General features: G+C 47.3%; 1 long non-coding RNA gene across 1 annotated transcript; it reads right to left on the bottom strand.

Annotated features, from left to right (window-relative positions):
• Positions 1-362: 362 nt before the first annotated feature.
• On the bottom strand, positions 363-71,704 carry LOC138294171 (uncharacterized). The gene is made up of 3 exons (XR_011203238.1): positions 71,583-71,704; positions 62,423-62,576; positions 363-528 (listed from the first exon to the last, which is right to left on the bottom strand). It is a non-coding gene; the product is annotated as an uncharacterized lncRNA (long non-coding RNA).
• Positions 71,705-121,896: the final 50,192 nt, after the last annotated feature.

The following is a 121,896-nucleotide window of genomic DNA, read 5'->3' as shown; positions in this document are numbered from 1 at the left end:
CAACAATGCTAACAACATAAATGATGGGCCTCAAACGCAACTTTTTATGTATTAGCTCCTGCGGCAATCTTTAAACATGCTTTTTAAGCACGTTTCTAACATTTATTTCAATAGTTCGTTATATTACTGAATATTTTCCTTATGTTTTCTACATTTCACAGATTCATTTCCAAAATCTTTCAAATACTGGAATTTCTAAAACAATCTAACATAATTCCAGAAAATAACATAGTTAATAATATAATATATTTTAAATGTCTTTACTTTTTCATCCCCAGTGGGTGTAAAGTAATATATTCATTATATTTACACTGTGAATTCATGATATCTATTTTAAGGACATCTGTCCTGTTTGTATTTTTTCAAACATCTACACAATGTGTAATATAATCATTATTCCCCTTATAACCTTCAAAAATCCAAGTGGGCTATCTCGTGCTTATTTCTAAATTTCTCATCAGGGATTCTACATGATATAGTAGCTCATTTGCTTCTCAAGTCTTGTCCTCGTTACTTTATCCCATCCACCTAAAAAACAAAAAACACATATATCAGAAGTTCAATTTAGACAAAATATAAAAAACACAATTATAAATACAACATATACATCATTGAAAGCAGCTTCCGACTCTTTAACCTATCATCACTCCAGAAATAGCTATTCGCTTATTAAATGAATGGCTAATTCCTCATCCTTGTGTAATCCTGCTGGCTCCACAGTGTTGAGACCAATAATTAGGCAAGATTCTAATTTTTTCAATTCCAGCATTCTGTTCCCTCCTCTCACACTTAACACAACCCTCTCTAGAACAATACATTTTAATTTGTTGGTGTTCTGCTCATGGTATTGTTTAAAGTGTCTCTCTACTGGATACGATTTGTCATCATTTTTTAATGGCCCTTATATGCTCCAATATTCTTTTCTTAGCCACATGAATGGTACTTCCTATATAAAATTTATTGCAGGGACATTTCAAAGCATATATACAATAGTCCGAATTGCATTTCAAATGTTTACTAATACTGAAGGGTCTTAAGACTCCTGGAAATTTCTTTACAATTCTCACTATATTTGCAAGCTTTACATTTCCCACAAATGAAAAAACCATTGATGGGGTTGTTCCTTTCAATTTTTGGTACTAGACAGTGACTCAATGTGTCTTTCAGTGATCTACTCCTTCTAAAAGTAAATTTAGGGAATTCTTCTAGTATTTCGGCTATATTGTCATCTGTTTTTAACAAAGGCCAAAACTTTGTAAAAATTCTCTTTATTTCTCCTGTCTTATTGTGAAATGTTGTAATAAATCTCATTGATTCATCCTTTTTCTTATCAACTGTTGGTTTTGTTACCAGTAGATTATCTCTATTAATTTGTCTAACTTTTGTCAACGCCTTTTCTATAGTTTTGACAGATACCCTCTTTCTTATAAATGTTTGATCACAACTGTTGCCTCTCTTTCAAAAGCAGCATCCAAACTGCAGTTTCTCCTTGCACGTAACAATTCACAATATGGAATACTCTGAATTAAATTCTTAGGATGATCACTTTTAGCATGAAGTAAGCTGTTACCAGCTGTGTCCTTCCTAAATGAGACACATTCCAATTTGTCATTCAAAACATTGATTTTTACATACAGAAATTCTATCTCCTCATGATGAATTACACTGCTAAATTTCAAATTTAAGGAATTGTCACAACTTGTACTGCAGATTCAGTACTACCTTTCCAAATACAAAAAATATCATCTATGTACCTCACCCAGAGGACTACGTGATCTTCAAAATCAACAATGTTCCAGACCACCTGTTCCTCTCACCAACCCAGGTATAAACCTGCATAACTGTTGGCGAAACAAGTGCACATTGCGGTCCCCTGCGTTTGGCAGTACAACATTTTTTCAAAGACAAAAGAAATTATTAGTCAAACAAATATAGATCGTATCCAACATCATCTCTGTATGAAGAAGGTATGACAGAGAACGAGCCCTCAAAAAAAGTCTTATTGCTCTAATACCGTTGTTATGGGGTATACAAGTATACAAACTATTAACATCCAAACTCATTAGGAGGAAATCGCCTTCTTACATGACTCCATTGAAAATCCTCAAAAAATCTCCAGTGTCCTTAATGTGTGAAGGTGATGCCTCAACAAATGGACGTATGAAAAAATCCACATATTTTGATGTGCTCTCCAGTAAACTACCTATCAATGATACTGTAGGTCTTCCCGGAGGGTCATCTGCATTTTTATGTAATTTAGGCAGAAAATAGATATCTAGGGTTCTGGGAAATTCAACTTTAAGAAATTGATATTCCTCCTATTCAATAAGTCCCATATCTCTCCACCCATCACATTTTTTTCAAACACATTTCTTTTTGCCTCCAACATTTCATTTCTACTCTCATCCTGTAATTGCCTCAATCCTTCTTTTATATACTTTTCTCTAGATAATACCACTACATTTCCACCCTTATCTGATTTTTTTATTATGATGGCCTTGTTATTTTGTAAGAATTTAATCGCTTCTATATGTCTCAATTTCAACTATCAAAATTAGATCTCTTCACATATCTTAATTTTTTCATTTCTTTAATCACACCCTTCTCAAAAACATTAATAGCATCACTATTGACTGGGGGAGAAAAGGTTGACTTTGGTCTAAAACCACTAGGACACCGTTCTTCTATAACAATTCCCATTTGTATTAGAATTAAAATTGGGTCAGAAATTGCCTTAATACTTTCATCTTGTTCGCACATTGTATGTAACAATTCTAGATCCTTTATCTGTGGACTTGAAGGTACTAGTTCAGCAACAGTGCTTTGTTCTTTTACCTAGGTTGCAAAACATTTTTTCAATTTTAGTTTCCTAATAAAATTAAACAAATCAATACAGCTTTGCGTATAGTCAAATTGTGTTACAGGGCAAAAAGATAATCCCAAAGATAATACCTCTTTTTCTGAGTCTGATATAAATGTATCAGAAAGATTGACCACAGTAATTTTCTCCATCATTTTGATGTCAATTTGCCCCTTGTCTGCATTCCCACTGGACCCTCTTTTGGCTCTCCTACCCCTCTTCTTGTTCTTCTTCCTCTTCCTTGTCCTCAATGAGGCTCATTTCCTCTTCCTACTTGACCCATTTATCGTCCTTGGGTATGAGATCGAATTCCTTTAAAATATTGTCTTTTACTCAAACACTATCTGATTGTAGAGATGCATCACTCTTACTGTCATCACTCTCTCTCAACTCATTTCCCAAATCAGCTTGTGTCTTTTCCACATCTATAGTTGTCTTCCTAGTACATTCATTTATAGATCTAACATTTGTTGATCCTTCCCTTGATTTATTTCTAACCTTGTCATATTTCCTTCCAAATGTAAGAATCTGTCCCTTCTCATAGTCCTTCGGATCTCTTGGAAATTGCTGTTGTTTCTTTGATTTAAGGATTTCTTCAGCTCTACTTAGTTTCTGATTTACTTTCTTTATCTCTTTTCCAAATTCTTCCAATGTGCACACTTCTTTTAATTCTTTGGAGATTTTTTCAATTTCTATAACAACCTGTCACGTTCCTTTCATGCATATTTTATCAGAATTCTCAGCATATCAGTGCTACATTAGTGATTATTTCCATCCATTCTGCTATCATTTCCGGATCTGTATTCTCTGAAGTGGGTACTACAAAAATCCTTAAACCTCTAGGGATCCTACCACAATCAATATATTTTTGCAGTGTGACTGCTTCCAACCCATTTAGATTGTTCCTTTTTCGAATGTTACCATACCATGTCCGACAATAATTTTTTATTTCTACCTATCCTTTCAACATTAGTCTCTGTACTGTAATTTATTCCTTTCTCATTGGAAATTAAATTGTCAAATAGATGCTCTGCTGCTGCACGTCATTTTACATCTCTGTCTGATGCCGTTTCAATCACTTTTATGTTGTCCAGACATCCGCACCTCAATACGTTTTACTGGGGTACTCTCTGTTGCCCCCAGAAACAATATCCAAAATGATATACAAAGTGATTAAACGGAACACTCACCCTCCGGCCAAAATACAGGGTTCAGCATTCGTCCTCCGACTGGTGTTTTCCCTGTTTCTATTGATAGTGGGCAGTTCCTGGTAATCGTATATGTCTCTTCACACTGACAGTATAAATGCTGTCACCACGCGTACATATGTTAATATCAGATGGGGGCGGGCACAGACTACAAACATCAATGAAGTCCTTTTAAATTTCGCTTCGTCCCAGCCCAGACACGTAAGACCTCAGCGGGGTCACGAACCCCGTAGATACACACACCGCTCCTTTTGACAAAAAGGAAAACACCTCGGTCACAGCTGCCTTCAAATCCAGTTAATTTAATATGGCAAAAGAAAAACTTCCATCCAATGCGTTTCAGGGACCGTTGTTCCCTTGTTCACGGGTATTACATTGTCCATACTTTCATTTCTATTTATTTACACATGTAGAGAACAACAAAGCTAAAGACATAAATGACGGGCGTCAAACGCTACTTTTTATGTATTAGCTCCTGCGGCCACCTTTAAATGCCAATGCCAAAAGGTAATATATATGTGTAAATATATATATATATATATGTATGTATATATATATATATCTTCACTGACAAAGCCAAAGGTTAAAGTAACATAGTTAGGTGAATTCCTCAGTGACAACGTTAATGTTAATTAACTAACGTTAATGTTTTGCAAGATCACCTATCTATAGCATTACTTTAACCTTCGTTTTTTTCAGTGAATTTGTAAGGTTTTTTTTTTTAAAGAAAACAGATATTTTCATTACACCTAACTATAATGTTACTTTAACCTCTAGTTTTTTAGTGAATTTCTAGGTTTAAAAAAAAAATTCAAATACATTTATAAATATTTAGGGCCTGATTACGACCTTGGAGGATGGGATACTCCGTCACAAACATGATGACTATCTGGCCCACCGAATTACGGGTTCCATTATGTCTATGGAACTTGTAAAACGGCGGGTGAGATATCTGTCATGTTTGTGATGGAGTATCCCATCCACCAAGGTTGTAATTAGGCCCTTAGTAAATAACTGCTCCAACAATGTTTGTACTGAGAATATCCAACGTCCTAGCGGTAATTAACATATTCATAGATATTCCCAGCATACTTTTCATGGTGTTTGTATCTATCTTTACATGCACATCATATTTATATTTCAGAAAGACACTGATCAGTTTTTCCTGTACTGTAAGCTATGTGTTTTCATTGTGTACATCCATTTTTAAAGTATGTGATCACTCTCGCGGTTGGCTCGTGAGAGACTTGCAAGATTACAGAGTTACCAATTTCATTCTAATCTGTTGTACAGAGTTCTTTTCCAATTTGTCAGTTATTATTAATCTTTAATAATACATTCAGTACAGTATGTAAATTGTATTAATTATTTTGTTTGCAAACGTATGGCTTTTGTGAGACAATCTCCTGTGTGGACTACGAGGGGACTGTACTTCCTGTCTGTTCATGAGATCGTACATTTAGCCTGTTGGCTATTTCTGTGACTACACCTTTTTGGCTACCTCTCTGACTTTACTGATTTTCTGTGATGATATTGTCATCATCTGATTCAGATGAGAATCCTACTCCTGTTTGTGCAAGTCAGCCACCAAAGGTGTACTTGGTCTGGCAATTCTTTCAGATGAGGCCTGGTGGGAAGAAAGTGTCCGTCAAACATATATTTTGTAACATATGCAAAAAAAGAGTTCAGCAGTGGCAGCTGGAATAAGCACTATTCCATGACTACCACTGGGATGTAGAGACATTTGAGAGCTATGAACCCTGAACTCCTTGCTCGGGCTGAGTTAGCCCTTGCTGCAGAGCTTGACAATTCCTCAGAATTTACTAGGTTTTTCAACCTAGTAACACTGTCCATGTCCAGGTATTCAATGCTCAAGCAGATAACAATCGTTCTTCTATAAATAAAGCACAATTACCTGTTTGAGGAAGCAGATCATTTTACCATCAAAAACAAGCAGAGCTACACAGAACAAGCTTCTCCAATGGTGTAAATGTCGCTATAGGCAGTAAGAACAACATTAGTTGTGGAATTATTTTTTTTCCTGACTTTCCCCACTGTTACTGTTTCAACATTCTTCCAAAGTAAACTATTTTTGTTTTACTCCTCCATATATTGTGTATCATTGTACTTCTGTTTTTCAAATCTTCTGTTTTCCATTTACTCCCTAAAAAAGACAAAATAATCCAAAAATATGTAGTCGTATACTGATCAGTAATTGATAAAAATGATACATCACTACATTTTCTAACAATTTCTAAAATTTTCACCCACATTCACATATATATATATATATATATATGTACTGCACCACTAACCTCTTTTCTGATAAAAAAAATCCAAAGCCACAAACACTGCATGTTTCTTATCTACAATTAAGTTATAACATGCCTTCAAACATGGGTCCATCACAATTTGCAAAGCAGCACACCTTTCCTAACAGTGAGCACGGTGTTGTACTTTTGAAATGGCAATATCTCTACTCAAACATCTTGTAGGAGTAAAATATGTAAGATCACAAGGCCTAAAACCATAGGCCTTGTATTAACAGATTGTAGATGTTTTGTTTTATAATTTCAGAAACACTGCCTCTTTAACTTACAACTACATATAGATTGAACATTTAATTTTTTAACAAAGCATCAAATACTTTGTGATATCTCTCCACATTATAAAGTTTACATCTCAAAACCTATGTTAATAAACATGCACTTCTACAGCTTTTGACTCATTAAACCCTGTATAGAATACATTTACCAACAGTTGTGCACTTACTGACACTTCTCAACAAAGTTCATAAAGTATATATCTAATTACCTGAACTTAGAGCATTTTCTTATATACAGTTATAGACACCAGTCTGTCTCTGTTCCAAATTCAGTCATGTCTGCTGAGCGCAACCCCAACAGGCTTCCTTCTCCTCCAAATCACCAAGAGCAATCTGACCTTACCTGGTTCTGTATCTAATCACATCACAGCATTTCTTCAACCATGCAATATAAATGGTAACTATTGGTTGAACCTTGGCTCTTTTTTTACTTCCCCCAAACAATCTTGCTAGACTCTCGCAGGACAGTAAAACACCTTGTGGCAGGCCCAGTAATTTTTCATGAGAGTCTCGCAAGACTCATAAAATATTTTGTGGCGGGCTCAGCAATTTTCCCTCAGGTCTTCAAAGCCTCTTGTAAGATCACACATGTCCATGCAGCAAGCTTCATTCCCTGAAGCTTGTGAGCTACTCTTGCAAGAGTCTCCTGGAATCGCAACGAAAATTGTAGGAAAATAGTAGTATGTAGGACAGAGTATCCTCTCCACTGAGCTCTATCTCTTACATGACAAGTGTGTGTAGTAGGGTCTTGGGAGGGAAAGGCCTCTCCAGACAGACCTCTGTGTCAAATGACACAGGTATGGACACTGACTCTCCAGTGAGACCACTCTCTTGGATGATGGCTGTGCGTATCAGGGTGTAAGGAGAGACTTGCCTCTTCTGTCAGTCCTCTTTTACAGTAAAGGTGTGTGTAGGAGGGTGTCTGCATGAACTGCCATTTTCCACCCCTCTAGTACAGATAATGGGATTGTGTAGTGAGGTGTATACCTGGACTTCCCTCTGTAGGAAGCCTGCTGTCTATATAATGTAAAAAATGTAGGGGCACACTATGTAGATAGTTCAGGTGACACTTATTGGTTTGCAGAGGCTTACTATAATAATCCCAAGTGCTCTATTTGTGGTAGTGTGGTTGAGCAGCTTAGGCTTATCAGAGAGGAATGTTGAGCATTTGTTGGACACACAAAGTCAATAAACGAGACACACACCCAAAATGAAATCCGAGACAATTTAGAAAAATAACACAGATTTCTATATATATTTTGACTCCAAGATCATAAATATTGGGTAAGTACATTAGACATTATAGCTTTTTACAGGTAAAACAGTAGAAATAGTAAGGTGTTAGATTTGAGGCATGAGTCTTAAATGCAGTAATGTTATCCTATGGAAGAAATATACACTGCACTTGATTTTCAGGGTTCCTCTTCTGGACTTAAGAGGCCTGGGAGGCCAAGGTCCAAGAAACCAACAGCTGTCTGGTTTTACCTGTCATGGTATGTCTGGGTGCAGAGGTGCTGGTCACGCTAATAGTCTCGAGCACTATGCGGTAAAGTCAATGGGGAAGTACCTGCAAAAGAAAAGGCTACAAGTGGGGATGGGGGACCAATCTGGCAGATCCCTTGGGGGGCTCACCTCTTGAGGGTCTCTGGGGCATAAAGGCACAGTCGGTAGATGTGTATCCGGGCTGGGGGGCTCGGGTGCAGAGCTGTTTTGTCAGGCGGGTCGCTGGAGTCAGAGGCTCTCACTTGGTTTTGGGTACCTGGAGAGGGAGAGAAAACAAGACTGTAGGGCCCCTCTAGGGATGGCATTGAAGATCCTGATGTCCCTCGTAGTAGGTCGGTGTTGGCCAGGCTGGACACACAACAAGCCTTGCTGCTTGCAAGGGTTCTGGTACCACAGGTATTGGTGCAAGGAGGCTTGGGAAAACTCAGGGGGTCATTCTGACCCTGGCGGCCGGTGACCGCCAGGGTCACCGACCACGGGAGCACCGCCAACAGGCTGGCGGTGCTCCCAAGGGCATTCTGACCGCGGCGGTTCAGCCGCGGCCAGAAAGGGTAAACCGGCGGTCTCCCGCCGGTTTACCACTGCCCTACAGAATCCTCCATGGCGGCGGAGCGCGCTCCGCCGCCATGGGGATTCTGACACCCCCTACCGCCATCCTGTTCCTGGCGGGTCTCCCGCCAGGAACAGGATGGCGGTAGGGGGTGCCGCGGGGCCCATGCCAATGGCATGGGCACTGCAGGGGCCCCCGTAAGAGGGCCCAACAAAGTATTTCAGTGTCTGCAAAGCAGACACTGAAATACGCGACGGGTGCAACTGCACCCGTCGCACCTTCCCACTACGCCGGCTCCATTCGGAGCCGGCGTCCTCGTGGGAAGGTAGATTTGCCCTGGGCTGGCGGGCGGCCTTTTGGCGGCCGCCCGCCAGCCCAGGGCAAATCTCAAAATACCCTCAGCGGTCTTGTGACCGCGGAGCGGTATTTTGACGGGGGAACATTGGCGGGCGGCGGAGGCCGCCCGCCAATGTTAGAATCACCCCCTCAGTGTCTCCAGACTTGGTGAAGCGACGGGTTGGCCTTCTGAACTCTTGATGTCTTCTTCCTGATGAGATGCTCCTTTGGTGGATCCAATGATCAGCAAAACGGTGAAGTAGGCAGATGCGGTCGGTGCCTGCAGATACAGGGATATGGCTCCTCCACCTCAAGTGAGATGCTGCTTGACTGGCAAAGTACTGGACAAACCTGCAAGGGTTTGAGGAGGCTGTCCAGTGCAGGACAAGTTGTTTCTTGCAGTTGTCGGGAGAGCAGTAGCCAGGCAGGGCTTGGCACCAGTTTTGGTGCTGGCCCACAGTTCTTGCGTTATTGGCTCTTTTTTACCCCTCTTTTCTTCCCAGGTTTACAAATCTAATTTCCTGGTGTCAGGGGGACCCCTAATTACTGAATTTAGGGGCCTTTAGTGGAGTGTAGGGTACTAGCCAATGGGCTACTTACCCCTGGGGTGACAACATCCCCATATGACCACTTCCTGTGGAGAGTGGGCATAATCCTGACCCAGAGTTCCTAGTTCCACCAAGATGGTGGAACCCTTCCTCGAGTGTTCACTTTAGGTAGCCCACCTTAGGAGTGTGACTAGCCTAGAAGTGTAATACGCCTACTAAATAACTAATTTCCCACCTGCTCTGGTGCCAAATGGGCCTCAGAGAAGGGTTTGGCATTCCTCCAGACTGCAGGAAGACAGGGTCACATATCAAAGGTGGCAGGGGCTTTGTAGCCCTTGGCTCTGATATGCTGAATCACCAGTAATCCTGCTGGAGGAGGTGTGATCATCTTCTTTCGCAGCAGGCATTGTTCCCGGCCTCTCATGTGTAGGGGGCCAGAGACTTGTTGGTGGTGGCTGGCTGGTCGATACCAGTCAGCCAGCACACTAGGAGAATGGTAGATTTTCGGGGGGCACCTTTAAGCAGCCCTTAGGCACCCCCTTTAGTAACCATGCCCTGGGTACCAGCAGTACCATTGATTAGGGAGTTACAGGGGGAGTTAAAGTCCTTGCCAATTGGATTACAATTGTCATATGCTTCATTTTTTAGGGAAAGAGCACTGGCACTCAGAGCCTGGTTAGCAGGGACACAGTGCACTTCCTGCAAAAAAAAAAAAAAAGCATAAAAAAGCATCAGTAATAGGGCAAAACGTAGGGGTGACCATGTCAAAAAGGGCACTATCCTACACCCATTCCTTCTAGAGCTCTCTCTCAGGTGACAGGTTTGTGTAGTAAGGTGTATGGTGAGAGCCTGCGTCTCTATTAAGTCCTCTCTCTCAGATGACGAATGTCTGCATTAGGGTGTGCACATGGACTGGCCTCTTCTGTCAGACCTCTGTCTCAGATGATGGCTGTGTATAGTAGTATGTGTACATGGACTACTGTCTCCTTTTAGACCTCTCTCTCAGATCACAGGTGTGCATAGTAGGCTGTATGGAGAAAGACTGGCCTCTCCAGTGAGGTCTCTGTCTCAGATGACAAGTGTGGTTAGTAGAGTGTATACATGGTCTAGCCTCTTCTGTCAGACCTCTGTCTCAGATGATGGCTCCTCATAGGAGGGCCTGTGTGTGGACTAGCCTCTCCTGTTTGACCTCTCGCTCAGGTGACAGGTGTGTGTATTAGGCTGTTTACATGAACTGGCCTCTTCTGTCACAACTCTATCTCAGATGATTTTTTTGCTTAGTAGGGTATGTGGAGAGAGACTGGCCTTTCTGCTGAGACCTCTCACTTGGATGACAGGTGTGCTCTGTTCGGGAACTGTTCTCCCTGCTAACACCAATCTCTCTGATAATGGATGTACATAGTAAGGTGTAGGAAGAGACCACACTCTACTCATAACAAAGCTGATAGGTGTAAATATTACACTCTTACAAACACCATCTTCTTCCTACAGTAGCAAGTGTGCATACTACAGTCTATTCAAAGATCACTGTTAGACCTGACAACCTTAGGGTGGTCATCCCCTAACTTTGTGCCCACCTCCCTCTAGTTTTTTGACCCTGTGTTTGCTTTTTTTATGACTCTGCGTACTTTACCACTGCTGACCAATGCTGAAGTACATGTGCTCTCTCCCCTAAACATGGTAGCATTGGCTCCCACCCAATTGGCATATTTAATTTACCCGTAAGACCCTAGCAAAATGTACTGGAGGTACCCAGGGCCTGTAAATTAAATGCTACCAGTGGGCCTGCAGTAGTGATTGTGTCACCCACATAAGTAGCCCCTTAACCATGTCTTAGGCCTGCCATTGCAAGGTCTGTGTGTGCAGTTTCACTACCTCTTCGACTTGGCATTTAAAGCTCCTTGCCAAGCCTTAAACTCCCCTTTTTCTACATATGTCACCCCTAAGGGTCGCCCTAAGTAACTCATTGGGCAGGGTGTTATGTAAGTAAACCGCAGGACATGTACTTATGTGTTTTACATGCCCTGGTAGTGAAAAACTCACACATTTGTTTCTCACTACTGGGAGGCCTGCTCCTCTCATAGGCCAGTATTAGAACTGCCTTTATATACTTTTAAGTGGTAGATTCTGATCTGAAAGGAGTAGCCCTGTCATGTTTAGTATGGCCAGAATGGTAATAGAAAATCCTGCTTGCTGGTGAAGTTGGATTCAATATTACTTTTTTAGAACTTACATCTGTGCCTTACAGCCTGTCTCCAATCCACGCCTGGTCTGTGCTGGTTGACAGCTCCCCTTGTGCATTTCACCCAGACATCCATCACCACTCGGCACTCAGTCATATCTGCATTCATCTGCACACTGAATGGGTCTCCCTGGGCAACGCCTGCAGAAATCGATGCAGCGCCTGCGGCTGCAAAACCACCAACCACCAACATCGCCTCCCTTATTGATGCAGCACCTGCTCCTTCTTACCAGCATCAAGGATTTTCAACTCATCCTCCCTGGGCATCAAAATATCCCCACATTGCAGTGAGGAACCAAGGCTGGCTCCTCGAAAATGACGCATCCCCTTGCAGCGTGGAAAGAAACAATGCGTTGTCTGTACTCTGCTGGAAAATCAGAAGCAGTGCCTTATTTTTCAACATATCTCCTTGGAACCAAGGCTGCGCTCCTGTAAATTGCTGCATCATCTTACAGCGTGGAAAGAAACAATACATCGTCTGGGCCGCTCTACGGAAAATATGACACAGAGCCTTATTTTTTGAAGCTTCTCCTTCTCTGTGACCCTGAACGTCATTATTTTTGACGCATCCCAGTACTGTGTGTTACAAGGATACAACCACTGCTTCTTAAGGATTGAGACTCATTTACACCTTTAAAAAGTGATATCTTTACTTGTGCATATTGAATTTTTGTCGTTTTGGTCTTATTTTATTCAGATAAATATTATTTATTTTCCTAAACTGGTGTGGAGTACTTTTTGTAGTGTTTTCACTGTATTATTGTATGTGTTATTGCATAAATACTTTACACATTGCCTTCTAAGTTAAGTTGCATGCTCTGTGCCAAGCTACCAGAGGGTGAGCACATGATAATTTGGATTATGTTATGATTTATCCTGACTAGGATAGTGGTCCCTACTTGGACAAGGGGGTATACCTCCCCCAACTAGAGACCCAAATTCTAACACTGGTGATCATCAGTGAGGATAGGACTTGTATTTGTGCAATGCCAATCAATAGCTACCTGTACACTACTCACCCACACACATATAAATACCATTTCAATTATTTTCTTCTTCTGCAATTGTTTCCTGCTTTACCTTTTTAATCCATCTTATTCATCATGTCTCTGGCTTGGTCCACAAGTGGAGCTAGGGAGTTTGACCTGGGTAAGCTGGTGGAATGCACAGTTACACTGCTGAAGGGCTTTTACAAAGAGATGGGGATACCTGCTGGTGGAGCTTCCGAGAAGGGAGCGTCTCAAAAGGCGCTGAGGGCCTGGGCAGAATCTCGCACCCAAATAAATGATGAGTTAGGGGAAGCCTGAGAAGGGCTCTTCCGAGAAGCAGCTAACAGCAGTTGAGGATGACACTCCTGGATGTGTGCCTCCTGCAAGGGCAGGAAGCAGTGTCTCAAGTCATTGCTTGACCCCAGAGGATAGGAGAGAGGAGAGAGAACATCAGCTGCAGTTGGTAAAATAAAAAATGCAGGCAGAGGAGGGGAAAGCTGAGAGAGCCTTAGCAGAAAAACATTTACTTCTGGCTCATGAACTGAGTCTAAAAGACCTGGACCTCAGGAGGAGGCAGTCAGAGTCCAGCAGTGATGATAGCAGCATATATACAGTACCTGATGGAGACAAGAAGGTTCATATATCCAAGGATTTGGTGGCCAGTTATGTGGTGGGAGATGACATTGATAAGTGGTTTTCTGGTTATGGAGTTAAACTGAGGGCACATGGGGTTCCTGAAGAGCACTTGAGGGGGTGGGGGTGGGGTTGGGGGGTTTGTGGAAACTTATGCCAACACTTGGGAAGGACACACTTCTGACATTAGAGGTTGGGGACTAGACCAAGTACATTCCCATGAAACCTATTTTTATTGCCAAATTTGGACTGACCCCTTAGAAGTATTGCCAAAGATTCAGGGACAGTAACAAGCTCCTCAACCAATCCTGGGTAGATTTCATTGATTTATTCAGTAAGGCACTGAATGGCTGGGTGCGGGGCAGCAAAGTCAGTGATTATGTTTTGTTGTACAATTTAATCCTGGGAGAGAGCACATGCCCAGTATTTCTTTTACAGAATTGCGCCAGCACCTTGTTAACAGTAAGCTGCCTGATCCCGGGAAGCTTCCTGAGGATGTGGACCTCTAGGCTAGCACCAAAGTGTCCAAAAGGGTATCTACGGGGGACACCCACAAAGGTGGTCAGGGCTCCCAATAGAATAAAGAGGGAGGAGAAAAACTTAAACATAAGGAGTTCTCTAAAGGCCCCCAAAATAATTCCCAAGGGAATAGTGGTAACCAGTCCCAGTCTGAGACTAAGAAGAAATGGTTCTTCGATCACAAGACAGGGAGGCTTGTACTCCAATGTGCAGAGTGCCCCTAATATGGACACTCTAAGGGTGACTCCAAATGTCCTAAGTGGGCACAGCCCCCCACTGGTGGGCAGACACCTGGGTTGGCTAGTGTAGTGCTCAGGGAGGAGGTACTCCCAGGTAGTTTTGGGGCACAGATAGAGGTAACCCTAGTGTCCCTGGGGGATGCAGATATGGTGCCAAAAGCCCACATGCCTGCCAATACTTCTAAGAATAGGCAGTGGGTCACCATTAATGGGCAACAGGTGGAGGCTCTAAGTGACACAGGAGCAAGCATGACAACTGTCAAGTGTCATCTGCTGTCAGCAGAGCAGGTCCTACCGAACACAATCCACCAAGTCATAGCCCCTGACAGTCGTAAGAGCCAGTGGCTCTGGTTCCCTTTGAGTGTTGGGGGGGGGTCTCTGGTACTCTGAAAGTAGCTGTGAGTTCTGCCATGCCTGTAGATTGTCTGCTTAGCAATGATTTAGAGCACACCACCTAGAAGGAGGTAGAGCTCAGGTCTCACTTGGAGATGATGGAATTGCCTGAGTGGGTTTCTATGACTACAGGTCTGTGGCTGCCCGGGAGGGGAGTCAAGGGCGTCTGAAGCCTGGAGGAATGGCTCAGACAGCTGACATGTAGAGGGGCAAGGAGCGTGGGAAACCGGTCCCAGAAGTTCCCGCGGTGGAGGTTGACGGGGTCCCTGAGGAGGAGGCTCCTGAGCCAACCAGGGAGGACACCGTAGGTGACCTCCCTGAGCTTGCAGGCTGGTAAGTTCAGGGTGGGCCCACCTTGGAGGAATTCTGCAAAGCACAGAAAGAGTGTCCCACTCTTGATGGCACGAGGGGACAGGCCTCAGCCCATGTAGCAGGTGAAGTCTCTGGGGATCACCTGATTTACCAGGAGAACAATCTCATATACAGCAAGCCTAAGGCTCTGGGTACTAGGGCAGCACATGTGCTGGTGGTCCACCAGTGTAAGTGGGCCTTCCTACTGAGTTTGGCTCATGGCACACCTTTGGCAGGACATTTAGAGCAAGACAAGACCTTTGCCAGGCATTTCGCCCACTGCTATTGGCCTTGAATGAAGCTAGCCTGAAATACATTCTGCAGGTCCTGTCCCACCTGTCAGGCCAGTGAGAAGTTAAAGAAAAAGCTGAAGGCTCCCCTTATCCCACTTCCCATCAATGGAACCCCCTTTGTAAGGGCGGGCATCAACTTAATTGGTCCATTGGACCCCAAGGCAGCTCTAGGCAACAGGTTCATCCTGGTCTTGGTGGAGCATGCCACACACTACCCAGAGGCAATTCTTCTGAGGTCGATGACTGCACCTGTGGTGACCAGAACTTTGATGGGGATTTTTACCCATATGGCGTTCCCCAAAGAGATAGTGTCTGACAGAGGCACTAACTTCATGTCTGCAAACATGAAGACCATGTGGAATGCATGTGGGGTAACATACAAGTTCACCGCACCCTATCAACCTCAATCCAATGGTTTAGTTGAAAAGTTCAACAAGACCTTGAAGGGCATGATTGCAGGCCTACCTGAGGTCATGAGGCATAAGTGGGATGTCCTCTTGCCATGCCTTCTCCTTGCCTACAAAGAGTAGTAGGGTTCAGTCCCTTTGAACTCCTCTATGGCTACCCTGTTATGAGACCTCTAAGTATTGTCAAGTAGTGGATGGAGAAAGCTCCGGAAAACCCTCTCAGGATGTGGTCAGCTACATGTTGGCCCTCCATAACCAGATGCACTGCTTCTGGAAGAAGACCAAGAGCAACCTTGAGGCCAGTCAAGAGGTAACGAAATGCTGGTATGACCAGTAGGCCACTCTGGTGGAGTTTCAACTTGGTGACAAAGTATGGGTTATGGAGCCAGTAAAGCCCAGAGCTCTCCAGGACCACTGGACTGGCCCATACAAAATAAAGGAGAGTAAGGTGGAGGCTACTTATTAAGTGAACCTCCAGACCCCTAGAAACCCCCTAAGGGTGCTCCAAGTGAACCGACTCAAGCCTCACTTTGAGAGGTCCGAAGTGAGCATGCTCCTTGCAACAGATGAGAGTGTGGAGGAGGAGAGTGAATCTCTCCCTGAACTCTCTGCACAGGGGACTGATGGGTCAGTGGAGGGTGTCAACCTCTCTGACGCCCTGATCCAGAGCAGAGGGGTGATTGTTTCCAGTTACTGGGGCAATTTTCCTTCCTGTTTTCCTTCACCCCAAGACTCACACATTTGTGTGTCCGTGACATTGACACTGGAGACAAACCCCCTGTAAAGAACAACATTTACAGGTTGTCAGATAGGGTGAGAGCCAGCATCAAGGGAGAAGTTGCCAAGATGCTAGCTTTAGGGGTGATTGAAAACTTTAACAGTCTCTGGTCCAGCCCAGTGCTATTGGTACCAACGACTACCCCATCAGGCGCCAAACCAGGACTTCGGTTCTTTGCGGACTATAGAGGCCTCAATTCTGTCACCAAGACTGATGCACACCCCATCCCCAGAGCTGATGAGCTCATTGACAGGCTGGGCGCTGCTAAATCCTCAGCATCTTTGATTTGATATCAGAGTACTAGCAGATTGCCTTGAGTGAGGGGTCATAATCGAGGTCAGCGTTATCAACCCCTGAGGGACATTACCAATTCCGGCGGATGCGCTTTGGCTTAAAGAATGCCCTTGCTACATCACGGTTGGTTGACAGGGTCCTGGCTGGTGAAGAGGCATTGTGTGCTGCCTACTTAGATGACATTGCCATCTACAGTGCCAGCTGGGAGGAACACCTGCATCACTGCGAAGAGGTGCTCCAGGCTCTGAAACAGGCAGGTCTGACAATCGAGGACAGTTAGTGCCAGATTGGGTAGGGGTCTTTGGTGTATTTGGGATACCTGGTATGTGGTGGTAAGGTACAGCCCCTCTAGGCCAAGATTGAAACAATTATGGCTTGGCAGTCACCTAAAACCCAAACTGAGGTGAGAGCCTTCCTAGGCCTCGCGTGCTACTACAGAAGATTTGTTAAGGGATAGGGCACCATTGTTGTCCCTTTAACTGAGCTGACTTCTAAGAAGCAACCCAGATTGGTGAACTGGACAGAGGCTTGCCAGAAAGCCTTTGATTCCCTCAAGGAAGCCATGTACACAGCACCTGTGCTCAGGGCCTCTGATTAGTCCAAGAAATTAATAGTTTAGATGGACGCTTCAGAGAATGGCATAGGGGCACTCTTAGCACAGCTGAATGAGGAGGGCCTAGACCAACCGGTAGCCTTCATTAGCAGGAGGTTACTTCAACGGGAACAGAGGTGGAGTGCCATTGAAAGAGAAACATTTGCTATGGGCTGGGCACTGAAGAAGCTGAGAACATACCTGTTTGGAACTTACTTTTGAGATCAGACAGACCACAGGCCCATCAGATGGCTCATGCAGATGAGGGGTGAAAATCATAAACTGTTGAGGTGGTCCATCTCCCTACAGGGAATGGACTTTACGGTGGAGCTTCGCACTGACCACACCAGTGCTGATGGTCTCTCCAGATTCTTCTGTGTTAGTGAAGAGAGCTCTCAAGGGGTGGGGTAGCTCTCCCCAATTTCAGCTGGGGGTGAGGAGGCACATGTTAGACCTGACAGCCTCAGGGTGGTCAACTTTTTGCCTGCCTCCCTCCATTTTTCTGATTTCATTTTTGCTGGTTTTAGGACTCTGAACACTTTACCACTGCTGACCTGTGCTAAAGTGCGTGTGCTTTCTCCCCTAAACATGGTAACATTGGCTCCTACCCAATTGGCATATTTAATTTACCTGTAAGTCCCTAGTAAAGTGAACTGGAGGTACCCAAGGCCTGTAAATTAAATGCTGCTAGTGGGCATGCAGCACTGATTGTGCCACCCATGGAAGTAGCCCCCTAACCATGTCTCAGGCCTGCCATTACAAGGCCTGTGTGAGTTTCACTGTGACATTGACTTGCCATTGAAAGCTGCTTGCCAAGCCTTAGACTCCTCTTTGTATACATATACGTCACCCCTAAGGTAGGTCCTATGTAGCTCATAGGGCAGGGTGCTATGTACATAAAAGGCAGGACATGTACGTATGTGTTTTACATGTCCTGGTAGTGAAATACTCAAAAATGTGTTTCTCACTACTGTGAGGTCTACTCTTCTCATAGGCCAGCATTAGAACTGCCCTTATATACTTTTAAGTGGTAGATGCTGATCTGAAAGGAGTAGCCCTGTCATGTTTAGTATGGCCAGGATGGTAATAGAAAATCGTGCTTACTGGTGAAGATGGATTATTACTGTTTTAAAAATGCCACTTTTAGAAAGGGCATTTGTGTGCACTTACTGCCATCTGTGCCTTACAGCTTGTCTCCAATCCACGTCTGGTCTGTGTTTGTAGAGAGCTCCCCTTCTGCATTCCACCCAGACAGCCATAAACACAGGACACTCAGTCACATCTACATTCATCTGCATACTGAATGGGTCTCCCTGGGCAGGAAGGTTGGAGGGGCTCTCTTACACTTCAAAGGCCAGTGGCCACTTCAAGGGCCAGCGGCCTGCCCTCACACAAAGGACTGATAACTGCCCACAGGGATCCTAGCAGACAGAGCTGGGTTGAAAGGGGAACTTGTGCACTTCAAAATCACTCTTTGAAGTTTCCCACACTTCAAAGGCATTTTTGGGTGTATATATACTGGGTCTGTGACCATCCAAAATCAGTCACTCCTGGACTCTGTCAGAGGGACTGCCTGGCTGCCCAAAGAACTCAACTGGACTGCTTTGCTTAAAAGGACTGCTGCCTTGCTTGCTTCCCTGCTGACTGCTAGCCCCTGATTCCACTGGAAGGACTCTCCCTCCCCACATATGCTCTTTTAGTGCTTGGATTGAGCTTGCCTCCTGTTCTGAAGTCCCAGAGCCACAAACGCTTCACCAGATAGAAGTAAATCCATGTGTGTGGGAAAATCGGCGCAACGCCTGTAGAAATCGATGCAGTGACCGCCTCGCCGCTGAATTATCACAGCATCGCCTACCAGATCGACGCAGCACCTGCTCCTCCTTAGAAGAGCATCAAGGATTTTCAACTTATCGTCCCTGGGCATCAAAATATCCCTGCATCGCAGTGAGGAACCAAGGCTGCGCTCCTGGAAAGCGATGCATCCCCTTGCAGCATAGAAAGAAACAATGCATTGTCTGTGCAGCACCAGAAAATCCAACGCGCCTTATTTTTCAACGCATCTCCTCAGAAGCAGGGCTCTACTCCTGTACATCTGCACATCACCGTGCAGCGTGGAGAGAAACAACGCATTGTCTGTGTTGTGCTGGAAAATCCAACATAGCGCCTTATTTTTCAATGCATCTCCCCCTCTGCAACCCTGTGTGTCATTATTTTTGATGCATCCCAGGTACTGTGTGTTACAAAGATACAACCACTGATTCTTAAGGATTGAGACTCACTCAAACCTTTAAAAAGTGATATCTTGACTTGCGCATATTGGATTTTTGTCGTTGTTGTCTTATTTTATTCAGATAAATATTAAATATTTATCTAAACTGGGGTGGGGTACTTTTTGTGGTGTTTTCACTGTGTTGCTGTATGAGTTATTGCACAAATACTTTACACATTGCCTTCTAAGTTAAGACAGCCTGCTCTGTGCCAAGCTAACAGAGGGTGAGCACAGGATAATTTGTATTGTGTTGTGACTTACCCTGACTAGGATTTTGGTCCCTAGTCGGACATGGGTATATACTTCTGCCAACTAGAGTCCCAATTTCTAACAGTCACTTACTCCTTTCTACTGTACATGATCCTGCAAGAGTCTCCCAAGACTGTAATTTTTTTTTAAAATAGGAATTAACCATCTACTCATCACAGTACTTATTTCTAACACACTTCCTCTCAAAAACAATAACCACAATGTGTATTTGACTAATGGAGTGTATTCAGAACTCATCTACCCCTTTTTACTATTCATGACCCCACAAGAATCCTCTGAGGTTGTAAAAGTTAGTTAAAAACAAAATACTTTTCTTAGACACCTCTTCTCTATGTAGGGGGACAGCATGCTTATCTGCTGCCCCCATATATAGCATTTTAATTCCACAACACCTCCAGTTTTTCACAGTAAACAGTAATGGCAGCCATTTTGTTTCTAGCATTCCAGGAGCCAGCCTTTTTACTGTGCGCAGTGGAAGTTTGCTGCAGGATCTGTCTTTCTGGGTGTGAGAGGGTGTCTCTAGGTGTGAAAGGGTCTATGTGGGTATGAGAGTGTCTGTCTTGATGTGAAAGAAGGTGTGAGAGGGTGTCTCTGGGTGTGAGATGGTGTGTGAGAGTGTCTCTGTGAGTGGGTGTGTGAGTGTCTGTGAGGGCTGATGTGTGAGAGTCTGAGTGGGTTTGTGAGTCAGTGTGTGAATATCTGAGTGGGTCTGTGAGTGGTTGAATGAGTATCTAAGTGGGTCTGTGAGTGAGTGAGTCTCTGAGTGGGTCTGTGAGTAGGTGCATGAGTGTAGGAGTGGATCTGTAAGTGGGTGCATGAGTCTCTGAGTGGGTCTGTGAATGGGTGCATCAGTGTCTGAGTGCATCTGTGTGTGGGTGCATGAGGGTGTGAGTGGGTGTGTGATAGTCTGAGTGGGTCTGTGTGTGGGTGCGTGAGTGCCTCTGGGTCTATGACGTGGAGAATGTTGTGTCCTATTGGTTAGACAGTGGTATGGCGAATGAGCAGAACCGGGTTTGCTTGAGAGCAATAACATCAAGGTCAAAGCCTTGATTGACTCCATACATGTGAGTTGCATCAGTGCTAGCACAGCTACAGTTCAGGAGACCTGGTTTGATGTAAAGTGTATGAGATCAGTCACTGGACAAAATGGAAGTGCTTCTTCTGAGGTGGTTTAGGCAGACTGATCTTGAGACTTCAAGGTTTGGAGACTGTGAAAACATGAGTGTGTATTGGGATCTGTGATCTTGTGGTATTTGGGTGTGTGGGATGCATTAGAGGTGATGTGTGTGGAGGACTGCTACAAATAATTGCAATTGGTGTGTGTGTGTGTGTGCTGGTCAGGAGTAAGTGTCAACTGAGTTGTCATGAAGGGTCAGAAAATAATTCTCTTTGGGTTGAGTGCTTATGGGATAGAGATGGAGAGTTTTGTTTGCAGAACTTCTATAATTTCATGTAGGTTATCCAATTTCATTTTGATGTCATGCAATTTCTTTTAACAGGTGGGTACAGGTCTACTGTTCTGTTCAGTTGTAAGTGGGTGTACTGAAACATAAGGCAAGTAATCATACCTCTGTTCGGAGTTCTGTTGAGACTACGTTTCTGTGTCATTTTTGTGATGTCTGCAAACTTTACCTGGGAGTAGGTTAATAGTGAGAGGGAGTATCAAATGGGCCAAAGTGGGTACAGACAAAGTTGTGGGTTTCACCCTTAAACATTTCATTTGGTGTCAGTGTTGGGTTTGATTTGGTCTGGGTTTTGTTAAAGGCCACCTTAATTTAAGTTTTCATTTTGCTGACTATTTTATTCCATAAGAGGTTTGTGGGTGAGTAGAAGGGTGATCAAGAAGTATTGTAATGTGTAGAAATGGTAAAATAGTAGGCATGGTACAGGGGCGTAACGCAGGCCCCTTCAAACTCAGTGGCACAAGGAGCCCCCAACCCTCAAGGGCCCCACCCCAACCCTTTACAGCAGCTCCATTAAGCCCAAAGTCAAAGAATATCTGTGAGATATGGGAAACTCAGTGGCCCCTCCTCACATTCTACAGGGAGGCTCAATCATTTTGCAGTACACCACTGTCTTGTTCAATGTTTATGTTCAACCTTTCTGAAATTCATATGCTCCTTCAGCATTAAGGGTTCCTTCTTTGCCGATGACACTCAACTTCTGATCGACACCTGATCTACTTTATCAGTCACCTAGGGAAATGCTTTACTGATATACAATGATGAATGACCAAAAAGTAACATTAGGTGATTGGAGCGAAGAATGAGACTTTGATTTTTGCAGTAGGCATCTAAGGTTGTTTAAGAAGATATTTCTTCCACAAGAACCTGAAGGAAATGGAGAAGGAGAATCCACCATTTGGAACGTCTCCTGAGTACAAAAAGGATATCAGGAAAAGAGACTGAGCTCACTTTGGGGTTTGGGTTAGAAGTAACGAAGGCAAGGGAGACTTTAGGGTTCGTGGGTAGGTCGGAGGTAGAGGGGCAACTTTGAAGTTTGGGGCGTTAGAGGTAAAGGGTGCCAACAGAGGTTTTAGGATTCTGCGGTGGGCAGAGGTAATGTGAGGTAAGGATGAATTTAGGGTTCAGGCAAGACCTAAAAATGGAATTGAAGTAAATCGTATTTTAGTCTTTGGGATTACAGTGAAACAGTAAAAATATATCTACCTTCGATAATTTGACCCACAGTATTTTTGTAGTCTCAATATTTTGACAGTGATATTAAGGTCAAGCAAAATGTTTGAGTCAATATGAAGGTGGACCATCAAAATGCTAGGAAAAGCGAAGTGACATCAGGCGCCCTTTGACCTGAATGGTATCACAGGGTTAACCCCTGGTTCCTCTCCCTTCACCACTCCCATTTTCTATTGCAGCTAAAAGACTAAGGCTCTCAATACGACCCTGGCGGTTGGTGATAAAGTGGTGGTAATACCACCAACAGGCTGGCGGCAACTACCGCCAAATTATGACCATGGTGGTGATATCTCTGATGGACAGCCAATGTACCACACTGACCGCCAGGACGGAAACAACAGGCACCACGGCGGTAGCCGGCCACAGCCAGGCGGAAGACAAAGTTCCACCCACCATATTAAGACACATCACTCCGCCACCTTTTCAGGGGAGGTACCAACGCCAACAAGCAGCTGGCAGAAACAACACAAAAGTCAAAGGACTCACCATTGGAGACACGGAAGAACCACGCTGCCATTGAACCAGAACTGCATGTCTTCCCGATGATCTTCTACGTCATGCTTCACCTGGAACACTAACACTGGCGAAGACAATGACGGTGAGTACAGATGCCTAGCACACAAGGGAGGGTGGGAGGAAAACGAGAGTGACACACACACACCATACACACAACCAGATGCACAAGAAAAACAATTTGTCCCCGATAATCGGCAGAATAATGCAAGGACAACAGGAATTGACTAAAGTGAATGTAATCAGTTCAACAAGAAAATCATTAAGTCGATGTGGCAATGCAACAGATATGTACAAATGTACAAAAAAAGGGACACTGCCCAGTCCATAGTTCATAGGGCCCACATGGCCACAGGGCAAAGTCCAAGGCACCACTCAAATCCTGCCACAATACGTAGAGAACACTGCAGGGGCATCGGTTGGCAAATAGGCAGGCTCCTCAGGAGGAGGGGGGGCAACCGGATGCGGAAACAAGACCACTGGTTCCAGAGGGGGCAACATGCCCTGTGCTTGGTCCTGGGGAGTGCAAGGCCACAGTTTCTCAGGTGGGTGTCTTCCCCACTGGTTCTGGAGGGGGCAACATGCCCTGTGCCTGAGGAGTGCAAGGCCACAGTCTCTCAGGTGGGTGACTTTCCCATTGGTTCTGGAGGGGGCAACATGCACTGTGCTCGGTCCTGGGGAGTGCAATGCCACAGTCACTAATGTGGGTGAATACCCCACTGGTTCTGGAGGGGACAGGCTGCACAGTAGCCCATGAAGACTGAACTATATGGCGTCCGCTGATGGTGACGGCTGCACTGTGGTGGTGGTTGTGGGAGGCTACTGCTCAGCCCCTGCACCCTCAGATGGCTGCACTGTGGTGGTGGTTGTGGGAGGCTCCAGCTCAGCCCCTGCACCCTCCGATGGCTGCACTGTGGTGGTAGTTGTGGGAGGCTCCTGCTCAGCCCCTGCACCCTCCGATGGCTGCACAACCACCACTGGCGGTGGGGGCCCTAGGACAGCTGGTGGTGGTGGCGATGTTTGGCTGGCAGCTTCCACTGGAATAGGGTGCCTCCTCTCTTCCTGCTCATGGGTTGTGGATCCCTTACCCTTCCTGGCACTGGTGGATGGGCTCTTCACCTCTCTGTCTGCTGGTGCCTGCTCTTTCCCCTTGTTAGCAGCTGGTGCAGGCTCCTTCCCCTTCTTAACAGCCGCTGCAGGCTCCTTCCCCTTCTTAGCAGCTGGTGCAGGCTCCTTCCCCTTCAGTACTGTTGGCCAGGAATCCTTTTCTGCACTAGTAGGTGGTGCAACCACTGGGCCCGTGGACTGTTTGGCTGAGGTGCTTGGCTGGGTCCTTGCTACTCTGGCCATATGTGCAGGACGAAGGGCTAGGGAAGAGGTCAATTGTAGAAAGAAAAGGCTTTTTAGGGAGGTTGGGGCGGGAAGAGGAAGGAGTAAAGGGAGTGGAGGATGAGGGAGTTGTTGTTGGAGGTGTCTGTCTGCTGGATTTGGGTGCAGGTACGTGGTCTGTATGCTGTTGTGAGGTGGATGGCTGTTGGGTGTCTGAGTGCTTGCGTTTGTGTACTTTAGGAGGGAGGGGGACAGACACAGTGGGAGAGGACGCAGGGGACGTGTGCATGGATGTTGTGGAGGTGTCTGCCAGTGAGGTGTGTGTTCTGCTTAGTGTGGTGATGATGCTGGTAGGGGATGATGATGTAGTGCATGCAGGTGTGAGTATGGATGTAACTGGGTGGGAGGTGGAGGTGGAGGAGGGGGAGGGGGAGACAGTAGAAATAGTGGATGTTGTTGTGTCTGCAAATGAATGGTGTCTGTGTGAGTGCCTGTGGGATGAAGTGTAGTGCTTGTGTTTGCCTGTGACACTCTTGGGTTTTGTCTTGTGTGCATGCTCGTCTGGCTGTGTGCTTGGGATGGGTTGGGGTTGAGAAGAATGGGACTGGGAAGTGGAAGTTGGAGGGGGAACGGTAGAAACAGGGACAATGGCTGCCATGAGAGAGGAGGTCAGAGCCTGAATCGATCTCTGTTGGGGCGTCAATCCACTGTGAATGCCCTCCAGGAATGCATTAGATTGCTGCATCTGGGCTGCCAGCCCCTGGATGGCATTCTCAATGGTTGATTGCCCTACAGAGATGGATCTCAGGAGGGCAATATCCTCCTCACTCAGGGCAGCAGGGCTCACTGGGGCTGGGCCTGAAGTGCCTGGGGCGAAGGAGATGCCCATCCTCCTGGGTGAGCGGGCACGGGCAACTCGCTGAGGGGCTACTGGGAGGGCGGTGCTGGTACGGGGTAGCGGCTGTACCTGCAACTGGGGTGGTCACAGAGGTGTCTGCCACCACCAGGGAGCTCCCATCGGAGGAGGTAGCAGAGTCTGTATTGTCCCCTCCAGTCTCTGCCGTGGTGGTCCCCTCGCCCTCCATCCCACTGGTGCCCTCGGTGTCGGTGGGCTCTGCCTCCAGGGTCTTGTGGAATGCAGCTCCCTCTGTCGCCGGTGCCTCTGCTCCTCCGCCAGATGATGCTAATGCACATAAGGACAGGATGACAAAACAAGAAAGGGGGGGAGAGAGACAAAGGATACACGGGGTCAATGACTGCACCAACACCACCGTTGGCGTACATAGCACCCTCACACACAGGGAACAGGCCTACGCACTATGCATTGCACTACCAGTGAAATGGCTACTCAACAAGGAATGAGGAGGGGTACACACCGCCAACTGCAGCACACCTGGGACCCACGCAGCCCTGACCAGTAGTGAATGCTAACAAGCTAGGTAAGCAGTATTTCCCCTTCAGCCCCTTAGCCGCCAGAGGACCTACGCTGTTATGTCTGGCCTGGCCTAGGGACACCTACTGACACACAACCACCACCTGGATACCACCCCCCCACAGCCGTGAGCATCAATGATGGCCACTGTACTCACCCCCATTGTGGCTGCTGTGATGCCCTCATGTGTCCATTCAGCTCAGGATAGGCCACCACCAGTATGCGGGCCATCGGGGGGGGGCAGGGTCCGACGGGCACCCCTTCCTCGTTGGGAGGCTGTCCCCAGCTGGGCCTCTGCGGTCTTACGTGCCCAGCATCTCAGGCCCTCCCACAGTTTGCAACAGTGGGTGCTCTGCCTGCCATAGACCCCCCCGGGTCCACACCTCCTTGGCGATGGCACGCCATATACCCTTCTTTTGATGGGCGCTGACCTGCAGAGGCAATACAGACAGGAGAACACCGTTAGACAAACAGCCCAGCCAGTAACACAAATGGCCCACCATACCCGTTTCCATCACCATTGGCACACACATAGCCTAGCACACAACGTGTACCCCGCCAAGTGGACATCCCCCCACCCCCCTTACACGAGGCCTTCACACACACAACTCCATGCATTCATGCCACATGCATTGTGCCCACAGTGTACTCACCTGTTGGTCTGGAGGCCCATACAGCAGTCAGTACTGGGGTAGGACCCCATCCACCAGTCACTCCAACTCCTCAGAAGTGAAGGCTGGGGCCCTTTCACCGGTCACACGTGCCATGGTTGGTTCCAGACACAGGTCACAGCAGCACATGCTGTGTAGGTCCTCTTCTATGGAAGGTCAGGAAACAAGTGAGGAATCAGTTAGAAAATGGCAGTCACGTCCGTGGCGGTGCATACCGTCACCACTGGAGTAGATCACCATTGGCCACTGTACTCCATAGGGCCTAATTATAACCAATGAGGAGCTGCACGGCGGTTCACGACCACCTACCGCCATGGCGCACAACGTCAGCAGCATTACCTCACTTCCACCTGTCCCTCCGCACATGACAGGCGGACGTCATTTCAGGGGGGGAACAGGCCTATGGATTATTGCTGCGTCACAGGATAAATAGGCACATACTTGACAAATTACACTGTCCCATAACATGTTTGCAGATTTCGGACTGCTGTTGTGGCTCCATTGTTCAGTTTGTTACAGCCTCCTCACTCTTTTGTCCCTTAGATACCTGCCGCTGCGAATGAATAGGAGATGGAGACATACCCCGTGTACAGATCCCTGGTGGTCTTGGCTACACTGGAGGACAGGCACATTATCCTCACCTATAGACTGGACAGGGCCACAATCACAGAGCTTGTGTGCCCTATTGGAGCCTGACATGATATCTGCTATCCGTCACCTCACTGGGATCCCCCCTCTTGTGCAAGTGCTATCAGTTCTCCATTTCCTGGCAAATGGTTCTTTCCAAGTGACAGTGGGTTTGGCAGCAGGAATGTCACAGCCAATGTTCTCAATAGCACTGACAAGAGTCTTGTCTGCCCTGATAAAACACATGTGCAGCTACATTGCATTCCCCCAGGTTTGGGATTTGGCCTCTGTGAAGGCCGGATTCTATGCAATGGGACATATCCCCAATATAATTGGTGCGATTGACGGAACACATATTGCATTTGTTCCCCCCCGCCAGAATGAACAGGTGTTCAGGAATCGTAACAGCTTCCACTCCATGAATGTGCAGATGGTGTGCTTGGTGGACCAGTACATCTCTCACGTCAATGCAAAGTATCCTGGGTCGGTGCATGATGCCTTTGTCCTGAGGAATAGCAGCATCCCAAATGTGATGACCCAACTACAGAGGCACAGGGTGTGGCTAACAGGTGAGCCCTGGTTCCCACCCAGTATATATTGGTGTATGCCTATGGTGTTGGCCATATAGGATAGTGTGTGGCTAAATGTTGTCCCTCAATATTTGCAGGTGACTCTGGTTACCCAAACCTATCATGGCTGCTGACCCCAGTGAGGAATGCCAGGACAAGGGTAGAAGAACGTTATAATGAGGCACGTGGGCGAACCAGAAGGATCATTGAAAGGACCTTTGGACTCCTGAAGGCCAGGTTCTGGTGCCTCCATCTGACAGGTGGATCCCTGTGCTACTCTCCCAAGAAGGTCTGCCAGATAGTAGTGGCATGCTGCATGTTGCACAACCTGGCCCTCAGACGCCATGTACCTTTTCTGCAGGAGGAGGAGACTGGAGATGGCCTTGTGGCAGCAGTAGACCCTGTGTACAGTGATGATGAGGAAGAGGATGAGGATGTGTACAACAGAACATCTGTGACCTGTCAGTACTTCCAATGACACACAGGTGAGACAGTGCAACTTTACATTTCAATGTCTTTGGTTTTATTCTGTGTGGCATTGGCATGCTGGCATTTCCCACTTGTTTGCCCACTTATTGTTCCCTCTGGATATTCATTTTGTAGATGTTGGTGATTTGACAAATACTCCTGGTGTGATCACAACAGCCAGCTACAGGTCATTAATTCTATGCTCATTCTATTTACAGTTCATTTGCAATGGTTGTAGCTGTTTCAATCAATACATATTTGAAATACATGACATACTCAAAGTCGATTTTTAACAAAGGGTGTTTATTGTGGTGCTACTATATAGAGGGGAATGTGCAATGGGATGGGGTGATGATGGAGGAAAGTCCAGGGTATTGTTCCAGTCTGTTTGTAGCACAGGTATATTGTCCATGGGGACATTGGAAGGGGAGCAATGGCAGTTCAAGGTGGACAAGGTGACTGAGTGGATCAGGAGAGTCTAATTTCCTGGCGGTGGTCTTGGCAAGTGTATCTGGCTTCTGCTTGGATCGCAGGTAACGTTTGCGGGGTGGTTCACCTTCTGCAGGGGGAGGGGTACTGGTGGCCTGTTGGTCCTGTGGCGGGGCCTCCTGGCCACTAGCGGCAGCGGAAATGGATGGCTGTTCAGATGACTGGCTAGTGGCAGGGGCCCGCTGGTGTGACACTGCCTCCCTCATTTTGTTGACCATGTCTGCCAGCACCCCTGCTATGGAGATCAGGGTGTTGTTGATGGCCTGCAAGTCCTCCTTGATCCCCTGATACTGTCCCTCCTGCAGCCGCCTGTTCTCCTGCACGTTGTCTAGGATCCAGCCCATTGTGTCCTGGGAATGTTGATAGGCTCCCAGGATCTCGGAGAATGCCTCCTGGAGAGGCGGTTCCCTGCTCCAGTCCTCCCTCTGGTGCACAGCAGTCCTCCCAGTGTCCTTGGTGGCCTGTGCCTCTGTCCTCTGAACCGTGTGCCCACTGCCACTTACCCCAGGTCCCTGATTGTCTTGTGTGTGAGGTGTGGACTGGGATCCCTGTACAGGTGGGCACACTGCTGATTGACGTGTCCTGGGGACAGAGGTTTGGGGATGCTGGGTGGGTGCTGTGATGTTGGTTCCTGATGGGGGAGGCTCTGTGGTGGTCTGTGACTGGGCTTGGGTGACCGGCTGTCCAGTGGTCCCTGATGGGCCAGGTAGATCGTCCAGATCCTGAAGTCCAGAGTTACTGTCACCACTGTGGGCCTTTTCTTTTGGGGGACTGGATAGTGATGGCACCTCCTCTCCAGTGTCATTGGCAGGGGTACCTATGGGGATGTAAATGATGTATTATGCTTCATGTGCATGTCATATTGTACATCCCTGGCTTCCCCTCTACGGTTGGTATTGGCCTGTCAGCTTTTACTTGTGTATGGTAGTGTATGGTGGGATTGTTAGTTTCCCTATGCTGTGCATGCCTTAGTGATGAGTGTCCATGCAGGGCTGTGAGGGGTGTCCATGCATTGGTACAGCATGCAGGGCTTGTCATTGGGATTAGTGCGATGTGATGGTGGGGTGTGTGGAATGAAGTGGCGTGATGGGAGTGAGGGTGAGGGTGTGTGATGGCATGAAGGTATGGGGGTGATAATTGTTGAAAGTTGACTTACCAGAGTCCAGTCCTCCGACTCCAGCTATGCCCTCAGGATGCAGTATTGCCAATACTTGCTCCTCCCATGCTGTGAGTTGTGGGGGAGGAGGTAGGGGTCCACTGCCAGTCCTCTGTATAGCGAGGTGGTGTCTTGCTGCTATGGAACATACCTTCCCCTGTAGGTCATTTCTCTTCCTGATGTCGTCCCTTGTTCTGGGGTGCTGTCCCACATCGTTGACCCTGTCCACGATTCGCTGCCATAGCTCCGTCTTCCTAGCTATTGATATTTGCTGCACCTGTGCTCCAAATAGCTGTGGCTCTACCCTGACGATTTCCTCCACCATGACCCTTAACTCCTCCTCAGTGAAACGGGGGTGCCTTTGTGGTGTCATGGGTGTTGTGTGATGTATGTTGGTGAGGGTGTGTTGGGTAATGTGAATGGGGTGTGTGATGTGGAGTGCGTGAGGGGTGTATGGGTGTGAGTGGTGTGTGGCTCTAGTTTTGGCAGTGGTCTTGGTGTCAGTCTTGTGCCAATGATTTGTATTCATAAAGGGTTGTGGGTAATGTGTGTGTGTGATTTATAGTGGTGTGGGTGTGGGGGTGCGTTGTGTGTATGGGTGTTAGATGTGTGTTGTTTAAATTGGCCAATGTGGTTTGTTTTATATGTGGGTGTCCATTGTGAGAGCGGCGGTATGTACAGCCAATGGTTTACCGCTGTTGAATGTCCGCCTTGGTGATTTGTGGGTCATAATGTGATGGGTGTTGTTCTGTTGGCGTAACGGTGTGGGTTTTGGTACTGCCAGTTGATCACTGACCTTTGGTCTAGCGGATTTGTGTATGTGGCTGTATTCTGTCAGATTGGTGTGTATGTGTCATAATATGGTGCATGGATATCCGCCACTGCGGCGGTAAGTTGGCTGCCGTCAGCGTGGCGGTAAGCAGGATTTACTGCCAGTGTCATAATGAGGGCCTAAGATTGGGGCAAGGAGCACAAACTATGGAATATAAGCATGGCTCTTAGGTTCTTGTGTTATGAACCCTACCACTGCTTTCATGCCTCATGGCATTTGCTATTTCTATTTGACACACTGATCAACAGAGAAGATGGTGCATTCCCTGGTCATGATTTTGGAGAGACCTCCCTTTAAAACAAAAGCTTCCCCTTCACCTTTTTGAGACAACACATAATTCAAAATTTACCATGGGTAGCGCAGGAGACCTGGGATGTCCAGGTCAGTTTGTCATCTTATAAACCAAACTCATTGTACATAAGACTCTCTGAGGTGAGGTTTTGGTTATATTCCACCATCAGGAGAAACTTCCAAAGCAACTTAAACATGAGGTTCTTTTTTCATGATTGATCATTTCTCTGGTGTGTAACAAGGCTGGTCTAAATTCACTGCATTGGTTTTTATCAGAGAATCAATGTCAAAATGATCATCATGAGGACTACCTTTTGAGATTATGAAAGAGCAACACTGCACATCAGTAACACAACACCACCACCAGTGAATACTGGAGTATTACATGGACAGGTACAGGCTAGGCCAGTGCAAACAAGTACAGCTCTTCTACTCTCTTCCATGCTGTACTTGACTCTCAGTGGCATCAGCAGGTCACGGCATCTGGGCATTTAACCAGCAGTTCATCTGATGGGTTCCATGTATCTGTTAGGTGTTGCAACAAGGACATGGAGGCTGCCAGCTAGACACAGGTAAATAATGCTCACTGACAGAATGCTGGGATTATTTGCACCTTAATCTGTGCATTTAAGCAGCAAAGCATAGTGCTGGGATCGGTCTATATTATTAGGGACATAGAGAATGGTGCAGTACTCTTGCCTCCCTCTGATGCTTTTTGCCTTCCAATGGGTACCATAGAGCACGTGGGCCAATGGAGACAGCACTCTGGCCTGGGGCTGCCTAGGAGTTCTGCACTGTGGAATTTGCAGGCACGGCTATGGTAATGCTTTTGGACTACTTATCATTCACTTCTCTTCTGGCATTCAGTGGTATCTCTGTCTGGACCTGCTCTTCTTGGCAACAGATTGTAACTAGAGTCTAATAGTAATCCAGAATTTTTTTTTTCCAGGAGGAAGCAAAAAACTGGAAACCAGAAAACATTTCCAACTGTCCAGGCCAAACAGTAAGGTAAAAAGCAGTAATAAACAGGACCTGGGCGAGGCATAGAATCCACTAAGTGGACAATATAGCAAAAGCAATTCCAATGCAACTGGAGTCAAAACCGACTTTGCTTTTATAGTGTCAAACAGCAAGCGTCTATCCCAGAAATGGTTCGCCCATCTTGGATTGTGAATAAGTAAATAATAAACAATCAATTTAAAGTAAAATCATACATTGCTTCATCTAGGAATAGATCAAAACAATTGCAGCCCATAATATATGTAGTTAAATACTGAGAAATAGATCTCTTCTGTATGTGGTTTGAGAAGCCATCTTGCAGACAAATTGCTCCATAGTTCTCTGCATGTGCTAAAATGCGTCAGGGATAAAAGAAGATGACACTGCCCTAGGATGGTGTTGCATCATGCACAGCGAACTGAAGGAGGAGTGGAGGATGGCTGCAGGAATGAGAAGCAACATTGGGGCCTGCTTAACCCCGTCCTACCGTGCTGTGGATGAGCTAAGGGTAAAATCCTTACAGTCTCCAATATTCTTGTGAGGCTCTAAAACCAAGATTGGAACATGTACAGTACAGCCTCTACAAGAAACATATTCAATGAAGCTCACCTCGTATTCTGTCTGTGACAGTGTCTTAACTGCGAGCCTGTCTGAAGAATGTTTGTTCCACATGGCACAGTGACATGTGTGAATGGCCATCGCTGGATACGGAGAAGAGGAAAGTATTAAAAAAAGAAACTGTTTATTTTTTTAGAACACTCAAACTGAAATCCCTTCTAAATGTATTCCACAGCCAGACATTAAGGTACAGGAAATGGGTATGAACTCCAGTAAAGGATAAGAGGAATTCGGGGGATGGATATTGTTTGTTGTCACCTAATTTGTGAGATTTAATTTTACGGATTTATAATCTGAAGAAGGGGGAATAATCCTACATCCTCCTCCCTTTACTTTCTTTCACCCATGTCTAGGTCAAGATATATCTAGAAAGAGAAAGTGTAATTTTTATGTTTCATGTAGTGTTTATTTATTCTGTACCAGCCCAGTTTTACTAATTCCTGTTTACTAGTTGATCCCCTATGTGTTGTGCTAATTCTCCGGAATGCTTATCTGTTCACATACCATTAACCTCCAGCTGTTACTGACACTGAGGATCAGCTAAGTAGTGTTATTCTTTCTGTCTTGTAATAGCTCAAGGTTCAAGGCGTGTTCTGTAGGAGAGGACAGCTGAGGTCTGCAGGAAATACTGTTGAGTTGTGTGTAATTACCCTAGTCTTTGGTTAGGCCTTTTCTAATGTATGTTTTAAACTAATGAGGGAAAGACGAGAACTCTAAAATTAAGAAGTCCAAAAGTGTTGAATCTGTCAAGAGCATGTATAGCCACAACCTTTCAAGGGTGTTTGCACCCACTGTGATATTTTTGTTTCCTGACCCATCTGTTTCAATTATAACTAATGATATCTTTAACATATATATATTGTGTGCATGTTTCATTCATCAGAGATCTGTTCTGAAGTGTACCGGGCTCTCTGCAGCGCTGCAGCAAATAAACAAGATTTGTTTCCACATTTGCACTCTGTCCTATTTGTGAGCAGTAGAAATATTTATGCTCTATCAACTGGAGGCACTGCCTGAGGCAAACAGAATCAGTCCAGCCGGATTCTCTACACTGCAGTCCAGGGGCTGGTTTATTTTTCCTAGGTCTGATGTGTACACCCCCAGAGGGGATTGTGTTTCCTGGAGTCAGGACTAACCAAGGGACTGTCCACGTAACCACAATACACAAGACTGATTTCTTGCTTTCTCTCCGAACTATTGTAAATGCAGGCATCAAGATCAGGTAAGATTGAAATCACAAAGGTTTCTCCTTTGTTATGCTATGATGTATTAATTAGTCAACAATCTGTACAGCAAACAGGGGTTAACAAAATAGTATGGGTTAGAGTCCCTGGGGTAGAGTCCCCAACAAACTATTAGAGGTTAGAATCCCTACAAAAAGTATAAGGAGTTAAGTGTCCTGTTTCTCCTCTGAATAATGATGTTAAATTACCAGCCTACGTAAAATTTCCCGGATCTGTGCATATTTATGTGGTCCCTCAGAAGCAATACAATGGGTAATCTATTTTATATCACTTCACAGTATTAGGGGTAGGGACATTTTAAAGACCTGCAGGGATTAAATCACACTCACTTAAATCACTATATACCACTACAAAATTCCTGTGTCTGTGGCCAGAATAGTTTAAGGCAAAAAGAGAAATAAAAAAAAGAAGAAATAAAAACTGGAATACTGCATCTGTGATGTGACCTAGCTATGATAAAGGCATCCTCTTTATAGGACAAATTCCCTCACCCACTTAGAGGTGGCATTCTTAATCATAGGAAACCTCCTCGTCCCATCATAAAAACAGTGTACCAGATGTCTGTCTATCACCCCTAGACTGTAGTCCGGAAAGCCAAGCACACAGACAAGCAACGACAGGTGAACAGCATACACATTTGAGGGTGAGTCAAGCACAGCCAAAAGTTTTGCCTGCCTTTGAAATAATGATGAAAAAGGTACGTCAGTATGGACTTTTTCTGAAACAGTGAATTACTACACTAGGAAAAACTCAGACTTACAATTCCCAACTACAGGCATGTTTGCCTTTGAGAAATTAGATTATCTTCACAAAACATTGTATACACAAGGTAAGACAAAGATAAAAAGAACACAACTTGAAATATTAAATATATGGGAGAACTATGCAGGGAGTGATTGGTAAAACAGGCCATGGTACAAAGAGATAAGTTAAAGAATAGTAGAGGAGAGTCCAGGTAAATAAGGGACCAAAGAAAGGACAAAGGTAGGCAGGATGAATTAATAAAAGAAAAATAAAACTCAACCAGGCCTTCAGCACCATGGGAGCTAGAGCAAGAGCAGGTAAACTTTATTATAGATGGGTTACTAAATGGAATGATACGCCCCCCTCCACATGAACAGCTAAAATAGATAATAGACAAAAAGATGGAAGTGAATCACCTGTACAGTCTAAAACGTCAACATTACGTATAGTAGTTGCAGCAGTGGCCGCCACACATCTCAAGGGGAGGGGTGAAAATAAAAAATTAATAAACTTACCTTTATGGCCTCCTGCCGCCTTGCTCATTGCTCCTCTTCCCTTGATGTGGTATCTCAGCATTCATTGAGCACCAGCACAGGCTCCCCAGCAGTCCTGGCTCTGCTCTCATGCTAAAGCTAGCATAATAGCAGTATCAGAGTGGTCTGAGAGGCTTGGACTGCAACTCAGACACAACCCTGGGGCCTGTGCAGTTTCTCCAGCCCAGCTGTTCAACACAGCCAGGCTGGAGAAAGCTAAGTGCACATGTGTGTTTGACATAAATATCTGCACAAGCAACAGAGATCAGTGCATTGACTAGTGCATGTGAACTAAGCAAGGGGTTGATAGTAAATGTCTATACTGCTAGTCAGTATGCATTCGGAGTAGTCCATAGCTTTGGAAAGATGTGGCAAGAAAGAGGGTTTCTCCCATCCACAAGACAGAAAATAAAACATGGCCCGCTCATTGTAAAATTGAATGCATTAATTTATACATCTCATCGTGTTAATGTATTGACAATTGATCCTGTACACTTACGTCCCCATGACTTGAGGAAGTCAGCAACTCCCCCCCACCCCCAGGAGATACAAAAATGGCAAACAGAAGGAATATTATTGAATAAGATTGCCTGGTGTAATGGTTGGCAGTATGGCGCTAACTATACACAAACCTGTCCATTTGGGGCAGGATGCAATGTGCAGGCATTTCTCACAGTTTTGGAACTACAAAAACTTTTGCAAACATTCTAAAGTTCTATGTCAAACATGCATGACTTGCGGACTGCATAATGCTGGAACAGGAATATCAATGGAAAAATACATTTTATACCATTTGAGGCACATTTTGAACATTTTCAAACTGACTATATTGAGATGCCTCCAACAAACAAATATTGGTATGTACTGATGGTAGTCTATATGTTTTCAGGCTGGATAAAACCCTACCCCACGAAGTTGAATGATGCCATGAGTGTTGCAAAGAATGTGTAGAAGGAAATATTTCCAAGGATCAGGCTGCTTAAAATATGATCATCAGACAATGGGCTATTATTTTTTTAGTAAAGTGGTGAACTGGGTGACCAAAACCTTAGCCATCACGCAGACGTTCCATTCTGAATATCATCCACAAGCAGCGGATGCAGTGGAGAAACAGAACGACATACTGAAAGCCCAACTTGCGAAAATGTGTGCTGAAACAACCCTGACATGGGTGGACGTTCTGCCATTGGCACTTATGAGTGTGTGCACTACAGCTGGTTCAACAAACTATTGCATTGCCCTGACTAAGCAAGTACAACTTTCACACCAGCAGGTGTGGAAAGCCTTGCCAGAACCTCTGCATACCCTGGGGCATGACCTCAAACGTGGTGGGGGGGGTCCTAGTAAGAAAGGAAATTCAGAGAACTAACTGTCTGCAGCAGAGGTAAACAGGTCAGGTGCAAATTCTGCTGATGAACAACACTGGAGTAAATGTACTAATCATAAAAACTGGATACATGCCTCTCATGTGAAGAGGGCACTCGCATTGACGTGTCAAGAACAGTCTGAACCAGATTTAACCCAAACAGTGCATACCAACAGACCCCAATATAATCTGCGACCAAAAATGCAAAGGAACCACAAGGAATAAAAAACAAAATTGATAAAGGAATCATAAGTGCTAGGAACCTCAGTGAGCCTCATAGCTAGATGCTTTTGGGAAATAATGGATGCAAAAGAAAAGAGCGGTTGAAAGAACTGAAAAGAAAAAAATCTACAAAACCTGCTTGTATTATGATATTAGCATTTTTGATGTGTTGCTTATTAAGTTGTGCTATAATCATCTATGAAATACTAATGCCATTACATTGCCTACATTAGCTTCTGTATTACAAGATGATCATGATCATCACCATTATGAATATAAAGACAATGTTGCTATACAAACTGTGAATACTTATTACAGGAAACAAAGGGATGTTTCAGACTGTTAGATGTGTCTCCCAGCAACAGTAGAAAAAGGAATGCCTTTCTTACATCTTCATTTGTTATACGATGATTCATGTTTTATTATATATACAATTGTTATTCAAGAAGCAAACAAACTCATGAAACATATATATAGAAAAGGTAATTACATCTGGTTGTAGTAATTATGTACAGAGTCCAGTTGATAATTAAGGGGAGATTTCAGCATACAGACATTTGCTAAATTTTACTACCATGTCTAGGAGATCTAGGGATTTAATTATGCGGATGAATAACTCAAAAATAGAAAATTCCAATATTCCATATCTTATGTTATAAGTTAACATGCTAGGAAAATTATGTATGCATGCCAAGGGGTCACAAACATTACAGAAGTCCATCAGAGTGGTGGACAGTGTATATAATACTACATTTTCACTTACCAATAGTTTGTGGCCTAGCAAATTTTTAAATTGCAGGGGACAGAATCTATTGGATATGTGAAGTGAAAGCCTATACCTGACTACCTTCAAATTGGGAAGGTACTTGCTACTGTGTAATTGTATTTCCGCGTGTCAGACGTCACAGTAGAGACAGTATGAAGTATCAGATGGTGGCCTTTAAATGAAAAAAAGACAAAAAAAGAAAAAAACAACAAGAAAATTCAGTGGGAAAAAGAGTTTCCAAACTTGCAAACAGTCCCTTTATTTACCTTGGATAGGGATATCTCCCAATTCTTTGAAGATTAGGAGAATGGGTAGATTGCTTGAGACAATAATAAATGAAACATCTGTGGGAATAGCTCATCTAAAAGTATAAGTAGCTGCAGAACGCTTTACAAAATAGGACAGTTGAACTTAAATGGGCACTAATAATACCTACTAGGCCTACTAGTTGGGGGTTGTCTGTTAGTAAATGTGTTACCAAGCTGTGTCATCCTGTATATTAACATGTTGTCCTCAAATTACGAAGGTGATAATGGCAAGACCAAGGGCCATACAAGTTGATAATAGTGATGAAATATATGATAGGATGAAAATAGAAATAGATTAAAGTTGAACAAATTATAGAATATTAGTTCAAAAAGAAGGATTGAGAAAGTGTCATTTCTATGTTTCATGCAGTTCTTATTTATTCTGGACCAGCCAAGTTTTACTTATTCCTGTTCACTAGCTGATCCTCTATGTTTTGTTCTATTTCTGTGAAATGGATATCTGTTCGCATACCATTAACCTCGAACTGTGCCTGACGTTCAGGAACAGTTGAATAGTGTTATTCTTTCCTCTCTTGTAATAGCTCATAGTTCAAGACTTGTTCTGCAGGAGAGGACAGCTGAGGTCTGCAGGAAATTCTGCTGAGGTGTGTGTTTTTACCCTGGAAAGTCTCAGGATAGGCCTTTTCTAATTTATGTTGGAAACTAATGAGGGAAAGATGAGCCATCTAAAATGAATAAGTCCAAAAGTGGTAAATCTGTCAAGAACATGTATAGCCAAATCCTTTCAAGGGTGTTTGCAGCCTCTCTGATATTTATGTTTCATGACTCATCTGTTTCAATTATAACCAATGATGTCTTGAACATATATATATATTGTGTGCATGTTTCATTCAGCAGAGTTGCTGGTCTGAAGTCTACTGGGTTCTCTGCAGCACCACAGCTAAATAAACAAAATTATTTTCCACATCTGCATTCTGTACTATTTGTGAGCAGTGACATAAGTTCCACTCTGTCAAGAAGAAAGAGTTTTGCTTTCCTGCTGCCTCCCCTTAGCTACCCCCCCCTTAAAGAACATGTCACCCCATTGCTTCACATTTCTGCCTAGCGTGTGAGCTCCTGACCCCCAAAGACACCCTTCCCCCTTTACCTCTAACATCTGAACTGGCCTTGCCCTTCTTTAAGCCTGACTTCCCACTGAACTATTAAGTCACCATTGCCCCCTTTACCTCTGACACCCCAAAACCGAAGGTAACACTTGCCCCCTTCTACCTCTAATCCCCTGTACCCGAAAGTCACACTTGGCTCCCCTTTACTTCTTACCTTGCCAAACCCAAAAGTTGACTTTGTTCCCTTTACCTCCAATTCCCCAAACCATAAAGTTGCACTTGCCCTGCTACTACTACCCCGAACCCCAACGTCACCCATGTGTCCTTTAACTCTATCTAAAACCCCAGCCGCCCTTGCCTCAATTTACTTTTACCCACCAACTAACCCCAAAGTCACCTTTGCCTCCATTTACCTCGATCTTCCGACCCCCAAATTTACCTATCCTCCTTTTAACCACCCCAACCTCAAATTCCCCTTTACCTCCTTTTACCTCTAAAAACCGAACCCCAAAGTCACCATTGCCCCTTTAACTCTAGCCCTCTTACCACAAAGTGGCCCTTGCCCCACTTACCTCTAAACCCGCTGAACATCAAAGACGACCTAGCCCCTTTACCTCCACTCCCCCGAATCATGAAGTTGCCATTGCCTTCCTTTAGCTCTACCCCCAAAATGCAAATTTGTCCTTGTCCACCTTTACCTCTATCCCCCGCACTCTAAAGTTAGTCTTTCCCCATTTACCTCTACCCCAAACCCCAAAGTCGCCCTTCCTAATCTTTACCTGTAACCCCCAGAACTCAAAAGTCGCTCTTACCCTTTTTACCTCTAATCCTACATGAACCCCAAAGTCAGTCAGGCATGACACATCCCCGTCCCTTCCTTGAACACTCTCCTGCCTACACCCAAGTGCCCCTAAAGGTTTCATGAGCTATGTTTGATTTTTTTTCTACCTTTTGGTAAGTTTGGCTTACACCTTTGCCTCTGACTGTTTACCTGCTTCCTCTGTGCATGCACTGTTTAAGTCTCACCTGAAAAAATGCATGTGAGCCACTTCAAGACATTTTCTAAACTTACAGGGGGATTAGAGCCACCCCATTGCATTCCATTGGTAGGCTTCATTGTCACTTTCATTTCCTCACTTCTGTTTGGTGTTAGGAAGTGTTAGCTTCACTTCCTCTTTGTGTGGTTGTCCCTAACTCCTCAAGTGTTCCTCTTTTTATTTTATTTGCACCCCCTTCATACCTCCACCCAACAACCTTGTGATTTGTTTTAGCTGGAACCATTTTTTTAAATTAAAAGATGTAGGTTATTCAGAAAATGAAGGATTATAGAGCAAATGCATCAAGTCCATAACTATGCAGAAAACTCCACAGGGGCATAATCACATAACTTTCTTTTGCCCAGATTATATATTAATTAATATCAATTGATTAATGTACTACTTTTATATTATTAAGCTTTTGAATGTTATTTGTTTCTTTTTTTTTGAGTTACGTATTATATTTTAGTTACGAGTTTTGAGGGTTTATTTGTGATTGGGCTGTAAAATAAAATATATGTAATTTGATTGGAAATAAGTTAATTGTTTAATTAGTACTAACATATATATATATGGATATTGAGCCTGGATCTGAGGCTCAGTCCTTAAGGGAATGACATGACGAACTTGAGTTTCATCCCATTCCAATTGTTTCCATATTGGACTGGAGCAGGTTTTACAACCCATTCTCTGGAAAAATTTCCCTGATGTCCTCAGGTATTATGGGGGCAAATTCTACTTTATTCATCACCTCTCACCAAGAGTGCTTCTGTAATAAAGACTGGCGGCCAGTCGTCCTCTGCCAAGATGATGTCATAGGCATCAGAAAAATGTGACCAGAAGATTGTTTTTATTGGCAAGGAATATCCCTTCTATTGACGTAAAGCCCCTGTGGTCGGACTCAGCCAACTCCATTTTAAGTTGGCCACAGCGCCATCTGAAACAATGGAGGACACCATTTTAGATAATGGAGGTTGCCATCTTTGGACAATGGAGGCCACCATTTCTTTAACTTTATGCAAAATCGTTGTTATGTGTGCCATTTGACGCACATGTTGTTTGACCTTATCTTTCTAAGAACTGCAAAAGTGTCAGGTTATTCGACTAATGACACAGATAATAACAGCTGATGCAACATCTGTATGGGACATGTGTCTACTTATTACCATATCAAGGTCAAATAGGAAAAAATACAGATATATAGACAGAACAGTATAGGGTAAATGGAGGTCCACAAACCTTATATGTTCATAAAGAAACATCCGGGACACACACCTTGATGTACATAACCTATGTCAGACATTCCTAAATTTATGACGGACATTCTAATCTCTGATAAGATTTAGGGCCAGATGTATCAAGCCTTTTTGCATTCGCAAACGGTGCGAATGCCCGTTTGCGAAAGCAAAAATGCCTTTCAGTATTTATGAAAGGTATTCACAACGCAAATTTAAGGAATCGCTAAAATAGCGATTCCTTAAATTTGCGAGCCTGTTTAGAGAATCGCAAATTGCGATTCTCTAAATAAGAAATCGCAAATAAGGAATTCTTATTTGCGATTTCTAAACCACATGTAACAAGCAATTCCTTTATGCGAATTGGGCATTAAGGAATCGCTAATACCACCAAGTTCAACTTGGTGGTAACCATGTGCAAATTTTAAAAATGCATTAAAAATGCATTTTTTAAATTGACATGTAACGCATACATGCCCCTTAGGCATGTGTGCGCCTTACATGTCCTGAAATATTTCCTTGGGGTGCAGCAGAGGGGGCCTTAGGCCCCAGCACCCTGGGGTTTTGCATTTCCTAAATTGCGAATTCCAGTTAGGAATTCGCAATTTCGGAAATGCAAACATTTCGCAAATACGGGCCTACAGGCCCATAGGTGCAAATGGGGTCTGTATTGCAATTTGCAATTCGGTAATAGCATTTGCGATTTATAAGAAATCGCTATTACCGAATCGCAAATATGATACATTGCATTTTGCGAATGAGAAATAGCGATTTCTTAAAAATCGCTATTTCCGATTCGCAAATGCCTTTTTTGTTACATCTGGCCCTTAGTATATAAGGACTGCCACTTGACCACTTGTCTAGACAGGTCCTTTGTCCAGATTATCACACAAGATTTTGCCAGAAGACAGTCTCACCTACAGCCCGCGCACTTCAGAGATGCTACATCTCGCCCAGTGCTGATAAAGCTGAATCCCAGAGGAAGGCCAATACTGCAGTGTTTTTTTGTCCTTTGCAGGGAACAACGCCTTCACTGGTAACAGCTCTCGCTGTCAACAAGGTATGCAGTGCATTGCTTCTTCCTAGAAAACTCTAGACTGCAAGTTGCTCTGCTTTCATGCACTCTTAGTGTAGCACAAAGAAGTAGGTTTTAGGGTGTTAAGTTTTACATGACATTTTAACCATGTGAGAGATGTTAATTTTATTCTTGTTGCTTACAGCATGCTTTCTTGACATTTTTAGGGCAAAGCCTTCCAGACAGAGCAGCTGTCTATTTTGCTAAAGACATACTTGGGATATTCAGAAAGCTTTCGTGGAAATGCATTCCACCCATTGCTTACCATCGGCTTTGTGGTTTGTAACTCTAATTTTCTGGCTTTCTATTTGCCGGCTTTATTTGTTTTAGGCTGCCCAGGTTCAGTTCGTCCCTTGAAAGGAGCAAAGGGTTTTCACTCCTCATATGTTTGTTTTCTTCCACAAATGCTCCTTTCTGTTAATAGGCCACTAAATCTAAATCTTGTTATCTTGTCACATTTGCTGTACATACAAAGACAGAGATCAAATGTCAGGCTGTCTTCAAAGGGAAGTTGGTCTTTACTTTTTTTTCTATGACTTCAAAGTGACAGAATTTATGTGACAATCTTGCTGCATACCGGGGTAGGGCAGGGCTTTTCTAGCACACAACATTTAAATTAACTATGCAAATGTTTCAGAATATATCAGAATCAGGAATCCACAAATGAAGCTTATTTTTGTTAATTCTCAAATGTGTTGGAAACAAATACTTTAGTTTGATCAAAACAAATCCATACACTAGTGCTCATTACAACCTTGGCGGTCGGTGTTAAAGTGGCGGTAATACCGCAAACAGGCCGGCGGAAAACAAAATGGGATTACGACCGTGGCAGAAACCGGCAACATAGACAACCACTTTAACACCCCGACCGCCACGGCGGTAGAAACAAACACCGCCGCGGTAACCGCCAACAGACAGGCGGAAGACAAAGTACCGCCCACTGTATTTCAAGATGCCGTACCGCCACCTTTTCCGGGGCGGAACCAACGCTGTCAAAAGCACGGTGGAAACAGTACACAGAAGGGAAACCACTCACCTCTCGACACCCAAAGAGGAAGCAGGACGCCATGGAGCCCGAACTTCAGGTGTTACCTATGTTGGTTTACCTCCTCTTCTACCAGGAGTACGAACGGCGACGACTACGGTGAGTACTGCACCTACAACACAGGGGAGGGGGGAGGGGGGAGGAAAGAGAGTGACACACACGCAACACCCCCACCCTCACCCTCACACCCAACAACATACACACAAATACATGCATCAATATTACCTATACACCCCCCACCCCCTGGAAGAACGCAAGGACAAAAGGAAATGATTGTATCGATTGTAATCATTAAAAATCCATTAGTGAAAAGTCAAAATTCAGTATATACAAATATGTACACCAACTACACAAGTCCGGATAGTGTACCAATCATTGTCCGTGGACCACTGGGCCCAAAATGCATGGGCGAAGCCCACACATGATACCTGACTCGAAACGGAGAGAACACTGCTGGGGCGTCAGATCCAAAATACACAGGCACCTCAGGGGGAGGGGGAGGAGGGGCACCTCAGCCTGATGAACGCACAACGCCACTGTTGTACGAGGGGGCTCCATGACCATTGCTGTATCCTGGGGAGTGCAAAGCCATAGTCTCTCAAGTCTCTCCAGTGGGTGGTTTGCCCACCTCAAGTCTTTCCAGTGGGTGGTTTGCCCACTGCTCTGTCCTGGGGAGTGCAAAGCCACAGTCTCTCAAGTCTTTCCAGTGGGTGGTTTCCCCACTGCTCTATCCTGGGGAGGGCAAAGCCACAGTCTCTTAAGTCTCTCCAGTGGGTGGTTTGCCCACTGCTCTATCCTGGGGAGTGGAAAGCCACAGTCTCTCAAGTCTCTCCAGTGGGTGGTTTGCCCACTGCTCTATCCTGGGGAGTGCAAAGCCAAAGTCTCTCAAGTCTCTCCAGTGGGTGGTTTGCCCACTGCTTTATCCTGGGGAGTGCAAAGCCACAGTCTCTCAAGTGGATAACAGTCTCCACTGGTTCTGGAGGGGGCCTGGTGCCCAGAGTGCTTCATCCTGCCAAGGACTGAGGTAGTGGATGTCATTCTCCAGTGGTTCTGGAGGGGGCATGGTGCCCAGAGTGCTCCACGTGCAGTGTGGCGGGAGTGTGCGTGCCACGAGATTGGCGAGGTTCAGGTAGCATGATATGCCATGGAGGCAGCGACATACCCCACACTGCTGTGGCTTCGCATTCCACCTGCAGGTGCAAACATTGATGGAAGTCATGCCTCATGGAAGCTGCCCAGGGCCCAGGAACTCACCTCCAGCCTCAGACAACTGACCACTGGGGATGGTAGCCATGTCAGCAGTGGTGCTAGTGTCCGAGGACGCTGCGGGCCGGTGGTGGTACTTGCGGTGGTGTTTGTGGCGGTGGTGCTTGCGGTGGTGTCTGTGGCGGCGGTGCTTGTGGCGGTGTCTGTGGCGGCGGTGCTGGTGGCGGTGCATGGGTCAGCACCTGCTGAGGGACAAAGCAGGACGTCTTCTGCAGCCTCGGACGGCAGCCCACTGGGGAAGAGGCTGGGGACTGTCGCTGAGGCTGTAGACGTGCTGGGGGCAGTGCAGGTGGCGGTTGTGGTGTCGGGCAGCTAGCGGTGTTCGCCGCCGTACAGGTTGGCGTGGTCGTGGACAGAAGGTGTGACACTGGTCCCTCAGTCGGTGCCACCATGCCCTCTCCTGACCTGCTCTTCTCTTTGGCCCTTCCCCACCTTTGATGGTGCCGCAGTTGTCTTGCCACTATCCCCTTTTGTTTTTGCTGAGCCCTTGGTGGCTGGTAGTTTCAGCTTCTCCCTCCGGGATGTGGGCACCTTTTTCACCTTGGCCGGTGGCAGAATGTCCTTGCCCTCGCTACGTGGCACACCGGCAGCCCTGATGGGTGGCACACTCGATGACCCCGCAGTTGCTGGCACCACTGTGCCTGGGGATGTGGTGGCTGAGGTGCTGGGCTGGGACCTGGAAAGCCTGGCCCTAGGTGAAGGACGGGAGGTGTAGGGAAGTGGTCAATGTTAGCCAGGAAGAGTTTTTTAGACACACTGGACAGGGAGATGGAGGGGGTTTGGGAGTGGAGGTAGAGGTAGTGGTTGTAGGAGGTGTACGTCTGGTGAATTTGGGTGAAGGTGCATGGGCCGGAGGCTGTTGTGAGGTGGATGGCTGTTGGGAGGGTGTGTGCCTGCGTTTGTGTACTTTGGTAGGAGGGCTCAGTGACACACTGGGAGAGGACACTGGGGATGTGTGAATGGTAGTGGGGGTGGTGAGTACATGTGAGCGGTGTGTGGAGATGGGCGTGCTGGTGATGGAGGTAGTGGCTGAGAATGTAGTGCATGCAGGTGTGAGTGGAGACGAGACAGGGAGGGAGGAGGAGGTCATGGAGGAGGGGGACACAGTGGAGGCAGTGGATGTTGCTGTGTCTTCATGGGGATGATGCTTGTGTGAGTGCCTGTGTGATGATGTGTGGTGCTTCTGTTTTCCTGAGCCACTTTTGTGTGTTGATGTGTGTGCATGCTGGTCTGAAGGTGTGCTTGGGATAGGCTGAGGCACAGGGGATTGGGTCTAGGTGGAGGAAGTTGGAGGGGGGAGGCTGGACACAGGGACAATGGCTGCCATCAGTGCTGAGGCCAGAGCCTGAAATGCTCTCTGTTGGGCTGCCTGCCCAGAATGAATGCCCTCCAGGTATGCATTTGTTTTTTGCAAATGCCTCTCTACACCCTGGATGGCATTCACAATGTAGATTGCCCAACAGTGAGGGATCTCAGGAGGTCAATAGCCTCCTCACTGAGGGCAGCAGGGCTGACTGGGGCAGGGCCTAAGGTGCCTGGGGCGAAGGAGATGCTCACCCTCATGGGTGAGCGGGCATGGGACACATGCTGAGGGGCTGCTGGGAGGGCGGTGCTGGTAGGGGGGGTGGCGGCTGTACCTGTTGATGCGGTGGGCACAAAGGTGGCCGCCACCGCAAGGGAGCTCCCATCAGAGGAGGAGTCGCTGTCACTGCTGTCTGCTCCTGTCCCTGCCGTGGAGCTCCCCTCACCCTCTGCCCCACTGGTGGCTTCAGACTCCGTTGCTTCACCCTCCAGGGCCAAGTGGGTTGCAGCTCTCTCCTGCTCCGGTGCCAATGCTCCTCCGCCTGATGATGCTATTGCACACAAGAACAGGGAGACCACAAAAAGGGGGGGGGAGACAGAAGAAAGACATGTTCAGTGCATGCAACACCACTACAGTTGGCGGACACAACACACATGGAGCAGCCCTCTGCACTACGCCATGCACTGACAGTTCCTAGAAATTTCAGCTGACCATGGGGTACGAGGCCTAAGACCAATTGCTGCACACCTGGAAGTCACAGGAGCCTGACTAAGTGTAGATGGCTCTTACCACTGGTGGGGTTGGGGTGCCACATAGCCTGCCTCACAAGGGACCTTGCCTACTAAGTTCGCCCTGGCCTAGGGGAACCCACTGCCCACCTCCCCAACCCAGAGACCTCGTAATGTGTGCAGAGTCAGCTGAATGAGAGTGTACTCACCCCCTTGTGGCTGCTGTGATGCCCTCAAGCGTCCATCCAACTCCGGATAGGCCACCGACAGGATCCGGAACATCAGGGGGGTCATGGTGCGACGGGCACCACTCCCACGTTGGGAGGCCATCCCCAGCTGGTCCTCCGCTGTCTTCTTGCTCCAGCGGCGCAGGTCCTCCCATCTTTTAGGACAGTGGGTGCTCCGTCTGTGGTAGACCCCCAGGGTCCGGACGTCCTTGGCGATGGCACGCCAAATACCCTTCTTCTGGTGGGCGCTGACCTAGATGAATGGTACAGGGGGAAAGGAAATTACTTACCCGTCCGGACCGTCATACTCATTGCCCACCAGTTCTCCCCCATGCCCTGACGCACATACAATCAGCATCCGCACATGCAGGCCTCAGCCCCCCCCCATGTATCTTCCATCCACACCACTCAAAACAGGCATTGCCCATGCAGCATGCTCACAGTGTACTCACCTGTTTGTCTGGAGGACCGTACAGTTGCGTGTACTGGGGGAGGACCCCATCCACTAGTTTCTCCAACTCCTCCGAAGTGAATGCAGGGGCCCTTTCCCCAGACACTGTAGCCATTGTCGCTTCCAGACACAGGTCACAGCAGCACTTGCAGTGTTGGTCCTTTCCGGTTGAAGGTCAGGTATCAAGTGAGGCAACAGACAGAAAATGGTGGTCACGTCCGCGCCGGTGCGTCCCGTCACCGCCGGCGTACATCGTCATTGGCTCCTGGGACCCATAGGGCCCAATGTTAACCAATGCAGAATTGCGCCGCGGTCTTCGACCGCCCACCGCGACGGTGTACAACGCCAGCGCAGTTACCTCATATCCCCTTGTCCCACCTTACAGGTCAGGCAGCCACCATTTCAGGAGGCCACATGGTATGAATGTTAACTGCGTCACACCTATCTGGGCCGGGAATATAGACAGATACCTGCACATTGCGGATTAATAACGTTTCTGCAAATAACAAATTGTAATACCTCAGTGTTGGATGACTCTCTGTTCGCTGTTCTCCTCCATAGGGCACGTCTGATGGGGCAGGTGATGAGATGGTGGCATCCTCCGGTGTACAGACCCCTGGTGGATCTGTCGACAATGGAAGAGAGACACATCCTAGTCACATACAGACTTGATGGTGCAACAATCTAGGAACTGTGTGCCCAGTTGGAGCCAGACCTGATTTCATCTATCCGCCATCCCACAGGAATCTCCCCTCTAGTGCAGGTCCAGTCTGTACTCCATTTCCTGGCCAGTGGGTCTTTTCAAACAACAGTGGCCATGGCATCAGGGATGTCCCAGCCAATGTTCTCTAACGTGTTGTCCAGAGTCTTGTCTGCCCTGCTGAAACACATGCGCAGCTACATCGTTTTCCCTCAGGTGGAGGATTTGCCCACAGTGAAAGGTGACTTCTATGCCCTGGGACATATCCCCAACATCACTGGTGCAATTGATGGGACACATGTGGCATTTGTAGCCCCCACAGGAATGAACAGGTGTATAGAAACTGGAAGAGCTACCATTCAATGAATGTGCAGATGGTGTTTGGCAGACCAGTACGTCTCCCATGTCAATGCCAAGTATCCTGGCTCTGTGCAGGATGCTTACATTTTGAGAAATAGCAGCATCCCGTATGTGATGGGGCAATTCCAAAGGCACCGTGTGTGGCTAATAGGTGACGGCAAGGTCCCAATACAGTTGACATAGGTGTCTGGGTATGGGGCTGTCGCTAAGGGTTAGTGTGTGTCTAACAGATATCCATCGACATTTGCAGGTGACTCTGGTTACCCCAACCTGTCATGGCTACTGACCCAATGAGGAATCCCAGGACAAGGGCAGAGGAACGCTACAATGAGGCACATGGGTGAACTAGGAGGGTGATAGAACGCACCTTCGGCCTCCTGAAGGCCAGATTCCGGTGCCTCCATCTGACAGGTGGCTCCCTATGCTACTCACCGAAGAAGGTGTGCCAGATAATCGTGGCCTGCTGTATGCTGCACAACCTGGCTTTACGACGGCAGGTGACTTTTCTGCAGGAGGATGGGCCAGTTGGTGGTCTTGTGGCAGCTGTGGAGCCTGTGGACAGTGAAGAAGAGGAGGCAGAAGAAGAGGATATCGACAACCGAAACAACATCATCATGCAATACTTCCAGTGAGACACAGGTATGAAGATGTAACTGCTTCCCACATCTCATACTTTTGTTTGAGCTAGCATATGTCTGTCATTTTCACTCAGTGTATGAACCCTGACTTGTCTCTTTGACTTTCCATTTCACAGATCTGGGTCCAACTTTGTGCCCGCTGCTCTGTTTACTCCTGGTCTACAGCTGTGTTACATTGGTATGTGAACAAGTAAATTGACATTCCTAAATTCCATAGTTATTGCAATTACACATTTGTGAAAGCACAGACTGACTCCAGATTGTTTTGTGATTGAAGTGTGTTTATTCCTGTGCAAATAAGTGGAGGGGGTTGTACAATGGGCTGGGGTGATGGTGGAGGAATGTCCATGGCAGAGACCAGTCTATTTGTTTCACAGGTGCATTGTCCAAAGGGGCATAGGAAGTGGAGCAATGGCAGTTTAAGGATGGACAGGGTGACATAGTGGGACAGAAGGGTGACATTCAGGGGGGTCTCATTTCCTGTGGGGGTCTTGGAAATGTTCTCTGTCTTGTTCCTGGATCTCAGGGACTGTTTGCGGGGTGGTCCTCCATTTGCAGGGGGTGGGGTGCTGGTGTCCTGTTTTTCCTGTGGCGGTGCCTCCTGTCCACTAGCGCCGGCAGAGGTGGAGGGCTGTTCATCGTCCAGGCTAGTGTCTGGGGCCCCTTGTTGTGCCACTGTGTCCCTCCTGGTGTTGAGAAGGTCTGCCAGCACCCCTGCAATGGTGACCAGGGTGGTGTTAATGGACTTCAAGTCCTCCCTGATCCCAAGGTAGTGTTCCTCCTGCAGCCGCTGGGTCTCCTGAAACTTGGCCTGTACCGTTGCCATGGTCTCCTGGGAATGATGGTAAGCTCCCATGATGTTGGAGAGTGCCTCGTGGAGTGTCGGTTCCCTGGGCCTGTCCCCCCCGTCGCACAGCAGTCCTCCCAGTTTTCCTGTTATCCTGTGCCTCTGTCCCCTGAACCGTGTGCCCACTGCCACTGCCCCCAGGTCCCTGATCGTCCTGTGTTAGTGGGTTTGCCTGGGTTCCCTGTAGTGGTGGACACACTGCTGATTGATGTGTCCTGGGGACAGAGGGATGGGCCCGCTGGGTGGGTGCTGTGCTGGTGTTTCCTGAGGGGGAGGCTCTGTGGTGGCTTGTGACAGTGGCAGGGGAACCGACTGTCCCGAGGTCCCAGATGGGCCAGGCTGGTCATCTTGATCCAGGTGTGCAGAGCTGCTGGCATCACTGTGGGCCTCTTCTGTGGGGGGGCTGGATATGTCTGGCACCTCCTGTCCGGTTACGTTGGGTAGGGGTCCTGTTGGGGTGTAAATGCATAGTTATTGTATCTGTGTGTGCCATCGTGTGCAATGGGTGAGTGACCCTCTACTCCAGTGCTTGCATTATTGGCTTGGTCCTTGTGTGATTGCTGATTTTGGTGCATGAGTGAGTCTCTGTACTGGACATGCTTGGGTGATGGGTGTCCATGCACTGGTGTTACATGCAGGGCTTGGTTTTGGGATGTGTGGGTTGTGTTGTTGGGGTATCTGTGGGTTGTTGGGGTGATGGGTGTGAAGGTAAGGGTGGGAGTATGTGATGGCATGTAGGTGGGGTGGGGGGGATAAGGTAGTAAAGATTTGCCTTAACAGAGTCCAGTCCTCCTGCTACTCCTGCGAGGCCCTCAGGATGCATGATCGCCAAGACTTGCTCCTCCCATGTTGTTAGTTGTGGGGGAGGAGGTGGGGGTCCACCGCCAGTCCTCTGTACAGCAATCTGGTGTCTGAATACCACAGAACGCACCTTCCCCCGTAGGTCGTTCCACCTCTTCCTGATGTCATCCCGTGTTCTTGGATGCTGTCCCACTGCATTTACCCTGTCGACAATTCTTCGTCATAGCTCCATCTTCCTTGCAATGGATGTCTGCTGCACCTGTGATCCGAATAGCTGTGGCTCTACCCGGATGATTTCCTCCACCATGATCCTGAGCCCCTCCTTAGAGAACCTGGGGTGTCTTTGAGGTGCCATGATGTGGTGTGGGTGATGTGTGAGGTGGTGTCTGTTGTGATGTGTGAGGGGATGTGCTGGTGTGTGTTGTTTGAGGTGCGTGGATGTTTTGTAAGTGATGGTGTTGTGTGTCTGTGGATGCTGGTGTTGTTTTTGGTAGTGTCTCGCTCTGGCCTGCTTTCAAATTTCTGGTAGTAAGGGTTTGTGGGTAATGTGGGTGTGTGTTTTATAGTGGTGTGAGTGTGTGGGTGTGGTGTGTGTATGTGTATCAGGTGTGTGTATTTTGAATTGTCCAATGTGGTTGTGTTTTGTAAATGTGTGTGTATTTTGAGTGCGCGGGTGTGTACCGCCAATGGTTTACCGCGGTTGAAAGACCGCCACTTTGATTCGTGGGTCGTGGTTGTGTGGGTGTATTCTTGTTGGTGTGACGGTGTGGGTTTTGTTATCGCCAGTTTATCACTGACCTTTGGTGTGGCGGACTTGTGTGGGTGTCTGTATTGTGGCGGATTCCAAGCTGTGGGTTGTAATACCTGTAGCGGAATTCTGCGGCCGCAACGGTATGTTGGCGGTCTTCTGCACATCGGTAAGCGGGATTTACCGCAAGGGTTGTAATGAGGGCCTAGGTGCCTCATTAGAGTTTGGCGGACGAGTTATTCCCGTCTGCTGTATTATAATTCCCATAGGATATAATAGGATTGTAAAATGCCAGGCGGGATATCTGACATGTTTGTGACAAAGTAACCCCATCCGTCAAACTCTAAATCAGGCCCATTATCATTTGTGCACTGTATAGTTTTATTAGTAAAACTGCATATTTGTACAAATGTAATGGTTATTTCAATTGAAAATATGTTATCTGTAATGGCAGTGTGCTATCACACCATGCATAGTCCACTCTACGCTACCCCACTCTACTCGGCACCACTCTACTCCACTTCACTCTACTCTGCACAACTCCATTTTATACCACTCCTCAGCATTGCATTCTGTGCCACTGTACTCTACTCCACCCTGCACCACTCCATTCTATGCCACTTCACACCTCTGTACTCTACTCTGCACCATCATACTCTATGCCAATGCACTCTACACCAAACTAGTCTAGGCCACTCCACTCTTCTCTGCACAACTCTACTCTGCAACACTTCACTCTACACCACTCTGCAACACTGCACTCTATGCCAATACACTCTATGGTGTCCCATTCAACTCTGCGCCCTGCACTCTATGCCAATCCACTGTACGCTACTCTAATCTACTCTGCACCACTGTACTCTATGCCACTGCACTCTACACCACTTTACTCTATCCCATTACACTCTATGGCACTTTATGACTCTGCACTCTACCCTACACCACTGCGCACTATGCCACTTCACTCTACACTGAAACATTCTACGCCACTGCAATCTATGCCACTGTAATCTATGACAATGCACTCTATGCCACTCTACACCACTATACTCTACAACACTCTACTCTGCAACATGGCACTCTGTGCTACTGAACTCTACACCACTCTACTCTGCATCACTGCACTCTATGCCAATGTACTCTATGCCACTCTACTCTGCATCACTGCACTCTACACCACTGCACTCAGCCTCACTCTACTCTACACCATTGCACTCTATGCCACTCTACTCTGCACTACTCTATGACACTGCACTCGCTGCCACTCTACGCCATCCTACTCTGCGTCACTGGACTCTATGCCACTGTACTCTACCCTACTGCACTCTTCGCCACTCTACTCTGCACCACTGCACTCTATGTCACTGCAATGTACTATGCACCACTCTAATCTACGCCACTGCATTCTATGATGCTACTTTGTACACTGCTGAAGCTGAATTCTATGCCACTGTACTCTACGCCACTATACTGTGCAACACTCTGCGCAAATGCACTCTACACCAGTCCACTGTACTCTAAGCCACTCCAATTCACTGTATAACACTGCACTCTACCCAACTCTGCACCACTCTACTCTAAGCCACTACACTCTACACCACTGTACTCAGTGCCACTGCACTCTAAACCACTCTCATCAAAACCACTCTACTCTACGCCACTGCACTGTGCACCACTCCTCTCTATGACACTCTGCTCTGCAACACTGCGCTCTATACCATTGAGCTCTACACCCCTCGACTCTGCACTGCTATATTCTATGCCAATGCATTCCACACCACTGCACTCTACACCACTCTGCTCTGCATCATTTCACTCTATGCCACTGCACTAGGCAGCACTCCACTGTGTGCCACTCCACTCTATGCCACTCTACTCTACTGTGCACCACTGCACTCTGCATCACTGCCCTCTATGCCACAGCACTCTACTGTGGAACACTCTAATCTATGCTACTGCACTCTACGATGCTGGAATGTACGCTGCTGAATTCAATGCCACTGCACTCACATCACTCTACTCTGCAACACTCTATGCCAAAGCATTCTACACCAGTCCAGTCTATTCTATGCCACTTCACTGTACGCCATTCCACGTGACTCAACTCTATGCCACTCCAATAGATGACACACACTCAATGACACTCCACTCTACGAGACCCCCTTCCGCCGCTACAAAGTGTGATGCGGGATCCTGCTGCACAGGATGCATGCAGAATGCGTCCTGGCAAAGCCCGGGCCAAGGGCAGGCCTCTCCTGCACCTATCGTAGCACGAAAGAGGCTGGGCTGGGCGCCCTCTGAGAAGTGAGCCCCACAAGCTGCACGCAGTAAGTGATTGATTTGTTTACTATAATTCTCTATTGAACGGACTTTCCCTTGCATCCCATTAATATCTCATGAGTGGGCTGCACTGTGCCACCATGGTAAAAAGAAAGTCTACCCACGCTAGGAAAACCCAGGGGCAGGCACTATTTTATCCTATCTCATGAACGCTATCGGGGCACTTGAACAAGAAGTAAGGATGAATTTAGGGCCCAGGTAAGGCTTAAAAATTACATTAAAGTAGACCATATTTCAAACTTTGGTATTGCAGTAAAACAGTAGAAATATACTTATCTTCGATAGTTTGGCCCACACTATTTTTGTAGTCCCAATATTTTAACAGTGATATTAAGGTCACGCAAAATGTTTGAGTCGATATGAAGGTAGAATACAGGCATGGACCATCAAAATTCTAAGAAAAGCTAAGTGACATCAGGCGCCCTTTCACCTGAATAGTACTAAAGGGATAACCCCTGGCCCCTCCCCCTTCACTGCTCCTGTTTTCTATTTGCACCTAAAGAGCTAAGATTGGGGCAAGGAGCACAAATTATGGAATGTAAGCATGGTTCTTAGATACCTGTTTTATGTATGTCCTACTGTTGCATTTGCTATCCCTATTTGAGATCTTTACACATTGATCAACAGAGAAGATGGAGTGTTCCCAGTTCATGATTTTGGCGAGGCCTCCCGTTAAAAGAAAATCTTTGCCTTTTTGAGACAAAACTCAATTCAGAATTTGCCATGGCTAGTGCAGGAGACCTAGGAAGTCCAGGTTAGGTTGATATCTTACAAACCAAACTCATCGAGCATAAGACTCTCTAAGGTTTTGGTTATATTCCATCATCAGGGGATCCTTCCAAAGCAACTTGAACATACGGTCTATGTTGGACCTGGCCCTTTTTGCAGGGTGATCCCCAAACCTTTTGCCTCCTTCCTCCTATTTTTTATGACCAGTTTTTGTTGGCTTTAGGACTCTGGGCACTTTACCACTGCTAACCAGTGGTAAAGTACATATGCTGTCTGTATAAATTGTATTGGCGATTGGTCTAGCCATGATTTGGCATATTTTGTTTACTAGTAAGTCCCTAGTAAAGTGCACTAGAGGTGCCCAGGGCCTGTAAAAATCAAATGCTACTAGTGGGCCTGCAGCACTGATTGTGCCACCCACATGAGTAGCCCTGTAAACATGGCTCAGACCTGACACTGCAATGTCTGTGTATGCAGTTTTAAACTGCCAATTCGACCTAGTAAGTGTACCCACTTGCCAGGACTAAACCTTCCCTTTTGATACATGTAAGGCACCCCTAAGGTAGGCCCTAGGTAGCCCCATGGACAGGGGACGGGGTATGTTAAAGGTAGGACATGTAGTGATGCGTTTTACACGTCCTAACAGCGAAATAACTGCCAAATCTGTTTTTCGCTGATGCAAGGCCTATCTCTCTCATAGGTCAACAAAGGGGCTGCCTTTAAATAACTTTTAAGTTTAGTTTCCCTTTGAGAGCAGATAGAGATATGGAGTTTGGTGACTCTGAACTCACAATTTAAAAATACAACTTTTGGTAAAGGTGGTTTTCTAAATTGCCAGTTTGAAAGTGCCACTTTTAGTACGTGAACATTTTCTTGCTTAAACCATTCTGTCAGAAGATTACCCGTTAAGTCAAACTTCCAAGGGAGCAGATGCCTTTTACTCAACTCCCTCCAACAGATGCATGCTCAGACTTTAACTGATTATCTGAACCCTGCATTAGCTAGGGGGAAAGGGGAATGGGAATAGAAAAAGAGACCGCCTCCAGATCCAGTTCCAGCATGTGTTTCTCACTTGAGGATAGGATATTCAGTGTGGCTCTTAAAACCTGCACCTTTCTTCTTATTGGGATTTCTTTAAAGGAAGGACCTGCAGTCAGGTGATAAGAGCATAAATAAGTACATTCCTACTGCACATTCAAATGTTCAGCCATTCACGTTCACCCAATTCCATCGCTCTCCTAATCTGGATCTTTTGAGAGACTAGCCTCTCTCTAAGAGAACAATGTAAACTTAATATCTTCTTTTCTTCAGGAGTCAGAGGTTTCCAAGGTTCTCTGGAGAACAGTTCAAAAGTTCACAAATATACAAACTACTAATGTCTTTTACAGGAAAGGAAAACTCCTTCTTAAAGTTCAGTTTTCTCATTCACAGTCTCTAGGAATTAGTCTGCGCACTGAAGTTTGTCTCTAATACTGACAAGTCTGCAAAGCAAAGAGTTCTTGAATATATATGTACATATATATATTGGCAAGTCTGGAAATCATACTAAAGGATTCCTTACTGGAGTTGCTTGAAGTTCTGTTAAACCACAACTAATTTTCCTCAGAAAGACGATAGCCAATTGTTGGAAGAAGGAAAAAATTCAGCTTCTTCAAAAGGGAAAAAGTAGCTGGTGTGCACACCGTAACAAGAAAAATAATTAAATACTCAAAACTGGAAGAATTCTCTATGAAATGAAGCGCTGCTGCAACCAACATGGGTACAAGGAAAAGGGGAATCATTTTTGCTGAGGAAAGAACTTAACAATGCTAGCAATAGTTGTCCTGACACATTCTGTGACTCTGCCTGCTTGTGCATTCCTTGTCTGGGTCAGACTGACAGTTAAGCTGTTCGTGAATCTCCACTAGACAGTGACACAAAGGGAGCTGGGGTGTTGCCTGCATATCCTGATGGGCCATCTGGGCTGGAGTGGAGAGAGGAGTGGTCACTTACACATGAATGGGCTGTGCCTGCCCTCACACAATGCAGTCTCCAACCCCCTAGTGTGAGTCTGGAGCCAGGCCTGGGCAGGGCAGGATCTTGTGAACAACAGAGACTTTCCTTTGAAGTTTGCCTACTTCAAAGGCAGAAAGGAGTTTAAGTAGTGGACCCAAAACCCCAGATTTTCAGATTACTACTGGAACCAAGAGGAACCTCTGCCAGGGAGAAGAGGTGAGGAGAAGTGCTGCCCCTGCCTGTGACTTTGCTTTGCTGGGCTATCCTGCAGTTGCTGCTTCAGCCCATGGATGGGGACAAAGACTGGAGTTTGTGGTATATTCCTGCTTGAGAAGTTTCTCCAAAGGCTTGGACTGAGCTTGCCTCCTGTTTTGAAGACTCAGGGCCATCAAAGACATCCTTTGCCAGCACCTAAACTCTCTCCTGAGACTCCTGTGCTGCCAAGTGGTGCCCTATCCAGTCCCTGGGCCCTTGAAAAGTGAAGGTGGTAGAACAAGGACTGAAACCCATGCGGGAAAATTTAGATGCACCACCTGCAACGCGCCTGTAAAAACGACATACCACCCACTCGCGGTTGAAATCAACGCACCACCTGTATTGCGGCTGGGAAATTGACGCATCAACTGCATCGCAGCTGGAGAAGCGATGCAACACCTGCTTGCAGCTGCTGAAAACAACACAAACCCCACGCAGTGCAGTTTTCCATCACCGTGCAGCCAGATTTCACACGCATCATCACTGGGCGTAAAAATCATCGTGAACCTGCGTGGATCCGAGGTGCCCCAACTGGAAATCGATGCATCGCTCTCTAGCAGAAGAGAAAACGACGCACTGCCTACCCAGCCAGAGAAGAAACGACTCATGGCCTCACTTGCTAGTAAGGAATCGACGCATCGTTGACTTTTCTGACGCACGCTTGCCCGTGCAGCTTTATTTTTGACGCAAACCAAGTACTATGTAAAACAACAACGTTTCCATTGTTTTTCTATGGAGTAAGAATCTATTCTTTTAAGAATTAATATCTTGATTTGTGTATGTTGAATTTTTGTTGTTTCGGTCTTGTTTGATTTAAATAAATATTGGCTATTTTTCTAACCTGGTGTGGTGTCCATTTTGTAGTGTTTTAACTGTATTACTGTGCGTGTTGGTACAAATACTTTACACATTGCCTTTGAGATAAGCCTGACTGCTTGTGCCAATGCTACCAAGGGGGTGAGCAGGGGCTATCTAAGTGTGTATCTCCCTTGCCCTGACTAGAGTGAGGGTCCCTGCTTGGACAGAGTGCAAACTGACTGCCAACCAGGGACTCCATTTCTAACAGTCTCCTTTTATGGGTGATCGTTTCTCTGGCATTTACTAAGGCTGCTCTTAATTCACTTCACTGGTTTTATCAGAGAATCAGTTTCAAAAGGCTCATAATGCAGACTCCCTTTGAGATTATGAAAGAGCAACACTGCACATCACTAACACAACACCACCACCAGTGAGCACTGGAGTTTTACATGTACCGGTGCTGACTAGGCCAGTGCAACCAAGAGTGCAGCTCTTATACCCCTGTGCATGCTGTGTTTGACTCTCAGCAGGTCACTGCCTCTAGCCATATAATCAGCATTTCATCTCTCAGTGCGCCCTGTATTTGTTAGGTGTTGCGACAAGGACATGGTGGCTGTCATCTAGGCATAGGAAAATAATGCACACTGACTAAATGCTGTCATTATTTGTACCTTAACCTGTGCATTTAAGCAGCAAAACATAGTGCTGTGTCGCCCTATATTGTCAGGGACACAGAGAATGGTACAGTATTCCTGCCTCCCTCTGATGCTTATTGCCTTCCAATTGGTACCATAGAGCAGGTGGGTCAATTGAGACAACAATCTGGCCTGGGGCAGTCTAGGAGCTTCTGCATTGTGGGATTTGCAGGCACAGCTATGGAAGTGCTTTTGGGCTACTTATCATTTACCTCTCTTGTGGCATTCGGGTGTATACCTGTCCAGAACTGGTCTTCTTGGCAACAGATTGTAACTAGAGTCTGATAGTGATCCTGGAAATAATTTCCATGAGGAAGAAAAAAACTGGAGACCAGGCCTGCCAACTGTCCAGGACAAACTGCAAAAGCAGTAATAAACAGGACCTGGAGATGGCACTGAATCCACATAGTCCACTGAGTGAGCTATAGAGCAGAAACAATTGCAGTGTAATTGAGCTCAAAATGGACTCCCCTTTTTCAGTGTCAAACAGCAAGTGTCCATTTCAGAAATGGTTCAGCCATCTTGGATTCTGAATAAATAAAATAATGGACAACCAAGTTAAAGTAAAAATAATGCATTGCTTCATCTAGGAATAGGTCAAAACAATTGCAGCCCAAAACTATATGATGCTAAATACTGAGGAATAGATCCCTCCTGTTGGGTGAGCACGATGACAACAGCTCCTCAAGTTGTGACAGCCGTGGAGCTTGCTGGGTATAGTGGTGCGCACCACCCCCCTGAAAGCTTCTGGAAGGGGTCCTCACCTATCAGGAGGGCCCCAAATATGCTTGAGAGTTCGGGCGGTGGGGGAAGGGTGGGGTGCATTGCACCCCAGCCTCCCTCACCGCGCAGCACCTGATTGGTGGTGCCGTCTGCGCGGCCCGGAAGCTCGAGTGCTTCGATGCACACGTTCTAATGACGCACACAGTGCACCCCCTGTTAAAAGGGAGGAGTGGGTGGCGAGCGGGCCTCTTGCACGCTGCTCACCGCCTGGTTACAGCATTCCTCAGGATGAGAAGGAAGGAACATTGAATGAACACCCCCCCACATGGCATATACTTGTCCTTGCTACATTTTATTCTGTTCTGCTGTGACCTATTTGATCCTCACTGTGTTTTTTCAAAGTTTTATTATGTTTATGTGATAGTGCTAACATTTTCTCCCTACAGCATCGAAGCATCCACCGTGAGGTATTTTGTTGTATTTTGTGGTTAGGACTGGCGGATTGAGATCATGACTGGGGGGACAATTGGGATGCCTTTTTTCATTACCTCAACAGGGCGGCAAGGTAATTCGACCCGCCAGGGGGTGCTGGCAGGAAGGGAGAATGACAACAAAGGGTGCAGGGGGTTGCAAGCGGTAGCTGGCATCTTGTTCCTAGGGCCAACCACCTGCGCATATACAGGGACTCAAAGCTAGCAAAGGCCCCGGGGGTAGCACACGAGAGTCTTGCAGGTGGAAGGGGTGCCCGAGGTAGGTATCCTGGTACCACATGGTTTACATGCAACTAATAGGGTTTTGGAGGAGGAGATGGAGCAAACTAATCCCATATGGAGATACTACCCCTGGGGCCTTAAAGCCGGACGTTTGGGGACGTGTGACACATTAGGCAGTCATGATCTCATTCGCAGTCATTGATATTTGGGATGTGCAGGAACTGATTTAGTCAGTGGCTGGAATTTTGATGTATTAGTGCACTGTGTTAAGGCTAGGCATCTTGACAATGTACATACAGTGTAAATAATGTGGGGTTACTGCGTAAAGTTTTGTTGACAAATTTTGTTTTATTAAATAAAATACGGCTGGGAGTTAACAACTCCCAATTCCAATGAGGAGTTGTTGTTAAAGGTGAAGTATTGCCATGTTGGGTGTGACATGGTGTGAGAAGGGGAGAAGGGGTCTTAAGGAGGCAAAACGGGAAAGGGTTTTTTTAGGCAACAGGCTTCAGCAGTGCCAGCGCATATGGAAGGGGCCCTCACCAATCGGGACGGCCCCAAATATGCTCGGTTTGCCGAGCCGAGAGTTCGGGCGGTGGGGGAAGGGTGGGGCGCATTGCACCCCGGCCTCGCTTAACGCGCTGCACCTAATTGGTGGTGCCAGCTGCCCGGCCCGGAAGCACGCGTTCTTCGGTGCACGCGTTCTAATGACGCACGCAGTGATCCCCCATGTTAAAAGGGGAGTGGGTGGCGAGCGGGCCTCTTGAATGCCGCTCGCTGCCCGGTTACAATGCTCCTCAGGACGAGGAGCAAGGAACATTGAATGAACACCCCCCCCAACCTCCCCACATGGCATATACTTGTCCTTGCTACATTTTATTCTGTTCTGCTGTGACCTCTTTGATCCTTGTAGTGTTTTTTCAAAGTTTTATTATGTTTATGTGATAGTGCTAACATTTTCTCCCTACTGCATCGAAGCATCCACCGTGAGGTATTTTGTGGTTAACACTGGCGGGGTGAGATCATGACTGGGGGGACAATTGGGATGCCTTTTTTCATTACCTCAGCAGGATGGCAAGGTAATTTGACCCTTCAGAGGGTGCTGGCAGGAAGGGAGAATGACAACAAGGGGCACAGGGGGTTGCAAGCGGTCGCCTGCATCTGGTTCCAAGGGCCAACCACCTGCACCTATACAGGGACTTTGAGCGAGCACAGGCCCCAGGGGGGAGGGGTTAGCACACGAGAGTCTTGCAGGTGGAAGGGGTGCCCGAGGTAGGTATCCTGGTACCACATGGTGTACATGCAACTAGAAGGGTTTTGGAGGAGGGGATGGAGCAAACCAATCCCATATGGAGATACTACCCCTGGGGCCTTAAAGCCGGATGTTTGGGGACGTGTGACACACTAGGCAGTCATGATTTCATTCGCAGTCATTGATATTTGGGATGCGCAGGAACTGATTTAGTCAGTGGCTAGGCATCTTGACTATGTACATACAGTGTAAATATTGTGGGGTTACTGCGTAAAGTTTTGTTGACGAACTTTGTTTTATTGAATAAAATACGGCTGGGAGTTAACAACTCCCAATTCCATTGAGTTGTTGTTGTTAAAGGTGAAGTATTGCCATGCTGGGTGTGATAGGGTGTGAGAAGGGGAGAAGGGGTCTTATGGCAGCAAATGGGAAAGGTTTTTTTTTTTCAGGCGACAGACTTCGGGAGTGCCAGTGCATATGGAAGGGGCCCTCACCAATCGGGAGGGCCCCAAATATGCTCAGTTTGCCGAGCCGAGAGTTCGGGCGGTGGGGGAAGGGTGTGGCACATTGCGCCCCGGCCTCCCTCACCGCACAGCACCTGATTGGTGGTGCCGGCCGCGCGGCCCGGAAGCACATGAGTGCTTCTGGTGCACACGTTCTAATGATGCACACAGTGCTCCCCCCTGTTAAAAGGGGGGAGTGGGCGGCGAGCGGGCTTCTTGAACGCCGCTCGCTGCCCGGTTACAGCGCTCCTCAGGATGAGGAGCGAGGATCATTGAATGAACACTCAGCCACCTCCCCACATGGCATATACTTGTCCTTGCCACATTTTATTCTGTTCTACTGTGACCTATTTGATCCTCATAGTGTTTTTTCAAAGTTTTATTATGTTTATGTGATAGTGCTAACATTTTCTCCCTACAGCATCAAAGCATCCACCGTGAGGTATTTTGTCGTATTTTGTGGTTAGGACTGGCAGGGTGAGATCATGACTGGGGTGACAATTGGGATGCCTTTTTTCATTACCTCAGCAGGACGACAAGGTAATTCGACCCTCCATGGGGTGCTGGCAGGAAGGGAGAATGACAACAATAGGCGCGGGGTTGCGAGTGGTCGCTGGCATCTGGTCCCTAGGACCAACCACCTGGGCATATACAGGGACTCGAAGCTAGCACAGGCCCCTGTAGGGGTGTAGCGCATGAGAGTCTTGCAGGTAGAAGGGGTGCCCGAGGTAGGTATCCTGGTACCACATGGTTTACATGCAACTAGAAGGGTTTTGGAGGAGGGGATGGAGCATACCAATCCCATATGGAGATACTACCCCGGGGGCCTTAAAGCCGGACGTTTGGGGATGTGTGACACTAGGCAGTCATGATCTCTTTCGCAGTCATTGATATTTGGGATCCACAGGAACTGATTTAGTCAGTGGCAGGAATTTTGATGTATTTGATCTATTAGCGGCCTGTGTTAAGGCTGGGCTTCTTGACTATGTACATACAGTCTGGGGTTATTGGGTAAAGTTTTGTTGACAAATTTTTTTATTGAATAAAATACGGCCGGGAGTTAACGACTCCCAATTCCAATGAGTTGTCATATTGCCATTCTAGTCAATCGGCCGCAGTTATGTCGCGTTCTGACTTACCTGTTTTCCTGCATCCTGAGTCCATGCGTTCGCTGTGTTGCTTCGGATTGCATCGTTTTCCTGTTTTGATCAGCACCCTCCTGTCTTTTCCTTGCTGCGCTCTTAGAAAGAGTACTTTAGCCGCATTCCTGAGAATACTTCTTTTGCCACAAACCTGAGTAAACATAAAAGACAAGCTGAACTGGATCTCATGATGGTAACGTGCTCGCACACTTAAAATTGAAGCTACTAAGCGACTATTTAATACTTATCTGATCTTGTTCAAACTCTGGCCTTTTATGTGCTTTATCATGGCCTTTCTTGGCCTACCCAGAATAGTATTTTTAAGAGATATTACACGAGTTGCCTACAGACATTATATAAAGTTGTCATGATGATAGGCAACAGACAATAAGCCTCCACATTAGCCATTACTGTTAAAGCTTATGAGAAATCTCATCTCCTGTTGTTTTTCCTCAACTGAGATGACCATTTTGCAATACACATCACTTACCATCTAAGACGGAAGAGGGTAACTAACAGGTACCCACCATACCAGTATATAGAAAAATGTATTGGAGGAGACTGGGGAGAGGAATAGGTGTACGTTTACTTAATACATTATTTGCTCTTGTTTTTAGGACAGAAACGCATAGACAAGTTTCCCTGAGAAGCGCTCTCTGCAGCCAGGACAGCATAGACTTCTGTTCTCTCTTCCCTTCCCCTCTTCTTCATCTTTTGGGATTGGCTTTGACCTATTTGGGCCTTCAGGGCAGATTTGGAGGTTGGGATATGTCACTGTGATCTTGTCACGCTTCCGCAGAAAGTTTGAGGTGAGAACGATTCCACATACCTGTATGCGGTGTGAGAAGCCACCATGCAGACAGATTGTCCAATAGTTATCCTCATTTACTAACCAGTGTCTTGGTTAAAAGAAGATGACACTGCCCTGAGATGCTGTTGCGTCATGTACAGCAAACTGAAGGAGGAGTGGAGGAAGGCGCCAGGAAGGAGTAGCGGCGTTGGGGCACGCTTAACTCATATCAGACCGTGCCACAGGTAAGGTAAGTGGGTAAAATCCTTACAGTCTCCAATGTCCTTGTGAGAATCTAAAACCAAGATTGGGATATGTAAAGTACAGCCTCTACAAGAAACATACTAAACACAGCTCACCTAGTATCGCGTCTGTGACAGTGTCTTAAGTGTGTGCCCATTTGAAGAATGTTGATTCCACATGACACAGTGACATGTGTGAACGGCCGGCACTGGACACAGAGAAGAGGAAGGTATTAACAAAGAAAACTGCTTTGGTTTTTTGGGAGACTCAAACTGAAGTCCCTTCTAAAAGCATTCCCCAGCCAGACATTAAGGTACAGGAAATGGGTATGCACTCCAGCAATGGATACAAGGAATTTTGGGGATGAATATTGGTAGATGTTAACTAATTTGTGAGACTTCATCTTGCAAAATAATATTCTGGAGAACAGGGAATAACAAGTAAGCTTTTTGCTTTCTTGTGCGTGCCCCCTTAGCTAGCCCCATCTTATGGAAAATATCACCCAATCGCTTCACATTTCTGCCTGGTGTGTGAGCTCCTGACCCCCAAAGACACCCTTGCCCCTTTACCTTTAACCGCTGAAGCGCCCCTGCCCTCTTTAAGCCTGACTCCCCACTGAACCACTAAGTCACCATTGCCTCTTTTACCTCTGACACTCCAAACCCCAGGGTTGCACTTGCCCCTTCTACTTCTAACCCCCTGTACCCCAAAGTCAAAGTCACCATTGCCCCCATTTACCTCTAACTCTGCCAAACCCGAAAGTTGCCCTTGTCCCTTTACCATCAATCCACCAAACCCTAAAGTTGCACTTCCCCCCTTACCTCTACCCGAACCGCAAAGTTGCCCTTGGCTCCATTTACTTCTACCCACCGAACCCTAAAGTCATCATAAGCTCCTTTTACCTCTACCCACCAATGATCTGCAAATTCACCCTTTCCTCCATTTACCTCTATCCACCCTGACCCCGAAAATCGCCTAGCCTTCCTTTAACTCTAATAACCCCAACCTCAAATTCCCCATTCCTTTCTTTTACCTCCAGCCAATTCCCAAAACCTAAAGTAGCCCTGAACTTCCTTTATCTCTACCTGGCCCAGAATCCTAAAGTCACCCTTGTCTCCTTTAACCTCTAAAAACTGAACCTCAAAGCCACAATCGCCCCCTTTACTTCTAACCCCATAACCACAAAGTCACCCTTGTCACAATTACCTCTACACCCAACCCTAGAGTCACCCTTGCCTCCTTTATCTATACCCCCCAATCCTCAAAGATGACATTGCCCCATTACCTCTACTCCCCTGAACCACGGAGATGCCCTTGACTTCTTTTAGCTCTAACCCCGAACTGCAAAGTCACCCTTACCTGTACGCCCCTGAACCCCAAAGTCACACTTACCCCCTGTTAGACTTGGCATCCTTGGCGTGGTCTCCCCTAACTTTTTACTCTGTTTCCCAGGTTGTTGATGTATGCTGGATTCTGTTTTTGCTGTTTTTGTTACTCTGGGCACTTTACCACTGCTATCCAGTGCTGAAGTGCAAGCGCTCCTATGTAAGATATATGTGTATTTGACTTTCCAGGATTGGCATATTTGATTTACTAGTAAGTCCCTAGTACAGTGCACTAGAGGTACCCAGGGGCCTGTAAATCAGATGCTACTAGTGGGCCTGCAGGACTGGTTGTGCCACCCACATTAATAGCCCTGTAAACATGGCTCAAACCTCCCACTGCAGTGTCTGTGTGTACAGTTTTAAACTGCCAATTCGTCTTGGCAAGTGTACCCACTTGCCAGGCCTAAACCTTCCCTTTTCATACATGTAAGGCAACCCTAAGGTAGGCCCTAGGTAGCCCCATGGGCAGGGTGCGGGGTATGTTAAAGGTAGGACATGTCCTAACAGTGAAATACTGCCAAATTCGGTTTTCACTGTTGCAAGGCCTAGCTCTCTCATAGGTAAACATTGGGGCTGCCTTTAAGTATTATTAAGGTGCAGATTCCCTTAGGGAGCAGATAGAACTATGGAGTTTAGGGTCTCTGAGCTCACAATTTAAAAATACATCTTTTAGTGGAGTTGTTTTTTAGGTTGTGTGTTTGAAAATGCCACTTTTCGAAAGTAGGCATTTTCTTGCTTAAACCATTCTGTGACTCTGCCTGTTTGTGGATTCCCTGTCTTGGTCAGTTTGACAGTTGGGCTGTTTGCACCGCTCTCTAGACAGTGACACAAAGGGAACTGGGGTGTAGCCTGCATATCCTGATGAGCCATCTGTGCTAGGTGGGAGGGGAGGAGTGGTCACTCACACCTGAAGGGGCTGTGCCTGCCCTCACACAATGCAGTCTCCGACCCCCTGGTGTGTGTCTGGGGACTGGCCTGGGCAAGGCAGGATTTCACAAACAAGAGAGACTTTCCTTTGAAGTAGGCCTACTTCAAAGGCAGAAAGGGGTATAAGAAGAGTACTTAAAACCCCTGATGATCAGATCACTTCTGGAATCAAGAGGAACCTCTGCCAAGGAGATGAGCTGAAGAGCTGAGGAGAAGTGCTGCCCTGCCTGTGACTGTACTTTCAGGAGCTATCCTGCAGTTGCTGCTTCTGCCTGTGAAAGGGAACAAAGACTGGACTTTGTGGTATATTCCTGCTTGAGAAGAATCTACAAGGGATTGGACTGAGCTTGCCCCCTGTTCTGAAATCTCAGCGCCCTCAAAGACTTCCCCAGCAGTATCTGGACTCTCTGCTGAAACTCCTGCCCTGACAAGTGGTGCCCTATCCAGTCCCCGGGCCCTTGAAAGGAGAAGATGGTGAAAATCCAAGAAAACTGACTTAGGATGACCCCGGACTGACGCCGCTGCTGAAACCCATGACACCGCATGCAACTGACTCCGTGGTTCGCGCTGGAGTGTGACGACCCTCGCAGGCCCGACACCACTGCAGCCCCGCCGAAGTCTACGGCTCTGTGGAAGCCGCTGCACCACGTTGTGACCGATGCCGCCCGAAATGCGCCGATTCAACTCTTCGCACTGAAGCCGCCTCACCTCCAGTGCTCCACAGCAAGGACCCAACACCTCTTCGTGACGCCTCAGCACCTTCGCCCCGCAGCAAGGGAACCAACGCCGCCTCGGATCCAGCAACGCGGCAATCCCAGACTTCGCGCACTGGCTTGTTTTCAATCTTTACTAAGGTACTGTACCCTGGGGGTCTGCATGATTCCGTGCCCGGCGCCGTTGTCGTTGGATTGTTGGGAACGACTCTGTCATGACGTCGTGTTAACACCTCATCGAAGCATTTTGTGTTTCTAAGCTCTATTTTTGAGTTTCATCTTGAAAAATGCATAACTTGACTTGTGTATGATGGATTTTTGTTGTTTTGGTCCTGTTTTGTTTAGATAAATATTGGCTATTTTTCTAAACCTGTGTTGAGTCATTTTGTGGTATTTATAATAAGTTACTGTGTGTGTTGGTACAAATACTTTACACCTTGTCTCTGAAGTTAAGCCTACCTGCTCGTGCCAAGCTACCAAGGGCGTGAGCAGGGGTTAACTGAGTGTGATTCTCCTTTACCCTGACTAGAGTGAGGGTCCTTGCTTGGACAGGGGGTAACCTGACTGCCAACCAAAGACCCCATTTCTAACACCCCCTTTACCTCTAACTCCAGATCCCCAAAGTTGCCCTTGCTCACCTTTTACCTCTTTCCCCCACACTCTAAAGTCACCTTGTCCCCTTCACCTCTACTCCAAACCCCAAAGTCCCCTTTGCTACCCCTTACCACTAACCCCCAGAACTCGAAAGACACTCCTGCCCCTTTTATTTCTAACCTCACATGAATCCCAAAGTCACTCAGGCATGACACATCCCCGTCCCTCTTCCTACTGTCAAGTGCCTCTAAATGTTTCACGTGATCTGTCTTTTTGAAGCCTTTTGGTATGTTTGGCGGACACCTTCGCCTCGTTGAAAGTTTTTCTGCTCCCGCCGCCTACACACTGCACTTTAAGTCTCACCTGAGAGAACACATGAAAGTCGCTTCAAGACATTTTCTATACTTACACGGGCTCAGAGCCACCCGATTGCTTTCAATTGGTAGGCTTCATCGTCACTCTCATTACCTCGCTTCTATTTGGTGTTAGGAAGTGTTAGCTTCACTGTCTCTAACCTCTCAAATGTTCCTTTTTTTCATTTTACATGCACCCCCTTCCTACCTCTACCTAAAAACTCTTTGATTTGTTTTAGCTAGAACATTTATTTTTTATTAAAAGCTGCACATTATTAGGACAATGAAGAATTATGTAGCAAATGCATCAAATCCATTATTATGAAGAAACCTCCACAGGGGCAGAATCACATAGTTCCTTTAGCCCTGATTATATATTAATTAATATCAATTGATGAATATGCAATTATTATATATTATGGCTTTTAAATGTTATTTATTTGTTTCCGTTTTTAAATTATGCAATATATTTTAAAGGGAAGGGATGGCATGGGTAGATTGGGGTGGGAAGTTAAGGGGACAGGAGGAGCTGGAAAGGGGTGGGATCGGAGGTGAAGGGTAAGTTGAAGGGAACGGAAAGGTGAAGGAAGGGAAAGGAAGGGAAGGGATGGCAAGGGAAGAACAGGAGGTGAATGGGGAGAAGGGGAGGAAAAGGGTAAGGAGAAAGGGAATAGAAAGGAAAAGGAAGAGAAGGGAAGTGAAAGGAAGGGAAGAGAGGATGGTAGGGGAAGGTGGAGGAATAGAGAGGGAGAGGGGACGTGAGCTTGAAAGGGAAGGGGAATAGAAAGCAGAAGGATGGGGAATGGGGTGGGGAATAGAAGTGGTGGGGAAGACAAAGGTATTGGGAGGTAGAGGGGAAGTGGAGGATGAGGAGAAGGAAATGGGATGGGGAAGGCAAGGGTGAGGGGATGCGGAAGGGAAGGGGATGGAGAAAGGAAAAGCAAGGAAGGGAAGGAGCATGGGGAAGGGGAAGCAAAGGGGGAGTGAGTGGGAGGGAGAGTGGAAGAGGTGAGTGAAATGAGGGGGTGGGGAAGGGAAGGGAAGGGGAGGAGATGTGAACAGGAATGGGAAGAGGAAAGGAAAGGGTGAATGGTGGGGAAGGGAATGGTAGTGGAAGGGAAGCAGTGGGAAAGAAAGAGGTGAAGGGAGGAAGAGGGGAGAGTGAGGTGATGGGAAATGGTGGGGAAAGGAAGGAGTGGGTACAAGAAGGGGATTGGGTGTTACAGGGGAAGTGGAGGATGAGAGGATGGGGAAGTCAAGGGGATAAGGAAGGAAAGGGTGAGAAGGATGGTTAAGGGTCGGAGATGGAGAAGAAAAGAGGAAAGAAGGGAAAGGAAGTGAAGGCAGGAGGGGAGGGGGGAGTGGGGAAAGGGGTGAGGCAACGAAGGAGATGGGCAAGGGAAGGGAAGAAGAGGAGGGTGAGGGGAAGAGGAAGGGAGGGGGGAGGTTGCAGGTGGGATTGGAAGGAATGGGAAGGGAATGGGAGGGTAAGAGAAGGGAAGGGGAAAGGATGGCAAGGGTGGGGTAGGGAGTGAATGGGAGCAGAAGATGAGAAGGGAAGGTTGAAGGGAAGGGTGAAGAAAGGGAAGGGATGAAAAGGGATGGGAAGGGAAAAATTGAGAGGGGAAGAGGAGGGGAAAAGGGAGGCAGAAGAGGAAGTGGATGGGAAGAAGGAAACAAATGGGATGGGAAGGAAAGGGAAGGGCATGGAAGGAAACGGAAGGGTGAGAAAAGAGAAGGGAATGGAAGGGATGGCATGGCATGGTGGGTTTGGATTGGCAGTAGAGTGGAGAGGAGAGGAAGTGCTGGGAAGGGGCAGGATCAGGAAAAGGGAAGGTTGAAGGGAAGGGACGGGTGAAGGAAGTGAAAGGAAAAGAAGGGAAAGGAAAGAAAAGAAAAGGAGAAAGAAGAAAGGAAAGGAAAAGCAGGGAGGAGGAGGGTAGGGGAAGGAGGTAAGAAGGGGAAGAAGAGGGGAAGGGGCGAGGGAAAGTGAAGGGGATGGGGAAGGAAAAGGGAAAGGAAGGGGAGGGAGAGGGGAGGAAAAGGGAGAGGGGAAGGGAGGTGGAAGAGGAAGGGAAGGATAAGGTAACAAATGGGATGAGAAGGAAAGGGAAGAGAATGTTAGAGAACGGAAAGGTGAAAAAAGGAAAGTGAACAGCATAGCATAGGTGGGTTGGGGTGGTAAGTGAAGGGGAAAGAAAGGGCTAAGAAGGGGCGCAATTGGGGGAAGGAAAGGTGGAAGGTATGGGAAGGGTGAAGGAAGGGAAAGGAATGGAACAGCAGGGAAAGGAAGGGATGGGAAGAAGGGGAGGGAAAATGGGAAAGGATGGGGAAAAAGAGGGTAAAGAGAAAGGGAAAGAAAAAGGAATGGTCGAGAAGGGTATAGAAGGGAAGTGGAGAATGGGAGGGAAAGGTGGAGGAAGAGGGGATGTGATAAGGAATTGGAAGTGGAATGGGAAGAGGAAGGGGAAGGGTGAATAATGGGGGAGGTGGACTGGGAGAGAGAAGGAAGAAGGGAAGGGGAAAAGGAAGGGGAAGGGACGGGGAAAAGAGGAGGGTGAGGGGATGGGAAAGGGAAGGGGTGGAGAATGAGGGGGGAAGAGAAGGGTATTGGGAGGTTGAGGGGAAGTTGAAAGTAAGGGGAAGGAAATGGGAGGTATAAGGCTGGGGGATAGGGAAAAGATGGAAAGGGTGAGGGGATGTGGAAGGGTAGGGGATGGAGAAAGGAAGGGAAGGGATGGCATGGGTAGATTGGGGTGGGGTGGGGTGGAGAGTTCGAGGGACAGGAGGAGCTGGAAAGGGGTGGGATCGGAGGTGGAGGGAAGGGTAAGTTGAAGGGAACAAAAAGGTGAAGGAAGGGAAGGGATCGCAAGGGCAAACAGGAGGGGAATGGGGGAGATGGGGAGTAAAAGGGTAAGTAGAAAGGGAAGAGAAAGGAAAAGGAAGGGGAGGTAAGGGAAGTTTAAGGAAGGGGAGAGAGAATGGGAGGGGAAGGTGGAGGAACAGAGAGGGAGAGGGAGAGGGGATGTGAGCTCGAATGGGAAGGGGAATGGAAAGCAGAAGGATTGGGAAAGGGGTGGGGAATAGAAGGGGTGGGGAAGACAAAGGTGTAGGGAGATAGAGGGGAAGTAGAGGGTGAGAGGAAGGAAATGGGATGGGGAAGGCAAATGGAAAGAGAAGGAAAGGGTGAGGAGATGTGGAAGGGAAGAGGGTGGAGAAAGGAAAGGCAAGAAAAGGAAGGAGCATGGGGAAGGAGAAAAAAAAGGGGAGTGATTGGGAGGGAGAGTGGAAGAGGTGACTGAAATGAGGGGGATCAGGAAGGTAAGAGAGGGGAGGTGGAGGGGAAAGAGAAGGGGAAGAGGAAGTGAAGGGAAAGGGAACAGACTGGATGGAAAGGCAAGGGGAAGCTGAGGGGGGAGGTGGAGGGATGAGAAGGGAATGATAGGGAGGAAGGGAAGAGAAGAGGAATAAAGGAAAAAGGGAAAGGGAGGCGAAGGAGAAAGAAGGGAAAGGGGAGGGGAAGGAAAGGGAAGGGGAGAGAAAGAAGGGAAGGAGGAAAATAGGTTGTGGAGGGTGAGGGGAAAGGGAAGGAAACCGGATGGGGAAGACAAGGGGCTAGGGAAGGGAAGCAAAGAGCACAGGGATGGTTAAGGGTAGGGGATGCAGACGGGAAGGGAGAAAAAGGATAGGGAAAGGATGGGAAGAGAAGAGGAAGGAGGAAAGGGAATGGAGAAGGGAAGGGGTGAGGAAAAGGGATGGAAAGGGGATTGATGGAGAAGGGAAGGGGTTTGGGGAAAGATAAGTGAAGGGATGGGAGGGTGAGGGGCCGGGATGGGGAATCAAAGGGGTGGAGAAGAGAAAGTGATAGCATGGTAGAGGGGGAGGAGGTGTGAGGGGATGGGGAAGAAAAATGGATGTGGAAGTCAAGGAGATAGGGAAGAAAAGTAAAGGGCGAGGGGATGTGGAATGCTAGGGGGAAGGGAAGTGCAAGGGCAGGGAAGTCGAGGGGAGGGGGCTGAGGGGAGGTAGGCTAGTTGATCAGAGGGGAAAGAAATTGGGGTTTCAAGCCAGTATCAAGTCAGTATGAAGTTAGTTTTCAGTTTGGTTTCAGGTTGAGTTTCAGTTCACTTTTCGTTTGGTTTATATACTCACCGTGTCGCTTTAGACCCAGCACCACCTCCTCCCTTCTGGAGCCTGATTGGCCCATGCGGCTTCGGACTCTGCCTGGCCCCAGCTCCAAAGCCAGCTGTGGTCCTCCCCGTCCGGTGTCCTCGCGCTCAGTGCTGCAGCTGCCTGGTACCGGCTTTTTATACAGAGGACACGTCACAATGGAGGCTTTTCAACGCGTCATTCATCACCGGTTTATGGGTGATGCCGCGTGTTTCAGTTTAATGGGGGAGCAGGCAATCCATGGGTGTAACCCGTGTGTTTTTAAGAAGATTCATCTATTTTGTCACAGAAAATGATCCTGCGACAAACCTAAAAGACGATCCAATCCCACCTGACATTCTTCCCCCTCCGAGGCCTCTCCTTGTCTCTGCTGCGGCGGAGGCCTCCCCTCTGCAGGTAGCCTGGACCTCGTGACATCACACTGGAGGGCCTCTTTTGTCAAACGTGTTCCATTCACAGGATTTTGATGCTGCTGGGAGGCGCGGATCTTCTATATTAATTAAGAATGTGGAGTTTTCTTAATTGGAATTTGTAAATAAAAACGTGCTGGTTCCCAAAGCCCTCCTATTAAAACACGAATACTGAGGCATCGTAATCATGAAGCCATTTCGGAGATCTTCAATTCATTTACAGCCACTCCCTGCCCCTTCACATCACTCTTGCAGCTTTCTCCCATTGTGACGCTTTTTCATTTTTCTCTTCCTCGTCTTTCCCATGTGTGTCTTTTGCTCGCAGTAAATGCTTGAGGCAGAAAAATAAGTGCCGGTCCTCAAAAATACAAGCACAAATTAAGCACTCCCTGCACTATGCGCACAACGACCATTGATTGGGCTAATTGGCCTTCACCCTCCGCCAAACCCCTTACCCTCCACCCCTCCCCTCCCTATAAGCCTCCCCCTCAGCTCCCGTGGGCCGGACACAGGGCTGGGGCAACAGACCTGAAGACCTACCTCATCCTAAGTGTTCTGCTTCCTTCTCCAGACCACAGGCATCTGGGGGTTGTCATTTGTCGCTTGCCCCCGCTCCTCCGGATGTAGGTACAGCCTGGTGTGCAGGCTCACAGTGCAGCCTGCACAAGTACGGCCGCGGCCCCCACCAAAAACAGTCTGTGACGTCCCCCTGAAAAATGTCTGTGGACGCATCTTGCTCCAGACTACTGTGCTGTCTTGCACAAAGATGAGGAGAGGACTGCAAGAGATGGTCGCAGATGACATATAAAATATGAACCTGGGTCAGGGTGAGCAAAGTCAGCAAAAGAGAGAAAGGTGAACAAAAAGAAAGAGACAAACTGGAAGAGAGGGTTGGGCCCTGACGGAAGGACACCCTAGAGAGAATGTGAATTGGTAAATATAGTGAAAGAAGGAGAAAGATTGGGGAAACATAAAAACAAGATGGGTGCCATGAGACGGGTGTACACAGTAAGAGGAGGCGCTGTAGAGAGAATTCGGTGATGTAGGCATAAAGCGGAGGAATGCGGTCAGAAGGTACTGAGGGAAATGTGGACTGATGGACACAGACAGGGACATAGAAAGAGTGAATAAACGGAACATGAAATGTGGAGAACATCTCACATAGAATAGATTCTAGAGAGTTTCAACATAGAGACAAATATATATAATTGGAGAGATGGGCAGCTAAAGGGATGAGAAAGGGGAAGATGGAAGCAGACAGAGAGGGAAATGCACATAAAGGTGGAGACTGGGAGAGATAGACACAGCCAGATGGGGAAACAATTGTGGGAGATATGCACAAGGGGCGGGGGTGGAGACAGAAAACAGGCAACATATGAGTGGACATTTACACCTGGAGAAAAAAGGGCAAAACTTGAGAATCTGATAAAAGGAGATAACCTGTGGAATTCAGCAAAGGGGTGGACCAGTCCTCAGCGGAGAGTCAGGTTTTGGGTGGAGGCTAGGGAGTCAGGGGAAGGAGTTGTTGGGTTTAGGGAGAGAGTCCTTGCAGACATTGTGTGTGAGAGTGGGAGGGAAACGCATGCTGGGACTCCTGGGACTACGCAGAGTTGTAGTGTCTAGCAAAGGACAAGCGGTGAATATGTATGCATATGTCTTGTAATATTGTCATGTTATATGCTTTTTAAGGGTCGAGCGCACAAGCGCTCTACCCTGCTGTAATCTCTCTGTGGCCTTTTAACTGCGCCCATCGCATGCCCATCAGTTTCGTTGGTTCGTGGGATTGTCTTTTAAAAATTGCTTGCTTTTACTTGTGAAAGGCATGCGTACGTCATGCCTTTTCCGGTGTTTAGCCCTCTTCGAGCGCACCGACTAACCACTGAAAACATACAAGGCTCCATGTTTTCCGAATGGCTTCTGGACTACTTTTTTTCTTTATTTCCTACGCAGCGTGATCTCGCTGGGCAGTAGTCGAGCGCTTTGAATGACATCGACCCTGTTACATGGATAATTGTACATTTGCTGATATGTTTGACAGCGAGCAAACTTCTGTTTCCTTTTGTGTATCCCTTAATGCTCATGGTGTGGCGCTTTAAATTGGCTTGCTTATGTAAAACTGTATTCGTTTTCATTTTCAATTTATGTGGCAATAAAAGTTCGGTGAGGACTTTACAACACTAATAGCTCTAAGTCGAGCAAATACGAGACCCATTGCATTGCAAATGCTTGTTTAGGTTTGTACCATAGTATGGCACTATAGCGCTTTCATAATATGTGTGCCCTTCCATACATTGGGGGATTTCCATCAATCGTCTATAGTTGTTTGGTTTGTGTTTGGTAGTGATAGAAGCGATTTCTTAAAGGTCTTGTATAGTAGCGTTTATTGTCAGTTAAGGTTAATCTAAAATGTCCTTTCTGGTGTTCAATGTCTGTGGTGTTCTGAAGGACTTTGGTGTTTTTCTTTGAGTTGGGTGGTGAGTTGTCCATTGGCCCAGCCTTTGGAGATTGTTTTCTAGGCAGCATAACTAGTCTGGTAAGATTTATGTTGTTGTGTTGCTTGGGTAGAGCTGTTGAGCTGGCAGGCCTCTGCCAACTAGATAGCTTTGTTGTTCTGGTGTGCAGTCAGGGAGGCTATTTATTGTGTTTGCGAAAAAGGGATAATTAGTCTAATTGGTAAGGTGCTGTGTAGTGAGTATTGGAAAAAATAAAGTACTTGTGTGATAGGAGGTAGGACCAGAGAATGAATCAGGAAAGAGGGAATGAAATAAATAAATTCAGTGTGTGTGTGTGTGTGTGTGTGTGTGCGCGCGCACACCTGTGTGTCTGTGTGTCTGTAAACATACATCCACACATATCTTCCAGTGTGCAGGAGTGCTTTGGAATTGGGGGCCACGATATGTTACGGTTTTAAGTATTAATATCATTAAAGGATTATGTGGTGATATTTCAATTTAATAGATGCATTTAAAAATATGGGGTAAGTATCTGGGACTTCAGATTTATTGTTCTTACTTCAGTTCTGGAATTGCTGGTGAAAGCGCGTTTGTTAAGGAGCACAGCATGCGCAGAGTGAAGAAATATACTATTTTATTTCTAATCTAAAAAACATTGAGAAACATGCAAATATAGGGAGAGGACATGTACACTATTCTAACTGCAGTGTAAAAACATTGAGGAAATTGTATATCATTGGGGTCTTGGTCAAATTCACTACATCCCAAATAATATTAGTACCAATTAAATATCAGTTACGGTCTGAAAGTTAAAAAAATATTAAAGATGTAAAAGACAACCATATTTCTTTCTTAAAACTGGAACAACTAAAAAATGTGTATAGTTTTTTAAAATAAATAATCTACTTTAATATTGAGAAAATAGTTTCAAATTTCAACTTTTTTGAACTTCCTATATTTTAAAAAAAATTAATTATATAAATTGATAATTGAAGTAATACTCCCCACCAATTTCTCTAATAATATACACCACACCTCATTGAAAACATACTACAATTTATTCACAAATATAAATAAATATATATTTATATATATGTTTCTAAATGTTAGTACTAATTACACAATAAATTAATTTTCAATCAAATTACATATAAATCTTATTTTGCAACCCAATCACAAATAAACCCCAAAACTCATTATTAAAATATAATAATGCATAATTTAAAAAAGCAAACAAATGTATAGCATTTAAAAGCCATAATATATAATATTAGCATAGTCATCAACTGACCTAAAGGCCTACCTCATTCTAAGTGTTCCGCTTTCTTCTCCAGACCATAGGCATCCCGGAGGTTGGGAATAAAACTGCCCACCAATTCTTCTAATATACACCACACCTCATTGAAAACATACTACAATTTCTTCATATATATATATATATATATATATATATATATATATATATATATAACGTTCAACACTCCCTTCAATACCAGGAGAACCAGGACACCTCCATTGTGAAAATTCAGTTTATTTCAGCACAAAAAACCAACGCGTTTCGGCAACAGCCTTACTCATGGATACAACATTACTAAAGTGCTCCACATAAATAACCCAAGTAAATCATAGACATAAACAACAGACAAGGCCTAATTCATTCAACAAAGGCACATATTGTAGCGCCCATCTTTAAAGTGCACATTCAATTACAATACATAGTAATTAGCAACTTGTTGGTCCCAAAGTTCGTTAAAAATCTCACGTAAAATTCTTCATATCAAAATTTAGTCAAAAGGATTAATCTTGATGTTACTGTCCACCAGATAAAAGCTTATTACAAAATTCTAAAGTTGTAAAATTATTAAATTATAAATTATTCATTGTGACATTGGGATAAAATATCTGTATATATTATCAAGTTAAAATCCAATATACTTAATATAAACATTAATAATTATACCCACGTCATTTGTTGAATGAATTAGGCCTTGTCTGTTGTTTATGTCTATGATTTACTTGGGTTATTTATGTGGAGCACTTTAGTAATGTTGTATCCATGAGTAAGGCTGTTGCCGAAACGCGTTGGATTTTTGTGCTGAAATAAACTGAATTTTCACAATGGAGGTGTCCTGGTTCTCCTGGTATTGAAGGGAGTGTTGAACGTTATATTAGGGCCTCTCGGAGCCCACCCGGGACCGCTGTGTTGTGCACCTGCATTCCAGAACTTGTGTACGAAGTATTGATTTGTAAATGCGGGAGCCCCTGCACTGAATCTATAACGGAGAAATGGACGCATACGCGATGCTAAGGAACACAATCGATGTGGGAATTTGAAACTTTTACGCTCTGAATGAGACGTAATCAAGAGGATTCACAGGACGACGCGGTAAGCGGAAACACTGGGTAGCTGTACCGCTCGGACGCTGAACTCAGGAGAAGCCGCACGAGTGAGGTTTGGTTTCTTCTATTACTGAAGCCGGGAGCCTTTGGTGTGGTTGCGCGCTACGTTTGAAGTATAGAAACACGGGGTGGTAGCGCACAATCGAGTGCGTCCGACCCCCGAGTAATTTTAAAAGTATGCATATTACTTGTGGAGTACAGTGAATTCGGAATGGGATGATAATTGTTCCTTGGACTTTGTGAGCAGTCGCGTAGAAACGGCGTTTTGCTGGCGACCTATTGTGCTAAGGGAGGAACTGCACAAGTGAAGGCGTCTCTCCCATACAAGCAATTTGAGAGTAGGACTTAAGCGCGTTACATTGTCTATATTAGACAACGATTAGTGGATCCCGGCCGCGAATACACCAACAGATTAACTCACGTGGCTTCTTCTTGGGAATTTCTGTGTTTTGAATTGCCCACGCTCAATCAACCCACAAGTGATTGAGTTTTTGAGACTGCTTAGACGAGATCCATTTACTGATCATAGTAGGGTGCAGGAACAGAGTGGTTAATACAGCAGATTGACCGCTGTATTGCCCACATCCACAATATTAGTAGAGACACTGGTGTTTGTTTATTTTGAGGTAATTATTCAACTTATTTCAGCTAATATGGCTTCCGGATGGGAAGCACGACGAAAGGAGAAATCAGATAAATTATTTTTTACCCAGATGGATGAGGGACTTGGTGTTCAGCCCGGTCGTAGTAATATGAAGGTGGAAGTGAAACTACAAACTTTATATGACAAGTTGGAGTAATTGCACAGAAAAGAATTGTCTAAATGGTGGGAGGTGGAATCACTACAAAGATACATTGATGTTGAACGTGTCCCTATGGGATTGAGGATTTATACTATACCAATTTACGATGACCCTGATCCAGAAATGCTTGAGGAGTGGGCTGAAAATTCGAAACAAAGCTCATTGAGTATGATGCGTATATTAACCAAATATGCAATAAAGGATAGGAGCAAAATCTTGGAGGAGATGGAAAAAGTGAGATTGGAGCTACTGTCATTAGTTACGCAAGAAACATTCGATGAGCACATGAAGAACTTAGAGAAAAAACTCTGCAAATTAGAGGAAGAAATCACTGGTAAAAAGCAAAGGAAATTCATACGAGATTTCAAGGACTATCAAGCTGGTCATATCTTAACCTTTCAACGGAAATTTGACCATATGTACAATGAGGAGATCACTGAGATCAACGTGAGGGATACTGAACGAATAAGTCAGCCGGTTGAAGAACAAGAGGAAAGTGATATTTCAGATGGGAATCTCTCGGATGTACCTGATACGGTTTTGTCGGGGGCTCCGATATCAGATACAGAAGTGGACAGATTGAATTTTTTAAAGCAATTCAGACTGTTGAACCAGGGGAGGATGGAACAGCACAAAGGAACTCACCCACAGAGGGGCAAAGGACGAGGAGTCAGAGGAAGAGGAAGAGGAACAGACAAGCCAAGGAGAGGGGGCGTAGGAGATGACGCAAGGCCCTTGGGAGTGGTAACTCGTGCACGCAAGTAAAAACTATGGATGTTGTGAATCTCTCCAGCAGGGTGTTGTCTACTGTTGAAGAGGACCTCCTATCTCTGGGCTTGTCCTTTTGCCCAACTAGTTGTTTTAGCTATACCCAAACTAGGATTGACACTTTCAAATTTATTAGAAAATTGAAACTAAAAAAGTGGTACCATACTAAGGTAAAAAATGATGAGGAAGTGGGGGCAATGAAAAATGTGAGTAACTTGTGTATTTCTGATATTGATATGCTACATACAGCAATGGACCTCTGTGAGGGGGTGGATGCTCATGATGACCCTATTTTGAACTTGATGGGACCGGGCATTGCCCTGGATGGCACATGTCCTAGCAAGTTCAAACCGAAATCTACCTTTCTACCTGCCATTCATTGTGACGCTCTTGCTGTTTTTGAACGGGAAATGACAAAGCAAGTAAAGAAGCTGAGATATGGTGTGATGAATGTAAAAAACAATAATCTATCGGGTGAGCAATGGCAAGCTCTCCAAGAACTGAAGAAAGATCATACTATTGTCATTAGGCAATCTGACAAGGGGGGCAATGTAGTTATACAGGACACTATTAATTATGTGACAGAAGGAGTGAGACAGCTCAGCGACATTCGTTGCTATGAGGAAGTGAGTTGGGGAGATGTGAGATTAATGAATGAGAAATACTATGACATGCTTATGGATTGGAGAGATCAGGGCATGATAACATGGGATGAATTTTTGTTTCTCAAGGTTGATCATCCAAAGATTCCAGTATTGTATCTCCTCTCTAAGATCTATAAAGATATGGTTAGCCCACCAGGAAGACCTATAGTTTCGGCTATGGAGTCTATTTGGAAAAGACATCGAAATATATTGACTATTTCCTACGCCCCTTTGTTGAATCAATACCTTCCTATGTGAAAGATACCACGTACATCCTAAAAATCATTGAGGGCATCCAATGGGAGGATGATTTCCTATTATTAACTTTAGATGTGACCAGCCTTTATACCAGTATAGATCATGACTTGGGGGTAAAAGCCATTAGACACTTCCTTAGAGCAAGGTCACTGTCTTTTTTCTTTCACTCAGAAATGCTTTGCACTATGATTGAATTCTGTCTTAAGAACAATTTGTTCATCTTTGATAATCATTTGTACAAGCAGTTGCAAGGGACAGCTATGGGCACTTGTTTTGCCCCCAGCTATGCAAATTTGTTTATGGGCTGGTGGGAGGAACAGATATCAGATGGATGTACTCAATTCGATACCAATGTGGTCCTATGGTGTCGTTTTATCGACGGCATCTTTGTAATCTGGAGGGGTGAGGAAAAAGCAGCGAGGCAATTTGTGCGGGATCTGAACAACAATGAATGCAATTTGAGATTTACCGAACAGTTAGATTCAAGTCGCATTGAGTTCCTTTATGTAGAAATTTCTGTTAGGGGCAATAGATTGGTGTCCAAATTATTTAGGAAAGCGACGGCCGGCAACAGCCTGCTTTGCGCCCATAGTGCACACCCGGAGGCTTTAATTCGAAGCATCCCGTTTGGTGAGCTGTTAAGAGCCCGGAGAAACTGTCGTGAAACATCTGACTTTCAACAGGTGTGTGAAGTAATGTGCAATAGGTTCAGGAGTAGAGGGTATGGGGTTAAGGTTATTGATCAAGCCAAACGGAAAGTTGAGACTTTGAAAAGAGATGATGTCCTATATGGGACGAATAAGAGTCAAAGGGAGGACAATGACTCGATCAGATTCATTACAACGTTCAGCAATCAGTCTTACAAAATACGTTCCATTCTCAGCAAGAGTTGGCATATTTTACAGACCGACCCTATTCTGAATAATTGGATTGGTGACAATCCCCAAATAACTTTTAGGAGGAATAGATCTCTCAAGGATAATCTATGTCGCACTGATGTAACATTGAAGGGACAAGTCATGAGTACCAGAGTAGGGGGTTTTGCCTGCTGCATGAAATGCAAAGCCTGTAGAACTAGCAATAATTGTAAGACATTGAATGTTCCAGGAAGAATAGATAGTTTTGTAATTAGAGGTAATTACGATTGTAACATAACTTATTGTGTTTACTGTCTGATTTGCCCATGTGACAAACTATACGTTGGGAGCACGATACACAGTGCGAAGAAAAGAGTTCTGGAACATAGACGAGCTATTAAGAATTATGATAAAAACTACCCGGTAGCTAGACATTTCTTTACTCAACATTTTGGCAATGAAAATTTGTTGAAGTTTGTAGTGATTGACCAAGTTAGGATCAACAAAACGGGTGGCAACAGAGAGAGGTTGCTGCGCATCTTGGAATCCAAATATATAATAGAGTTTGAGTCATTGGAACCATTAGGGCTGAACTCGAGTGAAGAGTTAAGTATCCATCTAGGGTAACTGACATATTTTAAAATACTTTGGAATGTGGCGATTGTTTAGTACAACAAACATGGTTTAGCATTGGATTTACTGGGATATTCATTTGCGAAGGTATTAGGGGTGGGCTTTCAGTAGTAGTTTGTTTATAACAACGGAGTTGGTACGTCTACACACTTGGGTAAAGAAGTCTCAGTAAACAAGTAGGATATAGTGAGTTGTCAATAAATTCTGAAATGATACCATTAACATGATAGGATTTCCTCCAGAGAAGCCATTTACGAGTATGTTTGCCCTTCGGGTGTTATAACACCTAATGGTAGTAATTTTGACGTGGGTATAATTATTAATGTTTACATTAAGTATATTGGATTTTAACTTGATAATATATACAGATATTTTATCCCAATGTCACAATGAATAATTTATAATTTAATAATTTTACAACTTTAGAATTTTGTAATAAGCTTTTATCTGGTGGACAGTAACATCAAGATTAATCCTTTTGACTAAATTTTGATATAAAGAATTTTACGTGAGATTTTTAACGAACTTTGGGACCAACAAGTTGCTAATTACTATGTATTGTAATTGAATGTGCACTTTAAAGATGGGCGCTACAATATGTGCCTTTGTTGAATGAATTAGGCCTTGTCTGTTGTTTATGTCTATGATTTACTTGGGTTATTTATGTGGAGCACTTTAGTAATGTTGTATCCATGAGTAAGGCTGTTGCCGAAACGCGTTGGATTTTTGTGCTGAAATAAACTGAATTTTCACAATGGAGGTGTCCTGGTTCTCCTGATATTGAAGGGAGTGTTGAACGTTATATTAGGGCCTCTCGGAGCCCACCCGGGACCGCTGTGTTGTGCACCTGCATTCCGGGACTTGTGTACGAAATATATATATATATTGTTTACCAAAATTTGATGGCAACACACTCCGTTAAGGATTTATTATATATTTACAGAGTTTATTCAGTGCAAAAAACAACAAAAACAACAAAAGCAACAGTCTTCTTCTCGGTTTTACAGTCCTTTCTCTCTGTCACTTTTTATACTGCCATAGTCCACAGACTTTTGCAATGCATTATGGACATTGGACATTGTAGTATGATATAATCCAAAACCAATTAACTTGTATTTTTCAATCATTCAAAATTACATAATGTTCACTATTACATCAGTATGTACACCTCAATTCACATAATCATCATTCTCAACATAAATTTAATGAGAGAAAGGCGCTTCATAATATTATATATAAAAAAAAGTGATAATCATAAATCATCATTCAACTTGTAAATGGAGAGTGATTTAAACATAGTAATTATGATTCAATTGCTGAATACTATACTTGATCAAAATATGGCCAATTCTATATAGATGTTTTCAAAATCAATTCTATATATCACATTTAGTATCATTATGCTTGTGATTCCTAACATGTTATCTTTCTCATATTCATTATCCCAAGTACTTGTCAACACCAGGACAGTGAGCGCTCTACGGGCATCTAGAATGCAAAAACCCAACACTCGCAAGATAATGTAATTTATGCATTGTGATGATATGTTATTGTTTAACCTTTTGCATTGCAGAATTCCATCCAAAAGATTCATTTTTAAGGTGTTTATAAATACTGTACATTTGCAATGTATTGCTGCAGACATTCAGAGTGTGTTAGGGTGTGGTCCCTTTCCAGGGCCTTCTATAGACTTTCCCTGCAACATCTCTATAAAAGAGAGTCAGCCCAAGTTCCAGTGCTCACTATTCAGAGGTCCCGGTGCAGAGCAGCAGCTTCTTCCTGAGCTCCTGTCCCGGCGGCCTATTTGGATTTTCCAGTCTTCTGCACTCATCTCTCATTGGTGATCACTGTTTCCAGGCGGTAAGACGGTGTTTGGACATTTTCCCAACACCGTAATTGAGAATTTTCATATTCTTGATTTTAATTCTTAAATGAATAACAGATTACTTGTGCGCTGCCAATTTTTGACATTTGTATGGTGGTTTGTAAATAGGGAGGACGCGCAATTTATTCCATAAAGATTTGACTTCGTTATTACATTGTTGTTCATTGCGCGCTGATATTTCTTGACATTTACATGATGTTTTACGAGTTGGCAAGACGTACAGCTCGTTTCATGAGCATTTAATTTTGTTGTTCATTGCGCGCTACCTTTTCTTGACATTTCCATGGTGGCATTCGAATCAGCAAAACACGCGATTCACTTCTCGTGTGTAATTCATGCTGTTCATTGTGCGCTACCATTTTCTGGCATTTACATGGTGGCATTTGAATCGGCAACACGCGCGATTCTTTCCTTGAGTGTTTTTTCATGTTATTCATTGTGCGCTACCATTTCTTGGCATTTGCATGGTGGCATTTGAATCGACAAGACGCGCAATTTTTTCCATGAGTGCTTTTCATGTTGTTCATTGTGCGCTACCATTTCTTGGAATTTGTATGGTGGCATTTGAATCAGCAAGACTCGCAATTCTTTCCTCGTGTATAAATAATGTAAATTACTGTGCGCTACCATTCTAAGACATTTTCTTGGTAGCATTTCAAGTTGACACGTCGCATGATTTATTCCTTGAATCTACGTTGTGTGATTTCATGGTGCACAATCCTTTATGGTGTTTAATACTCATATAAAAATCAGCAATGTGCGCAATTCACTTTCCAATGTTTTTTCTGAGATGAACACAACAATACCAGAGTTCTAGATGTAATGCTGTGTGTTCCTGATATGTATTCTTAAAGGGAGATTCATATGGTTGTTTAGAAATTGCTCAGAGTGTTTCCTGATTCTCATGCTAAAGAAAGTACTTGAATCTGAAAGTCCTATTTAACTTTTCCTGCTTCCTCCTCAGGTATTTGGTCATCTAAAGCCTAGTCAGTTTTAGGACTATTCTCGGGTTGTTCATGTTTTGTTTTTCGGAAAAGACGAAGCTTAGAGTTGTAGCATGGTTCTGATTTCATGAGATGTAATTTTGATGTTGTGGTTTAACCTTTTGCTTCCTACAGGTCTCCTTCCCAGCTGTTCCCGTCCTAATCCCCGTTTCCCCAGTTGGACTCTCTTAGACTCAGTGATAAATCTAATCAGAGTATTGGAGCTGTCTTGTGGTGGAAGTGTTGGGAACGTGCACAGACCCCGAGGATCTGGTGACTCTGACAGAATAGTGAGCCCACTAATTATTATCCTCTTGGTTTGTGTATGTTCTCAGCATGGCCAAACTGGACGAGCTAGTCAAGGCTATCACCCAGCTCCAGTCAGAAGTGGTATCATCAAAGAATTTGACAAATAGTCTAGCTGAGAGGGTGAGTCAGTTACAGAATAAGGTTGAGAAGAAAGAACAAAGTCCCACAGGTGTGTCTTGGCCAGGTACTTCTTCTCAGACTTCTGGAGGTAATCCGACTAACATTTCCCTCAATGTTCCTTCCGCCATTCCTTTAGCTCCCCCAGAACGCTTCGCAGGTGATCCCTTGAAAGCGCAATCTTTTCTGGTTCAAGTGGAACTTCACTTCACCTGCAGACCACATACTTTCCCCGATGCCCAGTCTAAAGTAGCTTTCTTGTTGTCATATCTGTCTGGAGATGCAGCTACCTGGGCTATTCCTCTTGTGTGTAAAAATAGTCCCCTGTTGTACAACTGGAAAAATTTTGTTCGTGAATTTGAGAGAGTTTTCGATCATAGAACTGTAACACAGTCTGCAGATCGTGAATTATTAGACTTACGCCAGGGGAATCAGGACTTAGGGGGTCATTCTGACCCCGGCGGGCGGCGAGTGCCGCCCGCCGGGCGGAAACCGCCCAAACACCGCCCCGCGGTCAAATGACTGCGGGGAGCATTCTAACTTTCCCGCTGGGCCGGCGGGCAATCTTCAAAAGATCGCCCGCCGGCCCAGCGGGAAAGCCCCAGCAAAGATGAAGCCGGCTCCGAATGGAGCCGGCGGATTTGCTGGGGTGCGACGGGTGCAGTTGCACCCGTCGCGATTTTCAGTGTCTGCCAAGCAGACACAGAAAATCTTAATGGGGTCCTGTTAGGGGGCCCCTGCACTGCCCATGCCAGTGGCATGGGCAGTGCAGGGGCCCCCAGGGGCCCCACGGCACCCGTTCCCGCCAGCCTGCAGGAACAGGCTGGCGGGAAGGGGGTCGGAATCAGCGCCGCCATGGAGGATTCCTTTGGCCAGGGGAAAACCGTCTGGAAACCGCCGGTTTCCCTTTTCTGACTGCGGCTTTACTGCCGCGGTCAGAATTGGCCAGGAAGCACTGCCAGCCTGTTGGCGGTGCTTCCGTGGTCGTTGGCCCTGGCGGTCAATGACCGCCAGGGTCAGAATGACCCCCTTAGTGTTATATTTAGCCAACTTTAATCGGCTGGTCGCTGAGACATCCTGGCCTGAAGAAAAACAAGCGGCTTTGTTTTACAGGGGACTCAAAGAGGAGCTAAAAGACATCTTAGCGCAAATCGACCGACAACCTGCAAACTGTCAAGATTTAATAAACCTAGTCTTGAGGCTTGATCATCGTTTAAATGAACGAAAAGGAACGCGTAAAAAGACTGACAAACATTCTTGGCATGCTCATGATAACAAACACTCAAGAACTCAGAGAGAAAGAACGCCGGAACTGATGGAAATTGGAACCATCAGGAGACCTTTGTCCTAAGATGAAAAGGACCGACGCAGAAAAAATGGACAATGTCTCTATTGTGGGCGGAAAGGTAATTTCGCCAAAGATTGTCCAATCAAAACAAAGAGCAAGCGAGGCCCAGTTCAGAAAGTTGCAACCAATGCATTAGTCGAGTCGGAAAATCTAAAGCACCCAAGTTGCAGAGAAGGGTTGCTCTTGGGTGTCACCGTGGATCCTTCACAATCCAAACATCTAAAATTGGGAATAAGAGTTCAGGTCAAGAAAAAGACCTATTTCAAGAAGGCTCTAGTCGACTCTGGGGCTACCGGAAACTTTGTTGACGCCCAATTGGTTCGAGCATGGGGGATCCCATGGATTGAAAAGAAGACCCCAGAAACCATCCAGGCAGTTGATAGAAAACTCTTGACTGGAGGGCCGATAACTCTTCAGACTGTCCCCTTAACAATAATTTGTGAAGGTAAAAATCAAAGAAAGAAACATAAAGAGGAACTCATCCTTGACGTAATACATGCTCCCCAATATGGGATCATCCTTGGCTTACCATGGTTAACTCATCACAATCCAGAGATTAATTGGGCAGAACGAAAGATCGTGTTCTCATCAGTGCTATGTAAAAAACATTGTCTCCAAAGGACTCAAAAATCGGAAGTTCGCCATTCTTACATAGCTACCGCCGCAGAGAAAGAAGTTCAGTTGCCCAAACAGTATTCGTCTTATGAAGATGTATTTGATGAGAAGGAAGCAGAGAACTTACCTCCTCATAGACCTTATGACTGTCAAATTGATCTAGTCCCAGGGGGGATACTTCCCAACTGTCGTGTGTATGCCCTGTCAGAACATGAAAATCAACATTTACGAAAATACTTGGATCAATTCTTATAGAATGGTTTCATCCGCCCCTCTAAGTCTCCCACAGCTTCTCCTTTGTTTTTTGTTACAAAAGCGAACGGAGAGCTTCGAACTTGTATCGACTATAGGGGCTTGAATAAAATCACCATCAAGAACAAATATCCTTTGCCTCTAATTCCGGTCTTACTGGAACAAGTAAAGAAAGCAAAAATCTACACTAAGCTTGATCTTCGAGGTGCTTACCATTTGGTCAGAATGAGCGAGGGTGACGAATGGAAAACGGCATTCAAAACAAGATATGGCCTTTTTGAATACACCGTCATGCCTTTTGGTCTGTGCAATGCTCCAGCAGCATTTCAATTTTTCTTAAATGACGTTCTTAGAGAGTACCTCGATATCTTTGCCATAGTTTACATTGATGACATTTTTATCTACTCAGACAATGAGAATGAACATGTTCAACATGTCAAGAAAATTTTGGCAGCCCTCTGTAAACACCATTTATATTGCAAGCTAACCAAGTGTGAGTTTCATGTTACCACAGTTGAGTTTTTAGGGGTTATCCTTACCCCTCAAGGTATGGTGATGGCCGAAAGGAAAGTAAAAGCCGTATCTGAATGGCCCATCCCAAAGACTGTTCGTGATGTACAATGTTTCCTGGGCTTTGCACATTTTTATCGGAGGTTCATCAATCATTTCTCCCAGACAGTGGCTCCAATTACTAAGTTATTAAGAAAGAAAGAAAAATTTGTATGGTCCCCAGAAGCAGACCAAGCCTTTTCAACTTTGAAAGAAGCCTTCTCCACTGCCCCAGTCTTGACTCATCCAGATGCGGATCGACCTTTCATAGTGGAAGCTGATGCTTCAGATGTGGCGATAGGAGCAGTCTTGTCACAACGAAACAAAGACACTGGTCAGCTTCATCCTGTAGCTTACATGTCTCGGAAGTTGAACGAAGCCGAACAGAACTATGTCATTGCTGAAAAAGAGCTTCTGGCAATTTGTGACGCCTTTAAAGAATGGAGACATCATTTGTTGGGAGCTAAATATACTGTCACAGTATATGCTGATCATAGCAATCTTCAATTCATGAGTTCTGCCAGACTTTTGACTCCTCTGCAATTACGCTGGATGCTGTTTTTTGCCGAGTTTGATTTTGTGGTAACCTTCCAGCCTGGTAAAGATAATCGCAAAGCTGACGCCTTGTCCCGCCAAGAGTCTACCACATTGCCTGCAGTTCAAACCTCCAGAGCTATCATTGCTCCTGACAAGGTCCTATGTATCATAAAAACAGAAGATTTCTTTGAAGACATCCGCAATTCATTCACTGTTGAAAAATGGCAGGCGTGGGCCCAAGCAGATCCAAAAAGATCAATCAAGCAAGGATTACCCTTTCACGATGCTCGTTTGTTCGTGCCCACTACCAAACTTCGCAAGATAGTGTTTCATTGGTTGCATGTTATACCTACAGCAGGTCACCCTGGTACTTCTAAAACTCTTGAATTAATCCAACACTATTTTTGGTGGTCTACCTTAACAAAGGATGTAAAAACAATGGTAAACAACTGCGAAGTCTGTGCTCGCACTAAAACAAGTCATTCAAAACCGAAAGGGTTGTTACACCCACTCCCAATCCCAAGTCGTCCATGGGAACACATCTCTTTAGACTTTATTACAGGTCTGCCAGTGGTTCAACAGCATTCAGTAATTCTGGTGGTAGTAGATAGTCTCACGAAATATGGACATTTCATTGCCTGTAAGAAATTACCCACCTCTAGTGAACTGGCAACTATCTTAATGAATAGAGTGGTTCGTTATCATGGACTGCCAAAAGTGATCCTCTCCAATCGGGGATCGCAATTTGCCTCCAACTTCTGGAAGACATGGTGTAAAACACTCCAAGTGACATCTACCCTATCTACTAGCCACCATCCTCAAACAGATGGTCAAACGGAGAGACTAAATCAGACTTTGAAGCAATACCTACGTGCTTACGCTGAAAAAGCACTTAATTCATGGACATCAATGCTCTGGTTAGCTGAGTTAGCCTACAACAACTCCTTCCACACTTCTACTGGTGTTACACCCTTCTTTGGTTTGTTTGGCTATCATCCTGACACCTTGCCCATCACAATTCCTCAAGAAAGTTCTCTCACTCCAGCTGTGTCAGGAATCATTCAACATTTGCATCAAACTCAGAAATCGATTCAACAACATTTAGAAAAAGCCAAACAAAAATACAAAAAGCATTATGACAAGAAACATTGTGAGGGACCGCAGTATCAACCTGGTGACAAAGTGTGGCTTTCCACAAAACATATAGACTTCAAGAAGAAGCACATGTTCAACCTCAAATTTATAGGTCTTTACACTGTTCTTCAGCAAATAAATCCTGTGACCTATAAACTACAATTGCCAAAATCATTACAGATTCATCCAGTGTTCCATACTTCCCTCTTAAAAAAGGCAGTCCAGAAGGTCCGCCCTCATCCAGCTCCTGTTCTAGTACAGGGGGAAGAAGAATATGAAGTCAAGAAAGTGTTGGACTCTAAATTGAGAGGGCGTAACCTATGGTACTTAATCTCATGGAAAGGTTATGGCCCTGAAAGTAATTAATGGGTTTCCGCATCTGATGTTCATGCTCCATTACTTGTGAGACGCTTTCATCGTCTCAATCCAGATAAACCAGGCCCTAGAGCGCGCCTGGGAGAGGGGAGTACTGTCAACACCAGGACAGTGCGCGCTGTACGGGCATCTAGAATGCAAAAACCCAACACTTGCAAGATAATGTAATTTATGCATTGTGATGATATGTTATTGTTTAACCTTTTGCCTGGCAGAATTCCATCCAAAAGATTCATTTTTAAGGTGTTTATATATACTGTACATTTGCAATGTATTGCTGCAGACATTCAGAGTGTGTTAGGGTGTGGTCCCTTTCCAGGGCCTTCTAGAGACTTTCCCTGCAACATGCCTGGGCGTGGTTCTAGGCTGGGCCAAGACTCTATAAAAGAGAGTCAGCCCAACTTCCAGTGCTCACTATTCAGAGGTCCCGGTGCAGAGCAGCAGCTTCTTCCTGAGCTCCTGTCCCGGCGGCCTATTTGGATTTTCCAGTCTTCTGCACTCATCTCTCATTGGTGATCACTGTTTCCAGGCGGTAAGACGGTGTTTGGACATTTTCCCAACACCGTAATTGAGAATTTTCATATTCTTGATTTTAATTCTTAAATGAATAACAGATTACTTGTGCGCTGCCAATTTTTGACATTTGTATGGTGGTTTGTAAATAGGGAGGACGCGCAATTTATTCCATAAAGATTTGACTTCGTTATTACATTGTTGTTCATTGCGCGCTGATATTTCTTGACATTTACATGATGTTTTACGAGTTGGCAAGGCGTGCAACTCGTTTCATGAGCATTTAATTTTGTTGTTCATTGCGCGCTACCTTTTCTTGACATTTCCATGGTGGCATTCGAATCGGCGAAACACGCGATTCACTTCTCGTGTGTAATTCATGCTGTTCATTGTGCGCTACCATTTTCTGGCATTTACACGGTGGCATTCGAATCGGCAACACGCGCGATTCTTTCCTTGAGTGTTTTTTCATGTTATTCATTGTGCGCTACCATTTCATGGCATTTGCATGGTGGCATTTGAATCGACAAGACGCGCGATTTTTTCCCTGAGTGCTTTTCATGTTGTTCATTGTGCGCTACCATTTCTTGGCATTTGTATGGTGGCATTTGAATCGGCAAGACTCGCAATTCTTTCCTCGTGTATAAATAATGTAAATTACTGTGCGCTACCATTCTAAGACATTTTCTTGGTAGCATTTCAAGTTGACACGTCGTGTGATTTATTCCTTGAATCTACGTTGTGTGATTTCATGGTGCACAATCCTTTATGGTGTTTAATACTCATATAAAAATCAGCAATGTGCGCAATTCACTTTCCAATGTTTTTTCTGAGATGAACACAACAATACCAGAGTTCTAGATGTAATGCTGTGTCTTCCTGATATGTATTCTTAAAAGGAGATTCATATGGTTGTTTAGAAATTGCTCAGAGTGTTTCCTGATTCTCATGCTAAAGAAAGTACTTGAATCTGAAAGTCCTATTTAACTTTTACTGTTTCCTCCTCAGGTATTTGGTCATCTAAAGCCTAGTCAGTTTTAGGACTATTCTAGGGTTGTTCATGTTTTGTTTTTCGGAAAAGATGAAGCTTAGAGTTGTAGCATGGTACTGATTTCATGAGATGTAATTTTGATGTTGTGTTTTAACCTTTTGCTTCCTACAGGTCTCCTTCCCAGCTGTTCCCGTCCTAATCCCCTTTTCCCCAGTTGGACTCTCTTAGACTCTGTGATAAATCTAATCAGAGTATTGGAGCTGTCTTGTGGTGGAAGTGTTGGGAACGTGCACAGACCCCGAGGATCTGGTGACTCTGACTGTACTATTCATAGATGTACAAAAAGTTCCTCATCATTATTCATCCCAACCGGTGTCTTTGTTCTCATTTGAATAATATATCTGGATTCTAATTGTCTTAATTTTCTAGTTCTATCACCACCTCTTTTGTGTTCAGGAATATGATCTAAGCCAAAGTACCTTAAAGTTTTCCAATTATTGCTTCCATGCATTTTAAGATGTTTGGCTACAGCATAAGTTAAGTCATTGTGTATAATTGCTCTGATGTGCTCCAAAATTATTTTTCTCAGCATGCAACTTGTACTAGCCACGTATTTTAAGCCTCAGTGGCATTCGATCACATATACAGTGAATTTAGTGTTACAAGTTATTCTGTGTTTGATATGTATATCAACTCCGTTGAACATTTTCACTGATTTCGTAAATTTTCCAATTTTGCAAGCTTTACAATTATTGCATTTGACAAAACCCTGCTGTTGTTCTACTAGCCAAGATTGCTGATTTTTTAAGGATAAATGACTTCTCACTATGTAATCTTTTACTGACGGTGCCTTCCGATATGTAATCATCGGCCCTGAGCCTATCTTGGGTCCCAACTCTGGATCCCTGCATATCACATGCCAATGTTTGCATAAGATGTTCCTTATCAAGCCACTTTCCTTGGTATAATTCATTACCATTCTTATACTGTTCTCATCTGATATCTTTTCTCTTTTATTAGAATGCTTTGAAAATAATACCTCATCACGATTGATAGTTTTCATCCTTTCTAAATTCTTAGATAACATTTTTTGATGATATCCTCTTTTTCTAAACCTTGATATGGTTTCTTTATATTTTGATTGTACTTCCATTTCACTAGAGCAATTTCTTCGCATTCTGATTAATTCACCATATAGAATACTCTTCATTAATGATTTTGGATGGAAACTTTTCCCATGTAATATACTATTAGTTGCAGTTTCCTTACAAAAAACTGTTGTTTCTAATTTGTCATTCTCAACGTAAATAGTAATATCCAAGAAGTCAATCGAAGTTTTGCTCATATTACATGTGAATTGTAATCCTATATCATTCCTATTTCGGTCTGAAAAATATGCCTTAAATTCTTCCTGCAATCCATGCCAAATGATAAACAGATCATCAATAAACCATACCCATAATGTTATTTTGTCCATGTATGAGTCATTTGTTTTACCCCATGCTTTTTCTCTCTCCCACCACCCCATTACTAGGTTGGCATAATTTGGAGAAAGGGAAATGCCCATTGCTGTCCCACACATTTGTTGATAAATCTCATGATTAAGTATGAATATATTATTTTTAAGACACATATCTATCATTGAAAGTAGCATCTTTGAATGTTCTAATTCTGCAATGCTTCTTCGCCTTAAGAAATATTCACACGCTTTTAAACCAATGTCATGATTAATAGATGTATATAAAGATACTACATCAATTGTAGCCAGTAAATATTCATCACTCCAATTTACATTAGTCAAAATTCTCAGTAAATCGCCTGAATCCTTTATGTATGAACTCAATTTCATTACAATGGGTGCCAGATAAAAGTCCACATAATCAGATACTCTTTCATAGAGTGAGTCTCATGCAGAGACAATTGGTCTGCCTGGTGGAGCAGTCAACAATTTATGAATTTTTGGTAAGAAATAAATTGTGGGTAAATTTGGATTTTCCTTCTTTAGAAACTTGTATTCGTCAATATTAAGTAACTGTTGTTGATGCCAATCATCTCATTTTGAATGCAGTTAAGAAGTCATTCGATTTGTAGGGTTACAGCTGAGTTTTTTATAATTCAACTCATTCTTCAACTGTTTGTATGCTTCCGCAATGTAGCTGTGTGTATTAAGAATCACAATATTTCCACCCTTATCTGCTGGCTTAATTATGATGTTATTGTTATTCATCCAATTATTTTTTGCCATTCGTTCACTTTTTGTTAAATTCTCCTGTGATCCGTGATGTCTTGTCTTTCGTAGTTTCTCTATGTCTTCCAGTACAAGTTCTGAAAAAATTTCAATTTTATTGCCAGGTGATAAAACTGGACAAAATTTAGATCTTTCTTTAACCCCTTCGCTGCCAGGCCTTTTTTTGGCTATTTGGAGCAGTTCGCGCTTAGGCCCTAATAACTTTTTGTTCATATAAGCTACCCACTCCAAATTTGCGTCCTTATTTTCCAACATCCTAGGGATTCTAGAGGTACCCAGACTTTGTGGGTTCTCCAGAAGGAGGCCAAGAAATTAGCCAAAATACACTGAAAAGGTCGTTTTTTAAAAAAAAAATGGGAAAAAGGGGCTGCAGAAGAAGGCTTGTGTTTTTTTCCCTGAAAAGGGCATCAACAAAGGATTTGCGGTGCTAAAATCACCAGCTTCCCAGCTTTCAGGAACAGGCAGACTTGAATCACCCAATTTTGGCATTTTACTGGGACATACCCCATTTTTACGATTTTTTGTGCTTTCAGCCTCCTTCCAGTCAGTGACAGAAATGGGCATGAAACCAACGCTGGATCCCAGAAACCGCAACATTTCTGAAAAGTAGACAAAATTCTGAATTCAGCAAGGGGTAATTTGTGTAGATCCTACAAGGGTTTCCTACAGAAAATGACAACTGAAAAAGAAAAATATTGAAATTAAGGTGAAAAAAACATCAATTTTTCTCTACGTTTTACTCTGTAACTTTTTCCTGCAATGTCAGATTTTCGAAAGCAATATACCATTACGTCTGCTGGACTCTTCTGGTTGCGGGGATATATAGGGCTTGTAGGTTCATCAAGAACTCTAGGTACCCAGAGCCAATAAATGACCTGCACCCTTCAGTGGGTTTTCATTCTATGCCGGGTATACAGCAATTCATTTGCTGAAATATAAAGAGTAAAAAATAGCTATCAAGAAAACCTTTGTATTTCCAAAATGGGCACAAGATAAGGTGTTGAGAAGCAGTGGTTATTTGCACATCTCTGAATTCCGGGGTGCCCATACTAGCATGTGAATTACAGGGCATTTCTCAAATAGATGTCTTTTTTACACACTTTCTTACATTTGGAAGGGAAAAATGTAGAGAAAGACAAGGGGCAATAACACTTGTTGTGCTATTCTATGTTCCCCCAAGTCTCCCGATAAAAATGATACCTCACTTGTGTGGTTAGGCCTAGCGCCCGCGACAGGATATGCCCCAAACACAACGTGGACACATCACAGAAAACAGAGCTGTTTTTAGCAAAGTGCCTACCTGTAGATTTTGGCCTCTAGCTCAGCCGGCACCTAGGGAAACGTACCAAACCTGTGCATTTCTGAAAACTAGAGACCTAGGGGAATCCAAGATGGGGTGACTTGTGTGGCTCGGACCAGGTTCTGTTACCCAGAATCCTTTGCAAACCTCAAAATTTGGCTAAAAAAACACATGTTCCTCACATTTCTGTGGCAGAAAGTTCTGGAATCTGAGAGGAGCCACAAATTTCCTTCCACCCAGCGTTCCCCATGCCTCCCGATAAAAATGATACCTCACTTGTGTGGGTAGGCCTAGCGGCCGCGACAGGAAGCGCCCCAAAGCGCAACGTGCACACATCCAATTTTTTGAAGGAAAACAGAGGTGTTTTTTCCAAAGTGCCTACCTGTAGATTTTGGCCTTTAGCTCAGCCGCCACCTAGGGAAACCTACCAAACCTGTGCCTTTCTGAAAACTAGAGACCTAGGGGAATCCAAGATGGGGTGACTTGTGTGGCTCGGACCAGGTTCTGTTACCCAGAATCCTTTGCAAACCTCAAAATTTGGCTAAAAAAACACATGTTCCTCACATTTCTGTGGCAGAAAGTTCAGGAATCTGAGAGGAGCCACAAATTTCCTTCCACCCAGCGTTCCCCCACATCTCCCGATAAAAATGATACCTCACTTGTGTGGGTAGGCCTAGCGCCCGCGACAGGAAACGCCCCAAAGCGCAACGTGGACACATCCAAATTTTTGAAGGAAAACAGAGGTGTTTTTTGCAAAGTGCCTACCTATAGATTTTGGCCTGTAGCTCAGCCGCCACCTAGGGAAACCTACCAAACCTGTGCATTTCTGAAAACTAGAGACCTAGGGGAATCCAAGATGGGGTGACTTGTGTGGCTCGGACCAGGTTCTGTTACCCAGAATCCTTTGCAAACCTCAAAATCTGGCTAAAAAAACACATGTTCCTCACATTTCTGTGGCAGAAAGTTCTGGAATCTGAGAGGAGCCACAAATTTCCTTCCACCCAGCGTTCCCCCACGTCTCCCGATAAAATTGATACCTCACTTGTGTGGGTAGGCCTAGCGCCCGCGACAGGAAACGCCCCAAAGCGCAACATGGGCACATCCAAATTTTTGAAGGAAAACAGAGGTGTTTTTTGCAAACTGCCTACCTGTAGATTTTGGCCTGTAGCTCTTCCGCCACCTAGGGAAACCTACCAAACCTGTGCATTTCTGAAAACTAGATACCTAGGGGAATCCAAGATGGGGTGACTTGTGTGGCTCGGACCAGGTTCTGTTACCCAGAATCCTTTGCAAACCTCAAAATTTGGCTAAAGAAACACATGTTCCTAATATTTCTGTGGCAGAAAGTTCTGGAATCTGAGAGGAGCCACAAATTTCCTTCCACCCAGCGTTCCCCCATGTCTCCCGATAAAAATGATACCTCACTTGTGTAGGTAGGCCTAGCGCCCGTGACAGGAAACGCCCCAAAGCGCAACGTGGACACATCCAAATTTTTGAAGGAAAACAGAGGTTTTTTGCAAAATGCCTACCTGTAGATTTTGGCCTGTAGCTCAGCTGCCACCTAGGGAAACCTACCAAACCTGTGCATTTCTGAAAACTAGAGACCTAGGGGAATCCAAGATGGGGTGACTTGTGTGGCTCGGACCAGGTTCTGTTACCCAGAATCCTTTGCAAACCTCAAAATTTGGCTAGAAAAACACATGTTCCTCACATTTCTGTGGCAGAAAGTTCTGGAATCTGAGAGGAGCCACAAATTTCCTTCCACCCAGCCTTCCCCCATGTCTCCCGATAAAAATGATACCTCACTTGTGTAGGTAGGCCTAGCGCCCGCGACAGGAAACGCCCCAAAGCGCAACGTGGACACATCCAAATTTTTGAAGGAAAACAGAGGTGTTTTTTGCAAAATGCCTACCTGTAGATTTTGGCCTGTAGCTCAGCTGCCACCTAGGGAAACCTACCAAACCTGTGCATTTCTGAAAACTAGAGACCTAGGGGAATCCAAGATGGGGTGACTTGTGTGGCTCGGACCAGGTTCTGTTACCCAGAATCCTTTGCAAACCTCAAAATTTGGCTAGAAAAACACATGTTCCTCACATTTCTGTGGCAGAAAGTTCTGGAATCTGAGAGGAGCCACAAATTTCCTTCCACCCAGCGTTCCCCCACATCTCCCGATAAAAATGATACCTCACTTGTGTGGGTAGGCCTAGCGCCCGCGACAGGAAACGCCCCAAAGCGCAACGTGGACACATCCAAATTTTTGAAGGAAAACAGAGGTGTTTTTTGCAAAGTGCCTACCTGTAGATTTTGGCCTGTAGCTCAGCCGCCACCTAGGGAAACCTACCAAACCTGTGCATTTCTGAAAACTAGAGACCTCGGGGAATCCAAGATGGGGTGACTTGTGTGGCTCGGACCAGGTTCTGTTACCCAGAATCCTTTGCAAACCTCAAAATGTGGCTAAAAAAACACATGTTCCTCACATTTCTGTGGCAGAAAGTTCTGGAATCTGAGAGGAGCCACAAATTTCCTTCCACCCAGCGTTCCCCCACGTCTCCCGATAAAAATGATACCTCACTTGTGTGGGAAGGCCTAGCGCCCGCGACAGGAAACGCCCCAAAGCGCAACGTGGGTACATCCAAATTTTTTAAGGAAAACAGAGGTGTTTTTTGCAAAGTGCCTACCTGTAGATTTTGGCCTGTAGCTCTTCCGCTACCTAGGGAAACCTACCAAACCTGTGCATTTCTGAAAACTAGAGACCTAGGGGAATCCAAGATGGGGTGACTTGTGTGGCTCGGACCAGGTTCTGTTACCCAGAATCCTTTGCAAACCTCAAAATTTGGCTAAAGAAACACATGTTCCTAACATTTCTGTGGCAGAAAGTTCTGGAATCTGAGAGGAGCCACAAATTTCCTTCCACCCAGCGTTCCCCCATGTCTCCCGATAAAAATGATACCTCACTTGTGTGGGTAGGCCTAGCGCCCGCGACACGAAACGCCCCAAAGCGCAACGTGGACACATCCAAATTTTTGAAGGAAAACAGAGGTGTTTTTTGCAAAGTGCCTACCTGTAGATTTCGGCCTGTAGCTCAGCCGCCACCTAGGGAAACCTACCAAACCTGTGCATTTCTGAAAACTAGAGACCTAGGGGAATCCAAGATGGGGTGACTTGTGTGGCTCGGACCAGGGTTTGTTACCCAGAATCCTTTGCAAACCTAAAAATTTGGCTAAAAAACACATGTTCCTCACCTTTCTGTGGCAGAAAGTTCTGGAATCTAAGAGGAGCCACAAATTTCCTTCCACCCAGCGTTTCCCCACGTCTCCCGATAAAAATGATACCTCACTTGTGTGGGTAGGCCTAGCGCCCGCGACAGGAAACGCCCCAAAGCGCAACGTGGACACCTCCAAATTTTTGAAGGAAAACAGAGGTGTTTTTTGCAAAGTGCCTACCTGTAGATTTTGGCCTGTAGCTCAGCCGCCACCTAGGGAAACCTACCAAACCTGTGCATTTCTGAAAACTAGAGACCTAGGGGAATCCAAGATGGGGTGACTTGTGTGGTTCGGACCAGGTTCTGTTACCCAGAATCCTTCGCAAACCTCAAATTTGGCTAAAAAAACACATGTTCCTCACATTTCTGTGGCAGAAAGTTCTGGAATCTGAGAGGAGCCACAAATTTCCTTCCACCCAGCGTTCCCCCACGTCTCCCGATAAAAATGATACCTCACTTGTGTGGGTAGGCCTAGCGCCCGCGACAGGAAACGCCCCAAAGCGCAACGTGGACACCTCCAAATTTTTGAAGGAAAACAGAGGTGTTTTTTGCAAAGTGCCTACCTGTAGATTTTGGCCTGTAGCTCAGCCGCCACCTAGGGAAACCTACCAAACCTGTGAATTTCTGGAAACTAGAGACCTAGGGGAATCCAAGATGGGGTGACTTGTGTGCCTCGGACCAGGTTCTGTTACCCAGAATCCTTTGCAAACCTCAAAAATTGGCTTAAAAAAACACATGTTCCTCACATTTCTGTGGCAGAAAGTTCTGGAATCTGAGAGGAGCCACAAATTTCCTCCATCCAGCGTTCCCCCACATCTCCCGATAAAAATGATACCTCACTTGTGTGGGTAGGCCTATCGCCCGCGACAGGAAACGCCCCAAAGCGCAACGTGGACACATTGAAATTTTTGAAGGAAAACAGAGGTGTTTTTACAAAGTGCCTACCTGTAGATTTTGGCATGTAGCTCAGCCGCCACCTAGGGAAACCTACCAAACCTGTGCATTTCTGAAAACTAGAGACCTAGGGGAATCCAAGATGGGGTGACTTGTGTGGCTCGGACCAGGTTCTGTTACCCAGAATCCTTTGCAAACCTCAAAAGTTGGCTAAAAAAACACATGTTCCTCACATTTCTGTGGCAGAATGTTCTGGAATCTGAGAGGAGCCACAAATTTCCTTCCACCCAGCGTTCCCCCACGTCTCCCGATAAAAATGATACCTCACTTGTGTGGGTAGGCCTAGCGCCCGCGACAGGCAACGCCCCAATGCGCAACGTGGACACATCCAAATTTTTGAAGGAAAACAGAGGTGTTTTTTGCAAAGTGCCTACCTGTAGATTTTGGCCTGTAGCTCAGCCGCCACCTAGGGAAACCTACCAAACCTGTGCATTTCTGAAAACTAGAGACCTAGGGGAATCCAAGATGGGGTGACTTGTGTGGCTCGGACCAGGTTCTGTTACCCAGAATCCTTTGCAAACCTCAAAATTTGGCTAAAAAAACACATGTTCCTCACATTTCTGTGGCAGAAAGTTCTGGAATCTGAGAGGCGCCACAAATTTCCTTCCACCCAGCGTTCCCTATGCCTCCCGATAAAAATGATACCTCACTTGTGTGGGTAGGCCTAGCGGCCGCGACAGGAAACACCCCAAAGCGCAACGTGGACACATCCAAATTTTTGAAGAAAAACAGAGGTGTTTTTTGCAAAGTGCCTACCTGTAGATTTTGGCCTGTAGCTCAGCCGCCACCTAGGGAAACCTACCAAACCTGTGCATTTCTGGAAACTAGAGACCTAGGGGAATCCAAGATGGGGTGACTTGTGTGGCTCGGACCAGGTTCTGTTACCCAGAATCCTTTGCAAACCTCAAAATTTGGCTAAAAAAACACATGTTCCTCACATTTCTGTGGCAGAAAGTTCTGGAATCTGAGAGGAGCCACAAATTTCCTTCCACCCAGCGTTCCCCCACATCTCTCGATAAAAATGATACCCCACTTGTGTGGGTAGGCCTAGCGCCCGCGACAGGAAACGCCCCAAAGCGCAACGTGGACACATCCAAATTTTTGAAGGAAAACAGAGGTGTTTTTTGCAAAGTGCCTACCTATAGATTTTGGCCTGTAGCTCAGCCGCCACCTAGGGAAACCTACCAAACCTGTGCATTTCTGAAAACTAGAGACCTAGGGGAATCCAAGATGGGGTGACTTGTGTGGCTCGGACCAGGTTCTGTTACCCAGAATCCTTTGCAAACCTCAAAATTTGGCTAAAAAAACACATGTTCCTCACATTTCTGTGGCAGAAAGTTCTGGAATCTGAGAGGAGCCACAAATTTCCTTCCACCCAGCGTTCCCCCACGTCTCCCGATAAAAATGATACCTCACTTGTGTGGGTAGGCCTAGCGCCCGCGACAGGAAACGCCCCAAAGCGCAACGTGGGCACATCCAAATTTTTGAAGGAAAACAGAGGTGTTTTTTGCAAAGTGCCTACCTGTAGATTTTGGCCTGTAGCTCTTCCGCCACCTAGGGAAACCTACCAAACCTTTGCATTTCTGAAAACTAGAGACCTAGGGGAATCCAAGATGGGGTGACTTGTGTGGCTTGGACCAGGTTCTGTTACCCAGAATCCTTTGCAAACCTCAAAATTTGGCTAAAGAAACACATGTTCCTAATATTTCTGTGGCAGAAAGTTCTGGAATCTGAGAGGAGCCACAAATTTCCTTCCACCCAGTGTTCCCCCATGTCTCCCGATAAAAATGATACCTCACTTGTGTAGGTAGGCCTAGCGCCCGCGACAGGAAACGCCCCAAAGCGCAACGTGGACACATCAAAATTTTTGAAGGAAAACAGAGGTGTTTTTTGCAAAGTGCCTACCTGTAGATTTTGGCCTGTAGCTCAGCTGCCACCTAGGGAAACCTACCAAACATGTGCATTTCTGAAAACTAGAGACCTAGGGGAATACAAGATGGGGTGACTTGTGTGGCTCGGACCAGGTTCTGTTACCCAGAATCCTTTGCAAACCTTAAAATTTGGCTAGAAAAACACATGTTCCTCACATTTCTGTGGCAGAAAGTTCTGGAATCTGAGAGGAGCCACAAATTTGCTTCCACCCAGCGTTCCCCCACATCTCCCGATAAAAATGATACCTCACTTGTGTGGGTAGGCCTAGCGCCCGCGACAGGAAACGCCCCAAAGCGCAACGTGGACACATCCAAATTTTTGAAGGAAAACAGAGGTGTTTTTTGCAAAGTGCCTACCTGTAGATTTTGGCCTGTAGCTCAGCCGCCACCTAGGGAAACCTACCAAACCTGTGCATTTCTGAAAACTAGAGACCTAGGGGAATCCAAGATGGGGTAACTTGTGTGGCTCGGACCAGGTTCTGTTACCCAGAATCATTTGCAAACCTCAAAATTTGGCTAAAAAACCACATGTTCCTCACATTTCTGTGGCAGAAAGTTCTGGAATCTGAGAGGAGCCACAAATTTCCTTCCACCCAGCGTTCCCCCACGTCTCCCGATAAAAATGATACCTCACTTGTGTGGGAAGGCCTAGCGCCCGCGACAGGAAACGCCCCAAAGCGCAACGTGGACACATCCAAATTTTTTTACGAAAACAGAGGTGTTTTTTGCAAAGTGCCTACCTGTAGATTTTGGCCTGTAGCTCTTCCGCTACCTAGGGAAACCTACCAAACCTGTGCATTTCTGAAAACTAGAGACCTAGGGGAATTCAAGATGGGGTGACTTGTGTGGCTCGGACCAGGTTCTGTTACCCAGAATCCTTTGCAAACCTCAAAATTTGGCTAAAGAAACACATGTTCCTAACATTTCTGTGGCAGAAAGTTCTGGAATCTGAGAGGAGCCACAAATTTCCTTCCACCCAGCGTTCCCCCATGTCTCCCGATAAAAATGATACCTCACTTGTGTGGGTAGGCATAGCGCCCGCGACAGGAAACGCCCCAAAGCGCAACGTGTACACATCCAAATTTTTGAAGGAAAACAGAGGTGTTTTTTGCAAAGTGCCTACCTGTAGATTTTGGCATGTAGCTCAGCGGCCACCTAGGGAAACCTACCAAACCTGTGCATTTCTGAAAACTAGAGACCTAGGGGAATCCAAGATGGGGTGACTTGTGTGGCTCGGACCAGGTTCTGTTACCCAGAATCCTTTGCAAACCTCAAAATTTGGCAAAAAAAACACATGTTCCTCACATTTCTGTGGCAGAAAGTTCTGGAATCTGAGAGGAGCGACAAATTTCCTTCCACCCAGCGTTCCCCCACGTCTCCCGATAAAAATGATACCTCACTTGTGTGGGTAGGCCTAGCGCCCGCGACAGGAAACGCCCCAAAGCGCAACGTGGACACATCCAATTTTTTGAAGGAAAACAGAGGTGTTTTTTGCAAAGTGCCTACCTGTAGATTTTGGCCTGTAGCTCAGCCGCCACCTAGGGAAACCTACCAAACCTGTGAATTTCTGGAAACTAGAGACCTAGGGGAATCCAAGATGGGGTGACTTGTGTGCCTCGGACCAGGTTCTGTTACCCAGAATCCTTTGCAAACCTCAAAAATTGGCTTAAAAAAACAAATGTTCCTCACATTTCTGTGGCAGAAAGTTCTGGAATCTGAGAGGAGCCACAAATTTCCTTCCATCCAGCGTTCCCCCACGTCTCCCGATAAAAATGATACCTGACTTGTGTGGGTAGGCCTAGCGCCCGCGACAGGAAACGCCCCAAAGCGCAACGTGGACACATCCAAATTTTTGAAGGAAAACAGAGGTGTTTTTTGCAAAGTGCCTACCTGTAGATTTTGGCATGTAGCTCAGCCGCCACCTAGGGAAACCTACCAAACCTGTGCATTTCTGAAAACTAGAGACCTAGGGGAATCCAAGATGGGGTGACTTGTGTGGCTCGGACCAGGTTCTGTTACCCAGAATCCTTTGCAAACCTCAAAATTTGGCTAAAAAAACACATGTTCCTCACATTTCTGTTTCAGAAAGTTCTGGAATCTGAGAGGAGCCACAAATTTCCTTCCACCCAGCGTTCCCCCACGTCTCCCGATAAAAATGATACCTCACTTGTGTGGGTAGGCCTAGCGCCCGCGACAGGAAACGCCCCAATGCGCAACGTGGACACATCCACATTTTTGAAGGAAAACAGAGGTGTTTTTTGCAAAGTGCCTACCTGTAGATTTTGGCCTGTAGCTCAGCCGCCACCTAGGGAAACCTACCAAACCTGTGCATTTCTGAAAACTAGAGACCTAGGGGAATCCAAGATGGGGTGACTTGTGTGGCTCGGACCAGGTTCTGTTACCCAGAATCCTTTGCAAACCTAAAAATTTGGCTAAAGAAACACATGTTCCTAATATTTCTGTGGCAGAAAGTTCTGGAATCTGAGAGGAGCCACAAATTTCCTTCCACCCAGCATTTCCCCACGTCTCCCGATAAAAATGATACCTCACTTGTGTGGGTAGGCCTAGCGCCCGCGACAGGAAACGCCCCAAAGCGCAACGTGGACACATCCAATTTTTTGAAGGAAAACAGAGGTGTTTTTTCCAAAGTGCCTACCTGTAGATTTTGGCCTGTAGCTCAGCCGCCACCTAGGGAAACCTACCAAACCTGTGCATTTCTGAAAACTAGAGACCTAGGGGAATCCAAGATGGGGTTAATTGTGTGCCTCGGACCAGGTTCTGTTACCCAGAATCCTTTGCAAACCTCAAAAATTGGCTTAAAAAAACACATGTTCCTCACATTTCTGTGGCAGAAAGTTCTGGAATCTGAGAGGAGCCACAAATTTCCTTCCACCCAGCGTTCCCCCACGTCTCCCGATAAAAATGATACCTCACTTGTGTGGGTAGGCCTAGCGCCCGCGACAGGAAACGCCCCAAAGCGCAACGTGGACACATCCAAATTTTTTAAGGAAAACAGAGGTGTTTTTTGCAAAGTGCCTACCTGTAGATTTTGGCCTGTAGCTCAGCCGCCACCTAGAGAAACCTACCAAACCTGTGCATTTCTGAAAACTAGAGACCTAGGGGAATCCAAGATGGGGTGACTTGTGTGGCTCTGACCAGGTTCTGTTACCCAGAATCCTTTGCAAACCTCAAAATTTGGCTAAAAAAACACATGTTCCTCACATTTCTGTGGCAGAAAGTTATGGAATCTGAGAGGAGCCACAAATTTCCTTCCACCCAGCGTTCCCCCACGTCTCCCGATAAAAATGATACCTCACTTGTGTGGGTAGGCCTAGCGCCCGAGACAGGAAACGCCCCAAAGCGCAATGTGGACACATCCAAATTTTTGAAGGAAAACAGAGGTGTTTTTTGCAAAGTGCCTACCTGTAGATTTTGGCCTGTAGCTCTGCCGCCACCTAGGGAAACCTACCAAACCTGTGCATTTCTGAAAACTAGAGACCTAGGGGAATCCAAGATGGGGTGACTTGTGTGGCTCGGACCAGGTTCTGTTACCCAGAATCCTTTGCAAACCTCAAAATTTGCCTAAAAAAACACATGTTCCTCACATTTCTGTGACAGAAAGTTCTGGAATCTGAGAGGAGCCACAAATTTCCTTCCACCCAGCGTTCCCCCATGTCTCCCGATAAAAATGATACCTCACTTGTGTGAGTAGGCCTAGCGCCCGCGACAGGAAACGCCCCAAAGTGCAACGTGGACACATCCAAATTTTTGAAGGAAAACAGAGGTGTTTTTTGCAAAGTGCCTACCTGTAGATTTTGGCCTGTAGCTCAGCCGCCACCTAGGGAAACCTACCAAACCTGTGCATTTCTGAAAACTAGAGACCTAGGGAAATCCAAGATGGGGTGACTTGTGTGGCTCGGACCAGGTTCTGTTACCCAGAATCCTTTGCAAACCTCAAAATTTGGCTAAAAAAACACATGTTCCTCACATTTCTGTGGCAGAAAGTTCTGGAATCTGAGAGGAGCCACAAATTTCCTTCCACCCAGCGTTCCCCCACATCTCCCGATAAAAATGATACCTCACTTGTGTGGGTAGGCCTAGCGCCCGCGACAGGAGACGCCCCAAAACACAACGTGGACACATCACATTTTTTCATTGAAAACAGTGCCTACCTGTAGATTTTGGCCTCTAGCTCAGCCGGCACCTAGGGAAACCTACCAAACCTGTGCATTTCTGAAAACTAGAGATCTAGGGCAATCCAAGATGGGGTGACTTGTGTGGATCGGATCAGGTTCTGTTACCCCGAATCCTTTGCAAACCTCAAAATTTGGCTAAAAAAACACATGTTCCTCACATTTCTGTGGCAGAAAGTTCTGGAATTTGAGTGGAGCCACAAATTTCCTTCCACCCAGCGTTACCCCAAGTCTCCCGATAAAAATGATACCTCACTTGTGTGGGTGGGCCAGGTGCCTGCAACAGAATAAGGCCCAAAACTTGTAGAGATAGAGGGGATAGCACAGCGAGTTTATAAGGACATAGGTGGTCATTCTGACCTCGGCGGTAAAAGGCGCCTACCGCCGGTCAGAAATCCTCCATAATCCCGCCGCGGTCGCGGAAACCCGCCACGGTCATTCTGACCCGCAGAAGGCAAACCTCCGAAAATCCGACCGCCACAACAGACCGCCAGACCAGCGGTCGGCGGAAAGGTGGAGGTGACCAAACCTCCACCGCCACGCCAACAGAAATACGCCCATCCCATTACGACCCACGAATCCACGCGGCGGTCATTCAAACGCGGTATTCCATTGGCGGGACACACCGCCGCGGTCAGAATACACACAAACGAACAAAACTCAGCCACATTGGACGATTTGAATCCCACACACCTGATACACATACACACACCACTCCCACACACACAATACAATATAAAACACCCACCCACATCACCCACAAACCCCTACGCTAAAAAATTCGTAAAGAAGGCAAGAGCGAGACACCAGCATCCAAAAAATAACAGCCACAGCCACTCAACACCATCACCCACACACTATCCACACACAAAACAACACACACCACCACACTCAACTCACTTAAATACACATACTCCACCCCACACATCATACACACCACCCCATGGCACCCCAAAGACAACCCCGCTTCACAGACGAAGAACTCAGGGTCATGGTGGAGGAAATCGTTCGGGTAGAGCCCCAGCTGTTCGGCACACAGATACAATACACCAGCATTGCCCGGAGGACGGAGCTATGGCAGAGGATTGTCGACAGGGTGAACGCAGTGGGACAGCACCCCAGAAATCGGGAAGACATCAGGAAGCGATGGAACGACCTACGGGGGAAGGTGCGTTCCATGGTATCCAGGCACAACATCGCCGTGCAGAAGACTGGCGGAGGACCCCCACCTCAACCCCCACAATTCACATCATGGGAGGAGGAAGTCTTGAACATCCTGCATCCTGACGGCCTCGCAGGAGTCGGCGGAGGAATGGATACTGGTAAGTTGAAGCTTCAATACTGCTTCCCCCCCACCTGCATGCCAAATCAGACCCCAACCCTCACCCCCATCCTCGAACCCCACCCTCACCCCCACCCCCATCCTCACCCCCACCCTCACCCCCACCACCATCCTCACCCCCACCACCATCCTCACCCCCACCCCCAGCACACCTATTCCCCGCCAATGTCTCACCATCATAACCCACACATCCCAAAACCTAGGCCTGCATGCGTCCACTAAGCATGGACACCCATCACCAAAGCATGCCCAATGCATATACACATCCCCCCCACAAGCCACCCTCACCAAAGCCCCCACACACGAATGCCAGCACTTGGGGACACGAGAACCCACAGATACACCCATATGCCACACATTGAAACTATAACCATACCTCTATACCCCTGCAGGACCCGACCGTCAACACACCGCGGCGGAGGGGCCAGAATTCTCCACACACCCCACCCAAGAGGCCGTCAGCGATGACAGCAGCTCTGTCGACCTGGACACCGATGACCAGCCCGGACCATCGGGGACCTCTGGACAGTCGGTTCCCCTCACACAGGCCCAGGCCACTACAGACCCAAACCCCTCTGGGAACACCAGCACAGCTCCCACCCAGCGGGCCCATGCCTCTGTCTCCAGGGCGCGTCAATCTGCGGTGTGTCTACCACTACAGGGCACCCAGGATAACCCACCACCCCAACAACAACAGGGACCTGGGGGCAGTGGTAGTGGGCACACCGGCCAGGGGGCAGAGGCCCAGGGAAACAGGGCAACTCGGCGGGCAGCTGTGCGACAGGGGGGGGAGGAGAGGCCCAGGGAACCCACTCTCCACGAGGTCCTCACCACCATCATGGGAGCATACAACCGCTCCCAGGAGACGATGGCGACGGTACTGGCCCGGTTCCAGGAGATCCAGGTGCTGCAGGAGGAACACTATCGGGGGTACAGGGAGGACATCAGAGCCATCAACACCACCCTGGTTACCATGGTAGGGCTGCTGCAGGACCTCGTAAACAGCAGGGCGGACACTGAACAACACCCAAGGGCCCCTGCCACTAGCCTGGACCAAGAACACCCATCCACCTGCGCCGGCGCTAGTGGACAGGAGGCCCCCGCACAGCAGCAGCCCACCAGACCCCCACCTCCTGCAGGAGAAGAACCACCCCGCAAGAGGGCCCTGAGATCTCGCAAGAAGACAGAGTAGGATATCAAGACCCCCGCCAGCAAAGGATACCACCTGATGTCATCCCACTGTCCCACATTGTCACCCTGTCCATCCTTGAACTGCCCATGCTCCATCTCTCCACAGGCCTCTGGACAATGCACCTGTGTGACTGTTACTCTGGACTCTGCCATGGACATTCCTTCACCATAGCCCCCACCCACTTGAAACCACCCATCCCATTTTGAGCACTTCAATAAACAACTATTTTGCACCAAAATATCAGGAGTCTGGCTGTGATTTCAATAGATTGTAATTGACATGACAGTGCAAATATGTCCTTGTACATGTTGAAGTCAACAAACAGCTGCCACAAAGCTGTAGTCCATGGGGAAACGAAGCACAGGACTCGTAGTAGGGACCCCAGATCTGAAATAGGGAGGGAAAAGCCAAAACTCAGTCATCATACACTGGGGCAAATAGACAGGCAGCAGAGATGCTGGAGAGTAGTTAACATTTACTAAATTATCTTTGAAATGTTACCTGTGTCCTATTGGAAGTACTGTTCAATGATTCTGTCCCTGTTGTCTGTTTCAGCCCCGTCGTCTTCCTCCTCGTCACTCTCCTCAGGTTCCACCGCTGCCACAACACCACCGTCTCGACCATCCTCCTGCAGGAAAGGCACCTGGCGGCGCAAAGCCAGGTTGTGAAGCATGCAGCAGGCCACAATGATGTGACACACCTTCTTAGGTGAGTACATTAGGGATCCACCTGTCATATGCAGGCAGCGAAACCTGGCCTTTAGGAGGCCAAAGGTGCGTTCGATCACCCTCCTAGTACGCCCATGGGCCTCATTGTACCGTTCCTCTGCCCTGGTCCGGGGATTCCTTACTGGGGTCAGTAGCCACGACAGGTTGGGGTACCCAGAGTCCCCCACTAGCCATACACGGTGTCTCTGTAGCTGTTCCATCACGTAAGGGATGCTGCTATTCCTGAGGATGTAGGCGTCATGCACTGACCCTGGGAATTTGGCATTTACATGCGAGATGTACTGGTCAGCCAAACACACCACCTGGATGTTCATTGAATGGTAATTTTTTCTGTTCCTGTACACCTGCTCCCTGTCACTTGGGGGAACCAAAGCCACATGGGTCCCATCAATGGCACCAATTACGTTGGGAATATGTCCAAGGGCGTAGAAATCACCCTTCACTGTAGCCAATTCGCCCACCTCAGGGAAAATGATGTAGTTCCTCACGGATTTCATCAGGGCAGACAACACTCTGGATAACACCTTCGAAAACATGGGCTGAGACATCCCGGAAGCAATTCCCACGGTTGTCTGAAATGACCCACTTGCCAAGAAATGTAGTACTGACATGACCTGCACCAGAGGGGGAATCCCTGTGGGTTGGCGGATGGGGGACATCAGGTCGGGCTCCAGCTGGGCACACAGTTCATGGATAGTGGCACGGTTAAGACGGTAGGTCAGGATAATGTGGCGTTCTTCCATTGTCGACAGGTCCACCAGCGGTCGGTACACGGGAGGATTCATCCGTCTCCTCGCCCAACCCAGCGGACGGTGCCTAGGAAGGACAACATGGAGCACACAGTCAAGCAACCCACAGGTACGTACTCACAGCTAGCACAGTATACGATTCTCTATGCAGTGAATGGCGTGTCTGAGTGGCTATGCAAGGCCTAGGCCTGTGTGACGCAGTTGAAATTGAGCCATGTGGGCCCTGGAAATGGCGGCTGCCTGACCTGTGAAGTGTGACAATGGGATGTGAGGTCAATGCGCTGGCGTGGCACACCGCGGCGGGCGGCGGGCGAAGACCGCGGCGCGAAGCCGCATTGGTTAACATTGAAGCCTATGGGTTTCAGGAGCCAATGGCGAAGGGCGCCGGCGGTGGCGGGACGCACCGCCGCGGTACGCACGGCCGCGGACGTGACCGCCATTTTCTATCTACTTATCCACTTGCGACTTGAACTTTCACAGGAGAGGACCTATACTGCAAGTGTTGCTGTGACCTCGGTCTGGAAGGGACAATGGCTGCTGCGACTGGGGAAAGGGCCCCTGCCTTCACTGGAGAGGAGTTGGAGAAACTTGTGGATGGGGTCCTCCCCCAGTATGCGCTACTCTACGGTCCTCCAGACCAACAAGTGAGTTTAATTCAATATGGATTTGGGGCCACTGGCTGGCTTGGGGGCCTGGCGGGGATGGGGGGCATGTTGGGGCTGGCGGGGGGCCTGGCGGGGATGGGGGGCATGTTGGGCATGGCGGGTGGGCATGGCGGGGGGGCATGGCGGGGGGCCTGGCGGGGATGGGGGGCATGTTGGGCATGGCGGGGGGCATGGCGGGGATGGGGGGCATGTTGGGCATGGCGGGGGGCCTGGCGGGGATGGGGGGCATGTTGGGCATGGCGGGGGGCATGGCGGGGGGCCTGGCGGGATGGAGGGCATGTTGGGCATGGCGGGGGGCATGGCGGGGATGGGGGGCATGTTGGGCATGGCGGGGGGCCTGGCGGGGATGGGGGGCATGTTGGGCATGGCGGGGGGCATGGCGGGGGGCCTGGCGGGGATGGGGGGCATGTTGGGCATGGCGGGGGGCCTGGCGGGGATGGGGGGCATGTTGGGGCTGGCGGGGGGCCTGGCGGGGGGCCTGGCGGGGATGGGGGGCATGTTGGGCATGGCGGGGGGGCATGGCGGGGGGCCTGGCGGGGATGGGGGGCATGTTGGGCATGGCGGGGGGCCTGGCGGGGATGGGGGGCATGTTGGGCATGGCGGGGGGGCATGGCGGGGGGCCTGGCGGGGATGGGGGGCATGTTGGGGCTGGCGGGGGGCATGGCGGGGGGCCTGGCGGGGATGGGGGGCATGTTGGGCATGGCGGGGGGCATGGCGGGGGGCCTGGCGGGGATGGGGGGCGTTGGGCCACTGGAAAGGAAAATGCTGAGAAACTTGAACGTGGTATTTCTCCCTCCCTGTACGTGTCACATAGGTCCGCGCCCATGAGAAGATCGGGATTTGGCGTGCCATCGCCAAGGAAGTCCGGGCCCTGGGGGTCCACCATCGACGGGGCACCCACTGCCGCAAGAGGTGGGAGGACATCCGCCGCGGGACCAAGAAGACCGCCGAGTCTCTGCTGGGGATGGCCTCCCAACGTAGGCGGGGTGCCTGCCGTCAACTGAGCCCCCTGATGTTCCGGATCCTGGCGGTGGCCTACCCTGAATTGGATGGGCGCGTGAGGGCAGCACAGCAGACACAAGGGGGTGAGTACAAGCATTATCTACTCTGTTGTCGCGCAGTGGAGGTGTCTGGGTGGGGGAGGAGGGCTGGGGGTCCCCCTAGGCCAGGGCGATATCTGTAGGCTGGGCACCCCCGTAAGCCCCTGTGTCCCCAGCCACCACCCTCAGTAGTTTGTCAGTACAGCCATCCCTGGGCCGTGTCATCCATGGGTGCAGTTGTCAACTCTAGGCGTGTAGGGCATGTTCCACGGAATGCGTAGCGTACCCCAAGTGCGCAACTTAGTGCAGGGGGCATCTGTGTCTGTCATGTCCGCTAACTGTACCGGAGATCCATGTACTCAATATCCCTTTATTTCTCTCTCCCCCCCCTTTTTGTTTGTCTTTCTGTGCTTGTGTGCATCAGCATCATCAGGCGGAGGAGAAGTGGCATCGGGGCAGGAGGGAGCTGCATCTCACATGGCCCAGGAGGGCCATGCCACAGAGTCAGACTGGACCAGTGAGACGGAGGGCGAGGGGAGCTCCACGACGGGGACGACTGGACCCTGCAGCGACACGGACACGTCCTCGGAAGGGGGCTCCCTTGCGGGGGTGGCACCATCCGTGCCCCCCGCCATTACAGGTACAGCCGCCACCCAGCGCACCATCTCCGCCCTCCCAGCAGCCCCTCAGCGTTCGCCCCATGCCCGCTCTGCCAGGAAGCCGGGCATCTCCTTCGCCCCAGGCACCTCAGGCCCTGCCCCTGTTACCCCCGCTGCCCTCAGTGAGGAGGTCATTGACCTCCTCCGAACGCTCATTGTTGGGCAGACTACCCTTTTGAATGCCATCCAGGGGGTGGAGAGGGAGGTTCATCGCAGCAATGCGTACCTGGAGGGCATTCATTCGGGTCAGGCTGCCCATCAGCGATCGTTTCAGGCTCTGGCCTCAGCACTGACGGCAGCCATTGTCCCTGTCTCCTGCCTGCCTCTACTAACTCCCTCCTCCCAGTCTCCTGTTCCTCTGCCTGTCCCACCCACACCATCAGACCAGCCTGCACACACCTCAACACCCAAGAGAAGCTCATCCAAACATAAGCACCACAGATCACGCAGACATTCACACACGCAACATTCCGATGCAGACATGCCAACAGTCACTACCACCTCTGTGACCCCCACCTCCTCGTCTCCCTCCTCCCTCCCTGTGACGTCTACACTCACACCTCCATTCACCTCACCATCAGCCAGTGTTTCCATCACCAGCACACCCTCCACTCCAGTCCGCACACGTGCAGTCACCACCCCCACTGCCATTTACACGTCCCCTGTGTCCTCTCCCACTGTGTCTGTCACCCCCTCTTCCACACCACACAAACGCAGCCACCCACCCACCCAACAGCCATCCACCTCACGACAGCCTATCCCTCCTGCACCTGCACCCAAAGACAGCAAACGTGACTCACCTACAACCACATCCTCTCCCTCCACTCCCATTCCCACTGTACCTACCACTCTCCATTGTCCCAAGAAGCTCTTCCTCGCCACTACTAACTTCTTTCCTGACCCTGAGCCCCCCCCTCCTTCTCGTCGGGGTAAGAAGAGCACCTCAGCCACCACCAGCCCTGCAGCCCCCTTGACAAGGGTGCAGGGGTATTGGAGCCCGCCAGCCCGCATGTCTGGATCTTCGCCCAGCAGCAAGGGGACAGCCAGCCCACCCCCTGGGAAGAGGAGCAGAAGGCGGAAGGGACACCACCCAGAGACAGTCACCAGCCACAGCTCCAAAGGGAGGAAAGGGCCACAGGCCCACGACTAAGGAGGGCAAGGGCAGCAAGTCGGAGAGGTCAGGCAGCAGGCCTGCTGCCCAGGAGGAGCCCACAACCCCCATAGCCGCTGCCCCGGGAGGAACCGGCACAGCTGCCCCGGGAGAGCCCACCACCCCCATAGCCGCTGCCCAGGGAGGACCCAGCCCAGCTGGCCAGGAGGGCCCCACCACCCACAGCCCAGGTGGGCAGTGAAGGAGCACCATCCCCGCTGCCCAGGAGGGCACCACCAGGCAATTAGCAGTTGGCCATAGACCGGCCGCCGTCTCCAGAACCGCTGAACTGGGCCCCGCCGTCTCCAGAACCGCTGAACTGGGCCCCGCCGTCTCAAGAACCGCTGAACTGGGCCCCGCCGTCTCAAGAACCGCTGAACTGGGCCCTTCAGGGCAAGGAGCGCTGAACTGGGCCCCGCCGTCTCAAGAACCGCTGAACTGGGCCCCGCCGTCTCAAGAACCGCTGAACTGGGCCCTTCAAGGCAAGGAGCGCTGAACTGGGCCCCGCCGTCTCAAGAACCGCTGAACTGGGCCCTTCAAGGCAAGGAGCGCTGAACTGGGCCCCGCCGTCTCAAGAACCGCTGAACTGGGCCCCGCCGTCTCAAGAACCGCTGAACTGGGCCCCGCCGTCTCAAGAACCGCTGAACTGGGCCCCGCCGTCTCAAGAACCGCTGAACTGGGCCCTTCAGGGCAAGGAGCGCTGAACTGGGCCCCGCCGTCTCAAGAACCGCTGAACTGGGCCCTTCAAGGCAAGAAGCGCTGAACTGGGCCCCGCCGTCTCCAGAACCGCTGAACTGGGCCCCGCCGTCTCAAGAACCGCTGAACTGGGCCCCGCCGTCTCAAGAACCGCTGAACTGGGCCCTTCAGGGCAAGGAGCGCTGAACTGGGCCCCGCCGTCTCAAGAACCGCTGAACTGGGCCCCGCCGTCTCAAGAACCGCTGAACTGGGCCCTTCAGGGCAAGGAGCGCTGAACTGGGCCCCGCCGTCTCAAGAACCGCTGAACTGGGCCCTTCAAGGCACGGAGCGCTGAACTGGGCCCCGCCGTCTCAAGAACCGCTGAACTGGGCCCCGCCGTCTCAAGAAGCGCTGAACTGGGCCCCGCCGTCTCAAGAACCGCTGAACTGGGCCCTTCAAGGCAAGGAGCGCTGAACTGGGCCCCGCCGTCTCAAGAACCGCTGAACTGGGCCCCGCCGTCTCAAGAACCGCTGAACTGGGCCCTGCCGTCTCAAGAACCGCTGAACTGGGCCCTTCAGGGCAAGGAGCGCTGAACTGGGCCCCGCCGTCTCAAGAACCGCTGAACTGGGCCCTTCAAGGCAAGGAGCGCTGAACTGGGCCCCGCCGTCTCAAGAACCGCTGAACTGGGCCCCGCCGTCTCAAGAAGCGCTGAACTGGGCCCCGCCGTCTCAAGAACCGCTGAACTGGGCCCCGCCGTCTCAAGAACCGCTGAACTGGGCCCCGCCGTCTCAAGAACCGCTGAACTGGGCCCCGCCGTCTCAAGAACCGCTGAACTGGGCCCTTCAGGGCAAGAACCGCTGGCCCTTTGGCAGACGTGGCAGGGCAGGATCTATCTCGGGCAGGGCTGCAGGATGTCCTCTGGCCAACTTGCCTCCTCCAGTGGCAGTGGGGTCTGTTATGGACTGTATGGACTGTGGCTTTGCTCTCCCCAGGATGGCCCAGTGGGCAGGCCACCCACTGTATGGACTGTATGGACTGTGGCTTTGCTCTCCCCAGGATGGCCCAGTGGGCAGGCCACCCACTGTATGGACTGTATGGACTGTGGCTTTGCTCTCCCCAGGATGGCCCAGTGGGCAGGCCACCCACTGTATGGACTGTATGGACTGTGGCTTTGCTCTCCCCAGGATGGCCCAGTGGGCAGGCCACCCACTGTATGGACTGTTTGGACTGTGGCTTTGCTCTCCCCAGGATGGGCCAGTGGTCATGGAGTCCCCTCGTGGATCTGGCGTTGTGTACTCAAGTGGCTGAGGTGCCCCCCCTTCCCTTCCCCCTGAGGTGCCTGTCCTATTTTCTTTCTGATGCCCCTGCAGTGTTCTCTCCGTGGAGTTCTTGTCGTGGGACTGGGCCTTGCCCCTTTGCACAGGACCCCTGTGATCCACGGACAGTGGTTGGACTACATTTAGTAGCTGTATATATTTTGTACATAGTTTATTTATTTATTGGGATTAATGGTGTACATATTTCAATATATCTGCCCGTTTATGATCTCTTCTTTTGGTCTTTGCATTATTTCGGAGGGGGGTGGTTTGTGGGTTGTGACAGTGATCTGTGGGAATGCATTGATGTGTGTGTTGTAGTGGGTGTGGATGGGTGGGTGTGTGCCGGTAATCTTTTCCCTCCCCTGTGTCGTAGGTGCCGTACTCACCGATGTCTTCCGCGCCGCCGGGCGTGCTCCTGGTATATGAGCAGGAATAGGAGTGCGGGGATGACCTGCAACTCTGGCTCCATACTGCCGGAATCTCGCGTGGAGTGCGTAGAGGTGAGCGTTTTCCCGTTCGTAGTCTGTTTCCGCCGTGTTCTTATCGGCGGTGCTCCCGCCCCGGAAAAGGTGGCAGATTGGTGGGTCGTAATAGGGTGGGCGGTACTTTGTCTGCCGCCGGGCTGTTGGCGGGAACCGCCGCGCTGTTTGTTTGTACCGCTGTGGCGGTCGGAGTGTTAAGTTGGCGGCCTGTGTTGGCGGTTCCCGCCAGGGTCAGAATTGCATATTTTAGACCGCCGGCCTGTTGGCGGCTTGGCCGCCGCTTTATCACCGACCGCCAGGGTCAGAATGAGGGCCATATTCTTTTATACATCTTTAGACTGACTCTGCTTTGGGGACCCACTTAAGTGAGGTGTCATTTTACTTGGGAGACTGAGGGGAACACTGGGGAGTAGGAATTTTGTGTGGAGTGGTGAGCCTACGAAGAAAAGTCAGGAAAATATGCTTTTTTAAGCACATTTTGAGGTTTACAGAGGAGTCTGGGTAAGAAAATGTTGGGGGATCCACGCAAGCCACACCTCCCTGGACCCCTTGGGGTGTCTAGTTTTAACAAATGTGTGGGTTTGGTAGGTTTCCCTAGATGAAGGCCGCACACAGGACCAAAAACATAGGTGCCCGCTCCCCCCAAACAAAGGTAGTTTTGTTGTAATATATCGTTTTGATGTGCCCACATACGTCCGTGATGTGCCAAACACTCAAATTTTGAAAAGAAACACACTTAGGTTATGTGAAAAAGACCCCTCACCCACCAACAAAGTTGGTGGCATGCTTCATCATCGGGGTCCCACCTGAGGCACCTAGCGTGTCACAGGTGTGCTGCGACGCCTGATTACAGCGGAGCAAGTTTTGTCATTTTTACCACACATACTGGTTGGATTTGGCACGAGGGTGAGTGATGGTTCAGTGGATCAAATTTTACTAACAAGAGCTTTCACAAAAATGAAATGCACTGTTAGTAACTGAAAGGCAAAAAACTGAACCAATGACTCACAGCTCGTGAGCTGTAAAGCCGCGACAAGGCACCAACCGCTTTACAGTCCATTCACACAACTTTCATACATGACACACACAAGGCCATTCACACCGCCAGCCACGGGCCCAGCACATTACAACACTCACATCGACAGACAGCGCCACTCAAGGGTCCATCACTTACATACGCCCTCATGCCTGATACAACAATCACACCAGCTGATGGGAGTGTGTGGACTGGTGTTTGGCTGGCAGTGTGTTGCAGTAGCCAACAGCAAGTCAATATGTACACTCTCAGCCAAGCCCCACTCCACACACAATGGCATCATTTTTTTTTTTTTTTTAAACAGAGGAACCCCTAACTAAGTAGAAAGAATTACAAAACTACAAACACAAAAGCTCTAACTAAGAACATGACAGAAATGCTAACCATGAAACTAAACACATGAAAATACAAAACAGACATGACTTTACACTCATGGTTGTTCCCAGAAATTCTTCTGGGTGTGGTAATTCTTAAAACAAGCACCGACACACAGCCCAGGCTTTGAAGGACAATCTGGGCAGTACATTCGAGTCTCCCTCCGGATACCTCTTCGAAAACACACTCTACATTTCTTAGCTGGAAAGTCTTTTTTGGGTGTGGGAGGAATGTGCTCAGCAAGCCTAAAAATAATAGGCTGATCTGTCTCCAAGGGGTGCAGAAATGGCCTGGGTACATGTGCCCCCAAAGTGGGGGGCGACCCTTGCCCAAGGCCCCCCCCCAACCACTAACACACACACACACACACACACACTATCCCTGGTGTCTAAGTGGCTTCTGCCCCCCTTGGGGGCAGGTGGGCCTAAAAAAATAGGCCCATCTGCCCCCAGGGGGTGTAGAAATGGCGAACAGGTCAATTCCCCCCTTGGGGGAGCGCCCCGTGACCAAGGGGACGCCCCCCCACCAAAATAAACAAATAAAAAAAATCCCTGGCGTTCTAGTGGTTTCTGCCCCCCTTGGGGGCAGATCAGCCTAAAAATAATAGGCTGATCTGTCTCCAAGGGGTGCAGAAATGGCCTAGGTACATGTGCCCCCAAAGTGGGGGGCGACCCTTGCCCAAGGCCCCCCCCAACCACTAACACACACACACACACACACTATTTCTGGTGTCTAAGTGGCTTCTGCCCCCCTTGGGGGCAGGTGGGCCTAAAAAAATAAGCCCATCTGCCCCCAGGGGGTGCAGAAATGGCCAACAGGTCAATGCCCCCCTTGGGGGGGGGCGCCCCGTGACCAAGGGGACGCCCCCCCACAAAAATGAACAAATTTAAAAAATCCCTTGCGTTCTAGTGGTTTCTGCCCCCCTTGGGGGCAGATCACCCTAAAAATAATAGGCTGATCTGTCTCCAAGGGGTGCAGAAATGGCCTGGGTACATGTGCCCCCAAAGTGGGGGGCGACCCTTGCCCAAGGCCCCTCCCAACCACTAACACACACACACACACACACTATCCCTGGTGTCTATGTGGCTTCTGCCCCCCTTGGGGGCAGGTGGGCCTAACAAAATAGGTCCATCTGCCCCCAGTGGGTGTAGAAATGGGCAACAGGTCAATGACCCCCTTGGGGGGGCGCCCCGTGACCAAGGGGCCGCCCCCCCACAAAAATGAACAAATTTAAAAAATCCCTTGCGTTCTAGTGGTTTCTGCCCCCCTTGGGGGCAGATCACCCTAAAAATAATAGGCTGATCTGTCTCCAAGGGGTGCAGAAATGGCCTGGGTACATGTGCCCCCAAAATGGGGGGCGACCCTTGCCCAAGGCCCCTCCCAACCACTAACACACACACACACACACACTATCCCTGGTGTCTATGTGGCTTCTGCCCCCCTTGGGGGCAGGTGGGCCTAACAAAATAGGCCCATCTGCCCCCAGGGGGTGTAGAAATGGGCAACAGGTCAATGCCCCCCTTGGGGGGCACCCCGTGACCAAGGGGCCGCCCCCCCCACAAAAATAAACAAATAAAAAAAATCCCTGGCGTTCTAGGGGTTTCTGCCCCCCTTGGAGGCAGGTGGACCTAAAAAAATAGGCCCATCTGCCCCCAGGGGGTGTAGAAATGGCCAACAGGTCAATGCCCCCCTTGGGGGGGCGCCCCGTGACCAAGGGGCCGCCCCCCCACAAAAATAAACAAATAAAAAAAATCCCTGGCGTTCTAGTGGTTTCTGCCCCCCTTGGGGGCAGATCAGCCTAAAAATAATAGGCTGATCTGTCTCCAAGGGGTGCAGAAATAGCCTGGGTACATGTGCCCCCAAAGTGGGGGGCGACCCTTTCCCAAGGCCCCCCCCAACCACTAACACACACACACACACTATCCCTGGTGTCTAAGTGGCTTCTGCCCCCCTTGGGGGCAGGTGGGCCTAAAGAAATAGGCCCATCTGCCCCCAGGGGGTGTAGAAATGGCCAACAGGTCAATGCCCCCCTTGGGGGGGCGCCCCGTGACCAAGGGGACGCCCCCCCACAAAAATAAACAAATTTAAAAAATCCCTGTCGTTCTAGTGGTTTCTGCCCCCCTTGGGGGCAGATCAGCCTAAAAATAATAGGCTGATCTGTCTCCAAGGGGTGCATAAATGGCCTGGGTACATGTGCCCCCAAAGTGGGGGGCGACCCTTGCCCAAGGCCCCCCCCAACCACTAACACACACACACACTATCCCTGGTGTCTAAGTGGCTTCTGCCCCACTTGGGGGCAGGTGGGCCTAAAAAAATAGGCCCATCTGCCCCCAGGGGGTGTAGAAATGGCCAACAGGTCAATGCCCCCCTTGGGGGGGGCGCCTCGTGACCAAGGGGCCGCCCCCCCCACAAAAATAAACAAATCAAAAAAATCCCTGGCGTTCTAGTGGTTTCTGCCCCCCTTGGGGGCAGATCAGCCTAAAAATAATAGGCTGATCTGTCTCCAAGGGGTGCAGAAATGGCCTGGGTACATGTGCCCCCAAAGTGGGGGGTGACCCTAGCCCAAGGCCCCCCCCAACCAGTAACATACACACACACACACACACACTATCCCTGGTGTCTAAGTGGCTTCTGCCCCCCTTGGGGGCAGGTGGGCCTAAAAAAATAGGCCCATCTGCCCCCAGGGGGTGTAGAAATGGCCAACAGGTCAATGCCCCCCTTGGGGGAGCGCCCCGTGACCAAGGGGACGCCCCCCCCACAAAAATAAACAAATAAAAAAAATCCTTGGCATTCTAGTGGTTTCTGCCCCCCTTGGGGCAGATCAGCCTAAAAATAATAGGCTGATCTGTCTCCAAGGTGTGCAGAAATGGCCTGGTTACATGTGCCCCCAAAGTGGGGGGCGACCCTTGCCCAAGGCCCCCCCAACCACTAACACACACACACACACACACTATCTCTGGTGTCTAAGTGGCTTCTGCCCCCCTTGGGGGCAGGTGGGCCTAAAAAAATAGGCCCATCTGCCCCCATGGGGGGAAAAAAATGGCCAACAGGTCAATGCCCCCCTTGGGGGGGGCGCTTCGTGACCAAGTGAACGCCCCCCCACAAAAATAAACAAATAAAAAAAATCCCTGGCGTTCTAGTGGTTTCTGCCCCCCTTGGGGGCAGGTGGGCCTAAAAAAATAGACCCATCTGCCCCCAGGGGGTGCAGAAATGGCCAACAGGTCAATGCCCCCCTTGGGGGGGCGCCCCGGGACCAAGGGGCCGCCCCCCCCCACAAAAATAAACAAATAAAAAAAATCCCTGGCGTTCTAGTGGTTTCTGCCCCCCTTGGGGGCAGATCAGCCTAAAAATAATAGGCTGATCTGTCTCCAAGGGGTGCAGAAATGGCCTAGGTACATGTGCCCCCAAAGTGGGGGGCGACCCTTGCCCAAGGCCCCCCCCCAACCACTAACACACACACACACACACACTACCCCTGGTGTCTAAGTGGCTTCTGCCCCCCTTGGGGGCAGGCGGGCCTAAAAAGATAGGCCCATCTGCCCCCAGGGGGTGCAGAAATGGCCAACAGGTCAATGCCCCCCTTGGGGGGGGGGCGCCCCGTGACCAAGGGGACGCCCTCCCACAAAAATAAACCAATAAAAAAAATCCCTGGCGTTCTAGTGGTTTCTGCCCCCCTTGGGGGCAGGTTGGCCTAAGAAAATAGGCCCATCTGCCCCCAGGGGGTGTAGAAATGGCCAACAGGTCAATGCCCCCCTTGGGGGTGCGCCCCGTGACCAAGGGGCCGCCCCACCCCACAAAAATAAACAAATAAAAAATATCCCTGGCGTTCTAGTGGTTTCTGCCCCCCTTGGGGGCAGATCAGCCTAAAAATAATAGGCTGATCTGTCTCCAAGGGGTGCAGAAATGGCCTGGGTACATATGCCCCCAAAGTGGGGGGCGACCCTTGCCCAAGGCCCCCCCCAACCACTAACACACACACACACACTATCCCTGGTGTCTAAGTGGCTTCTGCCCCCCTTGGGGGCAGGTGGGCCTAAACAAATATGCCCATCTGCCCCCAGGGGGTGTAGAAATGGCCAACAGGGGCGCCCCGTGACCAAGGGGCCGCCCCCCCCACAAAAATAAACAAATAAAAAATATCCCTGGTGTTCTAGTGGATTCTGCCCCCCTTGGGGGAGATCAGCCTAAAAATAATAGGCTGATCTGTCTCCAAGGGGTGCAGAAATGGCCTGGGTACATGTGCCCCCAAAGTGGGGGGCGACCCTTGCCCAAGGCACTCCCCAACCACTAACACACACACACACTATCCCTGGTGTCTAAGTGGCTTCTGCCCCCCTTGGGGGCAGGTGGGCCTAAAGAAATAGGCACATCTGCCCCCAGGGGGTGTAGAAATGGCCAACAGGTCAATGCCTCCCTTGGGGGAGCGCCCCGTGACCAAGGGGACGCCCCCCCACAAAAATAAACAAATACAAAAAATCCCTGTCGTTCTAGTGGTTTCTGCCCCCCTTGGGGGCAGGTGGGCCTAAAAAAATAGGCCCATCTGCCCCCAGGGGGTGCAGAAATGGGCAACAGGTCAATGCCCCCCTTGGGGGGCGCCCCGTGACCAAGGGGACGCCCCCCCCCACAGAAATAAACAAATAAAAAAAATCCCTGGTGTTCTAGTGGTTTCTGCCCCCCTTGGGGGCAGATCAGCCTAAAAATAATAGGCTGATCTGTCTCCAAGGGGTGCAGAAATGGCCTGGGTACATGTGCCCCCAAAGTGGGGGGCGACCCTTGCCCAAGGCCCCCCCCCAACCACTAACACACACACACTATCCCTGGTGTCTAAGTGGCTTCTGCCCCCCTTGGGGGCAGGTTGGCCTAAATAAATTGGCCCATCTGCCCCCTGGGGGTGTAGAAATGGCCAACAGGTCAATGCCCCCCTTGGGGGGGCGCCCCGTGACCAAGGGGCCGCCCCCCCACAAAAATAAACAAATTTAAAAAATCCCTGGCGTTCTAGTGCTTTCTGCCCCCCAGCCTAAAAATAATAGGCTGATCTGTCTCCAAGGGGTGCAGAAATGGCCTGGGTACATGTGCCCCCAAAGTTGGGGGTGACCCTTGCCCAAGGCCTCCCCCAACCACTAACACACACACACACACACACACACTATCCCTGGTGTCTAAGTGGCTTCTGCCCCCCTTGGGGGCAGGTGGGCCTAAAAAAATAGGCCCATCTCCCCCAGGGGGTGTAGAAATGGCCAACAGGTCAATGCCCCCCTTGGGGGAGCCCCCCGTGACCAAGGGGACGCCCCCCCCACAAAAATAAACAAATAAAAAAAATCCCTGTCGTTCTAGTGTTTTCTGCCCCCCTTGGGGGCAGATCAGCCTAAAAATAATAGGCTGATCTGTCTCCAAGGGGTGCAGAAATGGCCTTGGTACATGTGCCCCCAAAGTGGGGGGCGACCCTTGCCCAAGGCCCCCCCAACCACTAACACACACACTATCCCTGGTGTCTAAGTGGCTTCTGCCCCCCTTGGGGGCAGGTGGGCCTAAAAGAATAGGGCCATCTGCCCCCAGGGGGTGCAGAAATGGCCAACAGGTCAATGCCCCCCTTGGGGGGTGCGCCCCGTGACCAATGGGATGCCCCCCCACAAAAATAAACAAATAAAAAAAATCTCTGGCGTTCTAGTGGTTTCTGCCCCCCTTTGGGGCAGATCAGCCTAAAAATAATAGGCTGATCTTTCTCCAAGGGGTGCAGAAATGGCCTGGGTACATGTGCCTCCAAAGTGGGGGGCGACCCTTGCCCAAGGTCCCCCCAACCACTAACACACACACACACACTATCCCTGGTGTCTAAGTGGCTTCTGCCCCCCTTGGGGGCATGTGGGCCTAAACAAATAGGCCCATCTGCCCCCAGGAGGTGTAGAAATGGCCAACAGGTCAATGCCCCTCTTGGGGGGGTGCCCCGTGACCAAGGGGCCGCCCCCCCCCCACAAAAATAATCAAATAAAAAAAATCCATGGCGTTCTGGTGGTTTCTGCCCCCCTGGGGGGCAGATCAGCCTAAAAATAATAGGCTGATCTGTCTCCAAGGAGTGCAGAAATGGCCTGGGTACATGAGCCCCCAAAGTGGGGGGGCGACCCTTGCCCAAGGCCCCCCCCAACCACTAACACACACACACAC

This window comes from Pleurodeles waltl, chromosome 4_2 (genome assembly GCF_031143425.1).
Source record: "Pleurodeles waltl isolate 20211129_DDA chromosome 4_2, aPleWal1.hap1.20221129, whole genome shotgun sequence".
In the NCBI taxonomy this organism is placed as follows: domain Eukaryota; kingdom Metazoa; phylum Chordata; class Amphibia; order Caudata; family Salamandridae; genus Pleurodeles; species Pleurodeles waltl.
The sequence above is the reverse complement of the archived record's forward strand: the minus strand, read 5'-3'. Positions and strand labels throughout refer to the sequence as shown.